Source organism: Pristis pectinata, chromosome 4 (assembly GCF_009764475.1).
Source record: "Pristis pectinata isolate sPriPec2 chromosome 4, sPriPec2.1.pri, whole genome shotgun sequence".
In the NCBI taxonomy this organism is placed as follows: Eukaryota; Metazoa; Chordata; class Chondrichthyes; order Rhinopristiformes; family Pristidae; genus Pristis; species Pristis pectinata.
In genome coordinates, this window is record NC_067408.1 from 24,947,685 (window position 1) to 25,054,615 (window position 106,931).

The 106,931-nt window shown below is 39.4% G+C and overlaps 3 protein-coding genes across 3 annotated transcripts; 1 reads left to right on the plus strand and 2 right to left on the minus strand.

Moving 5' to 3' along the window:
- Positions 1-22,017: 22,017 nt before the first annotated feature.
- Positions 22,018-46,475, minus strand: LOC127569176 (cyclin-dependent kinase-like 4). Its single transcript, XM_052013566.1, has 9 exons — positions 46,308-46,475; positions 42,867-43,061; positions 39,936-40,114; positions 35,733-35,845; positions 31,313-31,452; positions 29,105-29,193; positions 26,172-26,319; positions 23,330-23,736; positions 22,018-22,099 (listed from the first exon to the last, which is right to left on the minus strand). Exons 1-9 carry the CDS (start codon positions 46,473-46,475, stop codon positions 22,018-22,020), a joined length of 1,521 nt encoding a protein of 506 aa, XP_051869526.1.
- A 12,774-nt stretch (positions 46,476-59,249) lies between these two features.
- Positions 59,250-77,027, plus strand: LOC127569815 (ubiquitin-conjugating enzyme E2 A-like). The gene is made up of 6 exons (XM_052014749.1): positions 59,250-59,440; positions 65,597-65,677; positions 67,373-67,398; positions 68,445-68,534; positions 72,591-72,679; positions 74,391-77,027. Exons 1-6 carry the CDS (start codon positions 59,397-59,399, stop codon positions 74,517-74,519), a joined length of 459 nt encoding a protein of 152 aa, XP_051870709.1. The 5' UTR covers positions 59,250-59,396; the 3' UTR covers positions 74,520-77,027.
- Positions 77,028-88,245: 11,218 nt separating this feature from the next.
- cdkn2aipnl (CDKN2A interacting protein N-terminal like) lies at positions 88,246-93,018 on the minus strand. The gene is given in 4 exon segments (XM_052014330.1): positions 88,246-89,548; positions 91,299-91,398; positions 92,656-92,795; positions 92,797-93,018. Coding segments are annotated over 4 exon segments (318 nt in total). The 5' UTR covers positions 92,866-93,018; the 3' UTR covers positions 88,246-89,539.
- Between the last annotated feature and the right edge of the window lie 13,913 nt (positions 93,019-106,931).

Below are 106,931 nucleotides of genomic sequence, written 5' to 3' on the forward strand. Positions count from 1 at the left end.
GCAGAAGCAGCAGGCAACAAATGATTCCACAACCAACAAAGCTCTGCACACATCTAGTAGTGAATGGTGGTGGACAATTAGACAGCCGAGGAGGAGGAGAGTCCAAGAACATCCCCATCTTCAACAATGGTGAAGCCCAGTACATGAGTGCAAAAGACAAGGCTGATACATTCAGAAGTATGTTCAGCAGACCTGCGGAATACATGATCTATCTTGGCTCATCCTGAGACCCCCTCCACCACAGAAGCCAGTCATTAGCCAGTTTGATTCACTTCACATGATATAAAGAAATGAATGACAACACGAATACAACTCAGTTATGGGAGCAGATAACATCTTGGATGTAGTACTTAAGTAGCTGCACCTCCAGCCCAGCTGTTCTAGTACAGATACGACACTGGCATCCACCTGACAATATAGAAAATTGCCCAGGGACATCGGCTGACACAAAGTAGAATAAATCCAATTCAGTTAATTACTAATCAGTCTACTCTCAATCATCAGCAAAGCGATAGAAAGAGTTGTTGACAGTGCTATCAGCACTATCAAGCAACATTTATTCACCAGTCTGCTTACTGATGCCCAGTTTGGATTTTACCAGACCCAGGTGGTTCCAGGTCTCATCGCAGCCTTGGTCCAAAGATGTGAGATGAGTGTGACTTCTCTGAACATCATGCCAGCATTTAACCAGATGTGGCACCAGGAGCCCTGGTAAAACTGATGTCAATGGGAAAATACTCAACATCTGCAAGACTGAGCTCCTCTACCAAACTGCTGAGTCACCTTGCCCTCTAATAATAAAGTTTCATGCAAGATTCAGGAAATGTTGAACCACTTCCCATGTTTCAGGAGTCATTTCTCAGTGAAGGCAGATGCTGCGCCAGCATAGTCTTTAGTCAATTGACCAAATGAGTTTTCCAAAATCAAGACCTCAGACACAGCACAAAATCTCACGGCCTACTGGACAGCCATGATCCCTGCCCTCATATATGCTTCTGACCTGGACTACCTATAGCAGGCATCTCAAACCATAGGAAAAATTCTATCAACATCATCTCCGCAAAATCCTCCAAGTTCACTGGAAGGATAATCAAATCTATGTTATTGTCCTCTCCCAAGCCAATATCCCTATTGCTGAAGCCCTGGTTTTACTCTTAAGTTGGCTATGCTGGGGCAAGCCATGTTGTTTGCAAGACTAACACCAGGCACCTGAAATGGACACTTTATTATGAACTCTTGTCCTGGGAGCAGATTGACAGATGGGCAGAGCAAAAGATTTAAGACGTGCTCAAAGGTTTCTTGAAGTGCAATGTCCCCACTGACTCCTGGGGAGCTCTAGTCCATGGCTGCTCAAAGTGGAGAAGGAACATTCAGGATGGTATGAAGAACCTCAAGTTCATGCATTGAGAGCACACAGAAGCCCTGCACAAGCAGCAGAAGGAATATACCACCTCACAAACAGAAGGACCATACCACCCTTTCACTCCATAGTGACCTCATACCTCAACTTTGGAAGCATCTGTGATTCCCACATCTGCCTCAATAGCCACCTCAGAACCCACAAAACTGGAATAGAAACAAGTCATCCTCAATCCTGATGGACTAACTAAAAGGATTTATTGATGCAACATTAAGCAATGATGCGTTAATTGATTAAGCTGCCCAGTCAGGCCATGTTTAGTGTTCCTAATAATAGAAAGCAACAGAATGGTGGGAGTCTAAATGTCTGAATGATAACCATGACAGTAAATCTATCTGATATAAAATCTAATTAAATGGAAATCCAAATATATTTTGAAGCAATGGCACTGTGAAGTCAATGGTACAGTATCGAGAATCCTGGAAAAAGGGATTTGTCACTGGAGAACTCCACATGAGAAATTTTTACCACCAGCTGACCTGTTATCCAAGTTGCCAGATTTTATTTTTCAGTCAAAACCCAAAAAGCTAGATTCTGGAATTCTGAAATAAAAACAGAAAATGATGAAAATATTCACCCAGGTCAGGAAGCACTGATAAAGAAATAAACAAAGTTAGTCTTTGAGTTCCATGGTCTTTCATCAGAATGTAAAATCTGCTCCTCTTTTCACAGATGCTGCCTGACCTGCTGAGTACTTCTAACATTTTCTGTTTTAATGCATTTATTTTTCAAGGGTGGCAATTGGTGGCCAATCCTCCCAGAAGAAGAAGTTAAAATTTACTCCATTCCCATTTCCTCAACTATAGTGAAAATGTTGAGGGAAATGCAAAAGGAAAATGACCAAACCCCCTCTTGCTGATATTTGAGTAGTTGTGTTTTAAGGGAGTGTTGTCAAGGTGCTAAGATCAAATTGAAAATCAAAAAAAAACTGCAGATGCTGGACACCCAAAACAAACACAGAAAATGCTGGGAAAGATCGAGCACTGAGATCAGGTTTTCAAGCTGTGTGGCCAAGAGTGCAGTTTGGCAGATGGAAGGCAAAATTAACCATAATGAGAAACATAAATGTCAAGTATAGACGGTATTATTGTATATGATAATTTTACCTGGTGAAGAGTGTTCCTAGTTTGATCCTGGTCAGAAGTCACCAACAAAGGGATTCTCAACTCCTTTTTCAACATCTTGCATTTTCCTGGAATTAAAGCACTGGTTTGTAGATAGCAATTTTTATCGATCCCTTAATGTAAAGTCATACAACTGAATTTGCAGTTGGGTTGTGATATTTATATAAGAGAACCCATAGGGCAGTTGTATGTATTCCTGCAATACCCCCTAATCCTCATCACTTAATTGGCCATGGGGTAGTTATCTCACAGGAGGAGGTGGTTTTTGACCAGCTTGTATTGCTCTTACTTGAAGGTGACAATAATCATCCAAAAGAAAGTGCATCCTTTCTTGGATGACTTAAAGTATGAACAACAATGCAGTATCAATGCAAATTCAACTTGATTACAGTAAAGTCTGAAGATTATTCATAGTAACCAACTTTTTGCCAAAGTAATCTTGCCTTGGATAATGGTATTCTTACCTACAAAGCAGCCAGCATCATAGAAGTTGGTTAATAGCTGCAACATGTAAAATACTTGGGGGTGGATTAAATGGCAATTGTTTTCAAGGAACTAATGCTGATAACATATCTGGAGTTTGTCCTGGAAGCTTGATGTTGCCTCCAATGTCCTACTGATGTGGTGATCTGAAGTCCAGAGAACAAAAAGGCTACTATCACCAACCCAGTGAGTCTTGAATATGTATCCTCAGTTATCACTAAAGTCAGCAGTAGTATCACAGGCTGAAACATGAATTGTAAAGAGCTTTCTGTTCTCTCTCCTATTACAACCAGAGCTATAATCAGTTTCTGTTAAGGTAGGTATCAGCAGTAGTTTCTATTCCTGATTCTACATTCTTAAAACACTGCATATGTTCAGTCACAAATCTGGTAACAGAAACACCTTGTCAATCCACAGGGTCAATTATTCACCCATGAGTTCCATAGCCTTCTTCTCATACAGTACTTACTTACATATTATGATATAGGAAACCATTTGGCCCTATGGATCCATGTCACCTTCCAAAAGAGCAACTCCCTCATTTCATTCCCCCTCTCCTTATTTCCCTGTACTGCCATAATGTAAATTCTCTCTTACGTGTCCATCATTACCTCTTTGATTCTTTTCCATTTACCTGCACCATTGAGTAGATGACTCTAGCTAACTACCTTACCAAAATGTCTTTGGGTTCAGGAGGAAACAAGAGCACCAGGTGAAAGCTCACTTGAAAATGGGGGGATTGTGCAAACAGTCCCTGAGTATTGAATCCAGGTCCCTGGAGTTGTGGGACAGCAGCTTTAGTTGCTGCATCACTGAGCCAGTTGTTTTATAGTTTAGAAACTCACTCCAGTGGCATGTCTCTAAAATTTGTGCAGCATTTACTCCTGTAGCTGAAAGATGTCCTTGCCTTTGAAAATACAAGCCATCAGATAGATTGCTCTTCAAACAATTGGAGAAAGGAGTAATGCACTCAAAAGAATCTTGGGGTATAAGCCCTCTTGGCCTGAACCCTCTTCCCCTCCTCTTGTAACCTCCTCTGTCAAGGACACCTTGCCTTTAGATTCTCTCCTTCACTTCCTGGTGATGCCAGGAGCCACGCAGCAAGCATCCACAAGTTACTCTTCAGTTCACCTTGTTAATCCGAGATAAAAAGCAGTAATGCTGATGGCTCCGAAGTGCAATACTCAGATAAACAACAACCTCTCCTTCAAATGAATCCACAATAAATCTGAAAACAATTAAGGACCCCTATGCATAGAGTAGATGCAAGCTTTTTCCTACTGTTCAGACCTATCTCTGATCCCAGATTCTACTTTAAATGCATTAAATGGCTCATCTTGGCAGGACGCACATTGAATGAGCAATGCTGTAAGACTACAGACATTTTGACGTACATGTGTAAGGCACACAGTCTGAACTATGTGAACCAATGAGACACAATGTCAGAAGTACACTATTATGTGCCAGTGGTGAACTGTGATTTAAAATGCATGTAAATGGGGACCTGCATTGCATGAAAATCCATACCGACACAATTGTCTTTCTATTTCTGTGACTTTAAATGGTGAAACAATGCGCCAATGGGCCAAATGCCTTGAGCCAATTAGCCTCTCACCTTCGTGCTGTTTCAGCTACAGGCATAACAAAAACAAAAAATGCTAGAAATATTGTCCTCCAAATCATTCCATAATAAATTTGCAAACAAGGGTCAATGACCTGAAAGGTTTCTCTTTCCATAAATACTGCCTGATCTTCTGAGTATTTCCATTATTTCCGTGACTATTTCAGATTTCCAGCATCTGCAGTTTAATTCATTTTTCACCTGAAGGCAAACTACTCATGTCCAATAACATAGGAAAATGACCAGTTGAAATTTACATTTCTAGTAATAAAAAAATATGCAGTAGTTCAACAAAATCTATTTCTTTTCCAAACTAACCCAGCCATGCTGACATCTGTGACTTACGCAAGATTATTTTAGCCGTTTCAAGAAGACACAATACAATGTGCAGTTAACACTAGGGGCATACTATTTATAAATTCTAAATGTTAATATCCTTAAGCTGTTTTAATTAGAGTCAGTTAATATGGTTGACATATAGAATCGCCTTCTTTTAAAAAAAGAAACATCAGCTGTCAGTCACTGATGCCTGCAATTATCTCTCAACAGGACAATCAATTTAGTTTCCACTATTCGAAGTTTTCAGATGAGCCAAGTGACATTTGTCTACAAATCAAAAAACAAATGCGTGGGCTGAGGTGCTGAGCAATTGCAGTTTAGCGTTCAACACTGGAGTTCCTTACTTAATGAAAGCCCTATTCTTTCAATTGTAGGCAATGATTTACCATGGTCAAAAGCTAAGCACACAGTGCATAGCATTTCAGGATTCAGAAACCATGATCCCTACTGAGCAGGTACAAGGTGAATGAGAAATCAAACATCTTCCCCCACTAATCCAGTTTCCTACACACAGTGTTTCCTCATTTACCTTTGCTCTTGAATAGACAAGAAAGGCAACAACAGAAAGGAAGCAAGGTCCTACTTTAAATATGCAGATTGGATTCAATGAAGTGATCAGGGCGCAGAATACAATTTCAAACTGATGCCTGAAAGGACTACTATTATATAAAATAGGAGGGGATTGTTTTGGCTCACCTTTCGCCAACATATATAAAAACTCCTAAAAGGTGGATCATGGGCCAGAAGCCCAAGAAAGTAAATTTAAATTTATTTTTCTGGTCTTTATGGAACAGAGGGAATGGTCTGCCGTTTCTCACGAGGAAGTCTTAGGCTTCCTATTTACCAATCTACCACCTCCCCAGAAATGAGACACGTCGGGTCCCTGACCTCCTGCAGCCCTATAATAACCACATTTTTACCATTCCCATGGATCCATGACTGTGGCCTCCTTTAACTTATTTACACGTTTCCACTAGCCAGGGCGTCAATTCAGCCACCTGCCAGGTAGGGGCCTACAGAAGGTTCTTTAAGAGGGCAAATGATATGTTAGCTTTTATTACTTGAGGTTTTGGATACTGAGTAAGAACGTCTCATTGCAATTCTATAGGGGCATGGTGAAACCAAATCTGTAGTACTGTGTACAGTTTTGAAGGGATGTACTTGCCACTGAGGAAGTACAGCGAAGACTCGCAAGACTGACAGCAGGAATGGTGGGTTTGTTGTATGAGGAGAAATTGATTCGGCCTGTATTCTCTAGAGCTTGAAACTTACAAAATTCTTCCCACTTCTCCTACCAATCCTGGCAATTGCCACTTTAATATACCTTTTCGGGCAGGGTACAATTTCCAATGCATTGTTTTGTTTTAAGATATGTTTCTCTGTTGAAGAAATAATGATTTGGTAATGACTTTCCTCACAGTTAATTGCATCTACTAGGTAAAATGAAGGCAGTGGAATGCTTTTAGCCATGTTGCCTGGGCATCACAAATCACGTATATCTTTTTCATGTCCTAAAGTGTAACTTCACCTGTATGAATACTTTGTAATTTCCAGTAAGGGCACAAGCCAAATCAAAAATTATTATTAATTAAATTTAACTTACTGGTTATCTAAATATTCACACACATGCTTTCCCTCAGGACGACATCTCAACAGATGAGCTAAAAACGGCTAAACAGATTTATTAGACAGTAAATGGATAATGAACACTATAGAATTAGAGCAAATTAAGCCTTAATCATAGCTCCTGAGAAGTTTCAAAAGAATTAATATTGGCTGTGCAAACTGCAAGTTCCCCAAATATTAATATTCATGTGGAAGCTAGTTGCTGACCATTCAGTCCTTCTGAACTATATCAGTGATGCTTTCAATTAGAACAAGAAATATGAATTGATATTCATTTCTATTGATCCCTGATGACTAGCTGAGATTTTCTATTTTTTGCTTCTCCTTGAAATCAATATGATTATAAACTAACTAATTTTACTTAATTTATTTTCTATTCTGTGCCTGACGATGATCAGGCACAACGTTCATCTAATCATACGTATAAGATCCCTGCATATGCAGAGCATTTGGACCAAACCTCCAGAATACTGGGCAGGCAGTTTAACTTCTGCTGATTTTTATCAGTTGCTAACAATTGTACAGCAAGATAAGAATGATGATGTCAGCATGAAACATGGATGATTTGCAGGTATTTCCTTTTAATATGCTATTCCTCAAACCCACATAATATGCTTTTAAACGAAAATTTCAATCTTTTTCCTATTCTGAGTATTTTCAGTTGTGTCATTGACACACTTTATGGTCTATTTAAAAGCCATCCTCCTCATCATTTCCCAAGTACCTCATTCAGACATTTCGCATGGGAAAACCAAATTCCACATCCCCTTCAACAGTCAGATAGGCGTAAGAATGCCTGGTATGAGAAACTAGAAAAGGACACTAAAGTGAGAAGAGGAGGAGTTGGAAGAGGAGGAGTTAGAGGAGTGAAATTGTTGCATCAATGTAGACTTGTGCATTAATGTAGATTATGCCTGTCCAAGTACTTAATTTCAGTCCAATTTCATTTTCAGCTCTCTAGTCTCTGATCTGAACTACTCATAAACAATATCAGAGGAAACCCATAAGTGCACTATAATAGTTTTATATGTGTCAGTAAGTTTTCCTGTGAACCTTTTCTCCCAAAAGCATAAAGTGTAGTATTCTTTCCTTATCTCCTTCCTTTACATTTGGGATTATTCTTGCTGCCCTCAATAAACAACTTCCAATTCATGGATATTCAATCTCAATATCCAAAACTGAGCACGATTTGCCATCTGAGATGCACTTTAAAATTTCAGCGTAACCTCTGTAGGTTTTATAGCAGTTCATCGTGCAATCTTGTCATGGTACTAATAATACATAGTGAGCAAGTGCTGCAGAGAGATGACTCATTGCAATAAACATGTATAGTTCATACACAGACTGGGTGATGCACAGTGTACATACAGCAGGTATAGAAAATGCAGAAGGTTGGTTGATAATTGCAAGAGACGCTGAATTCTTTTATCTAGAAATCCAACTGCTTAATGCTGTCTTTTTCAGCACCACGGGATTGAAAATTGACAACCTGGAGTGAAATGTGATAACCAGATTCAACTCTTGCATCACTCCAGAAATTCAAATTGGCAATTCTCAGAGTGATTCACCCTTGAGCATCTGATGTGATTTTTGCTTTAGTAACATACACAATGACACAATTCCCCATGTAACACTCCTTCTGGAGCACTGGAGGAGAATTTCAACCAGTCTCTAGGACCTACCAACCTTGGAACTTCTGGGACCTGCTTCAAATTGCTGACCCATAAAATTCTGGATCTGAACATGAGGCCAGGGCCTTTGCAATATTTTCAAGTCATGTAAGCAAGCCACATCAAGCTTTGACCATGAAGTTAATCAGAAAACATAGGAAATTGAAGTAGTTTTGGTGTTGTTCAAAGGTGCAATCATTTAGAATATTTCTGAATATACATTCAGATGAGACTCAAAACAAGGCAAGAGTGTTGTGGAGGCGTGTTCACTGAGTATATTCAATTCAGAGGTTAATAGCTTTTTGAATATTACAGAGAGCTGTACTGACATTAAAGTTCAGCCTTTATCTTAAATGATGGAGCAGGCACAAGGAGCTGAATTAAAAAGAGAAAGTGCCGTAAACTGTGGGAAGAGAAAGAGAGTTAACATTTCAAGTTGAAGAGCCTTCATCTTTGCCATTCTCTCTCAGTCAGCACCAACACCACTTAATGTCATCCAGTCTCTCTTGGTCTCCATCTTATAACAGACATTCACTTTGTTCCCTCCAACCTTCTCCTTTCTCTGTAACTTAAAACACATTTAAGTTACAAACACCTGGGAATTGAATTCTATGTAGGGGCAAGGATGGTGTCCAGAGAGTTTAGGATATCAATAGCTTGTCCTGCCTGGTTTGTCTTCACTGATTCTCCTTTCTCCAAAAAGCTCTGATAGAAAAGGATTTACACCAGAAAGTTAATTATGGAACTTAAGGAGATAAGTATTTGCTATAGGCCAAGAAAGGCTGCTGAAAATTAAATGGCAACAGAAAAATAAACCAACATAAATCTTACATTTTTAAATTTTTTTTTGGTCTTATGGGCATTTCTGGTATGACCAGTATTTATAGTTCATCCCTAATTTCCCTTGAGAAGCTGCTGATGGCTCACCTTCTTGAACCGTTACAGTCCTTCTGGTAAAGTTACTGTCAGGTAGGGAGTTCCAGTATTTAGACCCTGTGATAATTAACTAACAACAATATACTTCCAGGTCAAAACTGTGTGTGACTTGGAGGGGAACCTGCAAGTGGTGGTGTTTTCTTGCACCTGTTGCCTTTGCCCTTCTTGGCGAAGGAGTTCATGATTTGCGTGCTATCAGGATAGCCTAAGTGAGTATTTCCTGATCTTACTATAAATTTCATCCTGAATATACACACATCAGAAGATAGCATGGAACCCAAAATGTCATCATCACTTTCTGATTCCAGTTTTCCAATGAAGCTTCTGATTGTTTCCTGACTATGCATTTTGTCCATCTTATAATTCATTACACCCTATATGTAAGATATTTATTTATGAGGTATAAATTGGCTTAATAATGCTTAACACTAATTTATTTTCCAGTCTCAGAATTTGAAAAAGAATTCACATTGTGAATTCTCTACTGCAATTCAGCAATCAATTATTACCATGCACTGGGCATTAAACATGCTGGAGAAAATAGAGCTCAATCTTCCAAAAGCAGAAAGAGAGTTCCAAAGTCTCATGACCATTTGACAAAAAAAAATACATCTTAAATGCATGACTCTTAACTCTTGATTTTCTCGCCATTCAGATGCATTTTTTTATTTCTCCTGCCAAAATAACAATTTTATATTTTCCTACACTATATTTCATTTGCCAGATTTTTGGCCACTCAATTAACCTCTCTGTATCCCTTTGTACCATCATTATACTCTCTTCACAATTTACTTTCCTACCTAGGATTATGTCATTGACAAATTTATCGTCAATGCCTTCATTCAAGCCATTTATATAAATTGTAAAAATTTGAGGCACAAGCCCCAATCCCAGTGACACACACAGGCTACTCCTTGCAAATAGAAAGAACCTCATTTACTTCTACTCTTTGCTTCTTATCTACTCCAATGTGTTACCTCCTACACTTTGAGCTTTTACTTTTACTTTGAGCTTTTAACCTTTGATGCACCACCTTATCAAATGCCTTCTGGAAATCTAGGTACAGTACATCCACCACTTCCCCTTTATCTCAGCACATGTTAATTAGAAACATGGAAAAACTACAGTACAATTCAGGCCCTTCGGTCCACAAAGCTGTGCCGAACATGTCCCTACCCTAGAAATTACTAGGCTTACCCATAGCCCTCTTATTTTACTCAGCTCCACGTACCTATCTAACAGTCTCTTGAAAGACCCTATTGTATCCGCCTCCACCACCGTTTCCGGCAGCTCATTCCACGCAATCACCACTCTCTGAGTAAAAAACTTACCCCTGACATCTCCTCTATATCTACTCCCCAGCACCTTAAACCTATGTCCTCTTGTGGCCACCAATTCAGCCCTGGGGAAAAGCCTCTATCTACCCTATCAATACCTCTCATCATCTTATACACCTCTATCAGGTCCCCCTTCATCCTCCGTCTCTCCAAGGAGACAAGGCCGAGTTCCCTCAACCTGCTTTCATAAGGCATGCTCCGCATTCCAGGCAGCATCCTTGTAAATCTCTTCTGCACCCTCTCTATGGCTTCTACATCTTTCGTGTAGTGAGGCAAACAGAACTGAGCACAATACTCCAAGTGGGGTCTGACCAGGGACCTATACAGCTGCAACGATACCTCTCGGCTCCTAAATTCAATTCCAGGATTGATGAAAGACAATACACCATATGCCTTCTTAACCACAGAGTCAACCCATGCAGCCACTTTGAGCGTCCTATGGACTCGGACCCCAAGATCCCTCTGATCCTCCACACTGCCAAGAGTCCTACCATTAATACTATATTCCGCCACCATATTTGACCTACCAAAATGAACCACTTCACACTTATCTGGGTTGAACTGCATCTGCCACTTCTCAGCCCAACTCTGCATCCTATCTATGTCCCTCTGTAGCCTCTGACAGCCCTCAAAACTATCCACAACACCCCCAACCTTTGTGTCATCTGCAAACTTATTAACCCACCCCTCCACTTCCTCATCCAGGTCATTTATAAAAATCACAAAGAGTAAGGGTCCCAGTACAGATCCCTGAGGTACACCACTGGTCACCGACGTCCACTCAGAATACGACCCTTCAACAACCACTCCTTGCCTTCTGTGGGCCAGCCAGTTCTGGATCCACACTGCAATGTCCCCTTGGATCCCATGTCTCCTCACCTTCTCCATAAGCCTCGCATGGGGTACCTTATCAAACGCCTTGCTGAAATCCATATACACTACAACTACTACTCTCCCTTCATCGATGTGCTTAGTCACATCCTCAAAAAGTTCAATCAGGCTCGTAAGACAGGACCTGCCCTTGACAAAGAACTCCAAATAAATTGGTTAAACTTGATTTCCCACTCACAAAACCCATGTGAGCTTTTTCTGATTATCTTGAATTTTTCAATGTGTCCTGCTGTAATGCCTTTAATAATAGCTGTCAACATTTTCTCTGTGGCCACTGTTAAGCTAACTGGCCTGTAGTTCCTCACTTTCTGCCTGCCTTCACTTTTGAATAAGAGAGTGAGATTCAATATTCTTTATTCTAATGGAGCCTTCCCCAAATCTAGGGAATTTTGGAACATTAATATCAATCATCTCACTAACCACCTTTAAGCCCCAAGGAAGAAACCCATAAGGATCTAGGAACTTATGAGCCTGCATTTCCAACAATTTGCTCAGTATCACTTCTCTGATTGTAATTTGGCTAAGTTTCTCAGTTCCTTCCAATTCCTATTATATAGCTATTTCTGGGGTATTACCTATCTCTTCAATAGTGAAGATCAATGCAAAATATTTATTCAATTCATCTGCTATCTCCTTAATTTTCATTACTAAATCCCCAGACTCACAGGGCATAGCACCAATGTTCATTCTGTTAACTCCTTTCTTCTTACTTATCTATAGATATTCCTACTATTTGTTTTTATTTTTCTAACCAGCTTTTCCACATGCTCTAATTTTAACTCTTATTAATATCTTAGTCATTCATTGCTGTTTCTTTATACTCTCTCCAGGAGAGTATGTTCCAGTGGGCACCCTGAGGACCTGTTTGCCTCCCAGATTCAAATTTCAGCCAGACTTTAACTGCACTTCTGCTCCAAGGAGGAAGGAGAATGCAAACTGAAATCACAGAGCAATTGTAAAACTTGGTTACAATTTTAATATAGAAATGGATGGAACAAATGCTGTTCATTCTAGTGCATGAATGTTCTTGGGTGGACTGCTGGTAACCCCTCAGTAAAAGATAATTTTTCATCCTTCAAAAAAAAACAGGTGGTTACAAAAGTCATCTGCATAGCTGCTGGATATGTTACCCTTACCTCCTGTGTTCCCCCCCCCCCTCTCTTTCTGATCCACCTCCAGTCCTCCCAGTTTTGTTCCCTTTCCCATACCCTTCTCCCTACCCCTCCAGCCCCCCATCACTCATTTTCATCCCCTTCCCTTCCACCTACTACCCACACATTTTACCCACCAGATCCCCTCTCCCATCTGGTTCCATCTGCCCTTCATCTCTCCCTTAATGGTTCCTATTGTCAGCTTCCTTACTTCTCAGTCACCAGCACTGATAACCTTGGTATCCCCACTTGTTTTCCTCCAGCAGCTGTCTCCACCTTTACCCTCCCTTCCCTCACCTGACTCCATCTGCCCATCATCCTTCCCCCATCCTCAGTCCACCTATCACCCACTGGCCCCTGTCTCACCCCTCCCCCTCTCCTCTTTATACTGACTATCTTCCTTTTCCACTCATAATACAGAGTCTCGACTTGGACTTGAGATATCAACCTATCCTCCACCCCCCCCCCCCCGCCCCCCCCCACACCCGGTTCCGATGCTGGTGGACCCGCCGAGTCCCTCCAGCAGTTTGTTTTTGTCGGATATGTTTATGCCTTTCACTCACAATCTACTCCCCCTTCCCAGATCAATTATCCCACCAGCCAATTCTATGCAGAAGCTGCACAATGTTCCACCATACAAAGCCATTGAACCTTTCTCATCATCTATTTTCTGCACAGGCGAGATAACAGCAAAAAAATACTGGAGTGAAATTTAGTGGCAAAGAAAAACATAATGAGTTACAAAGATGAAAAAAGATGCTGTTCACAGTTTCCAGCATGGTCAGTGCCAAGTCATGCTAATCTCACTATAATTTCATCGAGAATGTTATTCTGGCATTCTAAAAAGAATGATGATTTGTTTCTTCCAATGTGGAAGAAGCTTGGTTTTCAATTTAATGGAATAGTAGCTCTGATTCCCAAATCAAGTTGGATCTGTACATAGCTTCCCTCAAATAATCTAACAGGCAGGCACCATACATTTTTATGACCAAGTCCCACCCTCTGTTGAATCTGTGCTGTAGTGTAGTTCCAGAGAAATCATTGAAAGAAAAAATTCACAGACATTGGAACGTCTAGAGTCAACATGGAGTAAAACACCCTCCTGTGTAAGTGTTAAACATCCTAGAAAGAAAAGAATTCAGGGAGAAATAATAGTAAGATCCTCAGAATATCTAGTGAAGTCTTTCCCATACATTTAATCAGCAAAATACTTAATTTTATACTCCTGAAATGAATTCAATCTACAAAATCTCAGGTTAGAAGCATTATTAAAATCTTAAAAAATTTTTTTGAATCCCTTCAACAGTAAAACTGAAATATGTAAATCACCAAAAGAACATTATTTCTTAAAGTGTTGACAAAGGGATCCATTTTAATCCAGTTTACCAGTGGAAAAACCCATGGGATTGGGTGGAACACCAATTTACACCAAGTCCCCTATTACTCACCAGTGACTTAATGCAGTGGAAAATTCTGGTACATCTAGTTAAAATCAGAGTTATAGCCTGCTTCTCGATGGGTGCATTAGTTTAAAATGCCCTTCAGAGTTCCAAATGATGCATTGGATTACTTCCCTAAAACCTTTTATTTCTGGACATGGTTTCTGATTTAATGCAGGTCTCCGCTCTATTTATTTGTCTGGATCTTGTGGTGTATTATAGCTACAGAGATCATGGCTAAAGTAGAATTTGCCAAGAAGTGAAATCCATCTTCCACCCTAGACTTGCACCAGCTTAGTACTGTTAGTTCATATAATTTAACCAGACAATTACATAAATGTTATAAGACAGTTTATTCTATTTGTACCTTCCAACCCCTTCACTTCTAGTTGATGGCCATTTGATGGGAGCTCAGGAAAATGGAGATCTCCCTTCCCTGTCTTTGTGGTTTTTGGCTTTTTTTTGCTTCCAATTAGTTCTTGATCTGTTTGTACAGGTTGCTCACCAAGATCAGCGTCCTCATCCTGAGTATGAAGTAAGGAAAAGACACATTGTTAGTGGTGAGATCCACTATGAATTACAAATAGCAAGAAACCCAATACTTTCCCACTATGTAGAAGCAAAACACAAAACCTTTACTTTAAAAGTGACTCCACCATGTGATACAAGTTCATGAAGATAAAAATAAACTGCAGATGTTGGAAATCTAGAACAAAAATAGAAAATGCGGGAAATACTGAGCAGGTCAGCCTCATCTGCGGGAACAGGACTTTCTCTTGTAATCACAGGCTATGCAACACTTGTCCTTTCACCTCTTCCCTTCCCACCATCTAAGGACCCAAGCAGTCTTTCCAGGTGAAGCAGCGATTCATTTGCACTTCTTCCCCTCTAATGTACTGCAATATCGTTGCCTCTACACTGGAGAGACCAAACACAGACTGTGTCCAGTCATCAGGCCTCTGATGCCTGTCACTTTAATTCCCCTTCCCACTCCCACTCTGGCCTACTGGTCTGTGGCCCCCCACATTGTCACACTGAGACCCTATGTAAGTTTAAGGAACAACACCTCACCTTTTGTCTGGGCATGTTGCAGCCTTCTGGACCCAATATTGAACTCTACAACTTCAGGTAACTTGATTTCACAGTCTGGATCAGCCATCCATCTGTGATATTAGCTCAGCTTGTTTTTATTTCTCTCTGGGAGTGGAGGACCTGTCCAGCCACACCTGCTGGACTTGTCCTCCTGCTCTGCATTTTGCAACTCCCACATTCTAAGTTCTTTTGTCTTTGTTCTCACTATCTAACTGCTCCTATTCTCTCATTAACCAGATAACCTTGTTTACAGTTTATCCCTATGGTCACTTTGGTTTTAACCTATCAGACATCCCCCTCCCCCACATTCCCTGCAGCTTTACAAGCTTCTTTTGTCTCCTTTTCACTTCTGTTTATCTTCCCACAGATGTGGCATAACCAGCTGAGTTATTTCCAGCATTTTCTGTTTTTGTTATAACATGATACAAGCTCCTTCTTCCAACTTCTTCCTATTCCATTCTATTCATGACCAAGGCAATAGGTTCTTGATAAAGGGTCTCAGACCTGAAACATTAGCTCTGTTTCTCTTTCCACAGATGCTGAAATGCTCAGTGCTTCCAGCATGTTCTGTTTTTATGATAAAGGTTTCCTGGCAACCAGTTTCCAGGCCCCAACTAATGCTATGCAGAAGCTGACCACTAGAGGTAGATATTTTCCCATCCTCCCTCTAGGAAAAAACATTGAGTTGAAATTCAGTCACTTAGCAAATTCTTTAATGGCACTGGGTGGTGAAGTTACTGTTTGTGCAATGCTCCATTGATGATGCACTGCAACAATGTGCCATGTAGATGTAACCAGGAATGAGGGCCCGGAAAGAAAATCAGAAAAGATCATGACTAAAACTTTTTAAAGTACCCTCACCACATGGATTGGGCAAGGTTGTCTTATGAGGAATGGATGGACAGGTTAGGCTTGTATTCCCTGTAGTTGGGAAGAGTGAAATGGGACTTGATTGAAATATATAAGATCCTGAGTGGTCTTAACAGAATTGATGTTCAGAGGATGCTTCTTCCCGTAGAAAAATCTAGAACTGGGAGTAACTGTGTAAAAATAAGGATTGTCCACTCATGGCAGCGATGAGGTGAAACCTTTTCTCTCGTTCGTGAGTTTTTGCTCTCTTCTTTGAAGAGCAGCAGAAAGAGAGGTCTTTGAATATTTTTAAGGTAGAGGTGGATAGATTCTTGATAAGCAAGAGGGTTAAGGGTGAGTAGGGGGATACAGGAATGCAGAGTTGAATTTAGAATCAAATTATCCATGATCTGTTGAATGATGTAGCAGGCTTGAGGGGCCTAAATCATATGTACTAGCAGGCAGGCACGTTAGTGTAGCAGTTAGCATAACACTATTGCAGCACCAGTGACCCGGGTTCAATTCCGGCTACTGTCTGTAAGAAGTTTGTATGTTCTCCCCGTGTCTGCATGGGTTTCCTTTGGGTTGGCGCCGGAAGCCTGGCGACACTTGCGGGCTGCCCTCAGAACACTCTATGCAAAAGATGCATTTCACTGTGTGTTTCGATGTACATGTGACTAATAAAGATATCTTACCTTACCTTATCTTATAAGATTGGCAGAGGATTAACTTGGAGGAAAGGTCAATACATTCTACAGGTTTGGACTTAGCTGCCGGTTCACAGATATGGTTCTGATTTAGTGAGGTGAAGGTTGCAGTATTTTTAGTTAAAGGGTACTTTAAAATAATTCTGCTAGGGCCTCAGCACAAGTAGGAGAGGGTGCCAAGGCAAGCCCTAGTTTAAGGAGGCTGAAAGAGGAGGAGGACTCCAATCCACGTTCATATGTGTGAGGAGCAATGTATCTTGAGGCAAACTTTAGCAGAGCAAGTGGCCTAAAGTGATTTGTCACCTGCTCTAGGCAGAGCTCCATGCAACCTGGAGTTCAATGTCACAGTAGCCCTTAACGTTGTCTCAATATAAGTGGTAGATGATATATACTGTAGTTTGCAGCCCACTACTTCATTTGAGATGTGACAGGACTCTCCATTCAAATCTATCTTTCTTATTGAGTAGAGAATAACAAGCAAACCAACCTTCCAGGTGTGCCTTGATTACAAGCTTCCTGAAAGTTCAGGGAGTCCTGGACTGTACACCCTGTGCTGCTGGGAGCTGTGACCCTAAGCTGTTCATCTATTAACACAATTATCACTCCCTGAATGTGCAAAAGGTTTGTGACCATGACCAGAAGATGCTTTCAGTTGAGAATTTTGGATGATTCATTCATTTAGGACTGAGCTCAGCCTGTTTTAACCACTGCACAGACTGAATGGAAGCCTCTTGGAGCACACAGGGCTACCTCCTTTATCTTTGGTTTTTAATTCCTGTGTAGGCCTCTGGAAGTGCCAGACAGCACAATTATAATGTTCATAGCTGCTGATAATGTTGTGGAGACTGCCACTGGGGTTGTCAAAATGAGATTTAAATTGCTAGACTCATCATTGGTGGCCCAGAAGGTCTTTGCCTACCATCCTTAAGGAGAAGCAGAAGAACAAAAAAACAAGGTATTGGTATTTATTATTGTCATATGTACCGATGTACAGTGAAAAGCTTGTCTTGCATACTGTTCATACAGATCAATTCATTACACAGTGCATTGAGGTAGTACAAGGTAAAACAATAACAGAATGCAGAATAAAGTGTAACAGCTACAGAGAAAGTGCAGTGCAGGTGGACAATAAGGTGCAAGCTCATAACAAGGTAGATTGTGAGGTCAAGAGTCCATCTTATCGTACTAGCGAACCATCCAATTGCTTTATAACAGCGGGGTAGAAGCTGTCCTTGAGCCTGGTGGTACGTGCTTTCAGGCTTTTGTATCTTCTGCCTGATGGGAGGGGGGAGAAGAGAGAATGTCTGGGGTGGGTGGGGTCTTTGATTATGCTGGCTGTTTTACTGAGGCAGTGAGAAGACTAGACAGAGCAAGACGAGGCAGACAAGAAAAAAAGAGGCTCTCTCTGACATGCTGCCAGGGTATGCCAAATTGATTTGTGGTTCACGTGGGAAACCTCACTCCAGAGAATAAGATCTCAAAAAAAGGGCAATCTGTGCTTCAATGTATCAAGAGTTGGGAACATTCCATTGTGCCACACAAGTACTTGTCAATGACCATCTCCAACAAAAGAATGTCCAATCATTTCTCTTTGGCATTCAATAGCATTACTGCTGCCAACATCTCGCTAGCAAACTCCTGGGGTTCACCACCGACCAGAATCAGACCTGGAGCCTGTTACATACCTATCTGGCTACAAGAAAACATTAGACTTCATATTCTGTAGCAGGGAGTTCAAACATAATTTTGCAAAGAGTTTCAACCATTTACAAGACAAATCAGGATTGCTGAAGAATGTACGGTATTCACTTCAAAAAACACAGCTCTCTAGACAACTAAAAGTCTTAACTGATTCAGCATGAAGCATCCTGCTATACAGCCAACCCCATTGCTCACCCTGAACATTCACTGTAGACCATATCGATTCAATGCCTGTAGTATGTCCCATTCACAAAATAGAATTTGTCAACACATCCTGCTCAGCACAAGAAATATCCTTTGATCTCTATCATATAGATGGGCAAGGACAACAATCTTTTGGGTATCTAACACCTACTAGTGGACTTCAAGTCTGTGAGACTCTTGAAATTGCTCCTCTTTATTGTGTGCTAATTCAAAAACAGTTTGATTGGCCCTACTTATACTCAAAAATCATTGCATTAAATATATGGACAAGATACTTTTGGGATTGGCACAGGTCCTCCATGCAACATTTTAGTGCATGGTTTCCAGCATGACAGATTTTTTTCCTAGGTTGCAGCTCAGCATTTTAGTGTAACAATGCAGCTGAAAACAGGAACTCAGCAACACAGATTTTTTATGTGAATTTGTGTCCAAGTAGCCTGTCATGTTCAGCCAATACAAAGTATGCGATCATGCCATCAACGTTTTGTATTACACAATTAATAGATTATATACTTAAAAATTTATTAGGTATTGAATGTTGAGAACCATAAATACTTCAGTGAGTAAATATAGCACATGATATGATATTGAAACCCACACACCAAAAAGGTCCTAGGTTTGACCATGGAATATTTTGATTGCACATTTGTAGGTTACTTGTGAAATGCAACTAGTCAGGGATGAATAATACTGATATTAGGGTACAGTCAGGAGAATATAGTTTTCATTTACTTATCTTTGGAGGTCAGGGTAAAAATTCAGATATTTTGTTCTTCCTGGTTTAGTTGTCAAATAAACTTTGAAATGATCTTTTTTATTGTACATGCTCATTGTTAATGCAAGAGTTTCATAAGAAGTACTGCCAAATTAATTGGTTAAACTTGTAATTAGCAATTACACACAAATTTCTCTATGTTCTTAGTAAAGAATTAGAGTTGATTAATAATTGTATATGTTCATATAATATTCAGCTGTAACACATCTATACTTACATTTATTTACTTATTTACTTTTTGGCCAACATTTATTGCCTATCCTTAATTGCCTTTGAGAGGTGGCAGTAAGTCACCTTCTTGATCTGCCTTCTTGAACAACTGGAGTCCTTCTCGTGAAGGACTCCTTCCGTAATGTTCTTGGACAGGGGGGTTCCAGGAACTAGACCCTGAAATAAAGAAGGACCAGCAATATATATCCAGATGAGTACTTAGTAGGGAACCCACAGGAGGTTTTGTTCCCATACACCTGCTGCCCTTGCCCTTCTTGATAGTCAAGATTGCAGGTTTTGGCAATGCGTAGCTGAGTAAGTGCAGTGCACTTTGCAGATGCCCATTATCAAAGCAGCTACTAGGTGCCAGTGGTGGAGTGAATGAATGTTTAAGATGGTGGATCAGGTAGTAATCTAGCTGGATACCGTAACCTGGTTCTTCAGGACTTTCTTGAGAATTGGTGGAGCTATATTTATCCAAGGAAAGTGAAGAGTATTCTATCACGCTCCTAATCTGTCTTGTCAATGCTGGATAGGCTTTGGAGTGTCAGGAGGTGAGTCACCTGCTGCAGGATACTCACCCTCTGACCTGTTCTTTTAGTCATGATATTTACATGACCTGTCCAGTTGAGCCTCTGATCATCAGTGACCTCCAAGATCATTCTTCGTCAGGTACACTGAAGTAAGCCAATATAAACTCAAACATTTTCACGCCTGAGGAGAGATGAAAATATTGCTATAGCAGCAATATTTAACTGATAGCAAAATGAAGGTCAATGAGGGTCAAGGGAAAATCATCCTACGGCTGGAGTCACATCTGACAGTAAGGTCGTTGGTCATGGCACACACTGCAGTCACAGTTCGACTATGGTAGAGGGAGTGAATATTTAAGGTGGTGGAATGGACATGAAGTGCTTTCTCCGGGATCGTGAGGAATGTTGTGAATATCATTGGAACTGAACTCATCCATGAAAATTGAGAATATTCTATATGCTTTGATTTGTGTCTTTTAGTTGGCATACGGAGTGTCAGGAGATGAATCATTTGCCACAGCATACCAAGCCTCTGACCTGTCCTCATAGACTCCGTATTTGTATGACTAGTCCAGCTGAGTTTCTGAGCATGATGAGAGATCCCCAAAACAAGGTCTCCCTGTACAAACATGTCAAAGAGGTAGAGGCCAGGGCTTTGGCCAAGATAGCCTATACTCCAAGAATCATCAGCAGCATAGCTATTATATCCAAAAGTCTTGAGGGCAATATATCTGAAAGTAAAGATTTTCAAAAATAGTGGTGACTGGGAACTGACCCTTAACATTTCAGCCTTTGCATCATTGCAGGTGATAATTGATACATGCCTCACGTCAAAGTTTACAACACACAACTGCATTCTCTGCACAAGGAGTGGGAAATTATTATTCTTCTGCTTGAGTACAGTGCAGCAGACAGCATGGGCATGGAGATTTGCCCAGATTGTGGGCTTCCCAAGGATTCAGCAGTTGATAACTCTGTTAATGAACCACATGGATTTATCAACAAGGCAATACTATATGACCATCACTAAAAAATCCTCACAGGCAATACTGTGAACCTCACATGTTTGCATAAGTTTTTTTTTCTGAGGCAACCTGCTCCAACCATATTTCAGTTGCCATGCCAAATGGAAGATTGGCTCTTCAGGCTCATTCCATTCCACTTAATAAGAGCTCAATCAAAGAATTGCCATATGTTCAAAAACAGTAGGGCTTGGAATAATAACTGGCAAGTTATCATTGCACTACACTAGTGTCTGGCAATGACCACCTCCACCAACAGAGAGTTTTGTCATTGCCAAATTACCAAAAGTTTCATTTCAATTCCATACTTACAATAGTGATTAAACACACACCTAAGTCTAATAAATAGTTAAAAAATACAATGTTAACAGAATTTAACTGTAAGTCTAAATTAAACCAATTAATCTTAAAATGAAAATAAATGACCCCCTTAATCACCAAAGTCAACACTCAGTGGCCACTGCCCTTGAGGGTGCAATGCTAATACCTATCAAAGGTCTTAACTGAGTAAAATATGGGCATGTCATCAAAGAGAGGCAACAAGTAGCCTACCCAGTCTCTTCGCAGGCAATAATTCAATGCCTGTCAGAACTCTTAGCTAACAAAAAAAATGCAAATATGATATTACTATTTATATTCAACAAAATATTTTGGAAGGCACTGGAGTTTATATACTTCATTTTGAGCCATTGTCCCAAGTAAAAAAATCAAGGGCTCTGCTGTCAGTTTTAGAAAAAATTAAGGTAGATCTTCATGTCAAGTTCAAATACTGTCTTATTTAAAAATTTTATTAAATTAGCTAAAGGTGAAATATAGTTTAACTTCTTAAAAATTATTCTTTATGTTTAACAAATAAACTTCATCAAAATGATGCATGTATATTACATCTAATCACTTACTGGTGCTGGAAGTGTTTTGGGTATCTGGTTGCCACAAGGGCTTGCTTTTTTTTTCACTTTCTCTTGTGTCCTAAAAAAGTTAAAAGTTTATTTTCTCAAAACAAAAAAAACAACATAACAATGGCCCCTGCACCAAACAAGAGCTGGGGATGTTCTGATAATGGTCATTATGCAAAGCACCTGGGAAACAATGGTAAGACAAATTAATGGCATTTGATCACCTCTTGAGACTTGAGTGTCTTTTTACCAGTCATTTGGATCTTCCAGAAGAACAATTTGGGGTCATTATCAATCCAGTTCCAAAAGAGCATGGATACTTTGCACAAAACTGTTTACCATTTGCCAAAGACTACCTGAAAGTTTGTAAATTTCCTTACACAGTCATTAACTACACCAATATAGGAAACAGAAATATGATACTGATAGAAAGATTACTTCTCTACAGTTGAAATAAAAATTATATATTTGGAGCAGAAGAGACAGGGTTTTCATCTGGATCTAAATCTTTTTGTACCTAGGATGGTGCCTTAGTTGAAATTGATCCATCACTTTAATGGAAAAGTGATCCATCTTCGAAAAGTGACATTCCTCATTTAAAAATCACAAATTGAAGTGCTTGTTTTTACAAAGTCTGTTTTTAACAACAGGTACAATCAGCAGACCAGGCTACATAAGAAGTAAATTTGATGTATATCAAAATATTATGAACAGTTTTTTGCCAAAAGTGATGAGCAAGAGTGCACAATATATTAGTGATTGTAGCTTAAAGTAAACAAAGTGTTAAATTGTATTCAGAATACATCTAGATGTCAGCAGAATGACAATTAAGCCAAAAATGGTGTGCACCATCTGATCCTGTAAAATAATATTTTGTACGTGTTTTATAAGCCTTCAAGTGAAAGATAGCAGATAAAAATCCTTTGTACAGTAATCAAATGTATGACGTCTGTGGTATACTAGAATGATAGAATGACCTTTTCCCTTGTGTTCCACTTAGACAATTCCCCCCTTTCCTGCAGCCTTCACCAGGGCCACTGTCAAAGAATAGCAATTGCACTGGAGACATTGCCATTTTTGTTCTGCTCAAGTCCTTATCACCTTACCTATAACAGCCAACAAATTAAACTACTGCAACTCATAGATAAAGCCTGCAAATTAACAACTATATGCAATTCCAACAGGGTATTTATAAAAGGTTCTTAGTGCCATTGTACAGTCTGACAGGGAAGTCTACTTATGGAAAGATGTATTACTCATGATTGTACTACAGAATTTTGTGACATACTTTCTTGATCGTTACCTTGAGTTCGATATTGAAGTTTCGTTGGTGTCAATATTGAGATTTTTATTAGGAGACGCAGAAGTGGTCATTCCGGCATGCATGCCGATGGGAGGGATGCTGGCAGCTGGTGTGTTGTTCAAACCTTCCCCACCATTGTTCAAATCCTTCAAAGAAGTAACCGCTGGATTTGCTTTACTGCCATTACTATACCTTCCTTCAGTTCCAGTAGGCTTTCCTTCAGTTCCCATGGGACTTCCTTCAGTTCCTTCAATTCCTGCAAAAGGATTTCCCAGGGTGGCTTCCTGAGGCTTTGGAGAAGATTTCCAAACAGTTGGATGATCCATTTGTTCCCCTTTTATTGTCTCTCCTTTTGAGCTAATACGTTTGTATTTCCTACTTTTAGGCTCTTTGTCTCTTATTGTGTCCTACATAAAGAGAAAATTGTCTTCTGAATGATTAGCATCTGAAAAATAAGTTACACATAATTTGTCGTTTTGGAGTACCTCGGTTTAATTTTGATCCCGAGTGATTCAAGCTCCTGAATAAATCCACCTGATTCATTATCTATTTTTAACATTGACTATCATTTGTATATTTTTAAAAATAAACCATATGTTGCAAATTCATCCTAGAGTAACAAAAAATAAAATGAAATTTTGCAACAGGTAAAAATCAGTTGTCAGTCAATTGTGGCTATTGATTTATCAAGAGGATGTATCATGATAAATCAACCATCCCTGGCATCAGATTACTAAAGTAGACAATTTGATCCTGCCAATGCTGCCAAGTTCCTGATCAGAGTTGCGCTCATGTGAAAAGTCATTTTCCAACTTCACTCCTAAATGACTTTGCATTGAGTTTTAAGTTATGTTTTCATAGAGAGATACAGCATGGGAATGGACCCTTCATCCCACTGAGTCCGTGCCAACCATCAACTACCCATTTATTTTAATGCTGCATCAATCTCCATTTTTTATTCTCCCCACATTCTCATAAACTCCTCCCCCACTCACCACACCAGGGTAATTTACAGTGGCTAGCTAACCTACAAATGGATAACTGAGCAAAAGAACTTAGAAATTTACATTACTGGCCTTGTATGATAAAAATATGCATAATTGCTACTGTTTGCTGGAGATTAAAGCCAGAACTAAATATCACCTCCAATAATTATCACAGTTTGTCACCCAAGTTATACCTTAAACAACTTAAATGGAGTAGAATTATAATATTATAGTCTAAAATATAACTTTGGTCAATTATCGTGTTGGATCTCAGCTGATTCAGTCTGTTTAATAAATTTGAATGGAGTATATTTGAATATTTTTAATATTAAATAACTCTAAATCTGTTCTACATTGGAAATAGGGACATTTTAAGAATTAAGTAATGATCACCTTTAATTATATAAATATCAATCTGCTATTATATATAAAATGTGACATGTTCCTTCAATATTACATGAAGTAATCTATTAAAGAAATACATAGCTGGCGCAACTGATTTGTTTCCAGATTAAATAATTAGGGTTGGAATATTACACTTTTAGATAAATGAATATAAAATTAATTTCTGAATGAACATCAAAATAATGTGCCATCAACAAAACTATAAAATTAAAGAATACATGTGTGTTTCATGTGCAAACAATACTGCAATCACCAATTCAGCCATGATATCAAGTACTCATTATTCATTGTTAGCAGAAATTCACTTAACCATTTCACCATTGCCAATACCCAGTTGTAGCTAATTCATTGGACAATACTAATCTAACTAGGGGCAGAACTGTCAAAGATGAAACACTGAATAGATTATTAACAGCTTTCAGTGGAATAAACTGACATGTTTCTGTTAATGTTGTGGAGATTTCACAATAGAAGATTAGAATTTTAGTTACCCCACCCATAAAGCTCAGTAAATAAATTCCTGAGTTAGACAGGTCCAGACTGACTTATTAATTGGATCGAGAGGTGTAGATCTCAAAGTGGGGCTTTCAATTTTTCTCATTTTGCTCTTGCACATTAATGCCTTGAAAAGTAGGGAAGTCCAATCCGAAAAAGTAGTCCAAATCTGAATAGCTAGTCCCTCGTGCTGCTAAAGTATGTGAATCTAGCTGCATACATTTCAGTCCTACCCATTCTACACTTCTTAAACATGCTCATTTGCACCTAAATTCTTTGAACGTGCAAATACAATGCAGGTCTGGAGACAGAGAATCAATCTGTATCAGACAAGGCAAATTTAAGACAGCTTTCTGGGCTTGATTTGGAGACTCTCAAGTATGGGTCTGGCTAGTTTGGCAGGTGTTGCACTAGTGCTTGAGGTGGTGTGGGGAATGTGTGCAATGGGGCTGTGAATCTTTTGTTTTAACAGGAAACAACTTTAACACTAGAAGGTTCTGCTCACACTTTCCTACCTCATTTCCCTTCCATTCAGTTGCTACTTGAAGCTGTTTCTTGTTAACACAACAGTTTCACAGCCCCATCACACCCATGCCCCACAATTCTCTTCACCTCACCTCAAGTACCCATGCAACATCTGCCAAACAAGTCATCCTATGCACTTGCTCGAGTGTGATTGATGGTTTAATTCTACTAACAGCCATTTGGAACTATTTTGTAATGTAGGTTCAAATTGATCAGTGGAGGCCATCCAAAAATATTTCAAATAAGCTCCTTACAGCTAGTGACGAAAAAGGATTTCCCCCAATAATCCAGGTATGATTCGAACCTACATTCCAGCAACGAAATGTCACTCTCTAACTCCTGTCCCAGTTAGTGTTTTTTTCTAAAATCACTGTCAATAAATGTTAACTCAAACAAGGGTTTTAAAATTATAACAGAACAAAAAACCTCACCTTTCCATGCTTTTTACCACTTTGTTTTACAGCTAACAGCGCCTTTTCATATTCTGTAATTTCTTTGCTGATGTTTTTACGCTTTCTTATCAACAGCGGATTATCTTTCATATCCTTGAGAACTTGAGCTTGAATCTCTGGGATAAATCTAGAAATACAAGGATAATTTTTTCAAGATGTTGCTTAATATGTTGAGTTTTTCCAGTATTTTCTGCTTTCATTTCAGATTTCTAGCATCTGCAGTGTTTTTGATTTTGATTATTACTTCAAGGGAACCTGTAAACAAACCTCAGTTAACTTCTGCAATTAACATTATCACTATTTTTGAGAATTCATTTTTAAATTTGTCGCTAGCCTGATTCACTGAAGCAACATTTTCAGCTCCCAGATAGGTACCTCCTGCAGCCTGTACAGGTTATTCAAGTTTCCACAGGTTAGTGTGCTGGCTTTATAAACATTTTCTAGTGCTTTCTGGCAATGTAAGATGTATTTTCAGGAAAATATAATTAATTCCCGCCGTTGCCTGTAAGGAGTTTGTACATTCTCCCCATGACTGCATGGGGTTCCTCCGGGTGCTCCGGTTTCCTCCCATATTCCAAAGACGTACGGGTTAGTAGGTTAACTTGGGTGTAATTGCGCAGTGCAGGCTCGTTGGACCGGAAGGGCCTGTTACCGTGCTGTATAAATTAAGTTTCAAAATTTAAAAAAGTAAAGTTCAAAGTTTATATGACAAGCATCTCATCTAACATTTTAACAAAAATGTTCTTCCTTTCAAATGTCAAAGACTACATGTTTCAACAGCTCTTGGATATAAACCATTCTCTGTGTCTTTCTTCCCCATCACTTCCTTCTAGCCCTATATATACCACCAGTTTCACACATTATCTTGCATTCATTCTCTCTTCTGATCCCCTCTCCAAACTCAATAATCAGTTCTCAACAAAGGTCTCAGCTTCATTCCCTACCATCTCAATATCAACAAATTTTGATCTCAACGTGACTTCTACCTATTCTTCAGCTGCCTCCACCTTCAGGGCCATTTCTTTGGCCAGGGCCCTTCTCCGGCATGCTGGACCCTTTTGCTAACTTCAGATCTGAACACTTTTCCCAACTTCAGATCTGCACACTTTTCTCTTATCCCCTCATTGCAAACTGTCAGTGTGACATCAACAATTTCTGTCTTCCTACCCCATTCACTTACCCTAACTGATCACCACTCTGAACCTGCAGCACCCTAACCTGAATATGCCAACAAGGACAGTGATATTGTTTAGCAAACTGGCCTCTGCCTTGCAGAGACTCAATCATAACTCCCTGACAACTCCTAATATGTCCCATAAGACCATGACCCCACTACTGAATATCAGGCCTTTGTTTCTCTGTCACTGAGATTTTCCTTTTACAGTCTCAAACTTCAGTCTCCTAATCACACATAGCCCACTTCCACCTCCACCCAAAATCCCCAAGCAATCTGCCTGATACAGCACACTGTTTCGTGGCATATTTCTTCCCAATCTGACTATTTTACCTCCCCTTATCTAGTCTCTCCCCACCTATGTTTGCAATACATCTGACAACATCAGCTACTTCAACTGTTTCTACCTTCCTAACCTTAACTATGTAATTTTATCAAAGATATGCAATTCTTTTACATCACCATGCTCCATCAGGATGCCAATTTTAGGGTCAGCAACAATATCAACCCTAAGACCACCAATCCCCATAGCTATATTGTCCATATCACCCCTCACCATGCTTTTTGTAATGACTCCATTTTATTCTCCCAGTTTCTCTATCTTTGACACATTTGTTCTGCTGAGTGCCTTTCCACATCAATCTTTCCTCTTTCCCCTCAACCAAGGTTTCCCTACATTATAGCTGACAGCACCCTCAACCATGCCCTTTGCATTTTGTCTTTATGCTTTCAACCCTTCCCCTCCCTTTTGGAAAAATGAAAGGATTTCACTTGTCCTTATCTTCCACACCACCAGCTTCCAATTCAATAGATTATCCATTGATATTTCTGCCACCTAAAATGTGATGTCGTTAAAAAGCACATCATCCCCTTCCTTGCCATCTGTGAGTCTACCCTGGTTCACTCTTCTATCACCAGCAACAACATTCCCTTCCACCCTTCCCATGGCAACACTCTGTGCAACCTCAAGAAAGGCAAAATCTTTTTTTTATCTAAGATATCTTTATTAGTCACATGTACATCGAAACACACAGTGAAATGCATCTTTTGCTTAGAGTGTTCTGGGGGCAGCCCGCAAGTGTCGCCACGCTTCCGGCGCCAACATAGCATGCTCACAACTTCCTAACCCGTACATCTTTGGAACATGGGAGGAAACCGGAGCACCCAGAGGAAACCCACGCGGACACGGGGAGAACGTACAAACTCCTTACAGACAGCGGCCGGAACTGAACCCAGGTCACTGGGTCTGTAAAAGTGTTACACTAACCGCTACACTATCGTGCCTGCCCCTTCCCACCGTCTATTCCCTTCCCACTATTTTTTGCCAGTAAAACAGTGATTAACATTTATTTTTGCATTTAGCAGACCTAATTTTCATTCATTACTTCTCATTTCAACTGTAAAGCTCAGGTATGAGGAGAACAACCAGTCTGTGTATTGTCCCTTTTTCCACACCCCCACCCACCACCCCCCTCACCACAAATATTCAGAGGAAGGCACTGGTAGAGACATAAACAGTAGTTTCCTTATTGCAATTGGTCCATGACTTGCTGGGAAATAGGCAGAGAGTAAAGGGATTGAATACAATCACAATTTTTAAAAAATAAATCAATTCTGCAAATTGACATTATTCTCTTGTTACTGAGTGGATTTTTCTTGAATCATTTAGAAGGAAGGTAATAGTATTGTTAGAAATAGCCATTAAAATAGCTTTCTTTCTGATTTAAAAAGTACTCACTTCTCTGAGAATCCATCTGCTGTGAAATATTCATGTTTTAGAAGCTCTGTGGATGAAGCTCTCTTGTCTGCATCCATCTGTAAGCATTTCTGTGAAAACATCATATTTCCAATCAATCCTTATGTCCAAACAAAACTGTAACCATGATTAACCAAAAACTTTGATTTCAACAAATAAGGCACAAAAGCAGGTAATTAGCCCTGCTCCCAAAGACTGCAGTTGACTTTCTAAAATTCAGGGCCCTCAATCAGGACTCAATAGAAACCATTTCAAAGGGGTAATCTCCTGAAAGTGCCTCACTTTATTAAGGAAACTTAACTATGTGGCAGAAATAAAACAACTTGTATTTATGTAGCTGTTCATTAGTTCTACCTGTGGTTCAGTAGACTGCATATTTTTCTCCCAGTCAGACATTGTGACTTCAAGTTCTACTCCAAAGGTTTGAGCACAAAACTCTAAACTTGCACTCCAGTGCAGGACCTAAGTGGTACTGAATTATTGGAGTTAGTTTTGTTCAGATGAGGTCCTGTCTGCTTTCTGAAGTGGATGTAAAAGTTCCCATGGGAATTCTTTCTATTTCGAAGATTGAGGATATTTATTTCTCAATCAGCATTAAAAATCTGATCCTCTAGTCAATGTTGCATTGTTGTTTGTGGGATCTTGCTGTATTGTTACCTAAATTACAACTGTGACCAGAATTCAAAAGCACTTAATTAATTGTAAAAATTCTTTGTGATGTCCTAAGGTCAATAATAGAACTATTTTCTTTCTGTTCATTATGTCGCCCAGAGACACCCAAAGATGCAGTACACAAAATACTTTGATATGAACTATAGTGACTCTTGTTACTTAATTCAACACAGTTGTAAACTTGTACGCAGCAAGGTCTCCAGAATTACAATTAAAGTTATAAATAAAATTATTCTGCTATTGGGAGTGTTCGTTAACCTGTGAACAATGGACAGACCAAAACAATTCTCTGCCCCACAAATAGTACAACAGATCTTTCATATCTAACTGACTGTATGATTGAGGGTAGTGTGTATAATTGTCTCCAATAACACTATGCATGAGAATGTATGAGAATGTGACTGTGGGAATGTGAGAGCATACATTACGGTCAGTAAGTTTGTGAATATGGACTAAATGTCACTATGAGGACAGAAGAGACAGTATTTGTGCATTTATGATTGGAAGAGTGTGGATGTCAATAATTTACAGGTCTTCAGATGTCTGACATCTCAAACAATTACCAACAATATCTTTGCAACATGTGGACCTTTTGGATCTGCAGTTGCACTTCTGAACTCTGTGCCTGGTTTGTAAAGTTGATTCAGAAAGTCTGCTGTTCTCCAAAAGACAAAAATGATCATTTCACTCCATGAAAGATATGCGGTGATCTGGAACTAATGCACTCGGCTAATCCAGAAATAATGCTGGGTTAGCAGGTGCATCTGTGCCATTGTCAATTTAGTTTCACCATATTGTCAAGTTCAGTATCTCCTCCCAGATGGCGATGCTGCAAATGGTAAGATTGTTATGTCAGAATCACATTCACCTGAACCACTGAGTTGGAACAGTGGAAAGTTCAGCCATCTGAATACAGATGGCAGGCACCTGCAACACTCGGACATGTTTTGTCACCTGTTTAAAGGCATTAGGTTGTAAATCTGGAGCCTGCTGCTTTCCATAATGAACCCGATCCCCATCCCTGTTGAAAGCTGATTTGTCAGATTTGTTATGATTTTGAATATCCATATGAAAAATATTACTACTGCCTTTTAAGATCTAGGCTGTGCACCAGTTTGAAACCCCTTTTCTGGTCTCGCACTAACATTGTAGTGGAAAATGAGATAAAATGAAAGACAGTAGGGTGTTAGCACCCCCCCAACACCATTTTATTCCCCTTGCCACCCACTGCATCCTTGGTTCCTTTCCCCCTCATTTCACTGTTCCTACTGGGAACATCATTTGAATGGAATTTCATGACACAATATAGCAGAAACTTCTATAGAGCTCATCTGGATCAGCAGTTTGAAAGAAGTAACAGCAGCTGACTAAGTAACATGACTAAATATTGAATTTTCCTTTCAAGAACTAGGTAGTATTTTGTGAACTATAATTCCCTTTTTAGGAAAAGTTAATTGTCATGGAAGACATCCTACTGATATTTAATGAATCTTTATTTAATCTCCTCAAACACTTTACCTTCACCAGCAGAGTCAACAAAGGATTACATTTTGACAGCTTCTTTTCTGGTGATTCTGGTCTCTGGATATCTGGTAGACATACCCCAGCGAATGTAGGATTTTTGCTAAAAAGACTCTTGAGGCGTGGTGTTAAATTTCCTGATCAAAATAAAGAATGCAGATTAAAATAAGGCAGCTCATAAGGTAGCTCACATCAGTAAGTAGTACTGTAAGGGTCCTCAGACAGACCAGTATTGATCTGAATTACTAGATAGGTTAATGACCATAATTCCATCTTTACTCTGAACAGCGATTTTTTGGTTGGTCCTTTACGAGCCACATTTCATTACAGAAATAATAGTGACAAACAAGCACTCTAAAAGGAATTGGCCAGAAACTCCTGGTAACTTCACTTCCTTCATTAAAAGCAGTATTCCAAAAGTTGCTGACTTTTGCAGAGGAGATTTACAACAATGTTGCTGGAGAATTGTAGTTATGAGAAGATACTGACTGCAGCAGTTATTTTCTTAGTAACAAAGGAGATTGAGGAGAGACTTAATTAAGGTGTCCAAGATTATGAGAGCCCTAGATATGATGAACAGGAATGACATATTTCTCTCAGCAGTAAGGTCAATAATTAAGGGGCATAGACTTAAGTTCTTTGGTAGAATGATTAGAAGGGAGCTGAGGAAAATGTTTTTTTACTCAGAGTGTGTGTATGGGGGTGGAGGGGAAGGGGAAAGGGGTGGGGGTAGGAGGCGGGAGTAGGAGGAAGGGTGGTGACCCTTACAGTGGAAGGGATGGATTCACTGCTGAAAGGCTGATGGAGGCAGAAGCCCTAATTATTTTTAAAAGGTACCTGGGTGCTTAAAGTCATATTTACAAGGGCACAGATTGAAAGCTGAGACCTGGGAAGTGGGAGTAAACTAAATAGTTCATTTTTGTCTGGCGTGGACACTATAGATTAAATAGACTGCTTTTCTGCTGATTAATATGATTCTAAAATTCATCCAATTGCTTCCCAAAAGTGTACTTTGCCACTTGGCTCCTCATCAACTATATTGAACTGTATAGAATTGCTGTATTTATCTCACAAATGAACTAAACCCAACAAATCTGAAAATTGTTTTCCAAGTGTAGATTCTCTTACCAAATTTAAAATTACTGTTGGAGATTCATAAAGTATCTAAATACTTTTTTTCCATTTTCCTCCTGTATCCCCTTGCTACTAATCCAGTCTTTCTACCCTCTATTTTGTTTTCTGTACCTGATTTGAAATTGAACTTAATATCCTAAATGATGATTCCTAGTTAAAACTCTACAATAATGTGCCTGGATGATTATTCTATCTCATTGTTGAAGAGATATATAGTCTGTTCACACAGGTTCCAGATGGTCTGAAGGAGGTGCCATATTATTTGGGTCTCTAGAATAAGTATCAATTCAAAACCACATAGAAAATCCTTGAAAAAGTACAGTGCAATGTTTATCCACCTGAGGGAAAATCTAGCTCATGTGTTTTTATACCCCACTTAAATTTTTTCTCCCTCCTTTTTGCAAGGGTACAGTTCTTACCAACATTGGAGTTCATCAAGTGGCCACTCTGGCCATACTAAGTGTAAGCAATCAATATCATCATCACCACTAACTCCATTTCCCAACAGGACTGGATGGCTGGTAATCAAGAATAGAAATGACAGCCACTTTATTTCCCTCCACTATTATATCTCCTGTGATTACTTAACTGTGCTTCATAGGACAAGCTACCACATTTTGAATGAGAGATTAAACCTCCTTACCTTCAAGTGGATGTAAACAAATACCCTCTCAGATGGATGCAAAAGATCCCTCAACACCATATTAAAAAAGGCCCTCAACCAACATTCCTGGTTCTTATTTCAATGACCTTCTTGGTACTACGCTGCATACAAACTGTCTGCCAGTTTCCTGGATTATGCCAGTTTCCTGGATTACACCAGTGAATGCACTTCACAGACTAAAGTGCTTTGGAACATTCTGAGGTAATAAAATTCTCTGCATAAAAGCAAGTTCTGTCTTTCTCAGGGCAATCTGGAATGAATAGTATCTGTAGCTTTGCCAGCATTGCCCAAGTGTTGAGAATAAATAAAAACAAAACACCCAGGATAACTGAATTAGAACAGAAGGCTAGGACATTCCTGAACTCCATGATCTGAGTCATACAGCACAGAAACAGGCCTTTTGGCCCACCATCCCCAACTACCTACCTATTCTAATCCTAGTTTCCAGCCCTTGGTCCATAGCCTTCCATGCTATGGCATTTCAAGTGCTCATCTAAATATTTCTGAAATGTTATGAAAATACCTGCCTCCACCAACCCCTCAGGCAGTGTGTTACAGATTTCAACTACCCTCTGTATAAAAACTTTCTTCTTCAATCCCCCTCCAAATGTCCCCCCTCACCTTATTTTCTTTGCTAGTAGACATCTCTGCTAAGGGACAAGTTTCTCCCTATCGACCTTTTTTATGCCCCCATAAGATATCTTTATTAGTCACATGTACATCAAAACACACAGTGAAATGAATCTTTTGCGTAGTGTTCTGTGGGCAGCTCACAAGTGTCGCCACACTTCCGGCGCCAACATAGCATGCCCACAACTCCTAACCCGTACTTCTTTGGAATGTGGGAGGAAATCGGAGCACCTGGAGGAAACCCATGCAGACACAGGGAGAATGTACAAACTCCATAATTTTGTATGGCTCAATCAGTCCCCATCCCCACCCCCCAGACTTCTCTGCTCCAAGGAAAACATATGTGTCATCCAGTCTTTCCTCATAGCTCAAACAGTCCACCCCAGGCAACATCCAGTATTCCAGCTATGGCTTAACTAATTGAACATCAAAAAAATGCAGATATTGGAAATCTAAAATAAAAACAAAAAATGCTGGAAACACTCAGCAGGTCAGGCCACATCTGTGGGAAGAGAAACAGAGCTAACATTACAGGTCAAATACCCTTATCTAATGCTTAAGTAAGGTTTTACAAAGCTGTACCATAACTTTCCTGCTCTAATATCATTCTACATCTTTCTATTGTTCATCAGGTGATTAGATTTATTGAGTGGCTGTTCCAGTAAATTCTTTTGTAATTCTAGATTTTGTAAATTAAAACATACAACTTCTTTTATGATTTTTAGAAAATATTTTGTGAAACAGTAGTGGTTTATGTTTGGACTATCATTAATCAACTTAAAAGCAATTGATAATAGCCTTCCCCGTGATCTACAAACATATCAAACAAAAAATAGACTTTTAATTGCATAATTAATTTTCAGGCTCTTTTCAAAAATTATCTAAACTGATTGACTACAGTACAGGATGAGCTTTATTGTGAATCTATCAGCTCAAGTTGACAACAATTTCAGCTTCAAGAATTCCTGTTTCTCAGCTTTACCTTGCTTGTCACCTGTCTAATGCACTGGACTTAACATCTGAGGTACTTAAGCACATGTTTAAATATTGAAATTGGAAGACATGCAAATAATATTTATGCAACATTCATGCATTCACAAAGGCATTCAGAAAAACCAGACAATTCAGAGGACACTAGGACAGTCTAAATAGAGACATTAATTATATATTCAGTTACTAGAGGAAATACCAAATTTATTACCAAAGTTTTAAAAATACACCCTGAATTAATGTAAACATCTGTGTTAGTGTGTGCATGGCTGATGTTTACTGACAATATCACGGGTTCATTTTGTACAAATCAGACTACGCTTGAACTTTAATGAATAATGCAGAAAAGCACAGCCTTCCAATGTTGCGCCAGGTAAAAGCACCATATGGTGCGTTACAGAAATATATTGGCTAGAGATGCACCAATTTTAATGTTGAGTCAGGTTTTCATTTGGTGTGCTGGTTGGGCTCTTTTGTTGGTGCCTTTGGGGGTGGGGGGGGAATGGGAAAAATGTGCGTGTGTGTGTGCGTGTCTGTGTGTCTGTATATACACATGGTTGGGTAAAAAGAGCATTGATGTCATCTATTGATGCCATCCAGAATTGAAATTTTTGAAGGCACTTACTGAACTCATCATCAGGAATGCAGGTTTTGGCAAAGTACTAGAGAACTACTGCTATGTATGGAACTATATCCCAGCACGAGTCATGATCAATAGAAAAGGAACAGAAAATGAGAAATCATAGGTTATAAGAGGGAGCATTGGAGATCCATATGTATATTAATTTTTCTCAATCATGGCATTTAAGTTTAAGTGCAATTTAACTAATTATGACCACTTCCAATAAAATTATATTTACATACTGGTACCACTGAAAGTACACTTAGGATATCAATGTAAATTACATATTGTGATTTTTTTTAAAAAGCTAGTTTGTTAAATTTTGCGTAAGTAGTGCAGTAGCTCTTATTTAATAATATCTTTTGATTTATACTCACCCACTTGAGTCACTATCTTATGGATCTGGTCTAAGTCAGAGTTTCCAGGCAGGTAAGGACTTCCTGTCGCCATTTCAATGCTCATGCATCCAAATGCCCAAATGTCTACAGGCCTAAAAAGATGTATTTTTTTAAAATATTCATTACAATTAGTTACACCTTACAAAATATTTTTGAATATGAGAACTACCGGCTTTAATTACTGCGAACATTAGAGTCACACACATTCAAAACATATTAAGGTGGTGATCCTTTGCATTAATACATGAGTTGAAAACTTGTTCCACTTTTAAAATTCTGCAAAAGGGTGTAATTTACATTTTGATAGAACCCTACTATAATGACTATTACTTATTTATTTCTTAACAACTAACAAATGTAATTCAATTATTTCTTACTTCTCTGTAAGTTATTCTCTGTAAGTTCTCACCTTTGAGTTTTTAAAGAAAAAGGCTGAATGATTTTATTTGTAAATATATATCCATATCATATTAAACAGTACAAGTCCAAAGATCCCTGAAGGTGACAGCATGGGTAGATAGGGTGGTTAAAAAAAGCATATGGGCTGCTTGCCTTCATCTGCCAGACATAGAACAGAAGAGCAGTGAAGTTATGGTACAGCTTTATAAAACATTGGTGAGGCCACATTTGGGAATAATTTTAGTCAGCATAGTATAGAAAGGACATAATTGCTCAGGAGAGGGTGCAGAGGAGATAACACCAGGATGCTGCCTGGGATGGGGTGTAATAGCTATGAGGAGAGACTGGACAGGTTAGGTTTGTTTTCCTTTCCTTAGAGTGGAGGAGGCTGATAAGGGGACCCAATAGAGGTGTACAAAATTTTGAGAAGCATAGATAGGGTAAAACTTTTTCCCATAGCATAAGTATATATAACTAGAACACATAAGTTTTTTGTAAGGAGAAAGATGTTTTAGAAGGGATCTAACAGAGAATTTTTTCACCTAGAGAGTGGTTGGAGTTTGGAATGCACTGCCTGAGAAGATGGTGGAGGCAGAGACTCTCACAGTGTTTAAAAAGTATCTAGACTAGCAGTTTGAATTTCCAAAGCATATAAGGCTATGGACTAAGTGCTGGTAAATGGGATGGTATAGTGGTACTATTGTCAGCATGGACAGGGTGGGCCAAAGGACCCGTTTCTGTGCCATATGAATCTATAACTATCTTACAACCTTGTCCATTGCTTTCTACAATAGGAAGTAAGAATTTTGTTTTTGTAACAATTTTATATCTTTTTTCTGTTATAAATTCACTGTTCCACAGTGAAAATGGCAGATGCCTGCTTAAACTGAAGAGGCTGTAATTCCCAGTTCCTGGTTGTACGGCTGGAACATTTTTACAATCCAATCAATTGTATTTATCCAGTTCCCATATTGTAATTTATCTGTTAACTAATATTATAAAATAAAATTAAGATTCAGCACAAACAGATAAATAGGGTATATTTTTAAACTGGAAATGAATTATATCTGCATTATCTGTTCCATTTATTCAACATATTCTAATCCTAGTCTTCACATCATTGGAATGTAGTCTTTCCAGTTATACATGGCCTTGAATAGACACCATATGATTTCCTTTCAAAACAGTTAACTCCATGTATTGATACTTGATGACATGCAGTTTACTACTAGCACATAATGAATGATTTTTTTTTAAATTGTATGTTCAAATTAGGGAACACAGAAGGAAACCATTTGTAGTATTTACAAAATAAAATGTATCAGCATGTCTCTGAATTAAATACAGAAGATGAGTGTTGCTTATGTAAGTTCAGGAACAGAAGTGAGGTATTTAGCACTTTAAGCCTGTTCCACCACCTAACCAAATGATCTGTATTTCAAATTTATTTGCTTTAGATTCAGAAATCCTTCCCCAACAAAAAAATTAACACATATTTTGATGTGTTATAGTGTGACATATGAAAGAAACTATTTAATTATATTCCTTATATATTGTGTACAATCTTTACTATAACCACATATTTCCTGTTAAGTCATGATCATTTCATTACCTCAGTTTCTGGAGTCAGTACATATCTTATATTGACGGTAACACATATGAAAACAAAACTAAGGAGCATGCCTGTAAATAATTAAGTTACTGTAGTCCATTATTTTTTAATGCAAAACAAAACAGCACTCGCTCCATTCACAAATATATCCTTTATTACATAAGGAAACCAAAACTGCACCCAATGTGGTCATGTAGTCAAACCAAGGTCCTACTATATTTAGTAGGTCCTACTGTATTTAATTACTATACTTAATATAGTAATTCAACCTAGTTCCTAAACACAAAATCTTTTGCAATGAAGGCCATGCAATTTGCTTTCTTAGCTGCTTTCTGCACCTGATTGTTTGCTTTCAGTGACTGGTGTATAGGGACATCCACATCCCTTTGTGCATTAACATTTCCCAGTCTTTCATCATTTAAATAACATGTGGATTTTTGTTTTCTTCCACCAAAGTGGATAACTCCACACTTATTCATTTAATATTGCATATGCCATGAATTATCATTTGAAACTGATGCTTGTTACAATAAAACAGAAAATATTCCATTTCCCCACACAATGCTGCTTTAAAACCACAAATATACTAATAGTAGATGCAGTTATTCAATTACTATCCCCTGAATGTGATCAATGTTGATCAATAACTACCATGAATGAAAAAAGTTTTAATGTTTTAGGTAACTGAATCAAAGTTAAGAAGGAGGTTCTGACAAGATCTGGGAAAACAACTCTTTCGTGCATATTATACGTCAGAACACTGATGCAGTACATTGAAACCTCATTCTAACTCTAAGTGACCAGCAATGAAATCACATGCATAATTTCTGATTCACCAAGCCATGCCATCATCTCTCTGCCTGCTCAAGACACCTGGATGCCTTTTCCACATTTGATGGCATTGCTCTCTACTCCAGTTGTCACTCTCTTTCAATTATCAACTTGTCATCTAACCACATCTCTCCCCAGCATCTGACAGAAAAATCTTTTTCCAACCTCACTCAGGGTATGTAAATGTCTGACAACTTGTAGTGTGAATTCAACTTGGTTATTTCCAATTTCTGTGCCTTCATTTCCCTCTACCACGCACCAAATTATCTCCTATAATCAATGTTCTCCTCAATAGAAGTGCCAGCCCAGTGGACTTGTCAGTAGGCCATAGACAAGCCTAGTAATAAGTATCTACCTGTCTTCTTCCGTAAACAAATCACTTACCCCTCCTTTGACCTTAATTGCTTTCTCCAGACTCTGCTCATCCTTACATGCTCACCTTAAGTACAAAATATGAGTGCTTCTTTGTTTCCAGGGCCTGAAGCTCACATTCTGTCGATTCACTACATTTCCTTTCTCGATTTAATTGGAATCAGTTTTCCTTGGTGTACCTTGCCATCTGACGCTTTAGCATTTCAGAACCTACCTCTAACTATCTAATATCCCCTCCTCAATTTTATGGTTGCCAATTTTCCAAGCTTCTGAGTATTTCTCCCACCCCTTTCAAAATTATTTACATTTTTAATGGCCCTGAACTGCTATATTTTCAAACTATATCTAATCTGCTTGTTCTGCCAAAGTTCTTTGTTGAGTATCATTTCTGTTCAATTTTGCAATAATTTTTATAAAAACTCCCTGTTTGATTTCACCTCTTTCATTTCTCAAAAGACTTCCCATTTGATGTCACATCATTCGGTTTTCAGAAATAAGACAAGCTTAGTTAATCAGCTAGCTTTAAGAACCCACAAACTACTTCTTACCCTGAATTTTCCCTTTGGTTTTATCCCTTATTTCTTTTCTCCTATATGACTTTTCTTTCTGTGTCAGCTGAGTCAATGACAATCAGCAGGTATTCAACCGTGGGAGCAGTACAGTGAACCAGAACTAGTTTGCTTTACCTGAGTTCTCACTTGTCTGCCCATGAAGCAGAGAGCACTGGAAAGTAATCAAAACTGAAAATTTTAGTTAGGTTTTTTCAAGCCTCGTCTGTGGACTTTGAGATTATAGATTCTTTTGTTGTCCTTGACTTAAGTCAGCAAGCTCAGAAGACAAGGATCAGACAAGAGTCCTTTCTGATCTATTATGGTTCATTACCAAGTAATGTTGGTAGGAATAGTGGTGCAATCTTCTGCTTCTGTGAAATAAGAGAAACTAAAGGATAGTTTACAATATGTACCTACTTTCCATATTTGTTGTCACCGACTACTAACTCTGGAGCCCTGTACCAGCGAGTGGCCACATATTCTGTGTAAGTCTCTCCTGGTGCAGCCAATGTACGGGCAAAGCCAAAATCACATAGTTTAACAACACCTGACCCTGACACCAAGACATTCTCAGGTTTGATATCGCGATGAATTATCTGGAGATAAGTAAGGAGGGAAAAACAGATTAAAATGGTTCACAAATTTTGTTTGAAGTGAAAAGCAAAACCAATGAATTACACAAAGCCAGTTCAAGCCACCATCCCACTAAAACTGAATATATTTCAGTAGGCATATTATGACAGTGTGTTTTAGTATCAATGTATTGGGCTATGGAAGAGGAGGATGTAAATTGATTTGAAACCATAGTTGTTCATTCAATTCCCACAGCTCTTCCACTATCATTATGTAATCAGCTACCATATATGAATAACAGCCAAGTTGGGTAAATCAACTTACAGACACACCCTTCCTCCTGTAATAGTAAATATTCAGACCACACCAAGAAATTTATACAGATAGTTCACTGAAGAAGGATTGTTTAATCATGTGGCACACTGTAATGTAACCAACATACTGTAAGGCTTTACATTAACGTGATATGTTTCAGAAAAATCACACAGCCTACAATATGACCAAACACCAAATATTGCAGTGTTTCACCATACTGTGCATTTGCAATACCCATGACACAATAACAATAATTTTCTTTTAGTCTTGATATTATTTTTACCCAGTTTGATTTCAGACTCAGTTTTCATCTGTTGCTCTCCCACACGCCAAAGAAATTTGAGAAATAGCATTAACATGCAAAAAAGGTTATATTCTGACGCTAGCTTTCTTGCAAATTCTATTTCCAGACCATTTCCTATGATCTGCTAATCACCTTGTTATCACTCTACACTGGCTGATCTTGATCTAAAACATTGCAAATGGAAAATGAAACTCATGCAATGTTGAACACTCAACATTTCTAAGGAAAGTGATTAAAGCTTAATAAAAAGTGAGCAGCATATACTGCTGCTAATATCACATTGACTGAGGCCCTAGTTACTCATAATCAGCTATGTTAGGGAGGCCATGTTGTTTGGATGCCTGACACCAGACTGCTGAAGCACTTTACTCCAAGCTCTGTTTGGGAAGAGATTAGCAGTTGGACAGAGAAAAAGATTCAAGTGTATGGTCAAAGCTTCCTTAAAGATCTCCACCTATCCGTTGGAACCTCTGGCCCATGACCATTGAAAGTGGAAAAGGAACATCTGGAGTATTGAGAACTTGAAGCTATGCAATGGGGATACACAGAAGTCTTGCACAAGTAGTCGAAGGAATGCAGCAGCTTACAAACAACCCTCCCACCCCATTTGCCATCTCCTGGCCCATCTGTGGACAAGTCTGTGACTCCTGGATTGGCCTCATTAGACACTTCAGAACCCACAAAACTGAAGTAAAAGAAAGTCAACCTCATTGCAGAAAAACTACCCAAGAAGAAGAAGAAGAAGAAGATTAAAACATGGTCTAAATCAGATACATCATAAGGATTTATATTTCACAACACACACATAAAACATGCACACAATACTAAAAAGCAGAACCATCAAATACCAGCAAGAAAAACAACCAGCTCCATACAATGAAATCCATGGAATATTTCAGGTGACTATTACATTACATTAAACAAGCACTTTAAATTAAAGAAGCACCGTGAACCAGCAAAACAAAGGCAGTGGTAAATTAATAAATTCCTTAATTGGTATGCAACCAATAAATTGCTAAATTAATGAACAAAAGTGGCACAATTGAATGAATTGAAGAAAAAGCAGGCAGCAGTGAATTAATTGATTACTGAAGCATTGGACAGACCAAAAAATTAAATACAGCATTCAACAGGTGAATTAATTAATTAATGTGGCAGCAAGCACCAGTGAATTAAAAAAATAGTTTAGCAGTTGGCACACCAACCAATAAATTAATAGATCATAGGGCACACGAATTAAGTAGTTAATGGGGAGGCAAATGCTACTAAATTAATAGAGCCATGTACACACCAACAGATAAATTAACAGAGCACTGGGCAGGTGAATTAATTATCACAGTGGAAATAAGTGCCAGTGAACTAGTGAATTAATTGAGCAGTAAACACACCAACAAATAAATTAATGGCACATTGGTCACATTAATGAATAAATTTAATCAATGACACATCAACCAGTCAATATTTTAATGGGGCAGTAGGAAACAATGAATTGTTAATTCATAGAGCAGCCATCACACTGATAAATCAGTAAATTAACAGAGATGTCAACAAACCATATTAAAATAAATGGAACAACTGATAAATCAGTAGTGCCCTTTGTTCATTTGCTCCATCTCTTGTGTGTGTGGCTAATAAAAGGCTATTTCTAGTTTTAATGATATTTTCATCATTTTATTTTTCAAAACACAATGAGTTATTATCAGGATTTTTTACTTTACTAAAGCCTCTAAACAGCTCATGGATATATCGGGTTTAATAAGTTCAAGAGACCTGTACTTGAGAATTCGATCATGACTTCGTAAAATGTTTAGAGGGACACAAAGTAAGTAGGATGCAAGAGGGTTTCCAAGCATTCCAGCAAACTACTCTTGGAGTTATAGTAGGAGTCTGATAGAACAGCTGAGCCAATGTGAGGCCACTAAGCTGGCTCCAATATTCTTGAGTATCCTTTATCTATGTAGTATTTAAAATCTTGCACAGGGTAATGCACCTCCTGTCCACAAAACTTACTGTTATCACGGTCAATTATTTCATTTTTCTGCCATTATTTTCTGATGATTCTCCTGGCTCAGTGACCATCTTATTTGTCAAATCAAAATGGAAAATCCACAAACAATTTACCAGAAATGTAACTGTCTTCAATTGTGTTTACTTACGTTGTTCTTGTGAAGATACTCTGTGGCCCTCAACACCTGAATGAGGCACTTTCTGAGTCTCTTACTCTCCAAACCATTTGGAAACCGTTCCAAATCATCCAAAACAGTGTGATCAACAAATTCAAACACCAAGAATAAACGTTTCTTCTGCTTGAACACCTCAATAAGGTTTACCAGATTTTCATGTCTAAATTGCTGTCAAATATTGTGAACAGAAAGGAAATAATAATTATTCACAAATGAAATTTGTAATTTTGTGTTATAACAGAAGAATGCCAGTTAAGACAGAATATAAAATGGAACTTGATAAATCCTTGTTCTTTCAGTTCTTGATCTTGGGCAAGAATGTAACATATCGTTGAGGAAAGAAAACTCACAAGGATATCATCACTTCCAACCAGCTATTTCTTTTCATTTATTCAAGTGTCTGAAATACATGTAAATCTGCCTCCATGTTTATTAGTCTTCAAGCCAAGTTATTGAGATTTCAACCATGGAACTCTTTCTATTTGTAGTAAGAAGGAGAAAAAGCTGGGAACAAGCAGCTAATCGAAGATCTGTGACCTGAAACACTAACTGTTTCTCGTCCCATAGATATTGCCTGATCTATTGCTTGTTTCCAGCATTTTCTCTTTTTTACCTCAGCGTATGCATTTTTTTTTTGATTTTCAACACTTTCTGTTTGTTTAATATGAAGTGCCTTCTTCGGTGCATATGTATTTCCACTATCTCATTCCAGAACAGTTAGACACAAGAACCAAAGATGAGGACGTGCTAGGTGTACAGCTGAAATTTAACTAACTACAATTGTACAGTTTACCAGATAGAATATTAATAAATTCCTATTTGCTTCCAAGCAAGATCTCAGTATCACATGTTTGCATTTTCCTGAAGAGTTATTCCCAAATAAGTAGAATCCCAACACCTCGAGATATCAACCTTTACAAGGCTGGTCAATTATCAAGTGTTCTGGAAGTTTGAAAACCTGAAGTTTTAAATTCTGAAAGAGTTTAATGAAATGTTAACCCTTTTTTTTCTTTCCACCAAACTACTTGACTTGTTGAGTATTTTCTACAGCTTTTATTTATATTTCAAATTACCTGCTTTCACAATGCTTTAGGCCTAAGCTTACAAATTAGTTGAGTTGACTGAATTCTAATCATTCATCAGTCTTGGGTTCAACTCTATTCCAAATAGATTCTACCATTCTCTACCCAATGAAGGATGGGCAATTGTTACCATTTGACAACAGACAAGCAAAGTTGTTAGCTCTTGCTGGTCAGATATACATGTCAGAAATTCCTCACAAATATAGCAATACATGCCAACCTACAGAAGTCAGAAAAGCTGAATACTTGCAAAAAAACTGACACCACCCAAGAACCACTGAAAAGCAACCTACACTGAAAAGCAGCCTTAAATACATTCTGTAAAACACTTTTTCCCCTGTGATCAAAGTCCAATGGCCTCAATTGAAATATATGAATCAAAATGGAAGTATAGTGCAACATGAGCTTGTGATGGCTTAAGGTGCGAGAATACACAGTATTTCCTTCATTAGATGTATTATAAGGAAAGGGCAAAAAGTGGTGCATTTTCTTAGGTCTGGTGAAGTATTTTAAGAAGACCATGGGAGCTTACAGCTCCAAGCAATTAACTGTCCCATTGTGTGTATTTCAAGTAATCTAAAGTTATTCGCATTCCCAACATTCTCCTAAAATATTCCTTGAAATAGGGAATTGCCTCTGTCTGAACTTTTATCAGTGGTAAAGCTTTCCTTATTCTAATAATCTTCAGTGTAAACACAATTCTTCCAACTTCTCTTCCAAGTGACATTTTAAAATTAGCCACCTATTCCTAAACAAGAATTAACAATCTTTCATTTATCTTGAACACTTGTACCAAAGCAACATACAGCTCATATTAGCACATCTCTAACCGTACATCAAAACTTTCAGGCCTTTCTCAGATAACCTAAACCAAAAATGTCCTCGGCTAAAAGGTTGACTAATGAGGCCTGGCCAACAATATATAATTTATGATAATACTTAAATACATCGCTGCTACCTTTATAAGGACATTATGGGCACAAATTGTAATAAAATGACTGTGGTTCCGTCAGTCAAAGGTACAGCATTTGCAATAAAATTCTCATACCCATCTCCAGATAGCATTTTCCAGCAGCTGTAGTTACAAGTCACAGAGCTTCCCATCAGCCATTTTTTTATATATATATTTATTGAAGGGATGTGGGCTTCACAGACTGAGCTAATGTTTAATTGCCCATGCCTAGTTGCCCTTGAGAAGGTGCTAGTAAGCTACCTTCTTGAACCACTGCAGTCCTTGAGGTGTGGGTATACACACAATGCTGCTCAGGAGAGAGTTCCAGGATTTTGACCCAGCAACGATGAAGGAACAGTGATATATTTCCAAGACAGGATGGTGTGTGGCTTGGAGGGAAACTTCCAGGTAGTGGTGTTCCCATGCTTTTGTTGCCTTTGTCCTTCTAGCTGATAGAACTTGTGGGTTTGGAAGGTGCTGTCCAAGGAGTCTTGGTGAGTTGCTACGATGCATCCTGTAATGGTACAAACTGCTACTACTCTGTATCAGTGGTGGAGTGAGTGAATGATTGTGGATGAGGTGTTTTTTAAGTGGGCTGTTCTGTCCTGTATGGTGTTGAGCTTCTTGAGTGTTGTTGAAACTGCACTCTTCCAGGCAAGTGGAGGTATTCCATTACACTCTGGACTAGAGCCTTGTAGATGGTGGACAGACTTTGGGACATTAGAAGGTGAATTACTTGCCACAGGATTCTTAGCGTCAGACCTGCTCTTGTAGCCACATTGTGTATATGGCTACTCCTGTTCAATTTCTGGTCAACAGTAACCCCCAGGATATTGATAGTGGGGGATTCAGTGATGGTGAGGCCATTGAATGTCAATATGATAGACATCCACCTTCAAGATGGTAGCAAAACTATATAACACAATATGCAATAAGGTAGTCAAACCGATTAACATGCTGTCCAAACCGAATGATGCAAACCAGTATTACATCACCAATTGCTTAATTCAGTCCTTCAGTCCAAAGGCATATCTCATTTAATGAGGCCAACAATGGTTCCAGAAGATTCAGTGGGAAATCAGTGCAAAAAAACTGTAGGGTAGGATGCTAAGACATCCAAAACTATCATCAACAACATTATTTCTTGGAATTCCTGAATCCCTAGCCCAGAGAACCTATAGGATATGTAAGCTTTCATTATTAACATTGTAATACTGATTTTACACTGAATTTAGCCTCTTCTATTTTATATGACTCAGTACCAAATCTCATGGTGCATTTCCCTACCGATCCATCAAGGAAATCTTCATTCAAAATTAATTAATCCTTCATAACACTTGAAATTAATTCTTCCAAATTAATAATAATTCATGCCCTTACCTTCAGAAATCGTATTTCCCTCACAGCAATTTTCTTTACTAATCTGTCATCTTCTCGATCCTGAAATCTTTTGATGGCAACTATTTGTCCTGTCTCTTTGTGTCTGCACTTCATTACTGATCCATAAGTACCCTCTCCCACTAGACCTAGATTCTCGTACATCTCCATTTGTAGGCCTGTATCAGAATGCATCACAAATTGCTATTAGGAATTATAAATTACAGTCAGGTAATATATATATGGGAATTTTGTTCTAATAACATTATACCTTTGCTGAAATAAAACAATAGAGGGAAGTGCTATTCCATAATGGTACAGTGTCACTGCCCAATGTTAAGAGTTCCAGGACAGAGCTTCCCATTCTCAGCCTGTCGCATTCTAAATTCCTGACTACAGCTGAGCTCAAAGGAAGTATAAAGCTAGGTCAAGTGCTTCCAGAGAGGGGAAACTTTCATTCAAATTAAGATTGGTGGAAGTTTAAGAACATATCAGACATTACATTCTGGTTGGGGAATATTTAAGGCAGCTTCATTTACCCATTTAATTTTCTCTTTTGTGGACAGACATTTCTCTTTTGCTTTGTTCTTCATACAAAATAAATATGGAAAGTGTCTTGTCCCATTTGCTTCATACACCGGTACTCTTCATTAAGTAATTTCAGCCATGCACTTCCATTATAGCACTCAAAGGTCTGTTTACTTGATCCTTTTTTTAAAAGTTCCCAACATTATTCCTAAATTCAGCTTTAACTAAAATTTAACCTGTATTCTATTCATCCTACTGTTAGTTTAATTTGAAGTAATTTCCTGCTAGGCCTTTGCTAGATCATTTACTGTATCTTACGTATCTTTATAATATCTTTTCCTAAAATTATGCTGGACTTCTGTCATTCAGCCAACATTTGGAGTTTTTATTATTTTCATGTCACATGTGCAAGAAGTTTAGGTTCTCAAATAGTTTATCGTTCAATGAATGTTATGTATGTAAACAAGCCACTGGCCCAAACTCTAGCCCTTATCTTGGTGCAGAGCTTAAACAACCTATTTTTCAAGAGAGAACTCATGTGACAATAAGTAATATATTACTATAGTATTCATATGGAATAATCCTTTTGTTATGATGCTTGGCTTATCCCATCATTTAACTAGATGTTGTAAGAAAAATATTGCAATTGAGGTGGTAGAGGATGTGAAGCAGCAAACAAACTGCTAGAGGAACTCAGCAGGTCAGGCAGCATCTGTGGAGGGAAGTGGACAGTTGTCATTTTGGGTCATGTGGCATTGAGGGTCAATAATGGGGACTTGCAGCCTGCTGGGGGTCATCCATGGTAAAGAGGATGATCATTGGGGTAATTAGTGAGTAGTATGGAGAGGGATTAGCAGAGGACTGTTGACTTGCAGGGATGGTAGTGTGTCCTGAGAGCAACCAGTAAATAATTAAGGTAAAAGGGTCTACCTACCCAAGGTCAGGTTTCCAGATGACACTGGGCTCAGATTTGATCAGGGAGGCTCTCTTTATATTTAGATGCTATGGAGACACAGTGTTATTAAAGCCTGGTTATCCGGGTGTGGCTAATGACAGGCACTCTTCAGAACAATGTGACCGCTTTTCCCAGACATGCACAAAAAGAACATTGCATGGAAAGTGATATCAGTCTAGGAGTGTCTGACATGGAAATCACATCAATGACACAAACATGATTTGTGACCAGAGGCACCCAATGAAATTTCCAGAGTGATCTGGAAATGGTTACAATCATGGTTCGAAAATAAGCAATCCCTGAGAGAAAGCAGTGCTATCCAATTGAATTTCATACCCATTGTAACATCTAGCTCCAATTCACCCTACTGTTTGCTTAAATAATTTTACTTTCAATATTTACAGCATTTCAGGAAGTAAAGCTGATTGGTGGATGCCATTCTTTGCAGTACAAGTACAGCTGAGAATTCTCCTGTAGCCTCTGATAATTTATAAAATTACCAACATATTCCAACACTTCTGAATTGCAATATTAATCTATTTCCATAATAATGATTAATTAAACCTTATTGCAATTATGTAAGACATTGGTTCCAACTATAACAAACACTGCAGCTGGAGCACTGTGTTCAGTTCTGACTGCCATACAATAGGAAGGAAGTGATTGCAATGGAGGGGGTGCAGAGGAGGTTCAACAGGATGTTGCGGGGTATGGACCATTTGGGTTATGAAGAGAAACAACTTGTTTGCTTTGAAGCAGAGAGGCTGAGAGAAAGCAGGAACTCCATTGAGGTATACAAAATTATGAGGGACATATGATAAATAGCAAGAAACTTTTCACCTTACTAGAGGTGTCTATAACCGGAGGGCAGAGGTTTAAATTAAAGCAAAGGAAATTTAGAAGGGTTTTGAGGAGAGGCAGGTTTTTTCAGAGGGTGGTGGTTATATGGAACGAGCTGCCAGGGGAAGAGGTAGAAGTCAGTACAGTTACAATGTTTAAGAAAGCATTTAGACAGGTTCATGTACGAGAAAGGTTAAGGGATATAGGCCAAATGCAGACAAATGGGACTAGCTCAGGAAGACATCTTGGTGGGCATGGAGTTGGGCCAAAGGGTCTGTTTCTGTGCTGTATAACTCTGTGACATCCAATTTGCACAATGGAGACTTCCATAAAGGGATAGCAATCAGACAATCTGTGCTTTAGAGACTTTATTTGAGGTTTAAGTACTGACCAGCAGAAAAGTGACCTAGCACTGACCACCGGGTCAACTTTGTTGGACTGGAAACTCTCTGGATTTGACCCGGAGTCTCTAATAATCTATAGGTCCTGAGTCTTTGCAGGAAACAAACCAATCTGAGCCATATTGACGTACCAAATGCCACGGTTGTACTTCCACCAAAATGGAGATGCAACTACAGCTTTTAAAGGGTTAAGGGTCAGGCAAATACAGAATTTCCAGATAGAGTAGATGGAAAAACAGATGCTGCATGTATTAAGTGAATATTAAGACCAAGAGCCTCAAATACCAAAACTGGTTTTGGTTTGGTGTCCTTTTTACATAGCCTACCCTTACAAGAATGAGTTCATTAGTGAAAATCCAGAATGAGTTTAGCGTAGTGCTCAGTTGCATCCATGCTGCGATAAATCGTGTCTAAATGCTTCTTTCCAATCAGTCTTTGGTAGAGTAAATAAACTTCATCCGGTTGACAAATGAAATCCAGCAGCTGCAATATTTGTCCTCCTTTCAAAGTGAGAGGTCAATCCAACACTTCAAGAGACAGAAGTTGGTTGTACACCAATCATGCTGCTGTGAATTATTTTGATCTCATATTTCTCATTTATACCGTGTAATAATTTTGCGCTCACCCATAGCAACACATTCAGTTACTACAAAACAATGGAATCTGGAATCCGTAGAACCTATAGCACAGAACGCCAAACTGAAAAGGAAGCGACGCAAGATAGGTGACGATGCATTTAAAATATCCTCTCCTATGCCTCGGTTTTCAAGGCTGCAGCGGCGGAGAAGACTCGCTTCTGCTCTCGCTGCGCATGCAAGCTTTTGGAATGAACTCTGCGGAACTGCAAAGTCATGATCTGAATCACCCACTTCCAGATTTAATGAAGTGCCCGTGGGCCTGCATCTACATATTTTGAAAAACACTCAGTCCTTCAAAGTTGCTCCTCGTTTATGCCACGTCGAGCATTTCGTCAACTGTGGAGTAGAATATATATTTATTAAACGAATAAACTTTAAAATAACTCCAATTGCATAACATACACGGGAATGGTGTAACTATTTTCTCGGAATCATTCCTATCTTCAAGAATCTGGCTGAAGTGCATGCGAATTTGTGGACAGCGAGAATCCGATCTCTCGGGCTCAGTCATTCAGATGGAGATGGTCAACACCAAGGGAAAGTGGGGAGGAGGAGTGGGGTGGAATATGTGATCACGGACAGTTACCTAGTACAGCAAATGCAGAATCAGAGCGGGGTTGCTATGACTGATAGTATGTGGGATATAAAATCAGTTGACCCATGCGAGACAAAGAACTGGCATCCACAGAAAGTGAACGTATGCACCAGGCACAATCAACTTGTTGCTTGCGAAGATGATACAGATTACCGAAATACGGTGGATCCAAAAGAGGGCAGGGAACATATATAGATTTTGGGGGATTTTACAATTAAGGGGACTGGCTGGAACGAGAGCCACACATGGGACGTTCAGCCGGGACGAGAAAGCGGGGCACATTTGAAGCTGTTTGAAAGGACAGAGGGAAGGGAGTGGGAGCCCCAGTGGTTGTGGTCTATGTTAGGACCAACAAAATAGGAAAAAGAAAACAGCTGGTCATAATGTAAAATACCGCAGATGCTGGAAATCTGAAACAAAAAAATGTTGGAAATACTCAGCAAGTAGGCAGCATCTGTGGAGAGAAAAAGAAATCAATATTTCAGATCATTGACCATTCGACAGAATCTACATGATGTCCTGACTGGGCAGCAGCAGAAGCTAGGAGCTGAATTAAAGAACAAAACCTCAAGTGTTGTAATCACTGGATTATTACCTAAACCAAAAGCATATCAGATTAGGATACAAAGATCAGAGGTCTTAACATGTAGCTTAAGGAATCATGTAGGAAGAGGAATTCTATATCATGAGACCAATGTTAGACCAGGAAGAAACTGTACTGTGGGGATGCGTTCCACTTGAATGGAGATGCATTCAATACCTTAGCAGAAAGATAAAATAGGAAAGTCATGAGGATTTTAAACTAATAAATTTGAAGAGGACTCAGTGGAAAGGTAATATAAGTGAGAATCTAAAGTAAGTGAAGAGAAGAAAAGAGAAACAGTCAAACTGTGCCTTAGGCACAACGTGTAGAGGCAAACTCAAAAATATAAGATACTTAAACCAAAAGATAGAAGCAAGAACTATCTGAGTAAAACATTAGAGCAGACGGACATGTTGGGTGTGTGGCCCGCATTTATATTTTTTATGGAAATACATAGAATACAAGGAAACAATTAAATGAATTTCAGGCAAAAAAAATTAAGTTGAAGGATAAAACATGATATCCATTACTGAAATATGGCTATAAGATGGTCAGTATTGATAAATAAATATAATGAATTATAAGGTCTTCAGGAAAGATATGTAAAATAGAAGGGCAAGAAGCTTTAGTAATTTGTGATGTAATAATTTCAATGAGAGGATATAATGAAAGGGAATGGAGACTTCTTTTGAAATATAATTTATGCCTTAAGTGGGAGTTCTACATAGATCCCCTAGTAGTAGAAGGGAATGCGTATATTTAGACATTAGGCAAAGCCAGGATAGTTTTAAAGGGAACTTTAAATTTCACATATATTAGGATTAGCAAGCTAGCTCATACCAAAAAGATAACATTGTTCTTGAGTTTGTTCAAAATTGTTTTCTCTAACAAAATGTCCTTGAACCAACAAGTGGCAGGCCATATTAGGCTGGGTAATTAATGAGTCACGATCAGATTTAGTCAATAGCCTAATGGCAAATAAATGCTTGTTTAACAGTGATAATATGATTGAATCCAAAGGGAGATTTTGAAAGGGAGAAAGGTGAAACAATTACTAACATTCTAGACACAAAAAATTCTGCAGATGCTGGAATCTAGAGCAATACACAAAAAGTGCTGGAGGAACTCAGCAGGTCAGGCAGCATCCATGGAGGGAAATAAACAGTTGATGTTTCGGGCCGAGACCCTTCATCAGGACATTCTGGCTTCTGCCCTCTTCCTTTCTAGTCCTGATATATAACCTGAAATGTAGCAGACCCAACACCGACCCCTGAGGAACACCACTAGTGACCAGCAGCCAATCAGAAAAGGCCTCCTTTATTCCTACTCTTTGCCTTCTGCCAGTCAGCCAATCTTCTATCCATGCTAGAATATATCTTGTAATACCATGGGCTCCTATCTTCTTTAGCAGCCTCATGCGCGGCACCTTGTCAAAGGCCTTCTGAATATCCAAGTAAGTGACATCGACTGACTCTCCTTTGTCAATCCTGCTTGTTACTTCCTCAAAGAATTCCAACAGATTTGTCAGGCAAGATCTCCCCTACAAATAAATTAAAATAGGAAAGTGAATGACACGCTGAATAATTATTTTAAGTCAGTATTTGCTGTAGAGAAAAAAGAAAGCATGCAGGACATTCAAAAAAAAAACAAATGCTGAAAGGAACAGGGACTCTGAATTAAAATAGTTAAGAAAATGATGGCTTTAGTGATTGACAACTCCCTGGTTGTCACCAGATTATACCCATTTCAATGAGAATATGCAAATGCAAAAAGCATAACTTTTGAAAGTTCTCTGGATTCAGAAACCATTCTACTAGATTAGAAAACTGAACATGTGACTCTGCTTTTAAGATATCGGAGAGGCAGAAAAAAATTATAAACCAGTTAGTCTAACATTTGTTGTCTGCAATAATCCAAAGGTCAAGTACTGCAGATCCTGGAAGTCTGAAATAAAAACAGAAAATAATGTAAACACTCAGTAGGCCAGGCAGGCTCTGTGGAGAATGAAAAATGGAGACAATATTTCAGGTTGATGACCTTTCTCCAGGACAGAGAACACAAGTTTCAAGTTGCAGATAAAAATAGTGGGGGTGGGAGAAAGGACCAAAAACTCTTGAAGTGGAGATCAGGTGGCTTTGAATGACACAGATGGTGCTGTTTCACCTGGGAAGAGTGGTTGGGTCTCTGTATGATAGGAAGGGACTATTAAGTGATGTGGTTGCATGAGCAGATGCTGGGAGAAGGGTGGAGATGGAAGAAATAACCAGAGCATCCCAGGATGGACTGTATCGTCACTTGGGTCATTCAAAATTCCCTGGTCTAACTTTCTCCAGTTCTGATGAAAGGTCAACGAATGAAACGTTAACTCTGTTTCTCTCTTCAAGCATGCCTCCCAACCTGCTGAGTACTTTCATTTTCTCTTTTTATTTGTTGTCAGCAAATTACTAACGATAAAATTACTGAACACCTTAAAATTTTTCAAGTGATAGGAGAAAGTTAGCATGAAGTTGTTAAAGGTAGGCCATACATAACAAACTTAATTGTTTTCTTTTAAATGTGACAACTGTAATAGATAAGGAATGGTCTATAATATTTTTATATGGACCTCCAGAAGGCATTTGAGAATCATAGCATCATAGAGTTATACAGCACAGAAACAGGCCCTTCAGTCTAAATCGTCCATGCCAACCAAGTTGCCTACCTGAGCAAGTTCCATTTGCCTATGTTTGGCCCATATCCCTCTAAACTTTCCCTATCCATGTACCTGTTAAACATTGAAATTGTACTCATCTCTACCATTTCCTCTGGTAGCTCGTTCCACATACCCACCCTCCGTGTGAAAATGTTGCCCCTCAGGTCCCCTTTAAATTATTCTGCTCTCACCTTAAATCTATGCGCTATAGTTTTCGACTCCCCTACCCTGGGAAAAAGACTGTGACTATTCACCTTATCTATGCCTCTCGTGATTTTACAAACGTCCATAAGGTCACCTCTCAGCCTCCTATGCTCCAGGGAATAACGCCCCAGCCTATTCAGTCTCTCCTTATAACTCAAAGTCAATCCCAAAAGACTACCAGCTGATATTGAAGCTTAAAGGACTACGAGTCTGGTTAAGAAATTTGTTGAGTGGCAGGAAACAGAGAACAGGGATAACAGGTATGTATTTGAATTGGCAAGAGATGGCTTTTGGTATCTTGCAAGGATCTGTGCTGGAATGTCAAGTATTCATTGTATTTTATTGCTCAAAGATGGGTGAAAAAGCCACGTATGCATTTTCTGGTGACAAAGATAGATGGCGCCGTAAACAATAAAGATGAAAGCATAAATACAAAAAGTTATCAAGAGATTCAGTGAATGGTCAACTGTAGCAAATGTGAGATTCTCTTCTTTGGATTTAAGAAAGGATTACAACAGAGGACTCTCAAATGTAGAAATTGTGGAGGTCCAAAGAGACTTAGGTTTGACCACTCAGTATTGACCTATGCCCTGGATTCTGTCACAACCACTGGTACAGTCTCTGCCTGCATGCACAAAAGCTTGACGACATCTAGGCTTGGACTGATATGTGGGAAATGTCATTTGCATTAGACAAGTATTGATAACCACCTCCTCTGAAATTCATGCTAAAACCATCCAGGGGATTGCCAATAACCAGAAAATCAACCACTTAATCTGGACCAATTGCATGGATGCTGTGGCTACAAGATCAGAGACGGAGTATTCTGCAATGAATGACTTATCTCTTGACTCCTCCAAGGCCTTTCAAACAGTCACAACCATGTCAGGATTGTGAAAGAATATTCACCACTTTGCAGTTTAGTGCATCTCCAATGTCATGACTGAAGCTCAACATCATTCAGATCAAAAGTGAAAACTGTAGATGCTGGAAATGTGAACTAAAAACAGAAATGCTGGAAGCACTCAGAAGATTAGACTGTGGAGAGAGAAACGGTTAATGTTTCAGGTTGCTGACTCTTCAGAGTAAAATTAATGAAAGGTATCAACCTGAAACATTAACTCTGATGCTGCCTGACCTACTGCATTTTATTATATAGGTAAAGCAGCCCACCTGACTGCTTCTGCATTTAGGACCTTAAACAAACAGATGTGAATGCCATCACCAGCAAGCTGCTCTACATAATACACTGATCTTAAAATAAATCATTTGTTGTATTAAAATTCTGGTATTATCTACCCAACGACATTGTGGGAGTACCTTCACCACAAGAACTACAACAGTTTGTGAAGGTGTATAACTCTCACCTAAATGTTGGCCATTTCAGTGATGGCCACATCTCATGAATAAAAAATGATTATCATGTCAACAACAGGACAAAAATTAATGCAATGCTTGTTTTTATACCTTGCTAGTCTACAATGGAGTAGAAATTAAACTGCAGCTATATAAAACTCCAGTTCAACCAGAAATACAGTGAGCAGCAGTGGACATCATTCTTTTGGAAGTATACAGGGAACTTAAAAAGAACGCAGAAGACTTTGCAGAATCATATCCTGACTCCAAACGTTAACAGGAAAGCAGACATGATTTAGGGTTAAAGAAATTTAGATATTTAAGGTGTGACTTGAGTTAAGTTTGATCTACATTTTCAAGTTAAGGAAAACCGATAGTGCAATCAGACAGAAACCATTTCTACTTGCTGAAAGGTCTCGAAGTAGGAGGGCTGGTTTTACTTACTCAGCAATTAAATACACTGATTGAAATCCAAATGGAAAATAGAGCAAATGCTCATTACATCAACCAGCATCTATGGGAAAAAAATAAGAGTCAAGTTTCAGCAAAAAAATACAACTGCCGGAGGAACTCAGTGGGTCGAGCAGCATCTGTGGAGGTGAAAGGAATTTTGTTTTTAAAAGAATTTTTTTTCTCTGTAGAACTGTTCACCACTACCACCTCCTCCTTCTTGATATGTTTTGAGTATTTTCAAATGAAAACACTAATAAAACGTGCCCCCTTCCTTGCCAGACTCTCTCTCTCACTCAAACACACACATGTGCACATTCCAACTTAATGGCCAGAAGCAAAGACCTGGGGAATGTGGGGAGGAGGGGTGAGGGGGACTGCATGCTAAGGAACTGTTAACATTTTGGGTCAAGACCCTGCATCAGGACTGCGAGTGGATGTGGAAGGTAGCAGGTATAAAGAGGAGGGGGAAGGGTGAGAAAGGGACTGGAAGTGATATGTGGACTGAGGAGAGTTAGGAATGATGGACAGTTGGAGCCAGGTTGAGGTTGAGGTTGGGCTTGGGGGGGGGGGGGAGGCATGAAGTTGGGGGACAGAGGCAGGTGGGTGATAGGTGGAAGCAGACAAGGAGAAAAAAAGGGTGGGGGTGTATGGAGCCAGGTGGGGAGAGGGGAGAATGGAGTCAGAGGATGGAGGGTGATGAGCGGTGACACAGAGGCTACAAGTGATGGAATGTGATGTAAGGAAGGTGATCATGGGAACCATTTAAGGGAGAGATGGGCAGATGGAACCAAATGGGGGAGGAATTCCAGTGGGTGAAATGTGCGGGTAGTGGGTGGATGGAACCAGGAGGGGGAGAGGGACAAAGATAGGTGATGGGAGGCTGGAAGGGTAGTATGGGTAAAGGGGACAAAAATGGGAGGGCCAGGAATGGAGCAGAAGGGGAGGGAGAGAGAGAAATGTTAAAACGACAAAGGTTAATGTGTTGAATGTGGAGGCTAGTAGGGTAAAGGTGAAGATTAAGGAAACTCTATCTCTGTTATGTTGGGGGGGGTGGGATGGTTAGAACAGAAGTCCAGGAAACGGTGGAAGTACGAGAGAGGGCTTTATCAACCACAGCAGAAGGTACGCCACATTTCCTGAAAAAGGAAGACATTTCAGATGTCTTGGAACAGAAGGCCTCATCTTGAGACTTAAGTTTCAGATCAATAACGTTTCAACGGGTTCTGAAATATTAACTTTACTTCTATCTTCATAGATATTGGTGGATCATTTTCAGTGTTTTCTCTTTTGTTTCTAACAGTTAGAGCTGGTGAGTTCAGTCAAAGTTAGAGAGCATTTCTTTTTACAAAGGAAATTAGTAATTGGAACAGAAATAAGTAATTTGATCTCTCAAGCCTGCTCTACCTGATTTTCTACATCAAATACTGTTTTTCTGCTGTTTCCCCATATCCTAGATCCTTGTAATATCTAGAAATCCTTCAGTCTCTGTTTTGAAAGAAATCAGTGAGTGAGCTTCCTCAGCCCTCTGGGGATCAAAATTCCAAAGACATTCCTACATGTGAAGAAATTGCTCCTCATTTCAGTCCTAAAAGGACCTTACTTGAGACTGTGACCCCTTACTTCTAGACACCTTGGTCAGGGGAAATAGGCTCCCTGCATGGTGGAAAGCCTCAAGTTGTCAGGAGATGTGTCACTCACCATACAGTGCCAAGCTTTTGACCTGCAATTGTAACCACAGCATTTATGTGGCTGCTCCAATTGAGCTTCTGGTCAACGATGACTCCCAGAATAGGTATGGTGGGGCACTTAGCGATAGTGATGCCACTGAATGTCAAGAGTAAGTGGTCAGATTCCACCTTGTTTGAAATAGTCATTGCCTGGCACCTTTGAGGTGCAAATGTTACATGCTATTTATCAGCCCATGCCTGACTGTTGTCTAGGTCTTGCTGCATGTAAGCATGGACTGTTTCATTTATTGAGGAGTAGCAAACAATAATGAATAAGGTGCAATCATCAATAACCATCCTTATTTTGGATCTTATGAATTTCATTGATGAGCTAGCTGAAGATGTTTGGGCCTAGGAACACCTGCAGTAATGCCATGGGGTTGGTTTGATTGCCCTCCAACAACCACAACCATCTTCCTTTGCATTGGATGTGACTCCAACCAGTGCAATGTTCTTCCATTGATTCTCATGTGCTTTAGTTTATCATAGCTCCTTAATGCCACACTCAGTCAAATGATACCTTCAAGCCAAGAGCATTCACTCTCACTCCAGAATTTAGCTCTTTGGTCCTTGTTGCAACCAAGGTTGTAGTGGGGTATGGAGCCAAATGGCCCTGGCAAAACCCATACTAGGCATTAATGAGTACATTATCAGTGAGCAAGTGCCACTTGATAGCACTGTGAACCACAGCTTCCATAACTTTGCTGATGATTGGGAGTGGACTGATTGGGCTATAATTAGCCAGATTGGATTTATTCTGCTTTTTATAGAGAGCACACAGCTGGGTAATTTTCCATGTTGCAAGTGTTGCAACTGCACTGGAACATGTCTATTGGCACAGCTAGTTCTGGAATTCAGGTCTCCAGTATTGCAGCTGGAATGATGTTCAGACTTCCCTGTATCCCTTGCTTTCAAATGTTTGTGTGGAATTAATTGAATTGGATGGAGACTATTTCAAAAGGAAGCAGAGACGTTCAGCACTTTTGGTTGACCATCACTGGGAATGTTTCAGTTGGTTCATTTAGTGAAAAAGAGGGAACGTGGGTCAAGAACAGGCAATGAGCTTGCAGATAAGACGCGATCACTTTGAGTGAAAATCTTGGATTTACTGTAGTAATCTAACGAAAGTTGCAGCAATTCTAACTCAACACCTTCTCTAGGGCAATTAAAGACGAACAATAAATGTCGGTTTTGGCAACAGATAAGAAAGCAAGCAATGCATTAGTATTGTTATTTTCTGCATTTTTCTGTAAATGCAATTTCAGATATTTTATCCAGGGGTTGGAAAGGGCTACTGTTGTTTCCATAAGGCACCTGAAACACTGCAAAATAATTAATGGGAGTGTGTTGGCTCGGCTGTAACATTCCACCCCGGCCCCCCAACACAGCAAACAACGACTTGGCTTCTGGAAGTCCACGCAATAGTTTCCAATCAGGTTCTCCACCTGAACCAACAACTCCCAGCCCCTTCGGCCCTTCTGTCCGAGACCGCACCCTCTGGTTGCTAGGCGACAAGCTGACGTTCTCAGATTACGCAAGAAGCGATAGCGCCAAGTTTGGTGACGCACTGGGTTTATCCACGGCTAGCCAAGGGGTAATATTGGTTAGTGCAAAAACCACATTAAAACAGTAACCTGAAAAAATAAAACACTTTTTAGTAAAATTTGTATTAAAAAAACTTCTAAGTCTTGTTAAAAATCTCTACAGCTATAAACGCGATATAGTAAAAGGTAATGCCTGAATTTAAAGAAATCCCTCCCCCCATATGAAAACAGGCTAAATCACAAACTCCTTTCCGGTTCTGTTTCTGCTCCCTTCACTGATTGGACAACATGTGAAGAAGGCGGCTATGATTGGCGCACTAGCTTTGGCAGGCGATTGGTTACTATCGTCCTCGTCTCCGTAACATGATTGGTTAGGTCAATACAGCTCCGGCCGCTGATTGGCTAGTCGCGACGGAACGGAACCGTCCTGATTCGGAGTCGGAGGTTGCTGTTTACTGGGAGTAGTCGGGGTGGGGATCGGTGGCGGCGGCTGTGGCCGGAAAGACCGGGCAGGATCTTTTGTTGCTGTGAATCTGGAGACATTTAAATCAATAAGTAACTTGCGGGAATCCGATAATGTCCACTCCGGCGAGACGGCGACTGATGAGGGACTTTAAAAGGTGAAAAAGGGATTAATTAGGCTGCGTTTGTGAGTTTGTGAAGTGTCCGGGCGTCTGCGGGGCCTCGGCTCGGTGGGAAGCCGGTGTGCACCAGGCCGGTGATGTCAGGGTCCCGTGTTGCTCAGCATCAGTGTGCGGCATGCCTGTAATTGTTGATGAAACTTGAGAGTGTGGCCGGCCTCCGATGGTTGAATCTGGTGTGACCTGTAGTGTTGGTGCGGAGCGATGCCTGCATAATATGTGAGGCACACTTGCGTGGCCGGGTCCCGTGGACTAAATAAAGTAAAATGTGCTTTAGAAGCATTGATACTGGTGATTTTTGCCTCTATTATATTCTGTATTTTCTTCTGCCACGAAAGATGGCAAACACTAGGTTAGGTTTCTGCTGGAAAGTGTGGGTTGGCCAGTTCCTTTGTTCAGTATAATTTAAATTAAAATTGATTGCATTCATTAAAATCGGAGAAATGATATTACTTATGATTTCTTACGTTATAAAGATGTCCAATATTTTGCAGCACATTTTTCTTTCTTCGTGTACCCTCTCCCTGCTGAAGCACTAGGATGTGCGGTTTCATAGATGTCAGCAGCTCTCTGTTCCCTTGGCAATACTCCTCCTATAAGCCTGAACTGTAGGTGCTATTATAATTCTGTCATGTGCTTCCCAACGAGAATCATGAACAAAGTGGGTGCTGTGGTGTTGATCTTTTAAAGCCAACTACAGGCAAGTAGGAGCTACCTCTCAACAAATGTGGATGTCAAAAATGGGTTTATCATTTGATCAGTGTGTCAGTAAAGCCTTTGGCCATCTGACAGTGTTTAAAGATCAAGAACTCAAGCCTAGTGCAAAGCTCATGATCTACTCGGTAGGAGTGATCTTTACCCTTTATGCTTTGGACACATTGACTACCTACGTTAGGCATCTCAAAGTACTGGAGAGGAACCACAGATGTTGCCACTGCAAAAATGAAACAACACTAATGTCTCATTCCAAGCTAACATTCCCAGCATTGATGCCCTAATTATACTGCTCCTTTGGTTGTTCACATACCCAAAAACAAACATTCTGCTCCAAGCTCCATCAAGGCAAGAGATTACTAAGTAGAAAGTGTGTAACATGCCCAGTAACTCAGTGGCTCATGAATGCTCAAAATGCAGGAGGAGCATTGGAGTTCATTTGTCATGAGCACATACAGCCCTGTGTAAATAATGGCAGGAGCACACAACCTCTCAGACTATTGGAGAGACAAGATACTGCAGATGCTGGAATCTGGAGTGGGAAACAAACTGCTGGACGAACTTTGCAGTCTAGATGAAAGGTCTCGACCGAAACATTGACTGTATGTTCCCCTCTACAGATGCTGCTTGACCCACTGAGTTCCTCCAGCAATTTGTTTTTTTTTTGCTCTCAAACTGTTGACCCACTTGCCCTGTCATGCACCTTTTGCCCCATTTATGGCAGGATCTGTGGATTTCACAATGACTTCATCTGAGCCACCCCAGATAACACACAAGTTGTCCTTTATCCTGAGGGACTGTCTAGGGAGAAGATATTAATAAGCAATTATGGTGTTAACTTTATTACTTCAAGACACAAGCAGCATCACTAGTAACCAATAATAATTCACTCTGGTCTTGTGTAGTACAAAATGATCTCAAATGTGTTGGTCATATTTGGAAATAAGACATTCCAATTGAACTGAGAATTTACAGCTTAAATGGTCCTGGTGCAAACATCTCCAATAAGAAGCAGCACTGAACATGCTATTTGTAAAAACAGTAATTTATAAAAGACGCCTCTGATTCCATAGCTAGAATTTTGTGCCTGTATGTGGAAGTGACTTTATTTTGGGAAAAAAAACTAAAGTGTACTTTTGTGTGCTTATGGTTGCTCAATTAATAGCACTTTTGCTGCTGAGTCTGAAGATTCTGTATTCAAGTCCAGCCAAGAGGCTGGAGCACAAAAATCTGGACTGACACATCAGTGGTATACTGAGGGTGTGCTTTCTATCAGAGATGCAATATTTTTGGATTAGACTGTCTTGAACTGAGGCTCTTGGATGGATGTAAAAGATCCAGTGTTATTTTCATGGACAAATTTGGGGAGCTAGCTCTGGTACCCTTTCAATATTTATCCCTCAGCAAATATCACTAAGATATACTTTTCTAGTCACTACTACATTGGTGTTTGTGGGAGCTTCCTAGGAACTAATTTGGTCCATGTATTCTATAATAACAAGAGTGGCAACACCTCACAGGTACTTTGACTGTCAAAGCACTTTGGGATATTAAGAGCTTGTGAAATGTACAATATAAATACAACAGTTTGTGCAGTTTGTCCACTATGGAATGCAGATATCAGTTTCCTTTTCATGTCACGTAAAAGCCATGGTGAAGTTTGACTAAATTAATTGTGCTGGATGTTAAGGGAATATTTGAATGCAAATGCTGTCTCAAACTTTTATTTCTTCAGTAAAGAGAATAACTTGGATTTCTATAGTTCTGTTAGTTCGTTACCAAGCTCTTCAAGATCAGTCAGTTGCATTTGAAGTGTACTCATTGTTTAGTTGGCACTTTCAGTTTGGTGTCTGGTGTCATTCTGTAATCAAATAATGAAGAAATTTTGCACTGTTAAAGATTTGTATTTGCTCAATATCGAGTGCACCCATACCTTGCGTACATTAATTCAGAGATTGGGTACAACCTGACAACGCTCATGTTTAACACGATCACCAATAGACACAAGGGTGCTGCTAGAGTTTAATTAATAAACTATGCAATTTACCATAACCAGTCGGGTCACATTTGTATTGGGTGGTCATCTGCTGTCAAGGTAATGGGTATGCTCCAAATTTTATCTGCAGGTGAGATTTGCTGCTCAATTACAGCTGTGACTGGGTCCTTGTATCACTGCAGTTTTTGTCCTGGAGCCACCTCTTCTGAATATACATTTCTTTGAAGAAAAAGCAATAACAACAAATATGACAGCCTTACTGAGATGGAGAAATCTCTTGAACTCCACCAGTGGGGGAGAACTGGGTACTTGGCCTTTCGTAGGCAAGTTAGATGTCAAGAATTTTGAAAAGGCTTTCAGTTGTTTCTTTGAAAAGATTTGAATTGGAGAAACAAACAACAAGGTGAGCCAAGATGTCTCAAAACTCGGACACAAATAGCAAAACAGATCAGAGAGATGAAAATGGGACCAAAGATGGAGCATGAAATAATGTAAAGTAGGAGATTCTTATAGAGAAGGTGAGGGCAGTTTGTGGAGGGATTTCAAGAAAAAGGTGAGGATTTTAAATTAAGATATAGATACTTTTTTTTACCCTCTCCAGCAAGAAATTTAAGTCCCAAGTCTTTGCTGTGCATCTCACTGGCTGTTTAAGCACCAGCAGCAAAGGGCTAGACACAAACAATCTACTTTATCAGCTACAGTCATTGCTTGTCACAGGGATACTAGGAAGATAAGTGTTACACTTTGTTCTTTCTTCAGTGTATTTATCTGAGATACTTGGAACTTTCAGCATTGCCTTTGATTTAAGCCCTGTATTCCGAAACTCCCTGTTGTATCAGGAACCATCTTAGAAATTTATTTTCTGTTTTTCAGTTTGTTTTTTAAATGTCCTTTCCTCCTTGAGACTAACATTTTATTTTTGTTTCTGTCAAGATTAATCTATTCAAGCAGGGAATATTTGTGTGTGATCTGTGCAATGAGTGGCTATGAACAGTACACTAAAAGATGTGATTTACTATTGTAATCCTTTTCCTGCTCAGCATCCACACAAGTGGACTTTGTATAATCAAAAGTGGAAGCCTTGACCAAATTAACTTTTTCCCTTTCCTTTACTCATGGATACTGAAACTCTACTGCTCTGTCAATGTAGCCTGGGGCCCGCTAGTCTTTTTGTCTCAAAAGAGCCTATCTGATTGTTCTTATAACAGAGGAAATTGCTGTAAATTAATTTGAGTGATTTTGATCTAGTATATTATCACCATATAGCTCCACAGGATAATAAAATATGATTTCATGCCCATATAGCTAGTTTGGCCTTTTTGATGTTCATTGTGATAAGTGGAGGTAATGGTCCCTAAACTGCATTTGAACGGTTTATATTTTAGCCTCTGCTAGGCTATAGTATTTGAATATTCCAAGAAGAGGATATAGAATGTAGAACACCCAGCACAGGATAAGGCCCTTTGGCCCACAATGTCTTTGCCACCATGACGCCAATCCAAATTAATCCCATCTGCCTGCACATCCCTCTAATCCATTGCCTGTTCATGTGTCTGTTTAAATACTACTTAAACATTGCTGTTATATCTGCTTCCAACACTTTCCCCAGCAGAATATTCCAGGCAGCTCCCACCCTCTTTTTTTCTTTAGAAAAGTTGTCTCGTAAATCTCTTTTAAATTTTCCCCCTCTTGCCTTAAAGCAACGTCCTCTAGAATTTGACATTTCCATACTGGGAAGAAAACTCTGACCATCTACCCTATCTATGCCTCTCACTATTTTATTAACCTCTGTCAGGTCACTCCACAGCCTCCTACACTGCAGCAAAAACAGTCCAAGTTTCATCAATATAGCTAATGCTCTTCAATCTAGGCAACATCCTGGTGAATCTCTTCTGCATCCTCTCCAAGGTGTGCATATTGTTCCTGTACTGCAGTGACCAGAATCATGCATGATGCTCCAAATGTGGCCTAACCAAAGCTTTATACAGCTGCAACATAACTTTCCAACGTTCATAATGCCCCAACTGATGAAGGCAAGCATGGTGTTCACCACCTTTACCAATTTATCCACTTGTGTGGCCATTATGGACTTGCAGATACAATAGGAGAGCATGTAACTTTGAGTCAATGCCCTAATGTTGTGAATACTGTAAATCTGGAATATTAAGAGCAAATACTGGAAATACTACCTGAACTGCAGAGTATGGACATAGAAAGAATTAGCAGTTCAAGTCAATGACTTGCCCATCATCAAAAGAAAATAACTTGGATGTGTATCGGATTTTAAGTATAGAGGTAGGGAAAGTAGTGAGGGGAAGGCAGCACCAAAGAAACCTTGGGCAGAGAGAATCAGACACGGAGCTAATGGTCCCTTTTGCCTTTCAAGTTGGAGTTGTGCTTTGAAGTTGATTGTGGAGCAACTGACTGGGAAGTGCTTTATGTAAATGGAGCCTTATAATACGACTCATTTCATGACATGGAGGATGTAGAGAAAGATTTAACTATCAAAAATAATTTTGCAAAAAAATACTTATTCCGATGTGTTACCTTTCGTGTGCTTTGTGTGTACTGTTGCTATCACTACTGTATATTTGGAAATTGAGTGAAAAAAAATTAATAAATGTGATGTTTACGGTGCCTAATATTGATGCCTTGTTTCACATTTAAATAGAAGACTCTACATCTAAGCTGTTTTTATAATCCCATGAGTGTTTAAGCTCTTTCTCTATTTATACTGACCAGTTTCTAAAAATAACCTGTTTTACAATCTATTTTGGAGACTATTATCAACATGGAGGATGTTCCAGTAACTCCGTTAGTGATATGAGTGGGAGTTCATTTCTCAAAGTTTGAGAGAAATGTATTGAAAGCCATTGTAAGAAGTAATTTTGCTGAAGTGAGGAATATTTATAATTGAATGATAATATTTTCACCTGCTACACCTATTGTGAATGACAAAATATGTTGTGACGTGAGGAGCTGCAAGCAGCAATGGCTGACCACAGAATTTGGCAGCATGCAACAAGTCTGCAATTTCAAGAACCTGTTCTTGGAGAGTAAAAACATTGAATGGCATCCACATAAGTGGCAGTCTTGAGACTAATGCATGGACATCTGAGACCAAGTCTTACTTTGTCTTTTTTATTTTGCACTGAGAAGATGAATTGCAGATTTTCAGTATTTTAAAAAAAAGTGAGTAATTTATGATTAGAGTTTCACAGGGCTAGGTGGTTTGAAAATATTAATTCACGTGGGTGCAACTAATCAAGTTTAATGAAATGTATGCTCCTCAACATGTTTATGGCTTGTACAGTGTAAGAAAACTCACTAAGTAGAATAAATTTCATTGTGGCTGTTTAGGTCTTTGCTTACTAATGAATCAGCAGTCTTAAGTTTGCAATTTAAAATGTGTTGTGTTTAACCAGGCTGCAAGAGGATCCTCCAGCTGGTGTTAGTGGTGCACCTTCTGACAATAATATAATGTCATGGAATGCAGTTATATTTGGGTGAGTAAAGAGGCAGTGATATTTGTAATTTGCTTTTATCCCTAACTATAGGAATGTTCGAACAAAAGCAAGCAATTTCTTGGGGAAAATACTTGTTCTCATTTGGAAGAAAGGGAGTAAGTTTTATTAAATACTGCAGTAAGTCTCTGACTTATTCATTTATCTATTCCACTGATTTCTTTTTGCCCACTGCAATGTCCCCCAAACTGAAAGCTGTCACTTGGAACAAGATATTTTGGTGAGTCTCTGATTTTTGGGTAGGGTTTGTGGAGTAAGCCAACAGCAAAAAGAAAATGATCTTTAAACAAAGGTTGCACAAGAGGGGTTACAGTAGAGATTTACAAAGGTGTTGCAAAATTTAGCTGAAATGAACGTTTGGCTAGACTGGCATCCTTTGAAACAGGATGAGTGGAGATTTAACTGGGGTGCAAAAAGTTACTGAAAATAGAAAGTTGAAAACCATGGATGTAAATTTAAAGTAATTTGTAGAAGGATTAGGGAGAATTTGAGGAGAAATGTCTTTACCAATTGGAGTAGTGGAATTCACCACATGGAAATTTTGGTTGGAGCTGAAACCCTCATTACATTTAAAAAGTTAACTGAATTAACCCATAACACCACGGACCAAAATGTGCTGTAAACTTCACTCATTTGTGCAACCTACAGAGCTTGTAAAAGTTGAGGTACTACTTGATATTGCTGTTGTAAATTTACCAAGGTGTTTCAAACTTAAAAAAAACACTTTGGGGAAGCATGGAGTGACAAACTCTATATTGCTCCAGAGAATGCGTTATTCAGATATTAAGGCAAGAGCTGTAATATGTTTGGTTTAAAAGTTCCACAGATTTTATGATTTTTAGAAAAAAAAATGAATTCCATCAAGACTAAATTGAAACCAAAACAGGAGGCTCAATTGGATTTTCACCAGTATCAAATGAGCAGTGTGGACTCTGAGCCCATGTTTAATCCCTGTATTGGGATGCAATAGTTGGAAGACTTGTTCCCAGTGTAAGATGCTGCTTCTGATCTTTAGCCTCTGACCCTAGTGAGAAAAGTTCATTTTCATTGGGTGAGGACTGGATGAGGCTTTCCAGTGGCAATCATGATTTTAGTAGCCCATCAGTTGTCATTGTCCATGCCTACACGTGAAAAATGTATGTCGGATAAGGTAATTTTTCTGCTAGTTGGGTCCGTTTCCCATTATGATTCAATAATTTCAAAAAGAAAGTAGGCAAAAAAATTGGCAAAACTGAAGTTGCTCTACAATTTTTGTATGAACATTATTTTTAAAAAAGGAAATGACAGTTATTTAATTGCTCCAATTATTTTTGTAAGTGTGATTAACTATATGGAATCTGAAAATTTTAAAGCTAAGGTTAATCTTGGTGAGAAATCATTTAGAATAGCACAGTTAACATTAGTGAAGTTTCATCTATGATCGTTCTTGGGAGATACACTTTGGAAACATTTCAGAATAGTCATGAGATAAGGATTTTTTGTTGTCAAGGCAATCTCCAATGACTCAGTTGCTCACATGCAGTGTATGGCAGAGCAGCCTTAAATTGTACTAAAAGAACAATATATTATAATCAGATCAATTTGATCTTCCTTGGGCTGTACATATCAGAAACTAGTACCTGATGTTTTAAATAATTCTAATACTTGTTTTCTTTCATTCCTGACAATTGCTTCTAGACCTGAAGGAACACCTTTTGAAGATGGTAAGTTAACATCATTGATCAAATTAAACCTTCTCTATCCTTTTCGTTAATTTGGAAAAGTAGTAGGAAAGGAGGAGGGAAATTTCTCTGATCCTTGAAACGTGTCATTCTCCATCTAGTGGCATATGTAGTTGAAGTGTGTGTCACCTGAGGTGAAATATGTAATTTTGGTGTGTTTGCACACTGGATCACTGAACTGGTTGTAACACCTTTTAAATAGATGCTTGGCTGCTTATATTGTATCGTAGGTTGCAGGACACATTTTGCATGAGTGCCTAATGACAGTGCATGAAAAAGATGGTATGTGTATTGATACTGTTTATTTTAGGAGCAGCAATAACGACAGCTTCTGAAACCTGAGTACCTGTTGTTTAAGTGTAGACTTGTATTTGGAAGTGATCAGTCCTTGATGTCTACTTTTCCTGGTAAAAATTTATTGTTATATGAATCTGCTATCAGGGATGGCCAATCAGACTGACTTGCTGAGTTTTTATTTTGAGGCTTTGAAAATATGGTGCTAGTTTGCATCACTGTCCAACAAAGCAAAATTCCACAATTGCTTTCACACTGCGGAAATACATTCTTTGGTATTTTTGTATAAAGGATAGCTAGAACTAGGGGATACAGCCTCAAGATTCAGGGGAACAGATTTAGGACAAAGATGAGGAGAAACTGCTTTTCCCAGAGAGTAGTGAATCTGTGGAATTCTCTGCCCAGGGAAGCAGTAGAGGCTGCCTCATTAAATATAAGCAAGACACAGATAGATTTTTGCATAGTAGGGGAATTAAGGGTTATGGGGAAAAGGAAGGTAGGTGGATCTGAGTCCACAGCCAGATCAGCCATGATCTTATTGAATGGCGGAGCAAGCTCAACGGGCCACATGGCCTACTTCTCCTCCTATTTCTTACGTTTATTTTTTTAAGCTTTAATTTACTTTGAGTATTGATACTCAGGTGATTGAATGAACAATTAATAAATAGTTTGTGTTCAGATGACAGAACATCTGACATTATCTTTTCATACTATGTTATAATTTTTGTTTACAGGTACTTTCAAATTGGTTATAGAATTTACAGAAGAGTACCCTAATAAGCCTCCAACTGTTAGATTTGTGTCAAAAATGTTCCATCCAAATGGTAAGTATTGTAAATCCTTGTACAATGCAGCCCTGTCAATTTTGTTTCTGCCTCATGTCCTTGGCTATTAATGGGATATAATACCATGATGGCTTCCTTGTTTCTCACCCAATTTACTGTCCTGCATGAGTGAAGTTAAAATGCTGTGGATTAAACTATTAACCCTGAAAGTCGTTGCAATGGAATCCGACACTCGCATTATGTGTGTTTCTAATAAGGTTCTTCAGGTTTCTTTAAAGTAAGAGGGGAACTTGAGGATCCACGTTTCCTTTGCTGAATCTTTTCTGCCACAAAATAGAGAAACACTGAACCAATTCTTAAACAATCCTTTCCTCCGTTAGAGTTTCAGCTCATTTTAGCTCACTCTAGTACAGACCAGGTATCAAAGCATGCACCCTTTTTGTCTCTGTGGTTCATTGGTAGACTTCTGTTTGATAAAGTTACTCAAATAAGCCACTAGAAAAATCAAAATTGTGAACCAAGGTGTCTCTTATTAGTTTTTTTTTCCTCTGCTTGTTCTTGTTGTGGAGGGACAATTAAACTCTGCTATAGCATTTCATTCCCCAATAGTAGAAAAAGTGAGAATATGGATTCACTTTGGGAATTCTGACTGATCTCACATTTGTTTAAGGGGTTTATTCATTGGTAGACTGGACAGCTTTGACAAGACAGCATTTGTTGCCCATTCCCTTGAGAACATGGTGGTAATTCACTATTCTTTCATGGGGTTTTGTTGGGATTTCCAGCACCTAGCGACAATAAAGGAACAGTGATATATTTCCAAGTAAAAATTATGATTAATTACAGTGTATTTATAGTTGGCGCACACTGTAGCCACGGTGCACAAGTATTATAGGGAGTGAATGTTTAGAGTTACAGACTTGGATAGCCATCAAGCAGGCTGCTTTAGTCTCAGTGGTGGTGTTGAAATCGCACTCCTCCAGACAAGTGAAATTTTCCTTCATGCTCTGGAATTGAATCTTGTAGATGGTGGAAATACTTTGGAGAGTTAGGAGGTGAGTTAGTCAGAGTGTGACTTGCTTTTGTAGCCACCTTATAAGTGGCTAACCCATGTAGGTTTCTGGCTAATGGTGACTCTCAACTACTTTCATCCTATTATGTTGATGGTGAGGACTCAACAATGGCAATACTATTGAATGTCAAAGGCTAGACTCCTTTGTTGGAGATGCTCATTACTGACACTTTTGCAGCAAAAATGTTGTATGCCACTTATCAGCCCATGTTGTTTAGATCTTGCTAAATACAGACACAAACTGTATTATTTTCAGAGAAGTTGCAAATGGAAGTGAACTTTGTGCAATCAATATCACACTTGATGGAAGAAACAGGCCTAGAGTACAGCCATAAGGAAATTCCTGCTTAGATGCTTGACCTCCAATAATCCAAAATCATAACCAGCTATAGCTCCCATCAATGGCAAGCTTCATTATTTCCGTTTATTTCCACTGAGTTCATTCTTTGATGTCACATTTGTTAAATGCTGTTTTGATAATAAGGGCAGAAAATCTTGTGACTTTCCTTAAATTTAGCTCTTTTGTCCATATAGTGAATAATGTGACGCAGTGGTAAATAGCCAGATTAGGTTTCACCAGTGTTTTGTTGACAGTATATACTGGAAGTTTTCTACTGTGTTGGGTGGATACCAGTGCTATAAGTTGGATTGGAATAATTTTGCTGGAGTTACAGTTAGTTCTGGAGCACAGGTTGTCAGCACTATATCCAGAATGTTGTCTGGTCCCATAGCCTTTGCCTTTATCCAGCACTCTCAGTTATTTCTCCAAAATAATGTGGAATTAATCTGTTTAGTTGAAGACTGGCTTCTATGATGACAAAATTTTGGGAGGAAGCTGAGATGGATAATTCACCCAGTATTACTCCCTGAAGATGGTCCTGAGCTTTACTTGATTTTGGCCATTACACAGTCGAATCTGCCATCATTGTGGATGGGGATGACATTGAAGTTGGTACCTCCTATCTGCTGTTAATTATTCCAACTCCATTCATGATCGAAATGTGGCAGGACAGTAGAGTTTTAATCTGGTCTGCTGGTTCTGGGATCACTTTGCACTCTCTTACATGCTACTTTTGCTCCTTGTAGCACACGTAAACATATGTTGCAGCTTTGTCCACAGTTGTTACCAAGAAAATGGTTTCCACACTCCTTCCCTAGCTCCTCTGACTTGTGTGGTGTGAAGAATATGCTGGGCAATGTGGTTACATTATCAGGATGGAATAAGAGACTACAGCTGTGCTAAATTCCAAAATCAGTATGCAAGATACAATGCCAAGGGATTAATGGATCAGATCAAAGCTCAAAGGGAAAACTCTTCAATAGTTGGAGTCCACATTGACTGTGATTGTTGACCAATTACCTGAGCTCCAAGACGTTGAATCAACGGTTGGGCCTCGGACATCACCCTGCAGAACTGCTGCAGCAGTGACCTTTTTCCCATAAGGGCGAAGTAGGGATGTTTGCTGCTGATTGACATGGAAGTAAACATTGCACACAAAGTTCCTGAGTAAGTGATGTATTCCTTGCCTGCATGCAGCAAGACCTAAATGACATTAAACTATGATCGTCTAAGTTGCAAGTAATCATCACCGTCTTTACCAAAAGGGCAGCAGCAGTTCAAGAACAGTTCACTGTCACTTCCTCAAATTTAGTTGGGGGTTGTGCAATAAATGTCAGCCCTGCCAGTGATGTTAGCATACCAAAAATGAATATTTTAAAGGATAGTTCCTAAGTATTATGTTCAAAAGATTTGAAACATTTCTACAGTAAGTTGTAGAGAATTAAAGAAAAAAATTGTATAATATGTTAAAGTTTTAAAAATTAGCACATTTTAAACCTGAGGTAATAAATGCTCGAATTGCTGTATTAGTAATGCTTAAGGGACTGAAGGGGATTGGAATAGAATTCCATGACTTAGAGAACAAGTATTTTGTGAAATGCAGGTGCATGTTTTTTTATCCTCTATTTTCTTAATTTTGCATAACCAATGACAGGTGTGGAGAAATGCTAATGAATGTACCAGCATTTTGCCACAAAACGTTCAAACCAGTTGCTGGCTAAATTTGCTTTTGGCCCAGGTTAATCACAGTACCTGACCATCATGCATGTTTGTATGGCTACCTGTCCAATTGCCGTCTCCAATTTCTGACTGTCTACACCCATTAACATTTTTGCTACAGGCATCTTGTTTTACTTCCAAGATTTTAAATTCAGATTTTCTTAACTACAGTCCCAGTACCTTGGTTTTTGTTTAAGTGGTGCACAGTTTTATCTGTTGGGACGGATGGAATGATAATCCAAAATAAAACTTTGGGCTACCAGATTTCCAGTACCAAATTATCATCATCATTCCAATCGTGCTTTGATGGAGTCCTACTTCATAGCACCAATCTTTTACAGATTTCCAGCAGTTATGCTGGGAAATTTGCCAGTTGCTCCATTTCTTTTAATAAAGAGTAGGGGCTCCAATTTGGGTTTCGGGAAACTTGCAATTTTTTAAGTCAATTGTATTAAATGTGTTTATCAATGTGTAATTAAACATCTTGAAGTGTTTTTTATTTTAATTAGAAGTGTACTTTTAAATTTTATAAATACTTCAATGTCAGAAACGTTCTTTCAAATTCTTTTGATGGCTGGTAAAGGTGTTGTGTAGCCAACTCTCAAAACATTTCTGAGGCCCCTTCTGATCAGGAGCTTGGCACAAGAGCCGGAGCTGCCACCTCTGATCACAGACAGCTTACCAAGGTAGGCTAGATGCGTTCACAGTTGGATTTGGCCTACCATATGAATTCCATCATTTTGCAAGGGTCTCAACTTCAACTACATAGCACACTACATCTCACCATTACTAAATACACATTTGACAGCTTATCAATGTAGTGTCCATTATTGTTTCTGCCACAATCAGTGGTTCATTATTTTGCTTGTACATTATATTCTAAGGGCAAAGGAACGGGCTGACTGAAGTTTTTGCATTAGCAATATTGTGAGAAGCAATTCCCTGTGATGTTCTGTGTTTACAGTTTATGCAGATGGAAGTATATGCTTAGACATTCTTCAGAATCGTTGGAGTCCAACCTATGATGTTTCTTCAATTTTAACATCTATTCAGGTAAGATTTCTGTCATTTAAATGTTATCCCAATCCACTGAACTTCTTTCCTGAAATCACTTGGTCTGCTTCATAGATAATTTTATTCTGCTCTCTTTACCATCTGCACCATAGACATGGGAGCAGATCTGCACATTGACACCCATAGACAATCCACATCAGACTGTTTTTACTTGTCACATTTATCCAGTCAGAGTAGTTATCCCAACACTGATCTTTGTGATATTCCAATTTTTTTCAGCTCTACTTCCTTACTAATGAGTATACTATCCAATTGCTCCATTTGTGTACTTCAACTTCTACTATTATATTTTGTTTTGTAACATGCTTATTGATATTCCTTATCCTCTGAGAAAATTTCCTCTTTTGCTCCCATAATTTGCCCCTACCGTTTTTAAACAATATTTTGTTACGAACTTGTTTCATCACTGGTTCTTTTTCATATCCATCTAATCATTTGTACTTTACCATTTTCTACAACATCCTTGCTTTCATTTGTAAGAACATAAGGAGTAGAAACAGTGGTGGGCCATTTGGACCTTTGTACCTGTTCCACTGTTCACAAGATCCATGGCTAATCTTTTACCTCTGTTATAACTCTGTGTCTGCTAATTCCTTTATCATAAAATCAGTTGATTGCTGACTTCAATGTTCTCAGCAACTGAGCCTCCACATCTCTCTTGGATAGAGAATTCCAAAAGGTTCCAATCCTCTAGGTTTAACAAACATTTTTCACCATCTGTCTTGAATGGTTTCAAAAACACAATTCCGACCTATGTTTTCTGCACCTAACTTTCTGAGCTTTAGCCAAACTGATTCTACTACTTGATTTTCTGAGCTGAGAGCTACTATATGCCCTATCCCTTATTGAGATTCTAGCTATCATTATCTATTTTGCCAACCTGAGCTATCACTTTATCCTCTTGCTTTAATTCTCTTTAAATTACCCCTAATTAACAAAAGCTGCAAGAATCTCAGACTAATGGACATGAGAAGGGTTGAGATTCCTGCATTGTTGCCTTCTGGATCTGTATATCTGCCACATTAGTCACACCCTCTTGTCCTTCTTGACTGCAGCAGTTCTACAGTACTTTGAGGTGACAGTGCCTCCTGGAACAAACTGTCCAGGTAACTTTCTCCTCCCTGATGCATCAGTGACCAAGTCGCAGACTCCAACTCATCAGCTCAGAGCCAACGTTTCTAGAGCTGCAGGAACACGCCACTTGCCTGATCATCTTGAATGTCAATGGTTCCCATCAACTCTCACATACTGCAGCTGCACCTCAAATCTGCCCTGCCATGCCTGTCTTAAGTTTAGTTATTCAACATTTTAGTTTTGTTTTGCACCAGTTTGCCATTCTTCCATACACATAGATCTTTCCCACCTGTTGGATCTTTTCAAGAATAGATCAGAGGGCTTTGATAAGGTGCCTATGCAAAAAAAAAAATTGGACTATACTTTATTGGGGGGTTAATAACCTGGATTGTCAGGAATCTTGTATCAACTTGTTCCTAATTATTGGCTAAGATCTCAAAAATACACTACCCACTCCCTTTAGTATTGTTGTGAGGGACTCAATTGTTCAGAGAAGAGGGCATTGCTGAACAAAAACTGGTTTAAATTTTATTCACTGTTAAACTTTACCATAAAATGGGTGGTTTATAGAAGTAACTTTCCAAAATCTAACACATTATCTGTTCTGCTTATCTAGTCGCTACTTGATGAGCCAAACCCAAATAGTCCAGCAAATAGCCAGGCTGCACAGCTTTATCAAGAAAACAAACGAGAATATGAGAAGAGGGTATCTGCTATTGTAGAGCAGAGTTGGAGTGACTGCTAACCTACAGCAACCATAATTCTCTGCCATCTGCTCAGTGCATTGTTTTATTTGAATAATTGCAAAATATTGTGTCATGAGACTGGCAGAAGACTCAGCATAAGTTCTTTGCTGACATTCTTAAGGAATTTAACCCTTTTAACGTTTGTGCTGTTAAAGGGTTCTTCTGTTGCATGATGTGAATTTGTAAGCGGTATTTGATTCATCTGTACACTCTTTCCTTGTTTAGGCATCATCACTGACCCATTCTTGCATCAACCAGTGTAATAGCTTCTCACTGATACAAGTGAGTGCGAGTTGTTGAATTGCTAGCAGCAATGTCTGATTTGCATTGCAATAAATCCCGATTCTGGAACCCATTATATTAAACTTATAGTTCATTATTATATACTGGTATCCTGTTCATCAGCTGAAACTCTTGAAGTATCTGTAAAGAGTAATTACAATGTATTTTGCTTAGCAACAACAAACAGCCTGTTGTGACATTGGCTTACTGGAAACTTACTTTATAGGATCTTAGTGTAGGTTGGTAGTAAGCAGGCTTTTTCTTTTCATACAGTTTTCAATGAAACTGAGCTAAATTGATGGGAGGATACATGCCCATATTTCCTTGGATTTTATTTTGGAGGGGCTGGGTGGGGTGCTAGGGAATGTGCCTGTTCATTGTTTGGAAAAGCTGTACCATCTGATTAATCCAATGTGACTGGCACTAGTTGTGTTTACAGGCAGCAATTGGACATGCAGATTCATGAGAATCTGTAAAATAGCAAAAAGCAGGTGCTTCTATTATTCAGGTGTACATAGAACAGTAATCTGTAGCATTGTACCTATTATGGATGACTAATGACTTGCTACATTTTGATTACTCACTTGTAGATGCTCTTTACAAAGCACAATTAAATTTGGGGATGTACTGAGGAAAATCAGTAGCCTGCTTCATTTGATACATGTATCAGCTTCCTGTAGTCAGTTATGTTTGGGAGAGATCTTCAAATATTTGATCAGATTGCTCTTCCAAAATATTCAAATTCCCCCTCCAGGTACTTATTCATGTGGGAGATGAAATCCCTTCGGTACTTCAGTAATATGAGTTTGGATAAGCAGTGAGTGCTATTAGATAGGGGGAAAAAAAGTAACAGCCAACTCTGGTACCATTTCTTGATGCCCATCCAAGTGAGGCTTTTAATCTAAATACAACCTAATTTTTTTTGTTCAGTTGATAATGGTGTCTTGTACTCTGGAGAGCAAAACATCAGATTTGTTTTTAAAAAGAGCAATTATCTGAATTTTCTGTAGTTTTAAAATATCCAGTATCCTCTTGATAACTTTGCCCTTTAGTGGCAACTATAAATGGGGACAATTTGAACGCTCTTGCACTGAAGATAATTCTTCATTCTTGGGAATGTTCTGTGTATTAAGTTACAGGTAAGGCTGGCGGTTTCATTTTATGATACCTTGTTTCAGCTGTGCAAAACTGTATACACTAACAAAGCTTTGAAGTATTTGTAAATCAAGTATGAAATGTATGCCCAGATTATTTTGTTTTCCAAATTAGCCTGTTAATGTTTCCACAAGTAAAGATTCTTATCTCTACTCCCACCACCAAAGCCACTTTTCTGACAGGCAGCCAAACTTAAAATGAGACATCTTAAAGAAAAAAAAACTACTGAGCCACTTTTACATCTGGAACATGAATTGCATCTATCATTATCAATAAGTGCTTAGTAGGAACCACCCAGTTTAGTGTATTCTCCAGGAGGGAATTTTCACAGGCCTTACCATAACAAGGATAGTCACCATGATGAGCTGGGTAGTCCAGGTGACCATCTTTTACCTTTTTGAGGAGCTTTGGAGATTGGTTTAGTGATGTGTATGTGTGTGTGAGTGAAAATACTTCTAATTTGTTTTCTGCTTTTGCTATAATTAACTTTAATGTAATTGTCCACTGTACTCTTGTAATGTTTTTTCAAAGGTTACATTTTCAGCTATTTTGTGAGAATTACTGTTTATGCTGTATAAAGAACTTTTATTCTTATTTTGTAAAGATGTTTTCATTTAAATCTTAGCCCCCTTTAAGGTGCATCAAACATTTTTGTACTCTACAGTGCTTTTTTATAAGGAAGTGAGTAAAGGAAATGTATTTATGATTCCATTCAAGTAACTCAATAGGAGTAATTGGTCACCATCTATTTTACTGAAGAAAACAAATCATTTAGTCACTTAACAGGTTTTATACAGGAAGTGATTAATGATATTAACTTTGTAATGTTTGTCGTCGTAGTATGTTTTTGGCCTTGCTTTTACTCTTGTCTGTCTTGGACACTTGAAAAACAATTGAGCGATTGATGGGCTTGTGTTCCATTTTTATAAGGCAACACTGGCAAGAATGTTTCTAGCCCTCTGGGCTCTGCAGTTTCATGATGCTTATGTTGTACAATATGTATTGATGCAAAAACATTTTCAGATTTTTTTAAAATAAAATCTTACTTTGTGAATATGCTTTGAAAGTAATGGTGATAAACCTGTATTTTCTTGTAAATGCTGCCCTCTTTTAATGAACGTAAAAAGGTGGTAGACAACTTGAACTGAGGAAAGCCCTATGACCATTTGATTCATCCATCCAGAGCAACCCTAGTAGCTGCCTGTTTGAATCTGTGCTCCCAACTTCTACTACTGCAATTTATTGTCAATATGGTTTTATGCATAATTCCCCATCTTGTTCTGGTAATTTTGCTTCCAGATTGGAAAAATAAGTTCCTTCAGTCTTTTGCTCTAACTCGTATCCTTGAAGTGACTTGTGTTTTGCTGTTTTCTTTGCTTTTCAAACTTTGTTGTGACCAGAGATGGATGCTATATCATAGTTGATCATTGCCAAAACAGATATGATCTAATTTAGCTACTCATTAAGAACAAGATGTTCTGTTAATATTCAGTAAACATTCATTCCAAACTGCTTCAAAACTATCAATGGAGGAGCTGCTTGTCACAAAACTACTCTTGTGTACTACAAAGATCACTTCCAATGACAACCTTTTGCAGTGAGCCCCTTGTCAACTGATTCCTAAGGAAAGTGGAGGGGAACATTCCTCTAAGTAAGCTGGAGCATGGCATTGAGGTTAAAATCAAATCAATCATGATCTTACCATTTTTTTAAAAAAGAAGCACTGGCTCAAGGGGCTAAGTGGCCCATTCCTGTTTCAGTTTGTGTAAGGTCTAATTGTGGGGAAAATGACAGTAGTTAAAATCAGTTCTTGTAGGTTTCAGGCTGAACTCCAAAACACAGAAATCTATATTGGACAACCAATATGTAAAGTTACACACTAACTGAAGAGCAATTTGGTTTGTAAACTTTGCTGTCACTTTGAACCATTTATCTAACAATTATTTTAATGTGACCCTATTTGTGATGTTGAAAAGAAAGTAGGTACTCAAAAGGATAAAATTGACAGGGCTACACGAAGGCTGTAAGAGACTGCGACTGGCTGGATTGTCCTTGTATCGATCTAACATGGACATGATGGGCCAAGTGCCCTCATTCCCTGTTGTGAGATTCCCTGGAGTACACTTGCTGTCTTGTATTTCAACTCATGGCAAGAGACCAGAAAAATGGGGACTGTTGGAATTGCTTAATTCCAGTCATTTGTGCAGCAGTGACTCCTTTTTGAAGAAAACTTTCATATTTCACAATTGGTTGGTGTCAAAATTATTTCTAATTATTGCACAGTATAGGAAAGCTTTTCCTTTTTCACCTGATGATTTTTTTTTGTTCACTTGTGCTTGGAATAGCACCAATTTTGCCTGGTAGGACCTCCTTGGTTTTAGTCAGATTCAGTTACAAGGCAAGTGCAAGTACTTCATTGTACAGAATTTCCAGTGTCAGCAGTCTCCATTCAAGCATCTTCGCCAATGAGGCACTGTGCCTGTGGAGTCAACACTTCGCTGTGGTCCACTGGGTCAAGGAGCAGGTTAGGAACAACACTGTAGCCTTGCTGTCACAAATGTACACACCATCCCACCCATACAGTTTCATAGTTTAGAGGTATATATAGCTGCATGAGTGGGAAAACTCTACATTTTCACTCAATGGTGCAATATACTCCAATGTTGTCTTAAATTAGCATATCACCATTGCAAGGGGCCTTCATTGATCAATGAATGCTATCATCTGAAAGAGACAAGCCAGGAGGCCCTGTTCTTTTGAACAGTGCCAGGAAATGCACATCAGCTAATCATACCAGAACTTTACTGTCAATTCAATGGCCTGCCTTGCAAGGCCAGCCTTAGCATCCTAGTAATATGGATGCACACAATCAAGGTTAACCTCAAACATAATGGCTTTGCATATATGCAGCAATTAGGTAGGTACAGGATAGGGTCACCTAACAGTCCTCTAATTCTTCCATTGAATAATCACCTGAACACTGCCCATAATTAAGCTAATGGAATGTATATAGTATCCAGTCATTAATGAATACCATGAAACTATTATTACTAGCATGAAAAATGTTTTATGCAAATTCTCCCATTTTTGTAAGTTGGCTTTCCATATGTCAGGTCATTTGTAACCCAAGGAGCCCGGTATTGTATATTTGCTATACCTACAGTTTAGAGGGCAAGAAATCTTATCAGAACCATTGATTCTAATTAAAAAAAAACTTTGATCTGTGTGTCTTTGCAAGCATAACATGAACAAGCACAGCACTTGCATAAGTGACCACAAGATGTTTTTCTACATACTTAAAAAAAACAAGCAGTTGGTCAGGCTTTCTGGAAGTATTGACTTGGAACAATATCAGCCTATGTTCTGTTATACTATTTATATTAAAAAAAACTCCATAAAAGCAGAGACATTTACTTATTTTGGATAACAAGCATGAAGCCCAGTGGTTGAATAACTAAAGATTAGGTGATTATGGAACTTTACCTCCAGTACTAATGGAAGAAATTCAAAATCATGTTTTACCTTTTCTTGTAAGACACTAAATTCCTCTAATTTATTCATAGAATTGCACAGTGTCGAAACAGGCCCTTCGGCCCACCATGTCTAGGCTGACCGTCATGCTTATTCCTGAAACAAGAACTGATTACTAATAAAATAACACTGGATTAATGTTTAATGGTTAATGTTTAATTTTTGTTTAATGGTCACCTCAGAACATTGTTGCTAGCAGTGTTCAGTGTGATGCTATAGATCCCCAAAACATAGGAACTGGAATGAGCACTAAACTTGTCTCCATCTACTTTAGAGTCAAGTGTTGATCCTCTTCTAAGCTGCCCCAAATACAATTTTAATGCCAGTGCTGGCTTTGTAGGTATAAATATCATGTGATGTAATACTAAGCCAAACAGTCAGTCCTTAGCCAAGCTGAACTTAAGGTCTACAATTTGCATGTCCCTCTAGGCCAAGTGAAAATCAATCAGCTTGGATTCCTGCCCTTAATTTAATCTGGTGACCTATGCTGGAAACTCCAGCTATATGAATGCCAAGCAGAGAAAGGACAGAGCTCAGCTGTGCTGTCCACCACACTCAAATAGCTTGTTGATGTTCGATCGTGTTGACACAAAAAAGTCTGTTTTGACATGGTAGTAAATAAAGTCTAGTGCCTGTAAAAATAAAACAAAACGTGGACCCAATCGAAGCCATCAGTATCTTGGAGAGAAAATGAAAGATGTTTAATTTCAGAATATGGAGAAAAAAATAAAGTGAAAGATTTTACATTTCCATCTTCATTAAAGATCTTGTGACATCCCAAACTCTACAACCAATAAATTATTCTAGCAGTGTTATAACGCGGAAAACAAAGTACCAAGTAGTATGATCCAAAAGAATGACAAATGATAAAAGGCTCACTTCCATTTCTGATGAATTTCTAATTGTGCTTCATCTCGTGATGTTTTTAAATAGATTTTCAGGATCTGGATGTTGTTGACAAGGCCAGCAGTCATTCTCCATCCCTAATTGCTCATGGGAGGGTGAGGGTGAGCAGCAGCCTTGAACGCTGTTGTATGTTTGAAATGGGTATCCCATCTCTGCAGGGTACGGAGTTCCAAGATTTAGATTTGGAAATGATGGATTTCCAAGTCAGTATGATGAGTAATTTGGATGGAAACCTGCAGGCGGTCTCATGTGCCTACTGCCTTTGTTCTTTGAGATATTTAGGTTTTGGAAGTGTCAAAAGCCTGGATATATAACCACAGTGCATTTTGAAGATGTGGCCACTCTGCTGGTAGCAAAGGGAGTGAATATTTAGAGCAATTGATTGAATGATAAACAAGCTGTATTGCCTTGGACAGTGACAAGCTTCTTGAATTATTGGAAAAGCACACATCCAGGCAAGTGGATAGTATTTCATCATTCTACTAACTTGTGTTTTGTAGATGGTGGAAAACCTTGGGGTTTCATGAACTGAGGCACTCACTACAAAATACCTAGCTTTTGACCTGCTCTTGTAGCCACATTATTTTTGCATTTTTGTGACTAGTTGAACTTCTAATCAATGGTGGCCCCCAGAATGTTAATGGTGTTATATTTGGCAATGGTAGTGTCATTAAATATCAAAGGTATGTGTTTCCAGTTTGTTGTTGGAGATGTTCATTTCCTAGCACTGATATAGCATTAATGTCACTTGCCACTTGTCATTGCCTGCCTGAATTTTGTCCAGGTTTTGTTTCATGCAGGTAATAGACAACTTCATTTGCCAAAGAACTGCAAATGCAACAAGGTGCAATCATGACCAACAAGTCCATTTCTGACTTATGAAGATTATTTAGGAAGCAGCTGATGATGTTTAGGTCCAGGACACTGCCCTAAAGAACTCCTGCAGTGATGTCCTGGGATTGAGATGATTATGTTCCAACAACCACAACCATCTTCCTTTCTACAAGATATGACTCTAGCCACTAGAGTGTTTTCACTTTTATGCCCATTGACCTCAGGGCACCTTGATGCTGTATTTAGTCAAGTGATGCCTTGATGTCAAGGTCTGTCCTTGCCTCACCTCTAGAATTCAGCTCTTTGATCCATGGTTGGATCAAGGCTTCGGTGAGGTCTGGCATAGAGTGGTTTTGGTGAAAGCAAATCTGGGCCTCAGTAAGTTCCTCTTGATAGCACTGTTGACAACAGCTTTCATCATTTTGCTGATAATTGAGAGTAGAATGAATGAGTAGTTAAAAAGATGGTTTGGGTTTGTCCTGCTCTTTGTGAACAGGTTATAGCTGGGCAATTTTCCAAATTGTCAGGTGAGTGCCAGTGTTGTAACTGCACTTGAACAGCCTGGCCTGTGATGCAGCTGATTGTGGAGCATAGGTCTTCAGTACTATTGGAATGGGTTTATTATTGTCACTTGTACTGAGGTACAGTGAAAAATTTGTCTTGCGTACCATTCATACAGATCAATTCATTACACAGTGGCATTGAGGTAGTACAAGGTGAAACAATAACAGAATGCAGAATAAAGTGTAACAGCTACAGTGAAAGAGCAGTGCAGGTAGACAATAAGGTGCAAAGTCAAAATGAGGTAGATTGTGAGGTCAAGAGTCCATCTTATCGTACAAGGGAACTGTTCAATAGCCTTATAACAGCGGGATAGAAGCTGTCCTTGAGCCTGGTAGTATGTGCTTTCAGGCTATTATATCTTCTGCCCAATGGGAAAGGGGAGAAGAGAGAATGGGACGGGTGGGGTCTTTGATTATGCTAATTGCTGTACTGAGGCAGCAAGAAGTATAGACGGAGTCTATAGAGGGGAGGCTGGTTTCCGTGATTTGCTGAGCTGTGTCCACAACTCTCTGCAGTTTCTTGCGGTCACGGGCAGAGCAGTTGCCATACCCAGCCATGATGCATCCAGATAGGATGTTTTCTGTGGTGCATCGATAAAAGTTGATGAGTGTCAAAGGGGACATGCCAAATTTCTTTAGCCTCCTGAGGGAATAGAGGAGCTGGTGAGCTTTCTTGGCCTTGGCGTCTATGTGGTTGGACCAGGACAGATTATTGGTGATGTTCTCTCCTAGGAACTTAAAGCTCTCAAGCTCCTCGACAGCTGGGATGTTGTCTGGTCCCATAGCCTTCGCACATAAAGGAATCCAGAGGGTAGATCTGAAAGAGCCTCAATCTTTACCCTTGGCTAATAGGTATGAGATTCTGGCTCCCTGTTTGGATGAGGGTGGACACTGGAGGGAGGATCTCTAAACTGTCCATAACACCATGGCACAGAAGCCCAATTAAGTGAGGAAGATGGGATGGGAGAGAAATATTGCAACCAGCCAATTTGTAGGAAGTCAAAGCTATCTGAATGCACACAATATAACAAGATAAATGAGTTGACAGTACAAATAAAAGGAACGGAGTTTAATTTATAAGCTATTACGGAGACCTAGGTTGCAGGGTGACAATGCCTGGAAATCAATGCACCAGGTTATTTAATGTTCAAAAGAATAGGCAAAAAGCAGGCAGGGTAAGAATGTTGATCAAGGAGGTTATCAGTGTGGTGATGAGTAGTGATATAGGTGCAGTGGCTCATGATATGGATGGAAATGAGGAACAGACAGGTGCTTTAAATGAGGAATTATCAAAGGAATGTAAAGGATCTACAAAGGAGGGTAAGAAAGGATCTACAATTATCATGTGATTTTCATAGAACAGTACAGCACAATACAGGTCCTCAGCCCACAATGTTGTGCCGACCTTTAAACCTCACCTACGACTATCTAACACCTTCCTCCCACATATCCCTATATTTTAAATTCCTCCATATGCTTATCTAGCAATCTTTTGAATTTGACCAATGTACCTGCCTCCACCACTGCCCCAGGCAGCACATTCCATGCCCCAACCACTCTCTGAGTAAAAAACCTTCCCCTGATATCTCCCTTGAACTTCCCACCCATTACTTTAAAGCCATGCCCTCTTGTATTGAGCATTGGTGCTCTGGGAAAGAGGTGCTGGCTGTCCACTCTATCTATTCCTCTTAATATTTTGTACACCTCTATCATGTCTCCTCTCATCCTCCTTCTCTCCAATGAGTAAAGCCCTAGCTCCCTTAGTCTCTCCTCATAATGCATACTCTCTAAACCAGGCAGCATCCTGGTAAATCTCGTCTGCGCCCTTTACAATGCTTCCACATCCTTCCTATAATGAGGCGACCAGAACTGGACACAGTACTCTATAAGTGTGGTCTAACCAGAGTTTTGTAGAGCTGCATCATTACCTCGCGGCTCTTAAACTCGATCCTGCGACTTGTGAATGCTACCATCCCATGAGCTTTCTTAATTATCCTATCCACCTGTGAGGCAACTTTCAGGGATCTGTGGATATGGACCCCCAGATCCCTCTGCTCCTCCACACTACCCAGAATCCTGCCGTTAACTTTGTACTCTGCCTTGGAGATTGTCCTTCCAAAGTTCACCACCTCATACTTCTCTGGATTGAACTCCATCTGCCACTTCTCACCCCAGCTCTCCATCCTATCAATGTCCCTCTGCAATCTTCGACAATCCTCCACACTATCCACAACACTACCAACCTTTGTGTCATCTGCAAACTTGCCAACCCACCCTTCTACACCCTCATCTAAGTCATTAATAAACATCACAAAAAGCAGAGATCCCAGAACCGATCCTTGTGGGACACCACTAGTCACAGCCCTCCAATCTGAAATGCACTCCCTGCACCACAACCTTCTGCTTTCTACAGGCAAGCCAATTCTGAATCCACACGGTCAATCTTCCCTGGATCCCATGCCCTCTGACCTTCTGAAGAAGCCTACCATGTGGAACCTTGTCAAATGCCTTACTAAAATCCATGTAGACCACATCTACTGCACTACCCTCATCAATCTGTCTGGCCACCTCCTCAAAGAACCCTATCAGGTTGTGAGACATGATCTGCCCTTCACAAAGCTATGCTGGCTGTCCCTGATCATACCATGATTCTCCAAATGCCCATAGATCTTATCTCTACGAATCCTTTCTAACAGCTTGCCCACCACAGACATAAGGCTCACTGGTCTATAGTTCCCTGGACTATCCCTACTACCTTTTTTGAATAACGGGACAACATTTGCCACCCTCCAATCCTCCGGTACCATTCCCGTGGACAACAAGGACTCAAAGATCCTAGCCAAAGGCTCAGCAATCTCCTCCCTTGCCTCGCGGAGCACCCTGGGGAATATTCCATCAGGCCCTGGAGACTTATCTGCCCTAATATTTTCTAACAGCTCCAACACATCCTCTCTCTTGAGATCAACATGCTCTAGAACATTAACCTTACCAACACTGTCTTCAGTGTCATCAAGGCCCCTCTCCTTCGTGAATACTGAAGAGAAGTATTCATTGAGGACCTCACCCACTTCCACACTTTTAATCAACCTGGAAGAGGAATCTGAGGATGCATCAGAAATAGGCTGTAAATGAGTGGAATGCAATAAGTTGTAAGTGTTCTTGTGCATAAAACACATGTTAGCATGCAAGTGCAGCAAGTAATTGAGTCATTTGTCACATTGCCCTTTATTGTTAGGGGGATGGAGTTTAAAAATAGATGATTGCTACACTTGTATGGGGTATTGGTCAGGATACATCTGGAGCACTGTGTACAGCTTTGGTCCCTTTATTTCAAAACTGCATCAGCATTGAAGGCAATGCAGAGGAAATTCACTAGACTGATTCCTCAGTTGAGAGGGTTGCCCAAACATGAACAACAGAAAAAAAGTTAGAGCAATATTTTTTATAATGAGGGGTGATGTTAATGAAACATATGAGATCTGAAGAGGACATGACAAGATAGATGTTGAGATACTATAGGTTATCTATCTGCATGTTACAACTTTTACATATTCGTTTTCTTTCTCTCTAACGTTTCTCATTTAACCTATAACCAGATGGCTTCAACAACTTATCACCACCGCAACCTGAGCCTCAGCCTCAGAGATATTCAGTATGTCCTATATAATCCAACCCCACCTGTGCAACTTTTCCCTTTTTCCCAGGTTGACCTGAAACGTAACTGATTCTCTTTCTACAAATGCTGACAGACTTGCTGAGTGTTTCCAGTATTATTTTATTTCAGATTTCAAGCATCTAGAGTCATACAGCACTGAAATGTGCCCTTTGGCTCCACTGGTCCACGCTGCACCCATATTCCTCTAAACCTTTCCAATCCACGTACCTATCCAAGTACCTTTGAAATGTTGTTAATGTACCTGCCTCAACCATGTCCTCTGGCAGCACATTCCATATACCAACCACCCACAGGGTGAAAATGTTGCCCTACAGTGCAGCTTTTTTTTAAAAAATGATTATTTAATGCAATGCAACTGCTCCTCAAAATACCCTGGTGGATATCAAGAAATCCAGGAGATTTACTTAAATCCCTCTATTTTATGCATGAACATTTGTATTAAATCTATCTTCATGACCTTAAGATTTTTAGTTCCCTGGTGCTGCTGCTGTTTTAACCTTTTCATCCACTTTGGAAACATTCACTTGCTACAAGGGAGAATTCAGTGAATGCTCTTGTAATTCAGATCTGCTCATAGGGAGAGATTGCTCGGTGACAGTGAACAAAGAGTAGGTAGCATAACCATACATACAATACACAAGTTGTTACTAGATTGGGCTGGGCAAGAAAGTGTAATACTTTGTGACATCATTCAATATCAGTTGTTGAGTGACTTGACTCCATATACCCACCTGTGCCCTAAGCCCCTTAATATTACCTTTTCAGTCCATAAAATGTAGGAAAAATCTACTCTATGTGTGACTTATGTCCATACTTGATCATTAGTACAATTATTGATAGTGTAATCCAGCAAAATTTACCAATAACCTAGCCGCTGATGTTTAGATTGAATTCCATCTGGATTACGCAGCAACAATCTTGGTCTAAAAAATGGACAAAAATGCTGAAATGCTGAGACGAGTGAGCAACTGCTCTGGACGTTGAAACTGCAAAAGCCTGACTAAACTTGAATTGAAATCAAGGAAAACCTCTGCATTGGTTGTGGTTCTTGGATGCCAATCATTTCAGTTCTAGGACATCAGTACAAGTGTCTTTCAGAGTGCCCTACTCAACCAATTGCTTCATCATTGATCTTGGATAATGAATTAGTTATGCCCAGATGCAGCAAGAGCTGAACATTCATATTTGGTCTGATAAGCAGCAAGTAATTCAAGAGCATCTATTCCTAATATTCAACGACATTATCAACAGCAAATGTCTCACCATGGTGACCATGGCAACAGAAGTAGAACAGAAACTGAGTATTTGTGGCAATGGATTTCCCCCAGAGTTTTTCCACCAATTAAAAGTCATGTCAGGAAATCTGGATACTCTATTTACTTAGATAAGTACAGTTCAAATAAGATGCTCAATGTAATCAGACTTCTTGATCACTTCATCCACTACCCCAAGCCTTTATTCCTAACACCAATGTCCTGTGGTTAATATCTATCAAATGCACTACAGCATGTCAACAATTTACAGCAACTTCCAAATTTTCCCCCACAAAGACGATTGGTGTATGGGAACACCATCAGCTCTACTTTCACCTCCACTTCAACCACCAGTTTGACTTCATCATTGGGTCAAAACCCTAAACTCCTTACCACCTCTGCAAGGACAATAGCACTTTAAGGCGGCAGATTACCACCACCATCTCAAGCAATTACGGTAAATTATTTTCTCAAAGCTCAACTAAAAGCCACATCAGGAAAACAATGGAATACTGAAAGATGGCACTAATTAATCGCTTTGCTAACAATGTCCATATTCCACACAAGAATAAAAGATCTTTGGTTAATTTCTGATTTAAAGCTAACAATTGGCACAACATGGTTGTAATTTGTAGAAGAGTTTCTATTTCCTTTGTTTCCTAAATTTACTCCAGAAAGGCCTGATTCTGATTATTAGAGGCCATGTTTGAGGGACAAAGATTGCAATATGAGATACACTGTAATAACAATTAAAAAATGCATGAGTGGCACAATTTTCTGGCATTTTTCCTCAAGGTATGCTGAGATACAAGTGACTAAGTCAGCCATACCATGTACTTTGGGTCCAGGCATGGCCAAGTATTTCAGAAACCTGAAGGTGGATTCCTTGTGAATCATGAAATCTATACCTATTTAAATAATTGGTTATTTTAATACAAAAGTTTGCTTTCCTCAGGTTAGTCAGTTACGGTACATTGATTGTAAAGTAAAATCAGTTTACCAACTTGTTGTACTTTAGGACAATTCAAAATCTTTTGCTTAAATTGATAAACTTGTTACAACCATGAATGCTTAAACTACACATAGTTTGCAACTTCAACTGGGCAACAAGCACCTTGTTTCAACCAATACTTGAGAATTTACTTCATTTTTTCCTGATCGAATTTTTTTTAAAAAAAATCTCTTGAATCCTACTGCCAAATGTTCCTTCATGCAACTGTACCAAATAATAGTATTAGGATGTTGAGTCTGCAGGCCATTCAGATCACCCAGATCAGAAAGTTTGTGTGCAAACAGCTTTTTTTTAAAATAATAAATATTGTGAAGTATCAAATGTATTAATTTTGTACCCTAGGATGGAGAGAACTAACATAAGCAAGATTCATCAGTGTCCTTGATTACTGAATTTCACAATATGTATTAAAAAAATTCTATTACCAAGATCTGAAGTAATCAAAGACTTGGAATCAAAAGATTAATGGAAAGCGCAAGTTCTAAATTCCATGAAAGATAGAAATAAACAGGATTTGTTCAAGATGTCCATTTATTGCTTTTTACAGTAGTATAAATGTTAAGATCTTGTCCAGGCAAATGTCCAACAGTAAAAACAACTGCAAAAACAACCAGTCAAAATTAATGTTACCCAAATTAAAAGGTGTTGTATGGCCATACAAGATCAAAATTGTGTGTGGGTGAAGCATACCACACGAGTACTCCCAACATCATTGCTTAAAAGAGTCAAAATCCAGTCAGCTGTATCCCCCATTTGCGCACCAATCAGAATCAGAGGTCACCATTAACTTCTCTTGTATTCGACAAATACAACAGGGCCAGTACCATGTAATAAACCCAATATAATTTACAATGGGATTTAACTCTAAACTAGGCCCTAAGATTCATAATTTTGGACATTATCTTTTCAAAACCTTAAACTGGAAATGCACTATTCAGGCAATATGGGAGCATCAAGCATTGAGTGTATAGGAGGAACCCAATTAGTTCTTTCTTTAAACTACTGTTTTAACTGTTAAATTTCAACTACCCCACCAAATGCAACAATATGTATCCCACTAAGCACATTAACCCAAACAGCATGAAGGAATGCAAATCCAGTGAAGCTTTGAAAAGAGATGAAATGTGTTTGCTCTTTATGCTAAGGAGACAACATTACCCACAAGTAGAAATATGGGACACTGAGGAAACAAAAACTTTGGACTCTAAATAATTAAACAAAAAAAAAATCAGCGTCTACTAAGTTAAAGAAAACTCTTAAAGCACTTCTTCTACCCTCCCTTCCCTATATCCATCCCTGCCCCAGCACTGAAAAATAATCTGCTCCAGGCAGTTTAAAAAAAAGCACTTGTTTACCCTCCTGAATAAAGTAGCATCACATCAGTTATTGATTTCAATACAGGGTGAAAAAGAGTAAATTGGTCACCAATTTAACATACATCAGAAATATAAGCCTTTTCTGCCAATATGAAAATAAAACTAAGACTATTGACTGTATATATCTTTCACTGTCCCTGTCTCTCCTAACCAGTTTTCTTGTGGTCAACACTCATTTACAACAATTTGTGAGAAACTACAACATTTTTTTTTACAATTAATTTTTTTCCATTGGATATGGATATCTGTAATTAATTTGATTACATATCACATTGAAGACAACAGCCTCAGCTCATTTGCTTTGCATTCCCTTTCTTTTTTCTTTCCCCAATTCATTCCCTGCCTCCATCCTCACTCGTTCCAACTTGCACATTTACTCTCAGGAAACTTTCGGCACGAACTTTCAAAAAAACCTGTCGCTGCATACATTTTTAATGTCTCTGAAAGAAAGGAACAAGATTTTAGATTTACCAATGCAAAATCAATTTATATAAATAAAGATCTAGTAAAAAGATATTAAGTCCATTCATTCCAGTGTCTTAACCATGAATCACAAGTTAGGCCATTGCCAGAGTGCTGAGTGCAGTACTCATTGCCACATGAAAGAGAGGATTTCATTGCATTGGAGGTTCACCAGGATGGAGTGTTTCAACTATAGGAGAGACTGGAAAGGCTATTTTTTCCCCTTGGAGTGGAGAAGTCTAAAGGGTGGGGGGTACAAGTCTCTCTGTTCTATAGCACTCTCCAGAAAATGGAAATACAGGTAGACAGGGTGGTGAAGCTGGCATTTGGCATGTTCAACTTCATCAGTCAGGGCACTGAGTACAAGAGTTGGGACATCATCTTACAACTGTACAGGACGTTGGTGATACCACACGGAGTACTCTACGCAGTTCTGGTCGCCTAGTTATAGGAAGGTTGTTGTTAACCTGGAAAGGGTACAGAAAATATTCACAAGGGTGTTACTAGGACTAGAGGACTTGAGTTATAAGGAGGGACTAGATAGGCTGGGTCTGTTTTTTCCCTGAAGCATAGGATGTTGAAGGGTGACCTTACTGAGGTATACAAAATCATGAGGGGCATAAATATTTTGAATGGTCACCATCTTTTTCTCAGGGTAGTGGAGTCTAAAACTAGAGGGCATAGATTTAAGGTGAGAAGGGAAAAAAAATTAAAGGAGATGCAAGAGGCAAGTTTTTCCCAGAGCATTGGTGGGTATGTTGAATGAGACGTGGTAGAGGCGGGAACAATTCCAACGTTTAAAAGGAATTTAGATACTTACATGGATAAGAAAGATTTAGAATCTAAATCTTTCTTATCCATGTACATGTCTAAATTCCTTTTAGAATCTGTGGGCCAAACACAGGTAAAGGGGACCAGCTCAGGTAGGCAACTTGGTCAGCAATCCTTTCTATAGTGTGGCTTGCTATCTTATCCAGGGGAAAATGATCAGTGTACCATAGCTTTGATGGAGATTGGCCATTGTTGAGGAGGGTTTATTTAATTAAGAAAGTTATCATCCATTTTTTCCCCTCAATAGTTCACATAAGTGTGTGGAAGATTGACAAAAGATAGGTCTGCACCATTCCCAGCAACTCCAGAGAAACTTTGGCTCATGACAGATTAAAGTGGAAGAGGATTTGGGATGTATTGAGAACTTTGAGTCCGTGGTTCCCACTCTGGCCATCTCACACCCCAGAAAACTAGGATGAAAGCAAGTCATCCTTGATCCAAGGTACTGCCTAAGAAATTGAGTTTTTGTCCTTTTACAGCTTCTTACTAATAATTCACTCTTGTCTAAGCATTCCCCATTTTCCATCTGCACTACTACAAGGTACAATAGATTTTAATGGAAAAACATTGCCTCAATAAGTCAGTTACATTCAGTTAAATGAAGCATATCCATTGGGACACATGCTTCATGCAAAACTTAGTCAGTTAATGTTATATGTCTAAGATAGTAGGAATACAATATTTCACAACAAGTACCTTCTCCATTCATATGCCCTACCTTGTAAACCTCCATCCTTGTGATTCAGAATTAGATAGTTTCCCATTCTTCTTCCAACCCACCCCCTTTTCAGCTGGGCTCATTTTCCTAATTCTTTTCTCTGCGCTGTTCAATACAATACTCTTGTGGTACCAAATGCTTCATTGTTGACCAGCTTCAAAAAAGACAGTGAGAATTACCTCTTTCATTATCTCATCTCTAGTGGTGAACTGTGGTGCATCTTCAACTTCAACTCCATCTGCCATTTCCAACACCTTCTCCATGAGTTCATCATTATAACTAAAAAACAGAAATTAAACAGGTTTTTCAGCAATTTATATATCTAAACATCCCTGGTCAAAGCACAGAAAACATGTTGATACTGCACTTAATACAATCAGAATTGTCAAAAGCTGCTCAACAGCTCCTCATCCAACCCTGTCTGATGACTATACAGATAATCAGGCATTCCACCCCTAAATATTATGAGGAAAGGAGGGGAGAATGATTGACATATACGGAGTCAAAAAATGATCATTATAAACATGGATAAGCACCAGCATACTGAAGGGCACACATTGATGAGGGAACGCCATGGGGAGCATGGAGTGGAAAACAGAGAATTGGTGGGGGACAGGGGGAGAAAGCAGAGAGCAGTTCATAGAACCAATTGATGTCCACCGTGATACCCATCGACTGTAATCCCATTTGTCCATATTAGACCCATATCCCCCTGAGCCTTTCCTATCTAAGTAGTGTCCAAACACCTATTTAAATGTTGTAGCTGTGTCAACATCCACTAACTCCTCTGGTTACTCATTCCAGATATCTACCACCCTGTGTCAAAAAATTCCCTTCAGATCTCTTTTAAATTTCTACCCTCTCACCTTCAACCTGTGCCGTCTAGTTTTTGACATCATCATCCTGGGAAAAGGATTTTGATTGTCTATCTTATCTATGCACCTCATAACTTTATAAACCTCTACAAGGTCACCACCCAGCCTCCTAATATCCATTGAGAATAACTCCATCCAATCTCTCCTTAGAACAACAGACTTCCATTCCAAGCAACATCCTGTGAATCTCTTCAACACTCTCTCCATTGCTACTATATCCTTCCTTTAGTGTGGCCACCAGAACCGTTCACAGTACTCCAAGTGCCGGCTAACCAAGGTTTTGGACTGTTGCAACACGTTGTCCCAACTCTTACACTCAAATATCTTGGCGCATGAAGGCAAGCACACTTAATGCCTTTTTCACTACCCTGTGTCACCACTTTCAGGGAGCTGTGGACTTGCAGCCCCAAGGACTATCTGTACACCAGTGCTCCTAAGGTCCCTGCCACTTACTCTACAACTGTTGGTTGGGTGGAGGAGGACGGGGGGGGGGGGAGTGAAGGAGGACGGGGGGGGGGGAGTGGAGGAGGACGGGGGGGGGGAGTGGAGGAGGACGACGGGGGGGGGGGGGGGGTGGAGGTGGATAGGGGGGTGGGGATGGGGAGAGGCGAGACCAGGGAGGCTGTGGATGGAAAAGGGGGCGAGAACCAAGCTGGCTCACCGGCAGCCCATGAAGATGTGGTTGGACCAGACCATAGAGAGCGCGACTAAGTAGTCCATGCGATCCCGCTGATAGTCGGACAAGTTCCTGACCAAGAAGTCCCTGCGCGCCCTCCAGTGCTTGTCGCTCTCCCCACGAACCCCGCAGTCCCTCCACCGTGTCCGCGATCTCCCGGTTTTGCCGGAGGAAATCGTCCAGCTCGTCTGCCATTCTGGCAACCGACCATGCGCCGGCTCCCAGCACGCACCGCGCCGGCTCCTGGCAACGACCCGCCAGCAGCAGATGACGCAGGCGCCAGCTCTGCCCGGCCAGCGGCGGCCGCCTCTGACCCGACAGCGCCAGTGATGTGACAGCGGCGCCCCGGGGGATTACAGGCGCGGTGGCAGACTCACAAAAGCTGTAAGATGCCTGAATTTTTTTTTCAGTGGGTCAGATGGCATCAGTGGAGGCAGAAATAATGTTTCAGTTCGAACTGAGGAATTAGTCAAAAAAAAAGTCACAAGAGCTTCAGTGGTGACGGACAAACTCCACCTCGCACTTTTCCCACCGAGGGAGTCTCATTTTAACTGCAAAATCGCTCGGTGAGCAGCAACTGCCCAATGAAGATGTGCGTTATAATCTGTTGTAAGGAGGCGGTGTATTTACAAGTAGCGACCTGGAAAGAAAAGTGGCAGTTTTTTTCAAACATAATTTTGAATGCGAAGGGTGACACGGCTAAAAGTGTTCTCCAGACACTGGATATCAACACAATATCCGCTCTCACAGCAAGGCTTGTCACTTCACTTTTTCAGTGATGGTTATTAGTGTATACTTTTTGGACATCTGAATTCCTATTTATTTAGCAATTTTCATGTAATCTGTGGTCCCCAAATCAAATTAATTATGTTGAGATCTATTTATTGGTTTTATTTAGTGGAGAATTTTCAAGGTTCCACAAACATATTAAGGAAAAGACCAATTATTCTGGATTTATATTGATGGTTACCTGGGGCAGATCAAATAACTGGATATCATTTTGATCATACATCTTATGAATAATTGGCCACTTAACACCTCAAGCATATCCTATTTAATGAGATTATGATTGATCCTAATTCCATTCACTTAGATCTTTATAATCTTCAACAGCAAAAACTTACTAATCTAAGAACTGCATTTTAAAAATGTTTTAGCAGGAAATTTAAAACACCCATTGTGTGAAGAGTATTTTCCAATTTCTGAATGGTTGGTGTCTGATTTTAGGTTGGGTCTAGACTCTCCACCAGCTGAAGAGTTTCTTTGTACCCTATCACTTCAATCAAATCACACCTTAGCTTCCTATATTTCAGGGAAGACAATCCCAGTTTATGTAGATTCTCTCCATAATTTGGCGCATGGAATCCATTAGCATAGTGCATTGAGTATATTTCAAATTATTCTTTTCTAAGATGTGTTTCTCAAATTCAGAATTGGTGTTTCCAGAGCTTTGTAGCAGCTGCAGCAAGACTTTTCTTAATATTCTGATATTTTCCTTATATTCTTACTATTTAATACAATAAAATAATTTAAATTTACTTTTTAAATTAAATAATCTTAATGTTAATAATATTTAATATTCTTAACATTCTGATATTTTCCTAATATTCTTATATAATTTCTTAATATTATTAAGGCCAAAATTCTATTAATTTTTACCATTTTTGAACATGATTGTCAAATCCCTAACTACGGCGTGGGATGAAATCAAAGAATTGCAACTGAATTTGCAAACAAGAAAAGCAAAATTGGGGAACAGTAATATGTATGATCAAGATGAACTCTTGATTTCTCAATCTACTTCATCATGGCCCTTGCATTCAGTTCACTTCTTTGGTACCTCAAAATATTCATTGAGATTCATTAGACATAACCTGCCCTTTAGAAATTAGTTCAAAGTTAGCTAGGTGCTCAATAACTGTCTTTAATTATAGATTGCAGTAGGGGTTAGACTAGCAGGTCTATAATTTCTTGGAGATGGAAATGGATTTTTGGTTAATAGTGCCAAAATAGATGCTAGAATATCAAACACCTTTTATAAACCCATCCTGAATTTAGTTCTATTAGCTTCAATGGGTCATTCAGCACCTGTGTCCCAAACATCAATCTCTCTTTCTTAAATATGGTGTTTTAACTTGCAAATTTATAATAAAAAAAACAGTTCCTGAATTTGGAATGTTTTGGAAGAACATAGAACATAGAACATAGAAAAGTACAGCTCAGGACAGGCCCTTCAGCCCACGATATTGTGCCGAACTAATTAAACCAATAATTCCTAATTAATCTAATCCTTCTTCCCCACACGTTGAGTATATCCTTCCCTTCTCTGCACATTCATGTACCTTTCTAAGAGCCTCTTAAACATTCCAATGCTGTCTGCCTCTACCACCACCCCTGGCAGTGCATTCCAGGCTCCCACCGCTCTGTGTATAAAGAACTTGCCTCACACAACTCCTTTGTACTTTCCCCTCTCACCTTCATACATGTCTTCTAGTACTAGATGTTTTCAATCCTGGGAAAAAAGATACTGGCTGTCTATCTATGCCTCACATAATTTTATAAACTTCTATCAAACCTCCCCTCAGCCTCCACTGCCTCTAGAGAAAACAGCCACAGCTTGTCTAACCTCTCATCATAGCACATAGAGCTAGGCAGAAGGCTGAAGAACAGGACCTCAAGGGTAGCAATCTCAGGATTGCTGCCAGTGCCATGTGATAGTGAAGGCAAGAATAGGAGGAGATGGCAGATGAATGCATGGCTGAGGAGTTGGTGCAGGGGGCAAAGTTTTAGATTTTTGGATCATTGGGATCTCTTCTGAGGAAGGTGGGACCTGTACAGAGTGGATGGGTTACACCTGAACTCAAGGGGGACCAATATTCTTTCAGGCAGGATTGCTAGTGTGGTTCGGGAGGGTTTAAACTAGTTTGCAAGGGGGATGGGGACCAGAGGGATGGGTCAGTGGAAGAAGTGCATGAAGCCAGATCTAACATATAGCAAGGCTTTGAGGAAGGAGAAGCAGAGTATAGGGTATAAAAGTAGTAAGATGGATGGGCTAAAGTGCCTTTACTTAAATACAAGAAGCATCAGGAAAAAGGGTGATGAACTGAGAGCTTGGATAAATACATGGAACTATGATATTGTGGCTGAACATGGTTAAAGCATTTGTCATTTCCTTTAAAAACCTGAGACGGAAACCAGTAACTTCTGGGATTTATTGTTCCTTGGAATAAGAGGATAATATGCAAAGCAATAACTTAGCAATTTTCATCTGGTATATTACCACTATTTGTTTTAAATTGCCTGCAGTAGACCCAACTACCCTTTATCTTCAAACATAATTTAAAAGTAATTGTGCAACTCTTGATTTCTCTTCCATGTTTCTTTTCATATTCCCTAATTGTAGCTCTTACTATCTTCCTTTGCTATTTTAATATCTCTACCCTGGACTTACATTTTGCACTTTTATGCTGTTATTCATAATTTTGTTTTCTCTCAACTCTTTTATTTATCACTATTGTTTTGTCCAGTAAGTAGAGCTCTTTTTACTGGTATATGTTAAACATTTATTAACCTAAATTATTTTTACAACCTATTGATTATATGTTATTTTACTGATAGTAGTTTGGATTAATTTGCTGCTTTCAGTCTGCCTCATCTTATTAGTTACCCTTATCAAACTCTAAAATTTTATTAACTAAACTAAGTAGCTTCCTTTCAAACCTAGCACTGAATTCAACCATATTATGATCATTGTTAATTTCTGTTCATTACCTTCTCTCACTTGTTTCCTTTGTAATATTCTCAGCTATTAGCACTCATTTCTCTGAATTAAGTGGGTCTGGCTTCAGGACATATTTCAGTGACAAAAATGTAGACAGATATTGTGGTGTAATATTGAGGGAGTGCTGCACTGTTGGAGTGCCTTAGTTTGAATAAGATTTTGAACTCTCACCTCAGATGGACAAGAAGAATCCCATATTACCAGTTATAACTTTGAAGAAGAGAAGGGAAGTTATCCCTTATGTCCTGGGTAGTAGTTAGCTTTCAATCAATGTTTCTAGAACAGACTACATACAAAATAGTAGCCAGAGTAGACTATTTGGTCCATCAAACGTTCAACAAGATTGTACCTGATCTTCTACTCAAACACCATTTTCCTGCCCTGTTCTGGATCTTTAATATCCAGAAATCTACAATCTGTGTGGTCATCTCCCCTAAGGGTGTTGTACATTCTAATGATGTCACCGCATATTCTTTTAACTCTAGAGAATAAAGCCCTAGTGCATTCAATCTCTCCTCATATGACAGGCCTGCCATCTCAAGAACCAGTGTGATGAATCTTTGCTGTAATTTGTAATGAGTATGTCTTTTTTTAGTTAAGGAGACCAAAATTGTACACAATACACCATGTGTAGTCTCACCAAGACCCTATATAATTGTTTCTGTGGAATGATCTGTGGTTGCCTCATTGGTCTTGTCAGCCAGCTCAGAACTCTCAAAACCAGAGTGGAAGCAAGTCATCCTTGATCTTAAGGGACTGCATAAGAAGACAAAGGTGTAATTGCAGTATGACATCTTTACATTTGTATACATATCCTCGAGCAATAAAGACCAATGTACCATTTGCCTTTCTAACTGCTGACTGCTCTCATATGTTAGCTTTCAGTAATGTATATACAAAATGCCCAGGTTCCCTTGAATATAAACATTTCCCAGTCTCTCGCCATTAAAACATACTCAACAATTAAGTATTTTATAGCAAAATGGTTAAACTCAAATATTTTGTATGGTATTTTGGAAGATGATAACTGGAGCATCCATTATCTCCTAAGCCACCTCTTTCAAAACTCTGGGACACTCTTGGGGTTTATTAGTTTTCAGACTCTTTAACTTCTCTTGTCATATTTCTTCACTAGTACTAATTTCTTTTTACATCCTCGTTTGTCCCAGACCCATGGTTCTCCAGTATTTTTTGATTTCCCCTGTCCATATTGTAGATTCAAGTCCCTCATCAATACTGTATTAGTCCTGTTAAATGAACCTCTTAGTTCCTCATTTATACTGTGCTCTACATCAAAACTACCTGGTTACTGTCACACTTCAGTTCATGGCAGGTTGCTGTGTACAAATTGATTGTCGTACTTCCAACATTACAATAGTACCCACACTTCAGAAGGTAGTCAGATAAACTCTATAGGCTGTGAAGCCCTTTATGGTGTTCTGAAGGGGACATAAAAAGCACAGAATAATTATAGTCTTTTTTTAAGTAGTTGATAAGCTGATTGCTCCTCTCCATGGAAAAATATATCGGCCCATGCATTAAAATGGTTTATTAAGTAGTGACTAATATCTTTAATCATAAATTTAGACTTTTCCATTCCTGCTCCTTCCTCCAGACCTTGCAATAAGGTAAGGAAAAGCTAAGAGGTCTTTTACAGTGGAACAGAGCCTTGAATTGCACGAATGATTTTAACCCTTTGCATTCCAACAGGCTGGATTAAAAATTAAAATCTATGAATTCAAGACTAAAGAATAATGACAAAGTTGTTCAAAATACTGGTTAGATCAAAAAATTACACTGTACAGTTTGGATTCTTGTATTGCAATAAACATTAAAGTCATAGCGAACACACAATGTACCAGACTAATACTGAGGATGGGGATTATAATTTTGTGAAACAGACCAGAGAAATTATTTCCATTACATGATGGGAAGATTGAGTAAAAAAAAGCTTAAAAATAGTGATTCATCTCTGTAAAGAAAGCATCTGTTGTACAACCAAAGCCAATTGATTCACATCCTCAGAAATAATTCATACAAGCCTCTTCCTAAATGCTTTCTCTTCAGTGCAATTTGGGTCATCCAATACTGGCTAGACATATACAGTAAATGGCAGGGACCTAGAAGTGCTGATGTACAGAGGACCTTGGGTGCAGGTTCATAACTCCCTGAAAATGGTGACACAGGTGGATAGGGTAGTGAAGGCATTTAGCTTACTTGCCTTCATAGACAGGGGTACTGAGCATAAGAGTTGGGGCACCATGTTGCAGCTGTACCAGACATTTGGTTAGGCCACACTCGGAATATTGTGTGCAATTCTGGTCACCACATAGAAAGGATGTGGTAGTGCTAGAAAGAGTGTAGAAGAGATGTTGGCTGGAATGGAGATCTTTAGTTATAAGGAGAGGTTGGATAGGTTTGGATTGTCCTCACTGGAGCACAGGAGGCTGAAGGGTGACCTTATAGAGGTTTATAAAATTATGAGAAATCTAGATAGGGTACTAGTCACAGTCCATCTCCAAAGAGTAGGGGAGTCCAAAGCTAGAAGAATTAGGTTTAAGGTGAGAAGGGAAATATTTAATGGCGACCTGGTGGGCAAGTTTTTCATACAAAGGGTGGTGGGGTATAAAGGGTGGTGGGTGAACAAGCTGCCAGAGGAGGTCGGAGAGACAGATACAATCACAACATTTAGAAAGCATTTGAACAGATACACAGATAGGAAAAGAATAGAGAGATATGGGCCAAATGCAGGAAAATGGGATTAGCAAAGATAGGCATCCTGGTCAGCATGATCAAGTTGGGCCAATAGGCCTGTTTCCGTGCTGTAAGAATTTATGACTCTATGACAACTGTACAACTTAATCACACATGCAGTTGGAGCAATTCAACAAGGGACTCTCAAGCAGGCAGAAAAATGTTGTGGCTATCAGGAACCTGTAATTCTTCAGATATCACATTTGCAGGTGTTACATTTGTTCCCAAATGCAACCTAATCTCTAAGTTAAAGGGGTGGGGGGCAATGTCAGTTATTTAATTTTCTGACCCAATGCTTGAAAGTAGCAAGGAATTTAAGTTCCTCAGTAAACAGTCAATTATAGTTTGACCCAAGGCTATGTCAGTCAACAGCAATTAAATGTGTATGAACAGTACATAATGTTTTACTTGAGTTTACTTTCCAAAGTAAAACCTCCCACAATGTATGCTCGGTGTGTTATGGCCAGAAATTAGAGTTTCATTGCAGATTGGCATAACTTTAAATAAGATCAAAATCATCAAGCATATTAGGCAGGTAATTTACTACTTTCTGACACTGTAGCTGGCTTAGGGGGAATTTCTCTGGATAAATGTTCATGGGGTTTACATTGAATTTAGGTCACCTTGACCCAGACAGAATGCTAGACTTCACAACTTCAAAACCACAAAATTACACTTTTGTTCGCTCAATTAGTTCTTAATTCAGCAGTCCTGGTGCAAAATCAAACTAACTTGTGTTCTCTGAGGAACACCATGATCAATTGATTCACAAAAATGAAATTACATTATGATGTTAGTATTATCTTAAACAAAACATTGTTTCAGAAAGGTTTACTGCTTCAAAATAATTTTGGTTTGGAGTATCACAATATGCTACCAACTGTTGGCATATGTGTAACAATTTAGCTTCCACATACTTAGTGCCTGTTTCTCAATGTGATTCATGATTGTGAGTGAGGGATAGCCAAATAACTCTCACAGAAGGCAGAGTAGATTCATTGACAGGAGCTGCACTATCTTGACCTCAGAACAACTGACCATAAAATAACAGTTGTAGAAAGCTAGGTACACCTGTTCCACAGGGATTGGTGCTGATACCCTTGCTGTTTGTAAAATATGTGAGTGGTTTGGATCAGTAAGTTCACAGATGACATGAAGATTGGTAGAATTGTTGACAGTGTGGAAGGTAGTCTTAGGCTACAGGGAGATATTGATGTATTGCTGAAATGGGCTGAGAAATGGCAGATGGAGTTTAAGCCTGATAAATGTGAGGTGATGCATTTTGGGAGTACTAATGAGGCTAGGACATGCATCAGGAATGGTAAGGTCCTAGGGACTATAAAGGAACAGAGAGATCTTGGCGTGCAAGTCCAAAGATCCTTGAAGGTGGCAGCGCAGCTGGATAACATGGTTAAGAAGGCATGTGAGATACCGACTTCACTAGTCGGAGTATTGAAGACAAGAGCAGAGGGGTTATCCTCCAACTTTATAAAACATTGGTCAGATCTCAGCTGGGGTACTGCCTGCAGTTCTGTTCAGCAAACTGTAGGGAAGATGTAAAAGCACTATGAGAGGGTGCAGAAGAGATTCACCGGGATGTTGCCTGGAGGGTTCTGTGCTGGAGAACTGGAGGTTAAGTGCTGACCACTCTACCTACCAAGGGAGTTCTCCGCTGTCATTCTGACTGCAGGTCTATGTCCAACCTCAGGCAGATATCATGCTCACACTTAAGTAATTGAGCGCTCTGATCAACAAGCATGAAACTGCATACCCTGATGCCTTCCTTCTCATTGCTGGGACTTCAATCAGGCTAGCTTGAAGAAGTCTCTGCCCCATTCCCATTACCATCAACACATCACCTTCAACACCTGAGGACCCAACATGCTTGATCACTGCTATACCACCATTAGGAATGCCTATTGCTTCATTACTAGCCCACACTTTGGAAAATCCAACCACCTGGCTGTGCTTCTTCCTGCGTACAGGCAGGGACTGAAGAACATGGCAACGGCAGAGGAGGACTATGAGAGCTGGTCAAGGGAGGCAGAGGACCGAATACAGGACTGCTTTGAATTGGTGGACCGGGCCATGTTCAAGGATTTGTCAGCAGACCTGAATGAATATACCACAATCTTCACTGACTTCATAAAGAATACCTACAAAACATTCCAAGTCTTCCCCAATCAGAAGCCCTGGATGAACTAGGAGATTCGTAATTTGCTGAAGGTGTTTAGGTCAGGCAATCCAGAGTCATACAAGAAGTCCTGATACAACCTCTGGAAGGGCATTGTGAGCGCAAAGAGACAATTCCGAACTAAACTGGAGTCACAGATGGATGCTCACCTGCTGTGGCAGGGTTAGCACGAAACCATGTAGCGTAGGTGGCAGTGGTGCATCTCTTCCAGATGAATTCAATGTCTTTTATAAATACTTTGAAAGGGAGAACAACAATACACCTACACAGGGCCCCGCAGCTCCTGACAACCCTGTGATTTCAGTCTCTGAGGCCGATGTCAGAGCATCCTTCAGAGAGTGATGCAAAGCAGCTGGCCCAGTCGGTGTACCTGGCAGAGTGCTGAAGATCTCTGCAGATCAACAGGCTGGTGTATTCAAGGACATCTTCAACCACTCGCTTCTGTGGTCTGAGGTTCCCACCTGCTTCAAAAGGACACCTATCATACCGGTGCCCAAGAAGAGCATGGTGATATACCAGTGTAGCAGTTATCACGTTCGCCTCACACGTGAAAGGTCCCCAGTTCGATCCTCGGCAGGAACATGATTTTTTTTTAGGGCAGGCACGGTAGTGTAGCGGTTAGTGTAAAGCTTTGCAGCGCCAGCGACCTGGGTTCAAATCCAGCCACTGTCTGTAAGGAGTTTGTATGTTCTCCCTGTGTCTGTGTGGGTTTCCTCTGGGAGCTCTGGTTTCCTCCCACTTTCAAAGACGTACAGGTTAGGAAGTTGTGGGCATGCTATATTGGCGCCGGAAGCGTGGTGACACTTGCGGGCTGCCCCCAGAACACTACACAAAAAGATGTATTTCACTGTGTGTTTCGATGTACATGTGACTAATAAAGATATCTTATCTCTCTTATCTCAATGACTACCATGTGGTACGACTTACATCCACCGTAATGAAGTGCCATGAGAGGTTGGTTACGGCACACATCAACTCCTGCCTCAGCATTGACCTGGATCCACTTCAATTACCTGTCGCCACAACTGGTCAACTGCTGATACTATTTCACTGGCTCTCCACCCTGCTCTGGACCATGTGGATAACAGAAATGCTTATGTCAGGTTGCTGTTCATCAACTACAGCTCGGCGTTCAACACAGTCATCCCCTCCAAACATCACCAGGCTTCCTCATCAGCAGACCTCAGTCAGTACAGAGATAACATCTCTTCCTCACTGACCATCAACACAGGTGCACCTCAGGGCTGTGTGCTTAGCCCCTGCTCTACTCTCTTTACTCCCATGACTGTGTGGTCCAATACCATCTACAAATTCGCCGATGACACCACTGTTGTTGGCCAAGTCACAGGTGGCAATGAGCCAGTGTACAAGGGTGAGGTAGAACACCTGGTTGAGTGGTGCCACAACAACAACCTCTCACTAAGTCAACAAAACCAAGGAACTAATTCAGAAACACGAAGTTGAGAGACCACATGGCTATTTTCATTGGTGGGTCAGAGGTGGAGAGTCAGCAACTTCAAATTCCTGGGCGTTAACATCTCGGATGACCTGGCCTAGACCCCACACATAGACGCAACCACAAAGAAGGCATGCCAAGGCCTCTACTTCCTTAGAAGCTTAAGGAGATTTGGCATGCCACCAAATATTCTAACAAACTTATACGGATGCACAACCCTCCCACCACTGAAAGCACCTACTGTACGTGAGGACTACCTCAAGAAGGCGGCATCTATCATCAAGGACCCCCACCATCCGGGCCATGCCCTCTTGTAGCTGCTATCATTGGGCAGGAGGTACAGAAACCTGAAGTCCCACACCATTGGGTTCCGGAACAGCTATTTTCCTACAACTATCAGGTTCCTGACTGACCTGCACAACCCTAATTCTACCTCAGAATGGAACACTACAGATCACCTCTTTCACGACCATGGACTTGTTTCAGATTGTGTTTTTTTTTTGCACTAATGTCTTGTATTGTCTTATTCTTCACTGTCTTGTATAATTTATGTTCTGTGTGTTGTCTGAATCTACGTTCCTGTGATGCTGCTGCAAGCAGGTTTTTCATTGTACCGGTATCTCACGATACTTGCGCCTATGACAATAAACTTGACTTGACTTGAAAGGCTAAGTCAGTTTTCCCTGGAGTGGAGAAGGTTAAGAGAGGACATGATTGAGGTATGTATATAATATTATGAGGGATAGGGCAGACTGCAGGAAACTTTTCCCCTTATCAGAGGTGGGTAAAACTAGAGGACATAGATTTAGGATAAGGAGTAAGAGATTTAGAGGGGATCTGAGAGGGACCCTTTTCACCCAGAGAGTGGTGTGTATCTGGAATGCACTGTAAAGAGTGGTAGAAGTGGAGCCACTGACAGCATTTAAGAAGTGTCCAGGCAAGCACTTAATTGCCTAGGCGTAGAAGGCTACAGGCCAAGTGCTGGAAAATGGGATTAAATATGGATGGTGTCCACTGGTAGACATGGACGAGGTTGGTCATTTGGCCTGTTTCTATGCTGTATTACTATAAACTTATGATGTTCAGCTGCTAGAAATCTGAAATAAAAATGGAAAATAAGCTTGTTTTCATATAGGACACTCATTACCTGGTTAAGGTGCATGGTACTGACAAAGTTCAGAATAAATATTAAACATAGAATAATGTAATTGTTGTGCTGTTTTCCATCTTTATGATTTGTTATTAAACAGGATTGTTCCCAAAAAGAGTCATTCCCAAAATCAAGTAAGATAGGTGAGGTATATAGAATTGGATATCTGGAAATGGTAACAGGACATTAAACAAACCGATCAGACAAGTCAGTTTTGGATGCATTTAGGCTATTCACTGAAAAGGTGAGAGATAATAGCTGAATTTAGTTGTAGTTTTATTTGTTAGTATTCATGAACTAAGGTGAATTTGAAGCCAAAGGTCTATATGCTATGGGCTCCTGATGGTCAAGTATGCAAGCACTATTTATCAGTTACTGAATTGGACAGGCCAGCAAAACCTTAAGCTTTAAACTTTGTTTATACCTGTAATCTCAGACAATATTATAGTAAATTTACCTTATATTCAGTTGTCAGGTAATGGCAAACTAGCCATGGTTTACCGACAAACCTCAACAGCAAAGTTTGCATTGTAGAAGCCCAAACAAAGGTTTGGTTAAGTTCTTCTCAATTTACTGGTCTTTAAATCTGCACACATAAGATTGAAAAACAAGTTTACGATAGCTAATTTAAAACATTAGACTGGATGATCGAGGATCCATTTGAGTCTTGTGTAGATGTCCTTTCAATTAATGGGAAACAACCATGAAATTTATTTCATTCGCTGTAGCGTACGTTGGGATGTTCTGAGGTTGTGACATGAATGCAATGAATGCAAGATTAATCTTTTTTTTACAATACATATATTTATTTACATTTTTAATGTCAGTGATATGAGTAAGGTGGAGCTGTTGAATCATATTTTGTGGATTTCAACACTCTGGAAATTGGAAATAAAGAGGATATTTGTTAGCAGAAGGATTTGGAGGTTTTTCATTTTCTGTGGTGATAGGTTTGCTTTTCATTGTGATGTTTCATGCGAAAACACTGTGTGAAACATAAAAATTTTCATAATAGTTAACATAACTGAAAATATGTGAACAAATTATCACGCATGTTCTCCCATTCAGTAAAATCGTGTTTAATCTGATCCTTGGTCTCAATCCATTTTCCCGACTGATTCTGTATAACCATTGATTCCCCAATAGTACAAAATTCTGTTTATCTCACCCTTGAATATATTTAATGATACATCCAAAGATCTCTGGGGTAGAGAATTCCAGACTTTTAGAGAGAAGGAATTCCTCCTCATCCGATTAATTAAGTGGTTGATGCCTTACCATGAGGCAATGCCCCATAGTTCTAGGCTTTCCCACCAGGGGGAAATATCCTCACAGCACACAATTCTCTCATAATCTTATATGGTTCAATAAGATCACCACTCATTCTTCTAAAATCCAGAGAATATTCTGCTCAATCTTTCCTCATAAGATAACCATCTTATCCCAGGAATAAATCTAGTGAACCTTTGCACACTCCCCTAAAAGAAGTCAAACCTTCAAGTAAAGAGGCCAAAACTATACACATTACACGAGGTTGATTTTACCAAAAGTCTGTGTAATTTCAAAAGTATAAATAGTGTTTTTCAAACTCCACTGTTAAAATTTTATGACATTGAGGTTCCTTCTTTTCTACACATTTTTTCTTCCCTCTTTTCCATAAAGAATTTGAAAGGACTGAGATACACCAACGTGCCTTGTACAGGAGTGAGTTGCACAGAAGAGAAGTGTACTGGAAAAAGGAGCAGAGGAGGAGCTTGCACAGAAGTGAGGTGCACAGAAGGAGTGAGAAGAAGAGGAGGAGCTTGCACAGAAGTGAGGTGCACAGAAAGAGTGAGAAGCAGAGGAGAGAGTTGTGCTTCAGAGATATGCAGTGGAGAAAGTTACACTGGAGGGAGGTATTTTGGAGAAAGATGCACAGAAAGGAGATATGCAGCAGTAAGATGCTCGGAGAAAGGTGCAATTGAATGAAGTGGACAGCAGAGAAATGCACAGGAGAATGGTGCCCAGGGGTAAGGTGCACTAGAGAGATGTGTTGAAGGAAGGAGCACAGGGGGAGGGGCACTGAGGCAAGTGCACAGACATGAAGTAGGCAAGGAGACAAGTGGAAAGGAGAGGTGCAAATTGAGTTAAACAGGACAAAGATACAAACAGAAGAGATGCACAGAAGTGAAATATTTATCAATAAGGTACACAATGTGAGGTGCTCTGGAAAGAGCCGCACTGGGGAGGTGCTCAGGAGTGAACTGCACTGGAGGAATGTTCATTAGGGAAAGGTGCACAGAAGTGACATGAACAGAAGGTTAGTGCAGTCAAGAGAGGTATGCTGGAGAGACATGCATGGGAGTGACTCGAACAGGAGTGAGATGCACTGGATGGAGGCTGACTGGAGAAAGATACTCCAGAAAGAAGAACACGTGAGTGAGGTCCATAGCAAAAGATGCACCTAAAAAGGACACAGACACGAAGTGCATGGGAAAGTGTTTACCTGAGAGAGTTGCACTGGAGAGAAGTGAACTGTAGTGAGGTGCACAGCGGTAAGAAATACTTGAGAGTTGCATAGTTATGAGTTTCACATAAGACTTTGACTGAAAGAGTTATGCTGGAATAAGCTTCGCTGTGTTAAGGTGCACTGCAGTGAGGTGCCCTGGATGCAGGTGAGAAAGGAGGGTCCAAGACACCACTCACAGATTAGTTGAAGAGACAGAGGCTCAGACCCTTAGAACCAATGGAGGAGCAATGCTTCCACATACTGAAGTTGTCTTGGAAGATGATGACAGACAGTTGTAGCCTCCTAGAGGAAGGGTTTGTAATTGATGGACCCAAGGCTGAGAAAGACACAATACCCTCATTTTTTTATTTGTCATTGAGCCCTTTGAGAGCTCTACCAGAGTCCTTTTCAGTGGCACATAATCTGCTTCACATACAT

What these genes read in the sequence shown, in the direction of transcription:
- LOC127569176 (XM_052013566.1), bottom strand. Translation starts at nt 46,475, where the DNA reads ATGGAGATGTACGAGAATCTAGGTCTAGTGGGAGAGGGTACTTATGGA. An exon ending in GGGAAATACGATTTCTGAAG is followed by an intron (nt 43,062 to 46,307) that starts GTAAGGGCATGA and finishes AATATTTGACAG; the next exon opens with CAATTTAGACATGAAAATCT. An exon ending in GTGGTAAAAAGCATGGAAAG is followed by an intron (nt 23,737 to 26,171) that starts GTGAGGTTTTTT and finishes CTCTTTATGTAG; the next exon opens with GACACAATAAGAGACAAAGA.
- LOC127569815 (XM_052014749.1), top strand. Translation starts at nt 59,397, where the DNA reads ATGTCCACTCCGGCGAGACGGCGACTGATGAGGGACTTTAAAAG. An exon ending in CTGATGAGGGACTTTAAAAG is followed by an intron (nt 59,441 to 65,596) that starts GTGAAAAAGGGA and finishes GTGTTTAACCAG; the next exon opens with GCTGCAAGAGGATCCTCCAG. An exon ending in CAATTTTAACATCTATTCAG is followed by an intron (nt 72,680 to 74,390) that starts GTAAGATTTCTG and finishes CTGCTTATCTAG; the next exon opens with TCGCTACTTGATGAGCCAAA.